Source organism: Caloenas nicobarica, chromosome 8, assembly GCF_036013445.1.
Source record: "Caloenas nicobarica isolate bCalNic1 chromosome 8, bCalNic1.hap1, whole genome shotgun sequence".
NCBI classification, from domain to species: domain Eukaryota; kingdom Metazoa; phylum Chordata; class Aves; order Columbiformes; family Columbidae; genus Caloenas; species Caloenas nicobarica.
Window position 1 is genome coordinate 28970317 of NC_088252.1, and position 119942 is coordinate 29090258.

At 51.5% G+C, this 119942-nt stretch overlaps 1 protein-coding gene and 1 long non-coding RNA gene across 11 annotated transcripts; one reads left to right on the forward strand and one right to left on the reverse strand.

The window, feature by feature from the left end:
- Window positions 1–12973: 12973 nt before the first annotated feature.
- On the reverse strand, window positions 12974–98951 carry MBNL1 (muscleblind like splicing regulator 1). 10 transcript variants are annotated; one of them, XM_065640232.1, is made up of 11 exons: window positions 92619–92799; window positions 73884–74829; window positions 41240–41410; window positions 36845–37045; window positions 30151–30408; window positions 29212–29265; window positions 28223–28376; window positions 21710–21745; window positions 20918–21012; window positions 17560–17634; window positions 12974–16331 (listed from the first exon to the last, which is right to left on the reverse strand). In XM_065640232.1, the coding sequence occupies exons 2-10, from the start codon at window positions 74055–74057 to the stop codon at window positions 17578–17580; spliced, it is 1200 nt and encodes a 399-aa protein (XP_065496304.1). In that variant the 5' UTR covers window positions 74058–74829; window positions 92619–92799; the 3' UTR covers window positions 12974–16331; window positions 17560–17577. The 10 variants fall into 10 exon arrangements, with proteins under 10 accessions (XP_065496304.1, XP_065496303.1, XP_065496305.1 ...); XM_065640231.1 differs by lacking the exon at window positions 92619–92799 and adding an exon at window positions 92354–92519; XM_065640233.1 differs by lacking the exon at window positions 92619–92799 and adding an exon at window positions 74910–75121.
- On the forward strand, window positions 82581–83204 carry LOC135991639 (uncharacterized). Its single transcript, XR_010606533.1, has 2 exons — window positions 82581–82720; window positions 83051–83204. It is a non-coding gene; the product is annotated as an uncharacterized LOC135991639 (long non-coding RNA).
- Window positions 98952–119942: the final 20991 nt, after the last annotated feature.

A 119942-nucleotide genomic window follows, 5' to 3' on the forward strand; every position in this document is an offset into this window, starting at 1 on the left:
CAGCAAAGAAACGCAGCAACATGGTCACCAAGATAAAGCTGCTGGAATTCATCTGCTGCCTGCCCGGTGTCGCTGCTCACTGCAGCAAGGTGCAGTAGGAGCTGGGACCTCGATACCAGCATGCAGAGAACAGGCTGAGCACGACATAAAGGCAGGAAACGGCCAGCCCTCCATGCGAGCATTGCCTAGGCGAGTCACCTATAGATTCTGAGCAGAACACCTACCTGTCCATCCCTCCCAACATCTACAGATTCTGAGCAGAATGCCCGCCTGTCCATCCTCCCAACACCTATAGATTCTGAGCAGAATGCCCACCTGTCCATCCTCCCAACACCTATAGATTCTGAGCAGAACATCCGCCTGTCCATCCTCCCAACGCCTGTAGATTCTGAGCAGAACGCCCGCCTGTCCATCCTCCCAACACCTATAAATTCTGAGCAGAACGCCCGCCTGTCCATCCTCCCAAGACCTATAGATTCTGAGCAGAACGCCTGCCTGTCCATCCTCCCAACGCCTATAGATTCTGAGCAGAATGCCCACCTGTCCATCCTCCCAACACCTGTAGATTCTGAGCAGAACACCCGCCTGTCCATCCTCCCAACACCTATGGATCCCGAGCTGAGGGGTCTCTCAGGAGGAGGGGAGTTCACTACTCCTGGGTTCTGCCCGCTGCAGGAAGCTGGGATGATCAGGGGTTACTTCACCAGGATCCAAGCTTCCTGCAGGCAAGGCTTCTTCCAAAAAATAATCCTTCTGCTCCCGAGTCATGATTTTTTTAGTGTGATTCATTTAAAAGAAGAATTAAATCCAGTGTTGTTGGCCATGCAGAGCTTTTCTGATAGCAAAGTGGATGCAGAAGGCTGCTGAAGGGGAGCCTGGAGTTTTCCTCTGGCTGGGACCTGCTCTGACAGAGAACAAGTCCTATCACTTGCCCCAGCTTCAGTTTCTTGGTAGCAAATGAGAATAATCAGAATTAACCATGCTGATAAAACACTCAGAAATCTAGAAATGCAAAGGGCTGTAAAAAAGCTAAATGTGTTGTAGAGGGATGCTAGAACTTTAACATGCAACAGTTAGTGTTTATTACCCACGAGCTGCAGGCAGACTGGGATTTGGGGGGGTTGCAGCCACGGCCCACGCGGCGTGGGGGGGTGGGTTGTCGGGCCACAGGGCATGGGCACAGGGCAATGCTCACCGCTCCTCAAACCAGAGCCATAAGGGTGAGGCAAAAAGCAGCAGCTGCTGCCTCTCACATCTCTGTTTTGTGTTCAAGCTGGCAGCAAACAAAACACCTTGGGAAAAACTCCCCCAAATTATTATAGTGGAGACCTTCTACATAGGAGCAGAGTAAGTCCTCAGCAGCGCGTTACAGTGGTAAGCAGCACAAACTCCAGCGCGCAGTTGCTGAATTGCGCCTCTGACAGCAGGGTTCACCCCTGGCTAAAGCAGCGCAGAGCCTGAGTTGGGCACACAAGCGCTGCAGCACCCAGCCCGCTGCAAACGAGCTTTCCGCCAGTGGTGATTAGACCCCAACCACCCCACCTCCCTCCAAACGCAGTCACCAAAGCCTGATGCTTTCAGCTCAGTTTGTGCCCAGCAAGAGGAGCGGAGCAGCACAGCCCATGGCCACCCGTGGCCCCGGGCACGTGGGGTCTGCTCCAGCCTGGCTGGAACAACAGCATCACCGGGGGTTAAACCTGGCTAACAAGCTCGTTTGCAGCTACCAGTGCGGTGTTCAAACAGCGGGGCAAACAGCCTGGACTCGCTGCTCAGGCCACCCCAGGGTCCCTCCTGCATTGCCTTCACATCAGCCCAGGGTCCCGACCACTTGTCTGCCAAACATGCCAGTTCTGACGATGCATAATTAATGCTGGAAACTGCATCGCATTAGGCATATGAGCTCAATCTGACCTGTAATTACAGCCAGTGGAGAAACCACCAGTTCTTGCTGCAGAAGAGACAGGTCCCTCCCAGCAGCCTGAAGTCAGAGCCAAGCAAAACCAGAGCCCTTGTGCTTCTCTGCTCTTTGATCTCTGTATTATCCCAGGTGAAGGATTTTAATGGCATCCGGTTTGGGCTGTGGTTTGCTTTTGTTTTTTTTAAGCACATAGTTTTTATTATTTAAACAGTAATTAAAAAAAAAAAAGAAGCTTGCACTCTTCACACAACTGACAACCACACCTGTGACTGCCCATCCTCACAGTGCTGTGAGAAACGTCACTCGAATTGTATAATTTGCAGTTCCCACAGCCTGGCAGCACATTTCTAATTCCCGTCACGCCACAGCCCTTTCGTTTTTCCTCTAGAAGCTGCTGTTGTGCTGTGGGCCGGGGGTCCCTGTGCCAGGCGTGGGCTGAGCAGGGCTGCTGCTGCCCCCAGCGCGTGGCTGCTGCCCCCACTTGTCCCAGCAGAGCCGCGGGGGGACACGGCGTGTCCGCTGGACCGGGACGGAGCAGGGACACGGGCGAGGGTTGGAGCAGGGACACTGAGGCACAGGAAGGTTTCCCACGGCCACAGGCAGCTTTTCCTTTCCCTCATCCCCCACCAGCCTGCGCCTCTGCCAGATAACATGGGGCTTAATTGCTGCATTAGGAGCAAAGAGCTGAAGTGCACAGGCTTTCCCAGGAAAGCTAATTTTGCACAAGCTATTAGGGGTTTAAGTGCTGGCAGATGGTAACGGGAGCAGAGGATGCAGCGAGCAGCTGCTGCTCCCCCTGCCCGGGATGGGGGCACCTGGGGGTGACGGCCGGGCGCTGCTCCTGCCCCGTGGGCTGGGTGGGACAGGACAGGACCAGCTGCCCCACTCGCAGGCAGCTCCTGGCCCCGGCTGTGGGGCGGGGGTTTGGTGGGCTCCAGTGGGCTCCAGGGCTGGGATCGCCCCGGGGCTTCACCAGGGGCTCAAACAGCTCTTGCTGCTGGAAAACACCCGTTGGTTCTCCAAGGCTGGGCAGAGCAGTCTGTAAAGGCTCCGCTGGCAGTTGAACTGCTGGCTATTCCTACCTGAGCCTTTGCTGACATTTTATGACTTTTTTTTATTTATACATTTGCTTCACACAGATGTTCCGCACAAGCAGCTTTGCAAACAGAGTTATCTCTTCGGTTGAGTTATCTCACTGACCCCAGATACATGCTTGCTCAATAATTAATTACTTTCGAAAGATTACTGGAATACTGCACAGATTCCTCTGGTGCATTGGAGGAAACCAGACCTGCGATTGGCATTTTAAGAGGAGGCGATGGAGCAGCGAGGCGGGGGCAGAGCTCCCCGAGTGCTCCCGCCGGCGGGGGTAACACCCCGGCAGCTCACGCCTTTGGAGTTTTTAAGGTCTGCCACTTCCCACAGGTCTGGGGACAGTTTCCGCCATGGAAAACCCATGGGCTGCTTAAATAAGTCACCAATTCTCAGAGACACCAAAAGATGCAGTTTTCCAGCAGCAGCTTCAGTGGAGCCAGCCAGTGCCCGGTACCTCTGACGACAGTCACGCATCTATTGAAAAGCCAAGTACCGAAAGCGAGACACACCTGAAGGTGCTTCCTCACACAGAAAAACAAAGGTGTTTTTCATCTTGGCAAAGGCTTTGACACGTCCATGGGGCACTGCCCTGGGAAACCTTTCACCTGTTCTGCTGCAAAGACCCATCACAGTTCATTAGCAAAATTAGAGCTGGTCCCAAAACCAAATAAATCAGTATTTCTGTTCCCTGGGAAATTTTGACATATTTTGAAATGAGCTGCGAATTTTTAACATTCATAGCTGCTATTCAGTATTTTGAGTCAAAATATTAATTTTTTCACATTGAATAGTGTTAAAACAAAAAAATGCTAGAGCATGGCAGAATTTCAAGCTGTTAACAACATTTTACTCTGAAATTTTCCCATAAATAGGAAAGACTAGATAAATTACACCATGTGACTTTATAAAACTAACATAAACTCGGGAACAAAACTAACAGGAAATGAAACTGCTCCTCACCAGAGCTTAATTGTACGCTGCAATTCTCACATCCAAAAGTTCCCTTGGTTAACCCCATTGTCAAAAGACCTTTGAATATTTTCAAGCTTAATTTCCTTTTTTATAAAAAATATCTGTGCAGTTTTGCAGAATGAGTTACAAGGAGTTTTCCCGTCTCGTTGCGTTTATTCCCCTGCCAGTTGCAATCCCTGGCAAGCGATGGCAAACCTGGGACTAAGCCTGGGCGTGGGAAAAACCAGTCAGTAAGTCCGAGCGCGGGCAGGAGCTGCCGGGCTGCTGTCCCGGTGGAGGGACCCTCCCCGAGTTTGAGTTAAAATCTCCACTAAGCGACAAAGCGCAAACTGACTGCTCTGGCACCGTGGCTGGGGTGGTCCCTTGTCCCTGCTGACAAACGCGTTGCATATTTTTATGTTATCGCTGTAATTTCTGCATCAGTTTTATGCCAAACACGGCAGGACCGCGGCTCGCGGCAGCACGTGGTACCCGTTGCGCAGCTCTGGGAGCATCGCTGCCCGGTACCCGCCGCTCCGGGTGCTGCCCCATCGCCCCTGGGGACAGAGGGACTGTCCTGCTCCGAGGCCCCCTGGGCGCAGGAGGGCACAAGAGCGGTGAGGTTGGTTGGTTTGGTATTTTTCCTGATGTTAACTTCCTCGTTTGTCCACAGCTGCAGTAAACGAAGCTCCCGTGCTGCTGTACCCCTGCACCCACAAAAACCCCAGCCGCGGATGTGTCTGTCACGTCCTGCGGCCACCGCCGCCTCCTCCGGCCAGGGAAGCTGCTCAGCTAAGGAGGAGGGACACTCGGCTCCCACAGCCCCACTAACCCAGCGGGTATCTGACAAGGCCACGCTTAATTAAAACAGATCCCCACATGGTTTGAAAACAGTGGTGTGTTCTGGTTTTTTTAATTACAGTGCATTGCCCGTCAGACTAATATTTGCAATGAACTGTACAATACCATGGGCACCCCCGGCCCCCCAGTGAAACGGCGAATCCATCTCGTTCCCTCTGTCACCCTGCACGTGTGTGAAGGACCAGAACCTGCCCAGGAAAACAAGCAGCACCCACGCACCGCAGCGATGCCCGTGGAGGGCTCGGGTGTCACGGGACCGGCCAGCGCCCGAGGGACCTGGTCTGGCACCGCTCGTCCCTGCTGTGGCCGGGGCACTGAGGACACAGCTCCACCCCAGGGGGGCCGGGCAGGGGGTCTCCCGGCTCCATCCCAGCCCCAGGGCTTCAGCCAAATTCCTGCTGCTGCAACTGCGTATGGACAATAAAACCAGCAGCTTTCCCGTGGCCAGGGAACCCTGTGGGTTCAACGTTTTGCATTTCGGCGCGTGAGCGGTGCCCACAGCAGAGCTGGGGCCGCCGGCAGCCCCGGGGCACAGCCCCAGGCGCTGGGTCAGGTTTGGGAGGAGGACACGCTCCCCTCACCAAACCACCTCGATCCAACCACGGGAGCAAGCCTGGGAAGAAGAGGGGTGCGTGAAGCCAACATGCCTCGACTGCGACAAATCCATAGCACAAAATACAAGCTCCAGCATGGTTTTAATACTCATCTCCTCCTTAGAGAGAAGGTGTGAACACAGCCATATTTTAGCCCTAATTAAGCCAATCCCAGCATATGCAGCAACAATGGTGACCTGGGGGACGGGGCGGTGGGCGCCGGCACACGCTGTTCCACGGGAACAATGACATTCAGGATGGAGTGGGAAGCACCGCGCTCCACGGGGGCTGAAACCGTGCGGCACAGACGCTCCACGCCTGGCGGGGAGACAGCTGGGCCTCCCCCGGCTCCGAAAACCGCAGGGATGACTCAGCCTCCCCCGCACAGAGCGGCATGGGGGGCAAACCCTGCAGCGGGGAGGGAGAGATGTCCCCATCACACACCTCTGCTCCGCGGCCGGCGTGAGGACCGCTGGTCCCGGGGCGCCCAGCAGGGTCCCGGGGCGCCCAGCAGCGTCCCGGGGCGCAGGGATGCTCTTGGCAGGCAGCGCCACGAGGCATCGCCGCTTGGCAAGGGACGCTGCTCCCCGGCAAGAGGAGACACGAAGTTGTTGACACATTTCTTCCTGTTCCCATTCAAAACTACATCGCAAGCGGTGCTGCGAGAAAGTCACGTGCTGGATTTAACAGATTTCTTCCCAGAATGAGTCTTCAGCTCACAAGGGTAAGACATGAGGGATTAAAAAATTAGTACAAAATTCTGTTTGCCTGCAAGGACTGTCACAGCATGCTCGAAATAGGGTGCCAAATTCTTCACTGATTTCTGCCCTGTAGTGGCCTGAACTGATGCCACTTGGAAAGAAAACAGCTTAAGTAGCAGTTTTTGTTCATATAATTATTAATATCCACTCTACTGGGAAAGAATTTACAAATAAAGTACAAGAAAATGTTGCCCATCCATCACAAGTGAGTTGCTTCACACTGCAGCATCACAAACCATTACCTGGGACTAGAGGGTGAAGGAAAAAAAACAAAGGAGGATTAAAAAAAAGGGGGGAATAGGACTGGAGGTGCGTCCCTGCCCCTGCTGTCCGTCCGTCTGTCCGGCGGCAGGCTGGGGGCACGCTGAGCTGCCTGGCAGAGCGGGGCGCGGGGCTGGGAGGCAGCGGGAAGGGGAGCACTGCCAGTTACCGAACCGGGGGAAACGTAAAATGCCAGAAAATAAATCGGGAAGCAGCGAGGCCCACAGTTTAGCGCTGAATATGAAATGACGCAGGAGAGGCATGTGACAGAGCTGGGTTCTGGCAGGTTCCGACGCTGGGGCTGCCCGTGGGATGTCGCCCTGCGCCTGCGTGTTGGGGCATCTCGGGGCACACAGCCAGCCCTGCCCTGTCCTTCCCATCCCGTTCCATCCCATCCCATCCCGCCCTGTCCTTCCCATCCCGTGCCGTCCCGTCCCGCCCTGTCCTTCCCATCCTGTGCCGTCCCATCCCATCCCGCCCTGTCCTTCCCATCCCGTCCCGTCCCATCCCGCCCTGTCCTTCCCATCCCGTGCCGTCCCGTCCCGCCCTGTCCTTCCCATCCCGTGCCGTCCCATCCCATCCCGCCCTGTCCTTCCCATCCCGTTCCATCCCATCCCGTGCCATCCCATCCCGCCCTGTCCTTCCCACCCCCGCAGCAGCCCCAGCTCACGGGGAGCGGTTGCGGGGGGCAGGACCCCAGATACAGCCCAGGTTGCAGGACAGGACCCCAGGGTCCATGGGGGTGGGCAGGGGGACACCAGCCACCAGGCACAGCCCCGCGTCCCTTCTCGTGGGCAATGAGGCTTTTGCCTGCGCCTGCGGAGCCGGGAGAGACGCATGTGGGAACCAGCAGCTGGGCTCGGTTCTGCTGCCCTGAAAGCAAAGCGAAGGCTGAATTCCTGAGAAAACAGATTGGGAAACAGAAGATTGCCCAATTTACCTACTGGTGAGTCAGAGCAGCAAACCTGGCAGGGCTGCTCTTGGCAGCAAGCGCCGCGTGTGACTGGGGAACCTGAAAGCAGCCAGGAATGACCGGGGGGGACACAAAGCCCTCGCTTTGCTGGCAGCGCTGGAAATCGGTGAGACGCTGTCCTCTGACCAGCTTTCACAGCAAGGTGGGTTGTGGCCAAGGCGCTGCCGGCTTCAAAGTACACAGGGGTCTCCTGGTCATTTGTGTTACAGACAACCGTAGAATCACAGAACAGTTTGGGTTGATGGGACCGTCCCAGCCCCCCCAGTGCCCCCCTGCCACGAGCAGGGACATCTGCGCCAGCTCAGGTTGCTCAGAGCCCCGTCCACCCTGGCCTGGGATGTCTCCAGGGATGGTTCAGCCACCACCTCCCTGGCCAACCTGGGCCAGGCTCTCACCACCCTCAGGGCCAACAATTCCTTCCTCATGTCCAGCCCGAATCTCCCTCCTTTAGTTTAAAACCATCACCCCTTGTCCTGTTGCTACATGCCCTTGTAAAAAGGCATATTAAATAAAAATTAAACACAAAAAAGGGCAAAACAGGCCCAAGACTTGTACCACACCTTGTAGGTGCACGTTCTCCAGACAGCATGGAGTTGTTTTAGAGAAAGAACACAGTTAAAGCGACTATGAAACCTGGTATTAGGAGAAATCAATACAGCAAAGCAGCAGCAAGGAGGTCAGGAAGGAATGCTGAGAGGTGCTCAGATACTCCAGAGCAGTTTTATAGGGCAAGTTAGATTCTTGTTAATTCCCCCAAACTCTCTTCCTTAAGTTGCTCCTTTTCACTCTGTATCTGTGTGTCTATTTTAGGATGAAACTTTCAGTTCAGCACAGATGTTCAGAACTGGATTTCAAGTAGTAACAATCTTCGCACATCATTTTCCTTTTTGCACTAGAAATGATGAGCAGCGGATGGAGCCGGAGCCAGGAGCAGCGGTGGGAGGCCGGGTAAATCCACACGCTGGGGCTGTTCCCCCGGGCTGCCCGTGCCACGGGAACACAGCCACAGACCCTTCCCCAGCCGGTGTCGGCGTGTCCTGTGCCCCCCGCCCCGAACCCCGCGGTGGGGCACGGCACGGCAGGCACTGCGAGGGATGCACACGCGTATGTACTAACTACAAAGATGGTGTTTTAAATACAGGTGTAATTTCTCCAGCGGCTCAGCTTTGCTGCAGGACACGGGTACGGTCGCGACAGCCCCGTGAGGAGCCTTGAGCAGCCCTGTGCGTGGCAGCAGGACACAAGGTGACCGGTGACAGAAATAGCCCGTGGAACGAGAATCAGCGTATCTGACAGACCTGGAGCACAGCAGCTCGTGGTGCCTCGTGCTGTTTTTATCCACTGCTAAGGAGCGCACAAGGACCAAGAGAGCTCCGGGCTGCAATTTGTGCTGCTTGGTCAGGATTTGAGCTCTTCAGCTTCCACCACAGCGGGTCCATGCACATGTTCCAGGAGAGCCTGGGCTGTGACACCGCTCAGCACCAAACTCACCAGTGTTAAACGTGCCCCTGCCAAAACAGCCGGTGAGCAGCGGAGCAGATCTGCCCAGGGCAGCAAAGCCAAGGGCACAGACTGCTCGCCAAGAACCGTCTGGGGTCTGTGCCTCTACACTGCAGGAAGGTACAATCATGAGCAGATCCACCTGGAATTGCCAAACGCAAATACCAAGACAGACTCCACGGTCAAATGAGCACCAGGAGAAGCTTTTCTTCTGCATGATGACGGCAAGATGCGGTGCCTGGCCCGCGGTGAGTGCACTATCAGCAGGATACAAACATCTATTTTCAGCCTCACCAAGACAAGCAGCTCGACTGAGACTTACCCACTCAGCAGAGGTCAGTTTGCCACCAAAGGAGTTTCCCCCATGATGCTGCACCCTACTAATGCCAGCAATAAGACACACAGTTCATTTTGTGTCAGGGGTGGTTTAGGGCTCTTAAAACCCAGCAGTTTGTGAGAGGAAGGTAGAAAGCAGCACCTTCCACTACTTGACCTTTCCTGGACAAGAGGCATACACTTAGGAGAGAAAAATGAGACATGGGTGGAAAAGGCAACTAGCAACGCTGCTTTACAGAAGGGTTGGTTTTGCTGTCCTTGCAGAGCATTTCACCATGTGCATCACCTTGTGCCCCCCACGGCAAGTGTGGCCCCAAACACTGTGTGCTGCATGTACAGCCGGGGCCGGACCACCAGCACACCCAGGCAGGTACGGCTTGGGATTAACAACAGCGCCAAAGGAGGAGCAGAGAAAAACCATTTCCTTTATAACCAGATGTTATCTATCTCAGGTGGAGATGCTGTTCTCCCGTGTGACCGTCCCACCTCCCTCCTGGCCAAACCCATCTGGGTATCTCACCAGCACCCCACAGCTCAGGTGCCCGCACTCAGCCCTGCAATGTCATTCCTGTTCCCCCAGCCCGGGCAACTGCTGGGCTCGTTGTCCCGAGCACTCAGATACATCCCCCAACGTTGGGAAGTGCCACAAGTGCCTCCCACCACTGCAGGAACTTGAAGCTGAGGGCACATGAAAACAGCCCGAGTGGTTTGTCCTCTGCAGCCCCGAAGCCGAGGGTGTCACCGTCCCCCCCAGCCCAGGAAGGGACTCCACTCCCGTCACCCCCAGGGACACTGAACACACAGCACTGTGCCATACGCTGTTTGCTCACAGAACAGCATAACTTGTCTTTGCCCATCCCATAATTGTCACTCTTCTCTTGCCATTATTTAATTGAATGTTTCCCTGCTGGTGCCAGGTAATTGCCAATATATGCCACGACAAGCTTGCTGAATTCCTGTGATGGGTAGCAGACTCCAAACTGGCTGTTCTTAGATACCAACAACATCTACGTGACGAGTGCTGTTCGGCTGAACCCGCCATGTGCTTTTGAGGTGTTTAGGATTGATTGCACTTTTATTTCAAGTGCATTCCTGCAATATCACTGCGATTTATTTCCTCCAGTGGTTTATTAGCACAGGGATAATGCACCTTTAATAATAACATTTTCATCAACTCCCATGAAAAACACAGTGTGGCAACTTTTTACGTGCTTTCAGTTTGCTCCCTGAGCCTGTATCAACAAGAGAGACTTTCCCAGCTCCCTGCCAGCCCCAGCCCCGGGGGCACCCCGTGCAGGGCACCCACTGCAGACACCCACACTCGGGGCTGCTCCGGCACAGGTCACAGCTCCTTCACCCGACCGAGCTTTTGCAGAAGCCCCACCAAGCAGCACCAGGCACCGCAGCTCTCCCCAGCCATCCCACCCCCCGGGCTCCCCCGCACCACCAGCCAGCACCAGAAACACCACTAAAGCAGCTGCACGGGAGCTGCTTCGGGGCTTTTGAGCTGCACCTTTCCACCCAGGGCACGGAGCTGGACGGTGTTGTGCGAGGGGTGCAGCCCCCGCGGGCAGCTCAGCTGCAGGAGTTCCAGCCGCCCCGAACTCCTTGGAGCAGCATCAGGGCCCGTTACATCCCGCACTTCAGTCACTCTCAGAGCCACAACCCGGGCACCCGGCGGCACCGCAGCCCCAGCACCGCTCTGCGCCATCAGCCGGAACCTGCGGGCTGGGCTGGACCTCGGCCGGGCCGACCTGCCCAGGGCACTCCGGGCAGCGCCAGCAGCACCGGGCAAAGCCCCCCCGTGCAAACCCCTCCAGGGCTGCAGCCGAGCCACCTCCTGCAGCATCCCCCCTGGAACCCCAGCCCACCCCTGCCCAGCAGCACCCAGCTCCTACCTGCACAGCCAGCGGCTCCGGGTCCTTCCTGCAGCCGCGGGTCCCGCGGGTCCCCCGGCCCTTCGCCCCCGGCCCTTCGCCCCCAGCTGATCCCCATCTCGGCCCCCGCCCCGCTCAGCACCACCGCAGCACCTGCGCGGTTCTCCAAACCCTTTCCGGGAGCTCAGGCGCTGCAGGAGCCGCCGCTGCTGCAGGTTTCGTGTCCGCCGGCCCGGCGGGTGGCCGGGTGGCCGTGTCGCCGTCCCCGGCCCCGCGTGTCGCTGCGTGTCCCGGTGCTGCCCAGGGCAGAGCCGAGCCCGACGCGGCCCCATCCCCAGCACAGGGCACCGAGCTGCCGTGCGGCGCTGCTGCCGGCACCACAGAAAGTGCGTGACCGGCTCGGTTTGGGCAAGTAACAGGCTTTTTTAATTACACCTAATAAATGTGTGCAAAAAGACCCTCAGAATTATTGTTTCCCTCCTGATGCCATTCCCCGCTCTCATCACAATCAAAGGCAATTAAAACTCCCTCTCAGGTTTCTGCTCCTCCTTCCCCAAAGGCTGCGAATCCTCTCCTCATTTCAGAATGCGTCTCAGCTGCAGACAAACGTGGGTCCCTTTGAACAAAGTTCTTTTATTTTGGCTTTAACAGCCGCCACAGTTGTCACCGCTCCGGCGGTTGTCACAGCCCAGCCCCGGCCGGCGAGGTGCCCCCGCCTCCCCGCTTCGGCAGCAGCTCCTCCTCGTGGTTCCCCGCAGCATCGGAGGGTTCGATGTTCGCAGCTCCCGGCGGGAGCCCCGGGGCCGGCAGAGCTGCAGCTCCGCACCCGAGCCCCGCACCGAGGGGCCGGCGGACACGGGGCTCCCGTGGGGACACCGACCTGCCGGGACACCGACCCCCCCGTGGGGACACCGACCTGCGGGGACACGGAGCTCCCGTGGGGACACCGACCTGCGGGGACACGGACCTGCGGGGACACGGAGCTCCCGTGGGGACACCGACCCCCCCGTGGGGACACGGGTCCCCCGTGGGGCTGGGGACCCGCAGTGGCACCAGCAGCCTCTGCCCGGCTCGGGCCGGGAGCAGCTGTCGGAGCTCTGATCAACTGCAGAACCTCCACGCTCTTCTTCATAGGTCAGAGAGGAAAATAAAGTCGTGTTATTTTTGCCAACTTAGAACATTCGTGCTGCTTGACACTTTTTCCTTTCACTTAGCAGCTAAATGTGATGGTAAATTAAAACACTGGTGCCATCGCGAGCACTGATACAAACGCAGCGCAAACGAGCTGGGCGCTGGGCCGGCAGGAGTGGGATGTCCTGACGGGTGAGAAATGAGGGAAATAAAATAAAAGCAGCCTCTGAAACACAGCTCTTGGGTGAGGCCTCTCGGGCTGTGCTAATGAACGCAGGACACCCCGGAATCCTCCTGGCAAACAAGCGTTGTGATGCGTTCCCTTTTCCAAACCAGGCCTGAGATGTGTGGGTCAATAATGGTGATTATGGGAGCGATTTGTGGGAGCGATGCGGCCGTGGGCTCCCACTCCCAGGGATGCGCGGCCCCCCCGCACCCACAGCTGCGAGCTGCTGCCACAGGGAACAGCCGCTCGGTGGTTTATATTTATCCTCTGGATTTAACAATAACATCATGTCTACTTAGCATTCTCAATATATATCCTGTATATTTAACATACCACGCTTTGTTGAAGAAAAAAACCCAATACTAGGGTTTTTTCCACAAATAAATTGTGTCCCTTCAGCCAAACAAACACGCGGATAAAATGAAAAATGTGTTTAAAAAGCGGTGCCATTTTTAACCTGAAACAGAAAAACATAACTAAGAAAGAGAACTTTTATTAGGGTATTTTCACTTTATTTTTTCCATACAGCAAGGTCAACTATAGCAGTAATAATAAAATAAGCATAAAAACAAATTGCAGCCCAGGACAGAGTACATAATTTGGAGCAACTACAAGCAAAAAGTAAGTCTGTGATTACATAAGAGTAAACCCAAGCACATCTGTCCTTTCAGCAGATGAAAGTCGCGGGTTGCAGTAAGTGCAACGTCATTGCTAATTCAGTGTGAGCGCTGGAGATCAGATCACGTCACGGCCTCCGCACGTTTCCTTTCAGCTTTGGCATTGATCATGACAAGGTTTCTCGAACACTTTCCATTGAAATGGTAAAATTACCCAGGTTTTCCTTTTTTTTTTTTTTTTTTTTTTTTCTCTTTCACCTGCTAAAAGAACAGGACCACTACAGCGATAAAAAATAATCACATAACAAGTACAGCTACGGTGTGCTGTTTGGTTTGCCTGTTCATGATTTAACTCTTTTGTGAAAGTATTTGTTTTGAAGAATCTTTTTTGTGAACAATAAACCACTGAAATTGTCAGAAACTGGTTTGAATAGCATATATCTTTAATATATTTTTTTGATACTTTAAACATGCAGTAGTTTTTGAATAATGTACGGAATATTCGATCCATGATTTCACCTTGATGGTCTGAAGTACCTGCTTTTTTTTTTCCTTTTTTTCTCTTTTTTTTCTTTTTTTTTTTTCCTTTTTTTCTGAATGATTTTCAGGCAGATTTGAACCAGTGGAGCTTTTGTCAGTCATGAGATCTTGGAAGGATGGCATATCTTTCCAGCTGAAAAAATCCTGGCAAACTACAAGCTGTCCACATAAAGCAAAGCAACCTTTTGAAGGGGTATGGAGTGCTAACTCTGTGCCACTTTTGCAAGCAATTTTGTTCAGCCTGTCATTTTATTAGCCTTAACAAAACTCCTTGTAATTATAGACATTTTTATTCAAAATAAGATCTTACTATTATACAGGTTTCTCTCTTTTTTGACTATATACAGAAGTGCAAAAAGTCAACCTTCTCTCTATACGTTCCCACATGCTAAACTGCAGCATAATCAACCCTCAAGAGTTTGCACACACACACTAGAATTCTTGTTACGTAAACTTTGAGTATTTGGATTATCAACAAAAAGTCCCTTGATCTATTGATTATGCAGCTTATTTATAACAAGGCCTGATATTCAGGGATTTCAAAAAATATTTAAACAATATTTTAACATTTGAAATGGATACAGTAGAAAATAAATTTTATTCTAATATCTAGGAACTAGATTTTCTCATAATAACTAATTACAAACAAAATAAATCATCAAAATATTACTCAATTGTCTGCCAGGACTGTTGCGATAGCAACAACTTAACTTCTTACTTAGCAATGATTATATAATTATAAGATATCCATATAAAAGATCTTTGTTCTTTTAATGAAAACTAGACAAGAACTAACAATGACTGACATTCTTACATTGTAATATTAAATCAGTAAAATATAAATCATTTAGTTAACAATAATACGAATATTCATATGACACTACATGTAAATTCAAAACTGAGTATGTTATGAAGAAAACTACTTTTTTTTGTTTTCGAAAAAGTCATCAGTAAACTCTAATAAAACAAAATTCTATGAACTGAAATGGTATTCATCTGGTAATAGAAAATGAACACAATCTAATAAATGTAAGAAATGAAAACTACATTTTAAAAAGAAAAAAGTAAGTAATATCCTATACTGGTAAGTAACTACAATAACATGTGAAGTCACCTATACTTTCTTAACACGATTGAAATTACATTGGTATGGGTTTTAACCCGTAATGTAATAATCTAAGGCTTTAATAGATGTACAGTACAATCAGTAAAATCAACACGTCATTCTTACACTATAAAGCATCTCTCTGAAGCATAAAATCGCAGTAAACGTGGGAGTACGGCGGGTCGTACAACCGAGCCCGCGCCTCTCCCGGCCCTCGCCCTGTGCTGACACAGCAAATACCGCTCACCGCTGCAACACCCACCCGCCCACGGGAATTCCTTTGGATGAATCCACTCCCAAAACTTGAATGCACATCTATTGTTTTGTTTTTATTTTGTAAAGGCTTTCTAAGGCTATAAGCAGTTAATCTGAACAACAAAAAAATCACATATAAAACTCACCCAAGTATTTAACCCACCCGATTTCTACGCTAATTAACATCTCCGGTTTTTTGTGTTTTGGTTTGTCATGCATCTGATGTCAGTGCTTCTTTCGTCTTTGTTTAGAGTCACCACGTAAAGCGTGACTGATGAAGTAAAAGCGAAATCCATCTCTGCAAAACATTTATAGTCCTTTTGACTTCGACAGAGGCCATAAATAGAAGCAAAAGAAGTTCCTCGAACGTTTGTTACTGTGTCTCAGAAATGGCTTTTCCCTTTCGTATATCGCGTTATACAGTAAAATATGCATAAATATTACACTACAATGCCTTAAGATAGTTGATCTCTATGTCCAGGCCGGGTAATTTGCGCGGCTGGAGGACCCGTCCTGCGCTGCCCACGGAGCAGCCAGGAGCCGGTGGCCATTTCTGAGACAGCTTTGGTTTGAAACAGAACGGTGCCCTTTGACTGATCGGTACTACTAAAGTAAGTGAAAACGTGGTTCTGAAAATAACACTGCAGAAATAATACTCTAACGGGATGTACAGTCTATGGCACTTCATGAGAATCCTTAACAACATGGTACTTAAAGCCATTGATGTGCTTTAAAATATACACAGTTGTGGTTTTGCTTGGCACATTCATCTCTGTCAGATACCTCTTACCACTTCTTACAATCTATTACATTAAAAATATTACTTTTAAACAAAAATTACTGTGCATGCACGCTCTCATCTATAATGGCAATTTTAAATACAAGGTGCACCTTTGTTATTTGTAAACCTTGAAAGAAATAAACTTACTTTAAAAAATTATATCTTGGTCTACAGACGTACCAATACATAATAGATTTATGGTTACATCATCGTCTGTCTTTTCAACGCGACATACATGATTATGTAGCAAACACACTACATATGCATATTCAAATCCATATGCATACTGCTGTGCTAGAAAAGATAGACAATGGTGTAGGTTTTAGACAATAAGATCACCTCAGCACAAATATCAATTAAATGTACAAAGTATATAGGCAACAGTGTGCAGTGGATTTCCGAGTTCTCGTTTCGTCTCGTTAACATGCAATGTGTGGACGTCTTACTGCTGAGGGAGTTCCGAGTGTTGCGGGGCGATATATACATTATGGCTAATGAGCTTGTCCTCTTCTCCAGCCAAACACACTGTCCTGTTCTCGTTAGTTATGATCTAGAAAGCAAAGAAGAGAAAGCATTTTCAACACAGTCATAACGTCCCGTTAGCACCACAGCAGCCCAAAGTTTGCATTGTGCCAGGGAGGAGGGGGCAGCGGCACCCACACCCGCGGGGTTTCCCTCCGGGACGTCCCTGCAGCACTTACACCCCAAAGCACAACACACCGGCCTCCCGCTGCTCCCCAGCCATGCGCTCAGATGTTGGGGACCCCCCGTGCGGTGTGAGCGCCGCCCTGGGCCCCTCGCTCTGCCCCGAAAACCTGCGAGCCCAACCCAGACCCGAGAGGCACCTTCTCATCCCTGGAAATCTGGGACCCACACTCCCAAGGCCACTTTTCCTACTGAACTGCCCACCTCGTGCAGCTATTTCTCTGGTCCCTATCGCCTCTCACAGCTCTAGAGAGCAATTCCTCCTCCCGCTCGGGTGTCCCCAGCCCGGGACAGCCCTGTCCCCGTGCAGGGAGGCCGGCAGTGTCACCGCAGCCGTGTCACCGCAGCCGTGTCACCGCAGCCGTGTCAAAATGTCTGTTATCACAAACCCACTGTGGCACACCAGCTAACCCTCACCCTAAGCAGTAACCCATTACGGCCCAGGCGCTCCATACAGAACACGGCCCAAATGCGCATGGGAGAGCGCCGTAACACCAGTGACGCTGTCCCAGGGCACTGATGTGCCGCAGGCAGCCTTAGTGACAGCAGGCACAGCGCGGGCAGGACCCCTCCTGGCCCTGTCACCCACGCCAGGAAAATACATCACGCATCGGAACCTGACAGCCTGTGCTCCAGAGAATCAGGCTTCAGCCGGGCAGACGACTGAACCTGTGTTTTCAGAGATGCTGGCTTTGCAAACGTGGAGATTTAAAATTAGTTCTTTCTAAAGACAGCTTAATGTAACCATCCCCCCACTAGACCTGGCTAGGGCCATAATCCTTCATAAACAAAACGTAAAACTCTAATTTTAGCCTCTCTGATTTTGCTATTCAGCAGTTTCTCCATATGTGTAATATGTTCCTTCTGCATGTGCAAACTAACAGGGACACCTGGTCCAACACACCAGCTGAGGCGGGCACTGCTCACTGTGGGATCTCTCGTCAGGGGGTCGGAGTCTCCCCCCAGAGCTCAGTAGTTTTCTTAGAAAATAAAAACATTCAGTCCCTGCAAAAGACAAATTCTGCACACATACAGGTAAGAAAGCCGCAAGCAACGACACATTGGGAACTTACTGTTTGATGACAAAATGTCTACATCTGTGTAACATACTTGTGGCTAGTCAGATGTTCGGCAGATATTATGGGTATCTATAGGTAAAAAATGTAAAGAGTGAATAACACGTGCAATGAGCCGACCCAGAGACACAGCATTTTGCTACAGAACACCAGTTTGGAAAAGTGAGGATCAGCTGTGAGTTGGTGGATTTTATATTGTAACTATAAGTTAAAGTCAACTAAAGTGCTACAATAGCAATTTAAAACTGGAAAACATTGTGTTAAGTACTACCCGACGAATATAAATAAGTATTATTGGTTGTTTAGGAAATAAGAGAAGTTAAAATCTACAAAAGTCATGCAGTGCAGTAATTGAAAATAGCCCTTTTTGTTGGCCTACACAAAATTCTGTGCTTTCAGCGTATCATTTAAAATGCTAAAACTCTACGGTGGCCTTGTTTCAGCCTGCCTTGGTGAAGTGTTCACTGCTCTCACTGCCTTGGTTTTTCAATGCTAAACCTAAGGTGTCCCGAGCTCGGCTCTCAGGGCTGGTGAAACCCGCGGTGGAGGGGAGCTGAGCCGAGCTGAGCCGAGCTGAGCTGAGCCGAGCTGAGCCGAGCTGAGCCGAGCCAAGCAGAGCTGAGCCGAGCTGAGCTGAGCCGAGCTGAGCCGAGCCGAGGCGAGCAGAGCTGAGCCGAGCTGAGCAGAGCCGAGCCAGGCTTAGCTGAGCTGAGCAGAGCCTCCTGCTCTTTCCCCGGCCCCCGCAGGCATTGTGCTCATCACTTCACAGCTCAGATTCCCCAGTGAAACAGTCCTCAAATGTTCATCTGCCCAAACAGAATTTACTCCGGGGCTCTCTCAATGTGCCCCATCAACTAATTTCCCATTAAAAAAAAAAGACAGACTAAAAGCAGAGTAGCTGAGCGGCAGCACAAGCGACAAACGGCTGTCCCTCCCCAGGCGCGGTCCGGCTGCGTGCTGGACGGAGCTGGGGGCTCTGCCCTCAAGGGGCAGCGCTGGGGACAGCAGCTGGGGGGGAACCACGAGGGACCTTGTGCTACAGACAGGACCACAAGTCCAGCTGGAGGGAGCAAAGAGATGCGCCCACGTACACGGACATATGCTGGGGCACCCGACACAAACTCAATTTGTACCATCACAAGTGGGTGTTGCACTTGCAAAGACTGGTGTTCCTGACAGGTACTGAGGCTGAGCTGCCCTGGCAGTGTGCACAGGAGAGGGGACGGGGAGGATTCTTCTGAACTAAGTCCCTTACAGGTCCTGGTGCCGGTTCTTCCACCCCTCGTGCCCTCTCCTCCCCTGGCAGCTCCACACAGCTACACCATCGCCAGCTGGGACAGAAAGGGGCTCCAAGCAGAACGAAGCTTCTCGTACCATGTTGTTCTGCAGGACAGGCTGCTGCACCCGCCGCGGAGAAGCGTCAGGGCTGGTGCTGCCGGGACACACCAGGGACCTTCAACACCAGTCAGTGAAGATGAAGGGCCAGATCTCCAGACTTTTGGCATGCACGCACATTGCATCATGTGGCATTAAATAATTTCAGCATTGCTCACATAGTATATACATATATTTGTAATATATGTATATATTAAGGTTTGGCTGCAGTACTTTACTGTGTTATGAGGCTCCAGGGAGGATATGCATGAAATGATCAGATTCTATAACAGAAAGTTTCCCTGTAAACTAGTTGGGAAAGTGCATGGTTATTTAGACAGAGATGATTTTAAAGAATAATGACATTTTCCTGTGGCTTGTTCTCACAACCCTCTGGACTTACAGAGGATACAGAGACAGTTAAATTAATTGTACGGTGCAATAAATGACAATATTAAGATAGTTTGGGCACAGAGGTGGTTGCTGGCTTAGGTGACACATATGCAGAGGTAGTCCTAGCTTTCCAAAAGACAAAGTAGTTTTCACACTAATTTAAATTTGCAAGTGACATGGTCATTAGGCAAATGCTTCTCAAGAGCAGAAAGCACTACTTGCTAAGTAGACTAACCTGCCTATTTTTTGGAATTGCAAAATATCCAGGTCACTTTTGAGACCCGGGATGCGCACGCCTATATATCACTGCAATAGTGTAATTTTTGGAATAATTCTTTTGAGAGAACGGTGAGCAGACAGGTTAACTAAGAAGGCACAGCTGGCCAGCACAACAGGCAGAGGTGCGTGGGCTGGGAGCTACACCCGCGGGAGCACCAGCACCGCCGGGCACTGGCACCACCACCGGCCTGCCTGCAAACCCGGCAGCTTAGCAGGGCATTTGGAAACTGTCTCAGGAGCTGGCTCTAATGCCTTAGGGAGCTGACTGTGTCAGGCGAGCCTGCCTCGAATACTGACATTCATCCCCAGAAGATAATGTTTAGTTCTCTGTTCTAAAAGGCACACGTGCTTCTCACTGAGCTGCGAATAACACCTGAGTCTTACACCAGAACTGGTAGTTTCATGACTCAGGCAATTTTAACTTCCTAGTAAATCTGAATTTTTTTTTTTTTTTTTTAATAAGAACAAGAGGGTCTTTAGAAAGTTTTTGTTTGTTGCATTTTCAACCAGATACACTACGGAAATCTGCATTTCTGACAACCCAGCTGGATCAAAACACCAGGCTGCGTTCTGAGGCGCAGCTCCAGCTGTGCGCCCGGGGCTGCGGCTCTGCTGGCCCCGGTGCTCGTCTGCACAGCATCGTCTCTGCCTTTTCTGGGAGGACTTTTTAACCACTTACTAGTAAAGCATTATCCTTTTATTCTTGTAATACATCCAAAGATGGCAACAACGAGGGTAGCTATTTAGAAATAGAAACAGGGTCTAATGGACATTTTCTTAAGTCTGTCAACCGCAGCAAGTAATGAGCCCTTTCCTGGCAGAATCACAACCTGAAACAAAGGTTTAAAAGAAGTTTCAGAGCGGCCTGTGCTCAAACATTTTTGTTTTGCTCTTGGAAGAGGAGTCGGAACATGTTCAGACTGTTAAAATTCTGCTCCTGCAGCCCCTCTGCACAAGGTTTTACTGCCTTTCACGGCAGTTCTGCACTAAAAGAACTGTCAGCTTCACAGGAACAGAAATAAATAATGGGCTCTGTGTATTATTCCTTTCTCTGTACATCTCTGAGAGCAGAAATAAGCAGCACAGCCCATAAGTGTTAAGACTGAATCAGAAACGCTATTACCAACTATTTTTAGCATCAGAAATGGAACTGCAGCACCTTTTGAGCATGGATAAAGGCTTATTAAGCTGTGCTGCCGGTCTTCGAGAGAATGTGTAGGCCAACAAGAGGTAAAATCAAAACCCCCATGCTCATTAAAAGCACCAATTTCAAGTTGTCTGTAAGGAACAAAGCTGTAAATTAGCAAACCTGGTTGGCTGTGGCTGTTGCAGCGAAGGGAACACTTGTGGCAGATGTTGTTGCTGCAGACACAGTGGCTGGCGTAGCACCGTGCACCATGGGAACTTTCGGAAGGAAAATCATATAAGCAAACATACAGAAGAGTGTAGCAGTATGGGAACCAGAGCGAGACGTGGGAGGATCATTGAGCATGGTATTGATCGCAGCAAAAAGCCCGAGACGTCATTGCCAGTGCGTGACATGCAACCACAGTGCAAAGCAGGACAACATTCCAGGGAGAAAGACGGGGGGAAATGAAAGAGAAAAAAAGAGGAAAATGCTTGTTACCATCAAATCAAGAAAATCGACACAAACAAGCTTAACCATTTAAATACAAAAACCAACAGAAGAATTTTTAAATGCCCTTACATTTACAAATTTTTGTCTTTAAAAAATTCAACCCAAATATTTACTGCAAACAGAAATTAATGTTGTTGAAGGACACTATACGTCTACGTGGCTATAGCAAGATACAGTCTTTATTTAACACAAGATAGTTTCTAAACACTGGAACTCATAGTCCAATCAAAATCCACCAAAGAGCAATGTGCAATTCAAACAACTGCTATACAAAATTAACGACGTCTATGTGTCCTTGTCAATTAAATCAAACGGCTGCATTTAATTGACAGGTGTTAGTGCAGGAGGCTAAGGGAGATGGATTGCCACGAGAGCTATAAGTTAAAATCTAGCAGTGGATTTTGAGGGTCCGTGAGCTGCACCACAGGTTTAAGATAATCAAGAAACAAAGCTGGCACCTACCAACACTTGTAGCGGGTGTCATGCACAATATTGAGCCTGCCCATCATGCATTGCAACAGGAAGGTGGATTTGGAGAGGGAAAAGAATTAAAACAACCCATCACACGTGTCATTAGAAATTTCATTTGAACAAAGAAGAAAAATAGTTATTATGGGAACAGTGGCATGTAACTGTCAGCACAATCAAACCACACAATAGCACAGTGATCCATCAGAACCAGTGGGAGTGCAGGGGAAGAGCTGAGAACGGTGTGCTGGGCTATGGCGTGTGCTGTGTGCACCGGGCAGTGGCCGCGCGGCCAGTGAAAGCTTCCTTAGCTTTGCTTTAAAACTCCTTACGCTTAGACCTTTTTGCCTTTTGACATAAGCTTTGTCACGGTCCTTACCCTGGTTTCCTCAGATTGAAAGAAATACTTTAAAGCTGCACCTGCCTACAGGTACCTGAGGTCCAGCCCTGCTCGGACACGGGGACACAGGGCACAGCGGAGCGGCCAGCATGGGGACCGGCCACGACAAGGGGCCGGCCGGGCTGTGCCTGTGCCAGCACACGGGGACAGGCCATGACAAGGGGCCAGCCGGGCTGCGCCTGTGCCAGCACACGGGGACAGGCCATGACAAGGGGCCAGCCGGGCTGCGCCTGTGCCAGCACACGGGGACAGGCCACGACAAGGGGCCAGCCGGGCTGCGCCTGTGCCAGCACACGGGGACAGGCCATGACAAGGGGCCAGCCGGGCTGTGCCTGTCCCAGCACACGGGGACAGGCCATGACAAGGGGCCGGCCGGGCTCTCCCTCCGGCCAGAGCTGCCTCCTCATCTGGGGCGTTCCCCGATGGGCTGGAGCAACGGCTCGATCTCGATGGACACCGGTTCATTAGCCGCAATCTGGCTGCTCCAATAGGTAGGTAATACATAGGCAAACCCCTGGTGAAATTTGGCATGCTGTTCTTTTGTCATATCTGCAATCCCTGTGAGCTACCGGTGAAGTGGTGGTAACCTGCCTGTCCCTGGTGAGAGGACGGTGACCTGCCTGTCCCTGGTGAGAGGATGGTGACCTGTCTGTCCCTGGTGAGAGGACGGTGACCTGCCTGTCCCTGGTGAAGTGACGGTGACCTGCCTGTCCTTGGTGAAGTGACGGTGACCTGCCTGTCCTTAGTGAAGTGATGGTGACCTGCCTGTCCCTGGTGAGAGGATGGTGACCTGCCTGCCCCTGGTGAAGTGACGGTGACCTGCCTGTCCCTGGTGAAGTGATGGTGACCTGCCTGTCCCTGGTGAGAGGATGGTGACCTGCCTGTCCCTGGTGAAGTGACGGTGACCTGCCTGTCCTTGGTGAAGTGACGGTGACCTGCCTGTCCTTAGTGAAGTGATGGTGACCTGCCTGTCCCTGGTGAGAGGACGGTGACCTGCCTGTCCCTGGTGAGAGGACAGTGACCTGTCTGTCCCTGGTGAAGTGGTGGTGACCTGCCTGTCCCTGGTGAGAGGACGGTGACCTGCCTGTCCTTAGTGAAGTGATGGTGACCTGCCTGTCCCTGGTGAGAGGACGGTGACCTGCCTGTCCCTGGTGAGAGGATGGTGACCTGCCTGCCCCTGGTGAAGTGACGGTGACCTGCCTGTCCCTGGTGAGAGGACGGTGACCTGCCTGTCCCTGGTGAAGTGACGGTGACCTGCCTGTCCCTGGTGAGAGGACGGTGACCTGCCTGTCCCTGGTGAAAGGACAGTGACCTGTCTGTCCCTGGTGAGAGGATGGTGACCTGCCTGTCCCTGGTGAGAGGATGGTGACCTGCCTGCCCCTGGTGAAGTGACGGTGACCTGCCTGTCCCTGCTGAAGTGATGGTGACCTGCCTGTCCCTGGTGAGAGGATGGTGACCTGCCTGTCCCTGGTGAAGTGGTGGTGACCTGCCTGTCCCTGGTGAAGTGACGGTGACCTGCCTGTCCTCTGGGCTGTTTGCTTAATGCGCATGTCAGGGGAGTGACTGAACAGCTCACGGCAGCACCCAACACCACTTGTTCAGCATGTTTTCTCCATTATGGGATGTATTTTAAGCTGCTGGTGTCTGGGCTCACAACCTGCAACTCTCTTTAGGCTGCACAAGAATAACTGAAGCGACAGCACCTGGTGAATTCTGCCCTGCAGCTGGAGAGCCCACAGCAGCCGGCTGTTTTCAGGAACATTCTAGTATCATTTTCTGAATATCGCTAAGTTGGTAACTCTATTTACTTTACATAGCAAAATGCCTTCCACCAGACTGAACTCAGGATCTTCTGCTTTTGCTTCCCATATGATAAAGGTATACTGATATTTCAGAATATCCACTTTAAATAAACAATTAACTTTTAAATTTAATAAGTAACATTTATTAATGCTGCTAATTATGCCTGACACAGCAGAAACAAAAATGAACTGGAGTGTGGGGACAGAGATTGCAGTGGGAATGGAAAGGTGCTCCAGCAGCGAGGCTGCGGCGATGCCGGTGCCACGACCGCACCGGGGATCAGGAATGGCTCCCGCTGCCGCGCACCGGCGCCTCGCGCCGTCTCCACAGCATTTAATTAAGCAGGGAAAAAGTCAGTCAGTATAATTACTGCTGGGGACAAGGTTATTCTCTGTCATCTCTGTATCTGTAAGGCTACAAAGGAAAGGGCATAATCATGTTTCCTAATTACTCTTCTATTTCTGTGCCATGGAAGAGACTGAAAATATTAACCAAGAAAGGTTAAAGGAAGGGTGGCTTTTCCAACTTCCCCACGCACAAATCGCTGGGACCACTTGCAAGACTAAAAATGGAGCAAGATTTGGCTATAAAGTGCAAACATAAGTAAAATTGCTTTCTCGGTCCCTCTCAGGACATCTCTGTGGTGCTAATGAGGTTACAGAGAAGGACCTTTGAGTTCTACCTCTGTGCAGAGGTGCCCTATTTATAAGGCTACAGATACTTCATTAGGTCTGGAATATTACGTCATTCCATGCATAAATAGGTCTACATGCTAAAGACCAGTTACATTTTCATAATGTCTCCGAAATGTTACTGTAAAGCTTTTCAGCTCAAAATTTGAGTCTGAGTTATCATCATCAACATTATAACCAGCGCACACAGTTTTGAAAGGGAATTGAAGCAAATGAACGTAAGGCAGAAATGAAAACACTAGCTGGGGTGCAATAACTTGCAAATATGAAGATATAATGCTGTATGACCCTCTTACCAGTAATATAAATCATTTTTGCTGTGACCTTAATATGCATCTTGACTTAGAAGCTCTGACTGACTAATGAGAATGCATGAATAATAAATGTGCAGTTCCAAATGTTCCCTGGCTTTTCAGCACGAGGCAGAATTTCAATTCAAGGATGTGCTCGGTTAACTGATCATAACTTCACAACCAGATTATCTCTGCAGTGGAATAAAGCTATTTTTATAAATGTTCTAAGTTTACTGGTGTTCTAAGCATTTTTTTTCTCTTCTCTTCTCTTCTCTTCTCTTCTCTTCTCTTCTCTCCCTTGTATTATTCCCCTCAGACTATTTAATCTGTCCAATCCACTAAATCCTAATTAGAAATATCACGTAGACAGCACAAGCACTCCTGTGGAGGTGAGCGTTGTGCCTGATCTTTCCCTCCCTCCCATTTTGGAGAGCAGTAGTTTACAGAGCCAGCAGCCCCAGGGAGGAAGGTGCTCCCCCAGACGATGCTGTAGGAGAGGACCTGCACTGACCGCGTCCCAGCATGAGCAGGGGAGTTCTCTGGCGTCCCTGCACATCACGGGTGCCTCAGGACAGCAGCTCCTGGCAGTGTCCTGTACACCTGACCCCGTCTTCTGCAGGACTGTGCTTCCCAAAGCGCGCCTGGTCCCCCGGGCGACACACACAGGCCAGGAACAGCTGTTCCAGCACAGCCGAGGGGCTGGCAAGCTGAGGGACAGAATGGGAACGAGCGCCAGGGCAGGAATTTCACCTGGTTGCACGGAGGAGCTCTCCATCTGCCCGGGCAAACCCACCCGGGCAGCTCACAGCCCCTGGGGACAGGAGGGTGAGAGAAGTGCTGCTCTGCCCGCCCGCAGCCCCACGCTTGCCCCCGGGTCTGCCCAGCCAGGACCGGAGCCCCAGAACTCGCTGGAACAGCTGTTAGGACCTGCAGAGCCCCCTCGGTCGGCAGACTGACTCCACCTATTCCAAGCAGCCAACACCACAGGTGTTCCCAGCTCTTTCTTGTGGCACCTCTCGGAGTCCCCTTGGGTCTGGGGACATCAAGGAGCGTGGGAGACCTCACGAGAGGAGCTGTGCAGAGAGGGAGCTCTGTTTGAGAGTGCTGAGATGAGTCTCTAACTGCAATTAATCACTTCAAGTGTGCTGGAGTGCCAGTGTCCATCCCCTGGCATGGACGATCACTTTACTCGTTTTCATGTGCACTGGCATACAGGCAGCCACAATTACGCCTTACAATTTAGAAGCGGTAACTGGGTTTGTCTGGAACAGGAGCGGAAAACTCTCCAGGGTGAAGTTCCCTGCAGAGAGGAGCGTCCTGCCAAGATCCTCCACCTGGACCTGCAGGTTCTGCAAGTGCCCTGCCCTCCAGACCTGCTGCATTGTCACCAATGCAAGTGTCTGAACCTGACAAGTGTCACTTGAATTCAGACCCACTGAATTAACCTGCCTCCGCTCACAGTGGTGGAGCTGAGGGCACCCGGCTCTGTGCTCTCCCATCAGTTCTTCGGGACTGACGGAGAAACTCTATTTACAGATGACTGTGCACACACAGGACTCATGCTGGTTCATTTTAAGTGGGGAACTAAGGAAGGCAAGGTGGCAAATAACATTTTCAAACTTTTGGAAAAGTACTGGATTACTGGAAAGCCAAAACTGCTGCTATCTGAAAAATACAAAAAGATAACTCATAGTAGCTCATGCTAAAAAATCCTTTACTCTTCTTGTTTAAAATACACTAAATCTCACCTCTCAAGAAAGATCAAAGGAAGCATCGACAACCTCCTCACAGACTCCTGTAGGTCTCAGTACAGATGTGCCAGAGAAGGAGCGGAGGGAGGTTGTGTGGAGCTGCCGGTGTGAAGGATCCGCTCAGCGATGCGGTACAATCGGGGTCTGATGCACGTGAACCACAACCCCACTCCTAACTCTGAAGGGTGTGATGCAAAGCAGCTCAAGGACTTCCAGAAACCATCCAGCCCCTTGCTGATTTCATGGATTTAATTGTGTGGTTTACTAACTACATTAGTTATACTTTGCCAAAACAAATCTGTGAAATTGTTTAATATCTACAGGAAGGACTGAGATTGCACAAGCATTTTTATATGAATTTTAACATGTAGACTAAGCTTACTCAGTGTCTTTCTGCTGACTCCAACAAGCTTTTCGACAAGATTTTACTAACATTTTTAGTGGTTGCAGTGCATTTTTTGGAACCTAAATCAGTTATTACAATGTACTACAGCAAGCAACTGATTTTTGTGCCATTTAAATTATGTATATTGGTTGCATGCCAGATTGTACCATCAAGAAAGAATGGTAAAAGGTGTTATACCAAACTCCTGGGAACATACTTGCCAAAACTGTTTAGGATAAAATCCTTATGTTTTTTGGTGAAGACTGAATAATTGTATTTTCTTTTCTCCCTCCCCCCAGCTGGCCAGCACTCCCAAGGGCTGTCCTCACAGACGCCTGCCTGTGTTTCGAGTTCAGATCTACCAGACGCTCCTAGAATGATACTGCTGTTTTAATGTTTGAAGTAAAGTTTGAAGGTAAAAACACTAACTCAGCTGTGTTAATATAGGCGTAAAGTCACATGGCATACTAAATATGTAATTTTTCATGAACTGCTGTTTGCAGAACCAAAACACACATTCCAACTTTAAGTCCCACTTACTTCAGAGGGATTTCTGCTTACGTAAATAGTACAGGCATCAACTCTTCTGCAATTCCACTAGGGTAAGCGTAACTTTGGTCACTCGTGAATAAAAGCAAGTGCACCTCGGTTCTGCTTAGACCAAAATCAGCTCTGAGGCTTTAGCGGTGGAGGCTGGAACGCTGATTTCTTGTTCATGATTAGCCTACCTGTGAAGCTGCCTGCCTGTGCCTTTATGATCACTGCACCATAATTAAAATCAAAACCTTCAGGTGTGTGACTCGGAACAACTGTCACTAAGCACACAAAGGCAAAGGGGTCTTACAGCACAGAGAAACAAATACAACAGCTGAAGAGATGTGTAACGAAGAGAAGTTAATTGAGGGAAAGAGGAATGAGAGAGGATTTCAATTTCTGATTTGGGATGACAGAGCATGATGCTGATTTTTATGTTAGGCTGGAAAACACCCACCCAGCTTCCAGGAGCAGCAGAGAGAAGGCAGCGTTCCCGCAGCAGCACGGCTGTGCCGCGGCCGGGCACCGCGGCGTCCCCGGCACACGCCGCCGGGCACCGGGCGGCAGGAACCAACGGCTGAACCCAGGGCGGCTCTGCCGTGATTCCCCCTGCTCCCTCCCACGAAAAAGGCGAATGAGCAGCACTTACCTGGTGGGAGAAAGGCTGTATGCTGCTGTAACTGCATGTTGGCAAGAGCCTGCTGGTATTGGAAAATACCAGTGTTAAAGACTGCGGTGGCACCATTGGTTTTTTCAAGCGCAGGCCTCTTTGGTAAAGGGGGAAGTACAGCTTGAGGAATTCCCTGAATGGTGGGTGGGTATAAAAATAAAGTCCAGTAAAAAAAAGAAAAAAGAAAAAACAAAACAAAACCAAAAAAAACAAAACAAAAAAAAAAAAAACAAAAAACCAAAAACGGGAGGGGGTGTGGAGGAGGATGGGAGGGAGGGAGAAGAAAAAGAGAGAGAGAAAGGAAAAAAAGAAAAATCAGTAGAAGGCAAAATAACCAGGCAGCACCATGTTTATCCATGAGCAAGCAAGCAGCATAGCAGACTTAACTACCAAATAAAAGGCAAGGTAAAAGCTTTACAGGGGAGCACTACTTTAGCCTACCATTACAGCGCACAGGGCACGCGTGGGAGCCGTACGTTATAGGAACCGGCATCAACATTACGCTACGGTAAAGCTGGAGGGTTTGGATCAGGAGCGAGGCTCTTGGGGCGGGGGAAGCAGCACTGCTGGCTCCACGAGGACCAACACGTAGCAGCGATGTTAATAGTCACCGTCCGGAGCGGATGGCGGGGCCGCTGGCGCCAACCCTCTCCCCGGCCCCAGCGCTGCCCGGCATGCAGAGCGCGCCCATGCCGGCACCCCGGCCGCTCCGCGCCACAAAGCCATGCCAACGCACCCTGCGCCGCGGCCACCCTGCGCCGCGCTCCCGGGGAGGGACAGGGACGGGACGGGATGGGACGGGGCCGGCGGGGCGCGGGGGTCCTGCTCTGAGCCTGGCCCAGCCGCCCGCGCCCCTCGCCGGGGGGATGAGCTGCGGGAACCGGGATATTCCATCGCTCCACATTAACCCCAAACTCGACTCTACCATACAGCTACATGCCAAGCTAAAAGGTGAAAGGTCATAGTACCAGGTCAAAGGTTGCCTCGAGGGGTCGCTTCAGTGATTTGACAGCCGACTGAGTCTTAATTAGCAGGCAGCGAGCACATGATGGCAATGGCCAGTGGGGTCAAGCGCATTAACATAAACAGCAAGCAGAGGTGCATCATGGGGGCAGCAGTGCATTTGGGTAGGTGAGAAAAAACAAATAAAAACAAATCACCGGATGCCGTGTACAACGGTAACAAGACTGTGCATGCACGGGGGGCCGGCGGGCAGGGCAGACGCGGGGTGCGGGAGTGGGAACGAGGCTCCCGCCACCTGCCACGGGCCACCAGCTCCCGGCCCGCGCCGGCCACGTGCCGCCGGCCGCCCCGCTGTCCTGGCCCCGTGGCTCCTCTGCCCACAGCCCCCGGGTCAGGACAACGTGCCACCGCACCCTCTGCGGGGCTGCCCTCCCCTGGCCGGGACCCCGGCCCCGGCCGCGCCAGCTCTGGCCGTGCAGCTGCCAGGTTTGCTCAGCGCCCGGCCAGAGCCGCGCCAGCCCTCGCTGGGGACGGGCAGGTGGCTATGAGTAGTGTCACCACAGCGAGATCGACTTCAAACTGAGTCTCTACAAACATGGACTTACGGGAACTGAAATACGGGTTTATCTATCTGTGCAACTAGATAGATACACATCTACCCACACACAAACGTACAATAAACTATATATACATATGTGCACACACACACACACACACATGTATGCGCACATATACGTACATATAGATACTCTGTACCTCAGCAGGCAAAATCAGTGAAATACCTTAACGGTCTGAAACTACTTAAGTGCAGATCTGGCACCACATGCTGAGAAAGCTCATGTAGTGACCGGGATCCCTGAGCGCACCCTCCCCCAGCAAGAACAGTTAACACATCAATTATTTTCTCAACACACTTGTGTTCCAGAGGTGTTTTCCCAACTCACCATGGCAGCTGCAGTCGCTGCTGCCTGGGCAGCTGCAGCTTGGTTAACCTGGTACTGGGCAGCCTTGATCTTGGCTTGCAGGTGTGCAGGAGGGTGAAAATATTTGCACTTTTCCCGTGAGCATCTCCCTTTGATGTAATCCATGCAGACAGTGACCGTGTTGTCGTTGGTGTCGATCATGGCGCTGTCGGCAGGGTGAGCGAACCGGCAGTCGTTCTCTCCCCTGTTGCAGTTGCCACGCTGGTACTCTCGACATACCTGTGACACCAGGAAAAGAAAATCGCTCAGTTTGGGTGACGGGTGTTGCAGACGCGGCTCAGAACAGAGTCGGGATTTCTGCGGCACCGTGGGGACGGGTGCCGGGCCCCAGGAGGAGCAGGGCGGTGGTGGGATGGTGGGTCCACCCCCTGGCAGCAGGGACCTGGCTCCTCTAAAGCTACTCCTGATGTCAAAGAGCATCAAAACCCAGCAGCATCAGAAGCCAAGAGCACAGCAGGTTTTATTTTGGCTCCCGCTCAGCCACCCACAAGGCTTTGTCTGATTTCTGAAGAAAGGTGCTGTGGCTGGCTCTCCGAGATCACCCCGAGTGCCGCGGGGCTCGGACGCGCTCGCGCTCCACTGTGACCTGGCCTGGCCAAGCCAGCCCCACCGGCTGCGCTGCGGTGAGCGGCAGGACGGCCCGAGCAGCCCCCCTGACCGGCGCGCTGTGCCCGTGCCAGGGAGCGAGCTGCACCCGCGGGCCGTGCGGTGCTGCACCGGCTGCCACGGTCCAGGCTCTGCCACGAGAGGGCAATCCACAACCCACAGCGGCGGCACCTCCTCCCCGGGCTGCCCGGATCCCCCTGCGCGTCTGCGGAAGGTGGGCTGTCTTGGGCAGGGGCGGAACTGCAGCCAGAGCCGGCACCGGTCCCGCTGCCACGCCACCGCCACACGACATCGCCGGTCCCGCTGCCACATCACCGCCACATGACATCACCCGTCCCGCTGCCACGCCACCGCCACACGACATCGCCGGTCCCGCTGCCACATCACCGCCACACGACATCGCCGGTCCCGCTGCCACGCCACCGCCGCACGACATCACCGGTCCCGCTGCCACGCCACCGCCGCACGACATCGCCGGTCCCGCTGCCACATCACCGCCACACGACATCGCCGGTCCCGCTGCCACGCCACCGCCGCACGACATCGCCGGTCCCGCTGCCACGCCACCGCCGCACGACATCGCCGGTCCCGCTGCCACATCACCGCCACACGACATCGCCGGTCCCGCTGCCACGCCACCGCCGCACGACATCGCCGGTCCCGCTGCCACGCCACCGCCACGCAACGGCGGCCGAACAAGGCTGGAGGAATGAGAAACCGCCGGCACGGTCCCCGCAGCGTCCCCACGGCCAGTGCGCGGCTCCAGCCCGGCGCAGCCCACGGACCGGCACTGACGCCAGCAGCAGCACCACGAGCATCGGCTCCCTCCTCACACACCTTGCAAAACCCACATTTAAAAACTGACACGCATTCTTTTCATGGGCAGCTCTTCAGAAACTGCAAACAAAAATGCATTTTGTCGTTTTAGTTTTCCAAAGGCTATAGGAACCAGAAAAGGACAAAAGCAACCAAGTTTGTACAAAAATAAAACCACTTTAGTAGATGGAATTTCCTTTTAAAGGTGGGTGCCCATGAGCTTGGATCATCAGTATTTCCTCAAGGACCTTGGCTCTGATCCCTGCAACAAACCAAATTAGGTTGTTGTTTGGTTTCCACCCATGCTAGTGCTCTGGCTGCTTTTTAACCCCTGTGCTGCTCCAAGTACCAGCTGCTCATCGTCTAAGACCTAAGACGTGTCATCTCCAAAGGATGACAGCAAGGCCGTTTGTCCAGCATGATCCGATTTATAGTCCTTTTCAGGTGTAACAAAGGCTCTGGAGGTACATTTGCAGCAGGGCCAAATGAGCCATTGCTCTGCTCATCGCTGTGCCGCCCTGCTCACGGTGCGGTGCTTGCAGACCCGTTTCTGCAGCACACGTGGAACGGACTGGGCAAATCCCTCAGATGGAAAACACCCACTGGCCTTCCAGGTAATCTCCTCCCCTGGCCTATCCCCGCACAGTGATAGGGCTCCCAAATAGGCAAAAATGGGTCATTTCCTTTGATTATTTGTTTGCAGTCTAGAAGTGAACTGAATTCTTCTCCTCTGAAGATAAAGAAAAGGATGCAACTAATGTCAGCTGTCTGTGCTCTCTGTCTTGTGTTGGTGCTCCACAAAACCGAGCTCTCAAAACCACTCCACATGTAAGCGAGAACTACTCCATTAATAACATAAAGATGAGATGCACAAACCCCTGTATAAGTGTGTATATACATTAAAGTATCTGTATATACAAAGAAAAAGCATCCACAGACAAGCTGATTTTGTCACAGTTAAAAACCAAAAGAGAATGACCAGAAAATGGACATAGCTGGGCAGAGAGAGAGAATCCGTGGTGTGGCCAGAGCAAGTTCTCCGAGCTGTGGCGCAGCAGCTGCGATGAGGCCACAAATGGCTCCCAGTCCTCCCCAGATCTCCAAACGATGGTCACAGTGGGCAGGCACGAACCTTCCAACAGCACGACCAGCAAAGGCTTTCCAACCACTGCGACGGCAGCCAAGAACGCTTCCAATTCTTGTTTATTTAAAAGCAAGCATTGAAAACGGCACTATTTTTTACCACAGGCATGCAGTAATATATCATTCATCTGCCTGAGTAAAGAGAGACACAGAAGCATGATACGTTGTCTGGTCTTTCTGACCTGGAGAGCTTTTATTTAGTTATTTATTACTAGCCCTGTGACTAGTATCATAATTTTCAGCTCAGTATGTAAGAAACATAAACAAAAGAGGCACCTGTATACCCGTCCATTTTTGCCTGGCTGCAAAAATGCTGAGTTAGCGCTGCAATATTACTGATTCGCTGTAATTCACTTAACTTGTCCTAACTGGGTTTATTTTGATTGCCCGACTGCGGTCCCAGCTGCCCACCCTGGCTGGGGACGCGGGCAGCAGAGCCCAAGGTCCCTGCTCACCCCGTGTCCTCCTCTGACTGCAGAGAATTGATCAAAGTGGGCACTTTGGTATCCAGGACATTCTGAACATTTAAACGAACAGCACTGCTAGGTCAGACTTCCTCATTACCCAAGACCTGAAAACCTCCAAAAACTTCTAAGCTGCTTCCTTCTGGCAAAAAAGGGTATATATGAAACAAGCAGGAAACAGCTGCTTGGTTGTGGTCATTCTTGATTCTTGAATACTTCGAATAGAAAATGATGGCATTCAAACGGAAACACACACGTTTTATATAAAACAGTTGGGCAATTCCTTTCTTTCTCACTTCCCTGTCCGTCTCACTTGTAGTTCCCTCGAAGAGCCACACTTTTGTTCAAAATATTTCTGGCAGGAGAGGAGTCTGAAAAAAGCTGCAGGAAAAGCCTCAACCCGTGAAATTCCCACCTCAAGATCCAGATTCCTCATGGGAGCGGCTGAACCAGACACCCAAACACCTGCACACTATGTGTTCAGGTGACACGGTCCAAATGTGTATGGAATCAATCCCACTGCTAGTAACAGTCACCGACCTTATGTTCTGAGTATTCGTCTGAATTCAGGAGCCCAGGCGCACAGCCTGACGGATCTGTGCTCCCTGCCCACTCTCCTGGACATCCCAGGCAGATGTGCTGAGAGCTTTTCGTTGTGGAACCGTCTGACGCAGGAGCCCAGAACACGAGTGCTAACTTAATTAACGCCAGAGTACATCATTCTTGAAAATAAGTATTTAAAATTCTAAGTAGAACAAATCATATCCCAAGATTAGATGCTAACATCATAGCAGTTATTTTTCTCAAGGACAGGTCATTCCAAGGGAGAGCGAGCTCAGCCATATAAAGCTCTCGAATCATGTCCTAACAAATGACAATACCGACAGCAATAAGCTCGCTTAAAGAGCAGGCAGATGTGTGTCAGCTTCTCTGAGAGGTAACAACCAGACCGTGCGAAATCCTTCAAATCAGTTCTGCATTTCCGCAGTCTATAAAGTACATTAAAATGTTTTGCTGTTCATAAAAATGATGTGCTTATTTGGTATTTGCATACTAAATTTGGATACTCCAGCTTAAATGACCAATACACTGGAAAGCACTGGCGAATTATCTTCTCACCTACTTATTTCACCATTTAAACTGCATTTGCTGAAGGGAAAAAAAGAGGAGGAAAAGACACCCCCCCACACCATATACTAATTTTGTAAGACAGCAGAGTGGGCAGGTCAACCTCGATGTGCTCCTGATCCCAGTCAAAATAAAAAGCAAACCTTACACAGCGCAAAGGGCAGCAGCAGCTGGATGTTTTACAGCGGCCGGAGCAGAGCCGGGGAAGGCCCTGGGGAGGCTGGGCCGGGCTCGCCCTCTGTCCTGCAGGGACGAGGACACGGCCCCGTGCGGGGCCGGGGGGCAGCGCGGTGACCGCTGCTGGGGCATCAGCCGCTGGGGACTTGGCTCCTGCTCCGGGAGGATCCCGCACAGAGCCCCCGCCCCAGGAACAGGGACAGAAGGGCCGTTCCTCTGAGCCTCTGCACTCATTTTCAGGAGTTCCCAACTGGGCCATCATCTTCCTTTCCACTCAAGTTCAAAGCAAAACCACTCAGCCTTTTTAAAAAATTTTGCTGATTTCAGATGTTCTTTTCTGGCTTTTCCTGATTGATAAAAACGTTTTCTTTTACTGCAGACTGTGCCCCTGGGTGTTTTGTGAGAGTAACACTCTCGCAACTCCCCTCTTGTGCGGAGGAGTTTGGCTCAGCAGCGTATCACTTCTCTAAATAGCTATATAAAGAGAACGCAAGCGTCCAGAGGACCAAATCCTGCACGTTGCAGTCCCATATTCGATCTGCTCCTGTGCATCTTGCTCCCAGTCCGCTGGCCAGCACCAGCTCTGCTCCGGAGGCCCCGCACGCAGAGGTGCCCCCGCAGCCCCCTCGGGCTCCCCCCGGCCACAGGCAGAGCTGGGGCTCGGGGACTCTGGGAACGTCCTCCTCCTGCCCTGAACAGCAGCTTCTGAGCCCACATGTCCGCACCGCCACCGAGCAGCGCCGGGTGGGAGCACCATCAACACAGCAGCCAACCTTGGCGCTGCGACCCAAAGGGTTCCCCGCCATCCGCACCCTCCTCTCGGTACTCATTTCCGAATCTAGCATGATTTATTTATGAATTTATCTAATTGCATTTTGCTTTTACTCCACATCTGGCAGGTATCCACCATGAAACAGAGTCCTCAAAGGAAAAACACCCCTTGGTGATTCCAAACAGCCACCCATGCGCCAGCTCCCAACTCAGCTGCCTCTCCTGTAACCTGACCGTGCCTGGGGGAACGCTCTCCTCGGAGAAAACATCTCTAAAAAGGGAAACGACGTGATCTTGCAGAAAGGGAACCTGTGGTGACACGAGCTCTGAGAATAGTGACAGCGGCAGTGGGAAACACTCGCTGCCAGATGACCCTCCGCACTCCCCCAGCTCACAGTCTGCTGAGCGGCAGCTCCTCGGGCAGAGATGCAACCAAGAAAAAGGAATTAGTATTCCTTGTCAGGAGAGTTAATCCCTGTTAACGCAGATGCATGGAAAGAAAAGCCCTACAATTACAACTGGCTGCATTTTACGAGAGATCCTTCTTGCTCCTCCCATCGTGCTCCCTGAGTTCGGGGACTGTATCTGCAGCCCCGAGCCCCCCCACGCCGAGGGGACGCTGCAGGACCACGATCCCCGTGACCTGCGGCTGCGCTGAGCCTGCACACACCGGGCTGGGGCTGCAGGGACAGTCATGGCCCAGCTCAGCTGTCCCCACGCCGGTTCCAGCTGCCGCTGGCTGCTGCGCGGTGCCGGGGGGAGCGCTCCAGCCGTGCCGCAGGGAGACTCGGTTGAGCCCTAACGTTGCCACAGACAAACGGGGTGACAGCGGGTCACTCATGCTCTCCCATCGCCGCCTTTTGATCAGCAGGCGTGACCAAGGCTGCCGAGTGCTGGCGTGCAGGCTGCGCTCCCCGGCTGTGCTCCCCGGCCGGCTCAGCGCACGCCTCCAGCGCGGCAGCCGGCGGCACGTCGCTGGCTCACCGCCTGCGCTGCTGCCGCGCCGATAAGGTGCCGAAAACACTGTCAGGCCTTTCAGATAAGAAAGATTCAGGGCAAGACAGAGCAGCAGCTAGAGAGCAGTAACACTTGTCAGGGTTGTAGCGGGGATGATAAGGCGGGCGCGGGAGGCCGGCGGGGGAGTGCCGGCAGCAGCTGGGAGAGGGAAAGGACGAGAGCGGCGGAGCCAGCGACAGCCAGGAGCTGAAGCTGCCCCGACACCTGTCCCTGGTGCCTGGTACCCGCGCCTGTGCCATCCGCATGTCAGCACCTTCTGGGCACACACAGTCCAGCTTTGGGGTGCTCTGGTGCTGCCACGGTCATTCCTAAAGGGCTCAATATTTCCATTACCTTCTGTAACGGAGGGTCAGAAGCAGAACCACAAGCATGAACTCACTGTGTGATCGCTCGGTCACTCCCCATCCTTACCTGTCACCATCACGCAACATGATCAGCTGAAGTGAAATCTGCACTATTTTCTTTCACAAAAAGATTATTTTCTGTCTAGGAGAGATAATAAATGAGAGCGAGTTACACATATCGGCTCCTACCTCCAGCCTGTCTGTCCTCATGAGCTTCTGGGCAGCGGCGGCAGCAGCGGCAGGAACGGGGACGCCGGGGTTCCCCGTCACCAGCATGGGGGCGGTGGGCAGGATCTCCGCCGGGACCAGGCCGGGGGACACGGGCCCCAGGTAGGGGTTGAAGGCGGCCGAGGCGTTGGTGGCTAAGCTCGGTGCGACGGAAAACATCGGCTGCAACCACAGAAAAGAAGAGGAACAACACTTCAAATATTTATACTTGCCACGCCGCCAGCCTAATGACTTTCTGGCTATCATCTGGAGCACGATGTCAGGGAATTTCTGTTGCTAATGGGAAAAGGCATTTGTCATGTTGGTTTTTTGTTTGTTTGCTTGCTTGTTTCAAAGCAAGAGTCAGATGCCCTTGTAGGCTCTCACACGTGGTGAAGATAATTTGATCTGGAAGACCAAATAATGCTGTAAGACCAAATGCGAAGCTGTTACACTGCAGTAAAGATTAAACAACTCTTCTGCCCCCCTGAATGCAAAGGCACTGTGTTACTGATGTACTTGCCAAATAAAATTAGTCTGGAGTGTTTATCTTTAGTATTTAAATAAAGTAGTTACTCAAGGCGTTTGGATTTTTCTTCCAAACTAAATTTTACAGGGAAAAACAACCTGAGAGTTAACGCAACACTTTTTCTCTGTTTCATATCTGTTGAAGCCAGACAGCATATAACACCACATGTTTTTGTATTTCTGAGGAAATGACTGAACTGTCTGGAAGCAAGAAACAATCCATTTGAAACACTAGGCAAAAACACACGCAGAGGTTACTGAAAAAAAAAACCTTAAAGTTGTGTAAATGGGAATAATTTCTTCAACGTCTCTGGTTCTTCATCCATGTGAATGAAAAAACAAACAGGCAAATTTTACAGGAAATAAAATATTACTCGTAAATACACTGTTACTTAACTGCACTTTTTGTTACTGGGTGATCAGCTATGTAATAACAAACACCGAAAATAAAACTATGACCCAGTCTGTTAGTGTAACTTAAGAGATACCGATGTTTGATTTCTACCCAATATACTCACTATACAGTAAATAAAAGACTATCCCATTTATTTTCTACTGAGATCGCTTAATACTAATATAAATATCCTGTGGCCTTTAGACCACTGCAAAATAACAGCATATTTTAGCAGAGCTACTGCATATTATCCTGAAACTCCCAGGTGTTTTGCAATGCGCTGTAGAGCTGTAAGTGCGACGAGAAGCTCTCCTGCAGCGGTCGCAGCCCAGGCTGGGAGCAGGGCTCTGCTGGCCTTGCTCTGCTGCACAGTGTGCAAACCAGCTAAAAAACCAAAAAAAGCAAAAAGCAGCTCGTGCAGATGTGCAGAGAGAGAAGGGAGGTGAAGGGGGACGCAGGCCTGGGCGCAGCTGTGCTGCGGGATCCCCGGTATCCCCCTGGCCCTGAGCAGCTCTGCCCTGCAGACCGTGTGCGGGGCGCTCAGCAGCGGGGCCCAGCTCCGCCGGGCCGCCCGGCTAGAGCACCGCGCGCTGGCCATGGGACACCCGCACCTTTGGGGATGGGCCTCTGCAGCACAGCGGGGCCACGGCTCCTCCCCAGACAGACAGACAGACGGACGGGCTCTCTGCCCGCACGGCAGGAGCTGGACTCGTTTAATGCAGCTTTAACAGCCACACGGCGAGCACCTGCCACGCCAAGGAAAGCACAAGCATGTACCAGTACACCAAGAGAAACACCCGCACCTACAGCTCCTGCAAATGACAGACACCCGGGGAAGGTCTGGGACCCACAGCTCATCGCTCCGGAGCCACAGACGTGACCCACAGCCCAGGCTCCCAGGCACAGCTCCGCTCCGCTGCTCTCACACCGGCACCGCCCTGCTGCTGGGCAGCAGTTTTCACACCAAACACACCCTTCCACACTGGGAAAGGCAAATGCAGAGCCTGACATTGCTGCTGCAAAGCAGCACAGCACCACCCACTGCTGCTCTGGTACCAACCGATGCGCTAGTACCCAAAGATGTGCTGGTACGGATCGATGCTGTGGTACCAATCCATGCCCTGGTACCCAAGCCGTACTGTGGTACCAAAGCCCTGCTCTAGCTGAGCCCAGCTCCCCTAAGCCAGTTCCAAGCAGCAGAGCTCTTCCTGATCGCAGTGCGTGCAGCCAGCAGGACACACAATCCGCGCTCGCCGGCTGAAATCCCCTCCCACAAGCGCCAGATCAACACAGATAAAAGAGTGAACTAAAAAAGAAAGATGGGGAAAATCCACAGACATTACCTGCAACTAAGATAATTAAACCATTTATCAAACAGAAATATGCGTGAAAGGACCCTACTGCTTTGGTTACCAAATTAGAGTTTCTCATTAAGTTAGTTCACTTACTTTTATTAAAGCATACGGTATTGATTTTTGTAAAACAAAACAAACTGTCTGAAGCATCGTTAGATAGGATGATATAAATCACTTCCTAGAACACTCTAACTAATATCTGTTTCAACTGTGCTAAAAAAATAAAGTAATTTAAAGGCCAAATTACTAGGATGACATCCATTTGCAAACCCTATTACTGGGACAGCCATTGGGCCTTGCTATGAATCCTCATATTGAATGAGAGTAAATTCTGAACATACCAAGTCCATAACGTCCGAACTCAGGCGACATACAGAGAAATCACCGGGAAGGGGTAGAAGGCTTGCGCTGCACTTCAAAATCCACTGACTCAGATTTTGCTTGTAAGGGACATTTGAGCGTAGCACAAAGGAGAATTTAAATATGATTTAAATGTTATCCTCGCACTAGCGTCTCTTTATATTAAAAACAAACATTAATCCAAAGGACCACGTTCATATATTTTTATGTTTACCCAAATGTTGATGTGTGCCTACAAACTGCTTTGTATAAATCCCAGAGACATATTTGGTTCCAATTCATGAAACAAGCACACAAACAGGTTAATAGAGAAGAATATTTTAAGCGATGGGTCTTATTGTGCGTGCTGTCCGTGCGCTGATGCTGCCTCAGCTCTTTCCCCAGGTGCCAGAGATGATTTTATTCAAGGAGAAGCCAATCAAAAGAGAGAAAACACAAAGTGGCATCTTCTCACGCTGCGCTAACAGGTACTGAGGTCACTGTGCTGTGACAACCCTACCACGAGGTTTTCTGCTCTGCTCCCCACATACACTTTTTCCTGAAACAGCCGAGGCACAAAGCTCTGCGGGACAATAACAGTTGTATGAACTGAATCTGATGAGCTACAAAGCACTGACTGGTATTCTGGAGACCCATAAAACCTGGGGCCAAATAACCATTTGGCACAAGTCTGAGAGTCCTTTCTGCTGAGATGCTCTTTCCTAAGGATCTAGCTATATTTTGAGGAGTATTAGTTGTCACTATGTTTTTTGAAATGAAAGTTGAAGAACTCATCTAAGAGTGAACACAGGTTTCCTAAGGGCAGGTATCTAGAGGTAAATTAAACTCCCTGAATTCTACCTTTGCCAGCACGAAAGGAATAAAGGAACTGTCAGAGAAGTGCTAATGTGGATATATTTATTTTATATATATTTTCCAATTTATTTTTTCCTTCGCTGGCATTTTACGCATTTTAAGAGAGAGCTTCAGCCAGGGGAGCATTGTTTGCCTTTTACATTGAATATACCAGCCTCGCTCATACATTAATCAGCACCAGTCTCACTCATACATTAATCCATACCCTCTAATGCCTGAGCTAGAAATTTATACCAAGAGGGTTCTGGGCCAAATTTATCCCCAGGTTCTAGCTCAAATGGCCTCTGGATTGCATTAGAGCGGGATCTGGCACATTGTCCCGCGACCAGATGAGACAGTTCTGCCAGGTTCTCCTTCCCCACCCTTGGGTTTTTGCAGAAAGGGTGGTTCTCTGCACTTCTCTGCCTGCCAGGCTGCGCTGGGGACCGCGCGGGTCGGGCTGACGCGCTCCGTCCATCACCCAGCGCAGGCTTTCTGCTCTGCCTGACACCAGAGCCCAGCTCCAGCGAGGAATCCCCTGGGAACGTTCTGCCGAGCAAACGGAAAACACCCAGTGGGAATCAGCTCAAACCCAGGAATTCCCTGGAGCACAGAGAACTGCAAAGGAAACATCTGTTTACAAAAACCCCATGCAGATCACTCTCTTAATTTTAAGAAATAAGTTGCAAAAAAATAATGAAATTAACGATATTAATTAAATTCACAATATTACCTCAGGCAAGGGAGAATATGCAGTACAAAGACATACAGGGTAGCTTTTTGCCCTATTTGATTTCTCCACGGGTTACTGACGTTTGTGGGATTTTCCAGCCTGTAAGCACACCCGGTACTTACTGCAGCTGCACCTCACGGTACTCGGGGATGGGAGGCAATAAACGCACGTACCACAGGCTGCAAGGGGGCTCCGGGCATCATGGCATTGGCGAGCTGCATCTGCTGGGCCAGCATGGCCATGTTCTTCTGCTGGATCAGGTTATTGCGCCCATTGATCTCCAGCTGCGTTTTTAAGTGTGGTGGCGGGTGAAGATATTTGCAGTTTTCCCTTGAGCATCGACCCTGAAGAAGAGAATTGACACGACTGGGTTAGAAGCTATGGGTGTATCTTTGTTCCTTATGGCATCAGCTAAAGCAAACCCAAAACCCGCTGCAGACCAGGAGGAAAGCCCTGGTACTTCTCTGGGCTACCTCGTACTGACCAGAGCAACCCGACAATTCCACTATCACCTGCTTGCTGTGTCTTCCCAAACTACACATCTCTGCACTGCAACTCTAACAAATACTCATTCTTTCCAAAGGTGCTGAAGGCCCCAGGCAGCAGTTTTGCAGGCACAGCATGTTCCCCCTCTCTGGGCACAGGTTTTGGCCCCAAGGAGCACCGAGCACACAGCAAGAGGGGTGGGAAAACCGCCTTATTACCAGGAAAACAGCACCAGCTCTGCGCTTTCACCGGACCTGGAATACAGCTTCTTTGAAGACGACATATGGTGTGCATTTTTGTTGCAGTTGTGTAAACCAAACAAGAAAATCAGAATTGACTTGTTTCTAAATTTTTCATTAAATTCAGACAGGGTAAACAACAAATTTCCTGCACTAATTTTATTTGTATGAAAGGACATTCATCAATTTGACAACCATCCGCATCAAGAAATAATAAAAAGTAATTCTATGTACAATGTGTTTCCAAACCCTCACTCGCAGGGCCTTGGGTGTCCCCACCACAGGGTCCTGGGTGTCCCCATGTGGGGTCTTGGGTGTCCTCACCCCCGAGGTCCTGGGTGTCCCCACGCGGGGTCCTGGGTGTCCCCACGCGGGGTCCCGGGCGTCCCCACCCGCAGGGTCCCGGGTGCCAGCGGCGCTCTGGGCACCACAGGGACTCCTGGAAACCAGCCCCAGGGCCCCCAGCTGCGGCTCCATCATAGAGTAAAACCTCTAAAACAAAAGGCAGAGCCTGAGCAAAGGGCACCAGACTTCAGAAAACACACAGTCATTCATATGGAAGCTTTGCAATCTCCTCGTTCTTTAAAATTTTAACACTGGAGCCCATGTTTTCACTAAATTATTATCACAATCATTAAGAAACAAACCAACCAAAGAAAAAAAAACCCAAACAAACCTAAAAAGGAAAAATGAATCCTTTTCTGGAAAAAAAAGATTCCTTAAATTATGGGTTTTTTTCCCTTTACTCGTTCATCTTTGAAATAAATTCAAACAGGAACAACGACATAGCAAAAGACAACCTTAACTTAAACAAGAAACTCTTTTTATCAGGAAACAAATCAACCCAATATAGTTTGACCTTATACTGCAATTTTTCTCAGAAAGTTAAAATGCGTTCTTGTTAGGAGATCAGCCAGCAATGTAATTTGCCCGCTGGTTTTTGTGTCCCGTGAGGCAGGGCCGGGGGGTTGCTGCCCCCAGCCCATGTCCGCGCTGGCACCGCAGCCCTGGCAGGATGCGCAGGGTCCCCAGGCCCCCCGGCGCCGTCACCGCCACTCGCACCCCCTGTGCCAGGTCCCGTGGGGTTCACCCCGCAGACCCAGGGGTGACACACGGAAGGGACACTGAGGTCACTTGCGAGAAAATCTCCCCAAAAACACAGCTCCAAGTGTTGGAAAGGGACCAAGACGGGCGCCTGACAATGCACAAAAGCTGAAAGCACAACATCGATACTACAGATAAGATGGGTGAAAAAAACATGTGCGGGCTGAGAAAATATTATTACAGGGGAATGGAGTTTCCTACTGCAAATAAGGACTGGGGTACTTCAGTAACAAACATTAACAATTCCTAAGTAGAAAGGACAAATTGACGGTGGCAACAGGAATGGGCATTTGCGGAGTGTGAGTTTTACAGGTGTGTATATACACATATATACATGTCATACGTGCACCTGCCGCTGCTGTTCCACCCGTGGGGGCTCCTGGGACACACACTGACTGACAACACAGCTCAGCACAATAAACCGGCCCCATCGCGGCACCCCCCAAAGCCTTTCCCAGCTGGATGGAACGGCAGGTGAAGGGCAAGAACTGCGCAACAGCTTTGCTCACGGCCATTATTCTCCTGACCCTAAAGCCCATGTTAATAGTTGCTACCGCTAAGTAACACAGGGCAAAATTCCGCTTTTACTAGCTGCCTGGAAGATGATACCTTACACTAGCAGAGTGTAAAAATCAGACTTAATTACTGCTAAATGAGTAACATGAAACTGTAGCATGCTACTGGAATTGGAGATGAGCAGTTAACAAACCTGATTCTGACCTGCGAATTAAGCTCAGTGTCTTTGCTCCGGTGGTGGGGCTGAGCTGCCCCAGGCCCCCCAGCCTGGACGGGTTGTACATCACAACCACCAACGTGCTTCACACACTCAAGTGCTTTAAAGCCCGAGGAAGCCATTCCAGTGACCTAACGCCGTGCCCTCTGGCTCCTGGGAAACAGGGAGCCCCCCGTTGTTACCCTGTCAGTGCCGTCATTTCTCTTCATTTAGCAGCTGATCTTTCAGGGAGACAACTTACTCCAAGCTAAAGACTACAAGAATATACCACTTCCCCCGGTAAACTGTGTTCATGCTCAGCTATCATCTGCTACTACCAAAAAGCTCCCACGGATCTTGTTTGTAGGATGCCTTGGAGCCCAGGGCAGCAGTTCTCCTTCAACCTTGCTGAATTTTCACATCACAGCAAATCTTCCAAAAGAAGTGCAGACTTCCCTGTTTGAGAAACAGCCTTCTTGTCTTACTTATATTCCATGGACCTCCAGAAACGGTCCAGAGAGTGCCCAGGAATCAGAAAACACCGGCTGACAACCACTGTCAAAAATCTCCACCAAGAGCACTGACTACTCTGATCTCCTTTATACTGCGAGCAAGTAGTTTCTTAATTACTTTTTCACTAGATTCTGGTAACTTCAGTCAACAGAGTTTAAGGCGGATTTTTGTCTCTCTGAACCTCTTCTGAACCCTTTGCTGTTTTTTCCAACCATTAAAAAACGAATACTATAAGCAAATAAATGCAGAGAAGCAGAAGCTGAGCACGCTGGCGGTGTCCCGACACGCTGTCCCAGCACACTGCAGGGTTCTAGCAGAAAAATCCTGGACTAAAACTTACTAAACACGCTGCCGAGGCTCCTGAGACGCCGCCAGCCGGGCAGGAGTGGCGGGTGGGCGGCCGGGCTGCTCTCACATGATGTTTTTCTCCAGCTCTCGCATCCCCAGTGGCTGGGAGCCCACGGCACCGGCTGAGGGCCATGCCTGCTGTATTTTAAGCTGTCTGGCCTTGGCAAGGGCAGGTGATGGGGACAGGGCCGGCGCGGAGCGGGTGGCGCTCACCAGGCATGGGTCTGGCATTAGCCACCGGCAGGGCAGGGACAGCCGGTGTCACTGTGCCGGGGACTCCTGCCAGCGCTCCCCACGCTCCTGGGAAATATTTCCCGGCCACCAAACGGGTCCCGGCTGCAGGGACACACTGCAGCGATCCCCAAAAACACCCGCGAGTCCCCATCTGCCACTGCTCCCCACGCACACCGTGCCGGCAGAGCCGCCACGGGATCCACGGCACCGGCACCACTCCGAGGACACCGCGTTTGCATCCCGGCCAGAACAGCCGCCTAAGGGAGAAAAGCCCAAGCAGGAGCAGCTGTGGAGGGGATGCGTGGAGGGGACGCAGGGAGGGGACGCAGGGAGGGGACGCAGGGAGGGGACGCAGGGAGGGGACGCAGGGAGGGGACGCAGGGAGGGGACACGCCGAGCAGCCGGCGCTGCAGCGTTGCACCAGCGCAGGGTGGGTGATCCCACGGCCGGGACACCCAACACCGCTTCTACACCCTTGCACGGCTTCCTGAGAAAGCAAAAATAGAGCCCACAACATGTCTTAAAAAACTGGTTATTGCTAATCTCCATTTTTTGTTGTGACCTACACACCAAACCCTGAAATCCAGATATTTTCCCGAAGATAACTGCGTTTTTGTAAAAACTGCTAGTCAGACTGTTGTGCTGAGGAGTTTTTAGTTAGAAATGGGAATTAATAAAAATGTGTCCATACGAAAATATTTACTCTGTTTATTCATTTGTTGACAGAAATGCCTGTTTTCTTTGAGTTTCCTACTCATTTCCCTAGACAGGTGGAAACGAGCGGTGCTGCCACCGGCACACACCCTGCAGCCCAGTGCACGCAACAGCACTTGCCTTCCTGCTCGGGAAACAAGTCCTATTTGATTTTTCAAATTCTTTTACAGAAAAATCATTACTTATTGGAGCAGACGCATTTTAGATTTGCAAATTCTTGTTTCAATTATCACTAAAACAGGAAGAAGTATAATCTTTTACCCGGCAGCAGCTACTATACAAGGACAGACTGTTAAGTCTGATTTGAAATAGAGGCAAGTACACATTTCCTTCTGCTCTCGTTCCAGAAGTAAGCTTCTCAAACTCACACTAGGTCTCAATTTTTGTCTTAGTTTTTACTCTACAAATTATTTCCTGTTCTGTACATTTCACTTTCATTGCTCAAAACCGCTGATATTATACAATATATAAGGTTATAAGATATATCACATATAAGATGATATAAGCAAGAAATGGGTCCATTTCTGCAAGGTCACTACCATGTTCTTCTCTACAACACCATTTTCCTGTGAAGTGCAGCATGTCCTGTTTGTCTGACTCCACACTAGAGGTTAGAAATACAATGGCAATTCTTGCTCTCCAAAAATAATTTCCTTCCAGAAAATACCCCGGTTGCACGTTTAATAATGAAAAAGTATTCTTGGGATTCAGTTCTGAGAGTGTGAGCCCCTTTATCCACTGCAGTTACGGATCAGGTGATAGGGGTACTAACAATCTTACTTCTTCCTTGAGGGAATATTTAACGGAAATACCAGCAAAGTCAGTAACTAACTATCAAGGATAACTCGAGGTGAGCGTGCTGGCCGCGGTGTCCGCGGCACGCTGCCGTGCGTGTGAGCCCCACCTTGTGCACGCTCAGCCCAAAGCACTCACGTTTGTGCACGGATCTGCGCTGAGATCCGAAAAGCAGGTCCCTGACTTTGAGTAGTTGCTACAAGGCCTTCAGAGTTGTTTTGAGAACGTGCAAACATCCAGGGCTTTCAGCACCCACATTATTCAAAATAATTACTTTCCAATACCTCTCCTTAGAAACACTGTCTAATCCGTCACCAAAGGAGGAACAACTAACTCATGCCTGCGGTGGAGTTGGCTCCAACCTAAAACTTCCTTGGGAAGCACAGCCTGGTGACGCAATAAATAAGGTCTGATTAGCAAACTGCTCTCTGAAGGTCATTAATCCTCCAGGCACAACCCGTCAGGACACCCCAGCAGGAGGGACCAGCAGGACCCCGGAGCGCCCCCATGCAGGGGCGCTGCCAAAGCCGAGACGCCCTGTCCTCAGAAACTCCGTCCCAGTGGGTTCTGGGCTGTGACAGACACACAGCCATGGGGACACTGCTCGGCACTGCGGCTGCAACCAAACCCGCGTGACCGGGGTCAGCAGCAGAGGGCTGACAGTGCCCCCGCATTTGTATTTGCAGCGCTCCTGGCAATCAGTGCTGGGACACGGGCAGTTTTGGAGAGGGGCCATCCTGCGCAGAACAGGCTGATTTGGGAGGATCAGCAAACACCAGACTGGGCACAGCCAAAGCAGAAACACAGAAGAATTTTGCACGGGCAGGGACTAAATAAAGATCCCACTTGGTAAACACCGGCGAGAGCACACTGAGCACAGCCAGCCTGCCGCCGTTGTTTAAGGTTGCCCCTCTGCAACACTCTAAAACCAGGGAAAGCAAGCAGAGCCAGCAGCCGGCGCGTGCCATGGGCTCCGCCGCCCGCCCGGCCCCGCACAGAGCTCTGCTCCAGCTGCAGAACACCCATCACCCTCCATGTACCTCAACTAAATACATCGGTACGGACAAGTTTCATAAATGCAGCTGGACTGGGAAAGTCTTAACACTAAGCTGCACCAGCCTGCTGGGTCTGTTTATTTGTGCTATTTTTATACCACTGCGGTAGCATGGCCCGAGTTACCGAGCACTTGCTACACTGCTCTGCATGTGTTTATACAAGAAATACTGCTCACAAAAGCAAACGGTAAAGCTTCTTGTTTTTCATCAATCCACCAACACTCTGCCACTAAAATATCACCATAGAAGACCAGGGGCAGAGGAGAACTGAGAACACCAATGTGCTACTCGCTGCATGTTCAGATGTCCCTGGAATAAATCCTGGCTCTACCCTGAGGTCTCTGGAATAAACCCTGCACCTCCCCGAGGTCCCAGCGCCAGCGCTGCAGGCAGTGCCGCGACATCCCCCGGTGCGGCGCAAGGAGGAGCGCCGAGCCCTGCGTGGCACGGCACGGCGGGGACACCGCCAGCTGCAGCTGCTGGGCCAGCTTGCTCATCCCCATCGCGGGCCGGCTGCTCGCTTCAGAGCCAAGATGCTCACCTGCATCCCCGCAGCACTGCCCCGCCGGGACCGCAGCCCCTCCCCTCGCCCCCCTTAGCTGACAAAATCATAAGAATAAAAAAAGGGACTGTCGCCTATAAGCACAGCATAAGTACAGGACTGATGCAACAATCTTTCAGTTGAAATTTTTAGCATAAATTGCTGCTCGGGATGTCCTGGAGCCAGATTAATTCTCTCACTAAAAACTGTTGCTTAGCAACAGGGTTTGAGATGCAGGAGAGAAAAGTGGGTGCCCGTGACGGCCATGGGTGGGCGCGAGGGCGCACCCCACCTCGATGGAGGTGTCCCGGGGCAAACAGCCCTCCCGAGTGCAGGGAACGCGGGCTGCGGCCAAACTCCGCTCCTGCTTATTGCAAAACAAAACCCAAGTGAAGGGAACACCAGCCCTGGGGGCCGTTTTGAGCAAACACTGTTTCCTCAGGTGGTTTTTGAAATTACAGTTGAATGTATTACCCTGCCTGCAATGCTGCTGCTGTTGTTGCCACCATTAAATCAGTGAGACAACCTCCCTGCCACGGGATGCACAGAACTTGGCTTTTAAACATAAAAGCATCTGCCAGAAACAGGCTTTAATCTCTGCTGACGACCTTCGGCAGCTGCCACGGCATTTAACCACCTGCAATGTTACGATGGACTCACCAAAGCATTTCTGTGCCATTACAGTTACCAAGTCCTGCTTTTCAAAATCAGATACATAACCCTCTAATACTTAACAGGCTGTCTCCAAAAACAAACCAAAAAGCTTTCGGTGGCCAGCAGACGCTCCTATGACTGCTGCACATCCCATCCACGCTGTGTGAACATCTATCACTCCACCACTATTTAACCACCATTAGCGACTGACACGATTAAACCAACTGCTTTTGCTGTGGATACCTGATCTCCTTGCATCTGGGCAAACCTGAGCTGGCAAACCAGCAGCCACGCCGAACGGCTCAGCTGTGACAGATAAAGTATTTTTGATCCAAAACAAACACACAAACACCTCCCTCTTTCAGGGAGTACAAATTCCTTCCGACAGCAGCAAGCTCAGAGTGTTAAAACCCAAGCAGGAAGATGGCTGTTACGTAAAATCTGAATATTGCCTGTAAATGGTAAAACTATTTATACCAATGCCCACGTGTTTTACAGGAAAACATTTAACGACACATAAGCTATGGTTTGCTTTTTAAAGATAAACTGTTTGCACTTGCTTTGTTGTAGTAGCTGGCCCATCAAGCATATATTCAGATAAACTCCTTAAATATTAAAGGAAGAGCGTTCCTGGAGCTATTTTCCTGTCTGGAAGCGCAGCAGCTGCAGTGCCGGTGAGCCAGCAGCCACGCTCCCGCTGCTGGGCTGAGCGGCCACGGGGCAGGACCGCCACGGGGCAGGACCACCATGGGGCAGGACCACCATGGGGCAGGACGGCCATGGGGCAGGACGGCCATGGGGCAGGACCACCATGGGGCAGGACGGCCATGGGGCAGGACCACCATGGGGCAGCACCGCCACGGGGCAGGACCACCATGGGGCAGGACGGCCATGGGGCAGGACCGCCACGGGGCAGCACCGCCACGGGGCAGGACCGCCACGGGGCAGCACCGCCACGGGGCAGGACAGCCACGGGGCAGGATGGCCACGGGGCAGCACCGCCACGGGGCAGCACCGCCACGGGGCAGGACGGCCACGGGGCAGCACCGCCACGGGGCAGGACCACCATGGGGCAGGACGGCCACGGGGCAGGACCACCATGGGGCAGGACGGCCACGGGGCAGCACCGTGACGGCTGTGGCGCTGCACAGCACCGAGGTACGGCCCGTTCCCACCATCGCCTGCCTCCGACAAACACATGGAGAATCGGGGGAGGCAAATGTTCCCCCCAGAAACACCCGTTTCCCCGCAGCACGGCAGGCGCCCGGCGCGGTGCAGTGCCAGGGCCGGCAGGCGGGCTCCGGCAGCGGGACACGGCAGCTCAGGTCTCTCCCTCGACAGCACCTCCAGCTGCCCTTCCAACCGCATCTGCTTCCCCAGTTACCCCGCCAGGCCCTGATCCACCCCAGCACACGTCTCTGGTCTAGAAACTCATCCCGAAATGTCCCGCTGGGGGACAGCCCAGTTCCACCTCCCCCAGGCCCTCCCGCTTGCGGCGGCCGTGGAGGCGAGCGGGCTGCAGCGGCCCCGGCTTTGCAATACCAGCCTCTAAATAATTACAGAAACTTCTGAGTAAGGCAGAATCCTCCCTAAGAAGCAAAGTGCAGGCTGGGGGGTCAGTAAAGCCCCCCTGCGGTGGCGGGACAGCAGTACGGCCACGGTGGGACAAGCACAAGGGCACCGCGGCACAGCGCCTGCTCGCTGGGGAGAGCCGCAGCCAAGGCGATAAGGGTTGGTTAATCAGCAGCGCAGGAGAATAAATATTGACATCAACTGCTGAATGTCTATAAAACAAAGGATTTCACATAAACTGGCACCGGGCAGCCACAGCCGAACATCCCCGTCCCAGCACACCGAGGGCTCCCTGCACGGCCACGGCAGCGGGTGACACCGGGAGAGGGGCCGTGTCCCCCACACGCCTGCCCGGTGCACTGGGGGCACAGCCAGCGCCCCACACGGTACAGCCAGAACACCGGGGGCTCCGACCACCCCACCTCATCAGCCAAAATCACTGACATCGGTAACCGAGGAATTTTATATTGCTTAAGTTAATCACAGGCGAACCACTGGAAGGTGCCGCTCACACCCCTGCTCTCCTTCCTGATTAACTGCAGCATTTTTGCTTCATTAATATTCCTACAAACTTCAATTTCTTTTTACACCTGCATTATGTATCCAATCAGTTTACACGTCACCATTTAATAATAAACAGGATAATGAGTTCCTTAGCATTTGGATAAATCACCTCTTCAAAACACTGCCACATTACGGACCTCGCTGCTCCTTCCAGCTTCACAGCTCATCACGGCCCTGGCCCAGGGGACCACTCCACTCTGGCTCTGATGAGCCCAACTGTAATGTATGTGATGTGCTGCAGCTAGCGCAAAGCATTATTTTCATTTATTCAGCTAAATTAAGTCATCAGTGCCTAAGCAGAATTATTTGCAAATACCTTGCATTGATTTATGTCTTTATCATGTACTTCTTTCTATGGTTTTATGGCTATTACTGCAGACAGGAGGAAAAAAAAGCCTAGAAGAGGCCTTTTTCAGTGATTCCTGGTCACTTTGGGAGTTCTTTGCCAAAACTTGCACTACCAGAGTAGGTACAAACCAAGTGTTTCCCAGCTCAGCCCCACAGACAGAGACAGGAGCTGCTGGGAGCCGGTGGCCGGGACATGTCCCATGTCCCGCTCAGAGCCGGTGGCCAGGCTGCAGCCGTGCCCCTGGGGCTGGGGACATGTCCCATGTCCCGCTCAGAGCCGGTGGCCGGGCTGCAGCCGTGCCCCTGGGGCTGGGGACATGTCCCATGTCCCGCTCAGGGCCGGTGGCCGGGCTGCAGCCGTGCCCCTGGGGCTGGGGACATGTCCCATGTCCTGCTCAGAGCCGGTGGCCGGGCTGCAGCAGTGCCCCTGGGGCTGGGGACATGTCTCATGTCCCATGTCCTGCTCAGAGCCGGTGGCCGGGCTGCAGCAGTGCCCCTGGGGCTGGGGACATGTCTCATGTCCCATGTCCTGCTCAGAGCCGGTGGCCGGGCTGCAGCTGTGCCCCTGGGGCTGGGGACATGTCCCATGTCCCATGTCCCGCTCAGAGCTGGTGGCCGGGCTGCAGCAGTGCCCCTGGGGCTGGGGACATGTCCCATGTCCCGCTCAGAGCCGGTGGCCGGGCTGCAGCCGTGCCCCTGGGGCTGGGGACATGTCCCATGTCCTGCTCAGCTGCCCCGTGCTGTCCCCTCCCCACTGTCCCTGGCCTCCTGCAGGCACCCGCTCTGCCTTTACAAAAGGAGAAATCACACTCACTTGAACTTGCTAAGATGCTCTGTCTCACTTTTTTGGCATGATGTGATCTTGGTTATAATAATTAAATTGATTTGGCTACAGGTTTTATACTTTTTAATTATCTTTGTGCATCTTTTCATGTCCAGTATAGCCATAAAACAGACTAAGTGACCACTTAATGACGTCTTTGCGTGTCTACCTTGTAGATAAAAGTCTCAAACCCTTTTATTTATCACTTTTGCTTATACTGCTAATGGCACTTGTACAGGAGGAAACACAGAGGAGCCGTTTAACTGCTACAAAATTCAACAGGTTTAGAAAAAACAAAGAAAAAAGAAAACAGAGTAAGCGGACTCCTGGCATGAACACAGGAGGAAAGAACACAGTGCAGGGGTGAATCCTGCCCCGTGGTCTCTGGTCTCAGCGCTCCCGCCAGCCCACACAAGGGACCGGGGCAGGGGACCAGGACCAGGGCTCGCTGAGCCTCTCGCCATCCAGAGCGTGGGACAGATGCACCTTCTGCTCCAGCCTGGCCGAGCCCCTGCCCTGTCCGCACCAGCAATTCAAACTGCACAGCCCCGAGCAGCGAAGGCAGAAGCAAGGGGAAGCGCAGAATGATCCCCAGCTCCAGGAACCGTGGGACAGGGGTGGGGATGCTCACGCCTGCCCCACTTTGCTTTGCACCCTCCTCCTCCTGTGCAGCACCCGAACGGTGTCACCAAAGCCTGTGTCTAGCTCAAGTCAGCCTGTCACCCACTGGAGACTCCACCAAGCCCCGAATCCCTGCTTCCCAACAGCCATCGGCAAATGCATCAGTAACTTAGGGAAATACAAATATGTTTCTCATCCTTTAACACAATTTGCTATTGATATTCACGTTACTACAAATATTTGTACATCCACATGTCTGTATATACACATTACATGTCAATTTATCAGTATTTATATTTCCAGCAGTCGCTCCAGACGCACAAGCTCTGCAGAGTGGGACAGATAACACCAGATTTCTGCCCGGGCCACCCCCCGCTGCCCCCGGCCAGGGCTGCACTGCGGGGACAGCAGGAATTGCATTTTTCCAGCCCTGCGCAGGAAAACCAAACGCCCCCCAAGAGGTGGTTAGTCCCAGGGGCTGCACGTGGATAACAACAGCGTTAGAATCTACAAGACACTTCTAGCAAGGACTTCAGAAACTGCGCTCTCTAAACTCCTAAAGCCATAAAATCCTGTTAGAGCAATCTCCAGTAATCCGCATGATCCTTACTCAAGCACATAATAGCTAACATTTTAAGAGCAAAATGAATTACTTTATGTCAGGATCAAGTGTAACACACGCGAGATTTAATCTATTTATCGTTCCAGCTTCCCGCGGTGCCCAGCAGCAGGCGCGGGAGCAGCGGCGCGGCACAAAGCCCCAGCAGCCACGGGTGCCGGCATCGCTGCCGCCGGCATCGCTGCCACTGCTCCTGCTCACGCCGTCACCTCCTGTCTGAGAACAGCCCCTTTGCCGGCGGCCGCTGCTCCTCGCATCTCAGTACTGCCGAGGGAACGGTTAACACGAGCAGTAAGCTCAAGATCCAGCAGGTTCCACTGCACCTATTAATGGATTTACTGCAGCATAATTAATATTTAACAATATTTTCAGGCTTCCGATTTGTTTTGGGGTGGTACGACAGAAAACAGGCAGGTTGTCAAACGCTGCATCCAAACTGGGGGAACAAATAAAAAGGACACAGCCTCTGTTCAGCAGAGCCGCTGAAACAGGTCAGTGCTATTTACTGCAGGTTTGAAAAGGGAATGCCACAAGAGGGATGGCACCATGTATGTTATATACTCTTCACATAGGTGATGTATTTCAAAATAGTTTAGAAGGCAGCCCTGGCTGTCTGCAGGGGTGTTCCCACCTCCTCAGCCCCGGCTCCATCACCGCCTGCCCCGTTGATTCAAGCATAGTTTTTGTATTAGAAATCAAATGTAACTATAATGTAGCTATATGCACATGTAAAATACAAAAAACCCCACCCAAAACAAAAAACCCACACAACCACAGATGTAACTATATTCATTTGTTTTTGCAGGGCACTGGCATTTTCACTCCCTTCTACCTGGTGGGAAAGGGGAGGTGGTTGGCATGGTGATCTAAATTGGATAATTAGTGTCCTCATCCAAGTGTAAACAGGCAGGAGAATTCTCCATTACAGCTGCTATATTTAAAACTGAATTGCTGGAGTTTAAGAATAAAATCTGGCTTTTGTGATTTCAAGAAAGAGAAATTGCCATCACCTGTTGCTTGTGTCTACAGAGGGAGCGAGGTCAACCACAACGAGCTCGGGCCATGACCTGCAGCTGGAGCTACGCTGCGGGGCTGCGTCCGTACCGCCCCGTCCTAAACCCCGCTGCGGGGCTGCGTCCGTCCAGCCCCATCCTAAACCCCGCTGCGGGGCTGTGTCCGTACCGCCCCGTCCTAAACCCCGCTGCGGGGCTGCGTCCGTCCAGCCCCATCCTAAACCCCGCTGCGGGGCTGTGTCCGTACCGCCCCGTCCTAAACCCCGCTGCAGGGCTGCGTCTGTCCAGCCCCATCCTAAACCCCGCTGCGGGGCTGCGTCCGTGCCGCCCCATCCTAAACCCCGCTGCGGGGCTGCGTCCGTGCCGCCCCGTCCTAAACCCCACTGCAGGGCTGCATCCGTACCGCCCTGTCCTAAACCCCGCTGCGGGGCTGCGTCTGTCCAGCCCTGTCTTAAACTCCGCTGCGGGGCTGCGTCCGTACCGCCCCGTCCTAAACCCCGCTGCGGGGCTGTGTCCGTACCGCCCTGTCCTAAACCCCGCTGCGGGGCTGCGTCCGTACCGCCCTGTCCTAAACCCCACTGCGGGGCTGCGTCCGTACCGCCCCGTCCTAAACCCTGCTGCGGGGCTGCGTCCGTCCAGCCCCATCCTAAACCCCGCTGCGGGGCTGTGTCCGTACCGCCCCGTCCTAAACCCCGCTGCGGGGCTGCGTCTGTCCAGCCCCATCCTAAACCCCGCTGCGGGGCTGCGTCCGTGCCGCCCCGTCCTAAACCCCGCTGCGGGGCTGTGTCCGTGCCGCCCCGTCCTAAACCCCACTGCGGGGCTGCATCCGTACCGCCCTGTCCTAAACCCCGCTGCAGGGCTGCGTCTGTTCAGCCCCATCCTAAACCCCGCTGCGGGGCTGCGTCTGTCCAGCCCCATCCTAAACCCCGCTGCGGGGCTGTGTCCGTACCGCCCTGTCCTAAACCCCGCTGCGGGGCTGCGTCCGTACCGCCCTGTCCTAAACCCCGCTGCGGGGCTGCGTCTGTACCGCCCTGTCCTAAACCCCGCTGCAGGGCTGCGTCTGTGCCGCCCTGTCCTAAACCCCGCTGCGGGGCTGCGTCTGTGCCGCCCCGTCCTAAACCCCGCTGCAGGGCTGTGTCTGTACAGCTCTGCTCCGACCTGCACAGAGCAACACGGAGCACGACTGCGGCACCTTCGTCACAAACCAGCCCGGGACACACAAAGCCACAAGCGGCACGAGAGGGGCTGAGGACATCGCTGAGCAGAGCCTGGGACGAGCCCAGCGGGGCACCCACGGCCAGAGGGACCCCAGCTCAGCGCCCTCTTCTACTAAATCACTTTCTTTGGAAAGGGGAAATGTACTTTTCTCTCCTTCAAGCTCTGCCTGGGCTCTATGGCAACGCCACACCATTGCATTGCAGTTACGGTGTCAGAGACGTGAGCGATGGTAACAGATTACAGCTGCAAAATGCTGTGCTGCTTTCTAAACAGGAGTGATTTGATAACCAATTCACAATATACCCACTGCGAAACCAAAAATATCCTTTAAAAAAGATATAAAATATTTTCAGACAATTTAACGTTAATTATACATCTGATTAATTTCCCTCTTGAAGCTCTGCATCTCATTTCCAGCACGTTGCTCCACAAGCTTCGCACCGCGCTGGAGCTGCACCCGCAGCTGCGCCTGCCGGCTCTTCCACCGCTTCTGCACAGCGCCTGCTTGGGTTTTCTGAAATAATCACTGGCATTCCAAGGCACCCCTCACACCTGCGGGAAGCGGCAGATGCCGGTGAACCCCAGCAGCACAGCAGAGCCGGGAGCTGCCCACATCCCACGCCAGCACCGCTCCCAGACGGACCCCTGGCTGTCAAGGCACAAAACCAGCAGAGCACTGTACAACTGTGGGACTAATCCAAAAGCAAAGATAGAACTGAGAGCTGGTAACAGGCAGCTACAACACCCAAACAGACAGTGTGGAGATGCACGGGGAAAAGGACCATGAAGACGCTGCCAAGGGGAGCTGGACTGAGACAGTCAGTGATGAAAAGGACGTTCCCCAGCCTCACTCTCCTGAGTTGAAGTAATCTCACCGGTTTTGTTTGCACGTCTGAAATCTTCATTGCTATAAACCTCTTCTGTAACATCCTACAGACATCAGGCTTATTCTGAAAGCTCATTCTGTATTTACTCTACCAAGAGCAGTGATTCCTACAAACTTGCAAGCAGTATTACCCGCTACAATGCACACTACTTTTGCTAGGGTATTTTTGCAGTGCTGGTGTTTAGTCTACTTGGGCTGCATCCCTTGTTTAAAGCAAATTGGCACAGCGTATTCTGCAGGCAGGGAAACCTGGGAGGTGTCTGCTCTGCCTCCCTCCCAGGAACACCTGGGCTGGTCAGGACGAGCCCAGGTGAACCGAGGACGCGGATGTGATGCTCTGTGCCGCCAGCCCACGGCAGCCGCGGCTTGCAGTTAGAGGTAAGGTCACTGCTGAATAACAAAAAAATTAACATCAGATCAATAAATTGTTCTCCGCTTTCCAGCAGTGCACCAACGGCCCTCCTTCAGCAATCTGAAGGTCAATTGCTGTCGTTATTTTTTGTCTGGATTTTTATCGAAGAGAGGATGATTTAAAAGCACGGGTGAAAACTGCAGCCCCACACGACCGACACTGGAAATCACTGCCGGGATCCTAACCTGAAAATGCCGACACATGGACATATGTAAACCATGTCAATAAAAACCCCAAATAACCGTTATATATTTCTCTATTTTCTTGTCTTGCAGATGGAGTTTTAGGCCTTGCTATCCCTTTCATAGTGTTTTTCCTTGTTCTTAGCAAATACAGTATCTCAAGACAAGGAACAGGCTCTCTGATTTGCAGAACTCATGCTGTGTTTGACAGCAACAGATAGACTTGCACAACCAGGATCAGCACTAAGCACTTTTTTTCCCAAGGTTACAAAGGATAATAATTTTGAATTACCAGCATGAGAAATGATCTAGAATCTCTTTCAGTGAAGCCACACTGAAATCTCAGCCGAGCACCAAGCTCTGCTTCTCTGTGCAGCTCTGTATGAGCTGGCCGGCATCTTTAGTCAGACCAGACAAATTAAATCCAGCACATTTTGCCTGCTAGGAAACTCCACTAAGTGCACGGCCGGCCCTCGGAAGGGCTGCACACAGGCACGGAGCTGTGACCTGATTCTCAGGAATGCAAACAGCTCTCCAGTCCCTAACCCCCCACGCCCGAGACACTTTACAATACAGCGAACTTTCTTAGATGGAAATGTATTGCTTCAGTAACATCCAAACCTTTCTACTTAATTATTGCACATACCCAGTTCTGCCCAAATAAACTGAAGGCAGCGGCCATGGAGAGGAGTGGGGGGGAGATGTCAATGCAACAGGTTTTCCTGGGCTTTTCAGCACATAACAGCACTTTTATGGCTGCGGGAACACCTGCGCAGGGGCCGCTCGGGCAGAGGGGAGGGACAGCACAGAGAGGGGGGTGATGGCACAGAGAGTGCAGGACAAAACGCAATAGCACAAGGGAGACTTAACTTACAGGGTTGTTCAAAAGGAGACACGAAAGAGAAAAGAAACACTTCACAATACACAGAAAAGGAAGGAAAAATGCTTAGAGCTTCCAGTAATGAGACACATCAGGCCAGTGCACATCCCTCTCCCCGCCCGCAGCTGCTGCGACCGAGAGGACAAAACCACAAACGTACTTGAGTAAAGAACGAATACTTTCACTGTTCGACAACAACCTCGGGAACTACCAAAAGCTGAAGAATTTCTGTTCTGGCACCCCCGTGTACCCACCAGCGCGGCGGGCGCGGGCTGCCAGAGCCCCAGGAGCCACGCCTGCGGTGGCAGGTACACCTCCCCGGGAGAAAACACGTGTTTAATTTAACTGCATTCCTAAGACGGGAGCAAGAAAAATCCAGAGTGAACAGTTGGTCTGCATACCCAACCAAGCCAAGAAGTGTCAGCATCTGATTATTATTTATTGCACTGATGGAGCCAGAGCTGTCAGAAGCTGCTGTAAGCACAAGTACACCAAACCAAGCGGTAATTAACGGGCAATCAGGCAGCAGTGCAGTACAAGGCCAGCTGTCCGAGGGTCAGTGTGAAACACAGCTCCTCATCACATCTCACCGCACTGCCCGGGCTGCAATTACACAACGACAAAGTCTCCCAGAGCTCGACACTGTTACACTTATCAAGTTATCAATGGCAATGAAATTTTGCAGGACTTAATCAGTGGTTGAACAGGAATTAAGGACCATGGCAGCACACACCTGTGAGCAAGGACACGGCGTGGACCTCGAGCCTCAAAGCTCAGCAGCTCTTGGTGAGGAGCAGTCACTGCAATGCAGGGGAACAGGGGACGGGGCGCAGCCAGGTCCCCCGCTTTGCAAACAGTGTCTTTTCCTTTGTTCAACTGCACCACCAGCACTTCAAATATTACTAGTTAAACAACTTAGGCATAAATTTCAGATTTTTTATAAACTGGCTGATTTTCAGACAGGCTGAGTGCTTTGCGTCCCTTGCAGTTTGTTGAAACACCAGTGTAATTAACAGTACCCGGGCAGTGTAATTAATGGTACCTGGGGCACAAATGCCCCCAGAAGCAGCGGCAGCTCCGGTGGGACAAGCCCGTCCTGCTGCAGCTCCTCCAGACTGGGGTGCCTCCCGGGGCACCAACACCCCTGTGCCCCACAGGCCCCCGGCCCCTTCCCAAAGCCAGGGGAAATGCCTCAAGTTGTTTCTAAGCGCTCAGGACATCTGAGTAAGCCCTCGGTGGCACAGCAAGGCGAGGCCCTGGGTCACTTATGCATGGCCACCCCTACTACACAAAAATAACTTGTTTGTTCCTCCTGCTGTGTTATTTTTACACCCGCAGCCCCGGGTAGCCGTGCCGGTTTGCTGCCACTGGTCCCAGCAAAGGCAGGTGGCGGGGGCCAGGTGCGGGGCTCACAAGGGACACGGGATCGGGAACGTCCCTGTCCGTCCCCGCCGTCCCACCCCAGCGCACAGGACTGCCCCGCAGGGCTGGGAGAGGTACCTGTACCTGGGGGTACGAGAAACACCTTCATCCACTGCCCACCCTGCGAGCCGTGCCATCCTCCTCCTCCTTCCCAGCACCTCTGACGAGGCACAAACAATTCCTCATACACTCGAGCAGCACTCACAGCTCAGGACAGCGGAGGAGAACCCAGCGGTGCCCCCCCTGTCCGCACGCACACATCGCTTAAAGGGAGAACCAAAGCACATCTCTCCCTTCCGCAGACTGAACGCTGCTTTTTCCTAGACACTGCCTCGCACTTCACAGCGCCTTCCTGGAGCAACTAGATAAAGCTCTCTTGGGGTTGACTTCTCTTTTTAAATACCGTTTTTGGTGGATGCAAGTCCAGCTGAGTGAACACAAAAATTTGTCAGGCTGCTAATAAGGAAGCGTGGCTGTGACAGGTACGTGGGAGGACAACGGCGCCGGAGCAGGACAGAGGCAGAGGAAGCTGCTGGCAAATAAATATTGCTCAACGTGACACCAGTATTGGGGAAAAACTGACAGCATGGAATAACAGGAAGCTTAGTCACTTCTGGACAAAAAAAGCAAAGCGTCCAAGAGCGGGTGGGAGGGAGCAAGGACGGGCTCTGCCATGGGGCCAGACCCACCAGACAGCAGGTCCGTGGGGACCCGTGGGGGACACGCAGGGTGCCGGGCAGCCCCCCCCAGCACACCCTTCCCCAACACAGCACAATCTGCTGCACAGGCTCCTCTCACCCGCCCACGCCCCCGGCTAATGACTTGTGCTCCTGACTGAGGTTACAGGCTGACCTAACCAAGCCCCATCCCCAGCTGCTCCTCCGCCTGCCTGAGCACACAGAGTACCGCAGCTGATCAGAGCACGCTAGGGAGGGCTGAAATACAGCCGTTAGAGTTGAAGGCTGTATTTAATTCTGAACAATCGTTACTATCACTCAAATCTACAGCAGAACAACTTGAGGAGGTGAGTCCGGTGTGATGGGAGCAGCCCTTGCACAGACAGGGATCTCCTGCTCCCGTCGGTGGCTGCAGCGAGCGTGCGAACCGCCCGAGGAGAGGCCCGGGCGGCGGAACACGGACATCGCACCCGCGTTTTAAAAAACCCAACCAAACACAGCCCCGAAAAGGTACAACCAGGGAAAACGCGAGGCCCTGCGGAGGTGCAGGTGAGCACGAAGGGCCGGCCCGCAGGGATGCAGCGGGACGGCCGAGCGCTGCACCTGCCAGCCCAGCCTGCCTCTGCCCAGCTCCCGAGGGGCAGCCCGGGCCACAAGGCGAGTTCTGTTTCATTTCTCATTTGTGGTGGCCAGCTGTGGCTTGCCTTCACCACAAAGTAATGAAACAACCCCCGGGGCATGGGCTCAGCCAGTCACTGCGGACAGGTCAGCGTCCGGCTCCCCCGACACACTGAGACACCATCCAGCCATCGTTAACACTGCGACACGGAAACGCCGACAAAAATAGAAAGCTTCAAGCCACATCGATGAAGAATTTCTAGCTCAGAGCTCTGTACCATGCTGCCTGAAGTAGAGGGAACGGCAGGACAGCGCCGACCCAGCAGCAAAGCTGGGCCCAGCAGCAAAGCTGGGCTCACGGCAGCAAAGCTGGGCTCATGCAGCAAAGCTGGGCCCAGCAGCAAAGCTGGGCTCACGGCAGCAAAGCTGGGCCCAGCAGCAAAGCTGGGCTCACGGCAGCAAAGCTGGGCCCGGCAGCAAAGCTGGGCTCACGGCAGCAAAGCTGGGCCCAGCAGCAAAGCTGGGCTCACGGCAGCAAAGCTGGGCCCAGCAGGCCCTGGATCAGTCACAGAGCTTTTTTTCATACAGCTTGGGAACAATTTCCTGCACTAAGTGCTTTTGAGGCCTCATAACACTGATATTGTAGATCAATATTTTACAAAGACAAAGCTGCATGACGGATGTATGCGCTAATTAAGCCGTATCTAACACACAGTGCTGCTGTAATCACGCTCTGTAACCCTTTTAGCTTTTACACCGGAGGGCTGGCCTTGCTCACTTTCTCCATAAACTAAAATGACAATAAAACAACAGAACAAAAGATCCACTGTAAGTCACCATGTGCAAATAAAGATAGTATCTACGTTGTTCGGATCAGTGCAGTGCAAACATAATTAAGGCTACGAGAAAACATCACTTGCACACAGGAGCTCTCTGCCGTCTCTCCCTTAAAACCCCTGTATAGGCTTTACTTTACAAAATGTAACTCTTCGTTAGAGCAAATGCATACATCGTTTTAACTCCATTCCACAGACCTGTGCACGTGCTCAGACGTGGCTGCAGGATGAACACTCAGTATCAAAGCCCTGGAAATATGAACTCTCTTCAAGTCATGTACTGGGGACAAAAAAGGCAATGATAGCTCAGAAAAGCTTATGAAATACGTGACAAGGACATTAGAGGAGCAGAAAGCACAAACAAAGAGCAGAAACTGTTTTTCAGCATATGTAAGGTCTTAAAGAGCACCTGGGCTCTGAAGGAATAAGGAGGTGAAGGTTACTCTGCCCTGGCTATTTCACTCTAGTTGTGGAACAGAGAGGGTCAATGGACATGAATGAGTGGGAAACACAGACGGCAGGGTTTATTTTTGTAAAGCTAAATAATCACGGAATATGCCAAAACACCGCTTTGTGGTCAGGATTCCCTTTCATTGTTTATTTTACCCCGGGCACTGACAATTGGAATGCCCTGTCACACACCCAAGCTGTGCGGCCGGAGCAGCAGCTCAGTTCCCAGCGCCGGCTGCCGCCTGTCCCCGCGTCCCCAGCGCCGGAGGGACGGACAGAAACCCCCACGCAACGGGGAGGGACGGACAGAAACCCCCACGCAACGGGGAAAGGGCAGTGATCGTGTGTTTCACAGAAGCAACCATCCTGTAGGAAGTGGCATTTGCACTAATGGCAGTTTAAGTTTGTTATAAGACGTTTCAACAGTTCCACTCCCTTTCCCACATACACCAGAAAAAGCAATCTCAACCTGTGCTGATATTATCTGCTAGTGCACCCGAGCTCAGAAAAATGCCTGGGGCCTGAACACTTGACAGCTCTTGCTTCAAGTGTTCAGCCACAGAGCTGGTGGGAAATTAAAATTTTTCATGTGTGTGAGAGCCAACTGAAGTGACGAGACAAAACGTAACACCCAGAAGGGAGAGCAGCATATCGCCATCTCATCTGAGAAGCACTTTTCCCCAAGTTCAGCATGTGTGAGGCAGAACCAACGTCACAGACACGAGAGCATCAGCTGGGCTGGACAGCTGTGCTACACGTGTTCTACCTTAAAGAACCCAAATTCTCCTTTAATATATTTCACACAGATCTATGAGGGAGGAAACAACTTTCTGAGGATTAAAAGGAAACAAAAACACCATCAAATTCCCTTTTTTTCAAAAAGTGAGACCAGATTTGCTCCAAAAGTAGTAAACCAAGAGAGAAGTGAAATAGCAAATGAGAACTTTCTACACTACAACCTCCCTGTGATAAAACAAGCCTTGTCACAGACACAGGAGGAGGATGGGGAGGAAGAGGGAGAAGGAGAGGGGGGACCAGACGCCCAGATGGGGAGAAAGGAGGAAGGTGTCAGGAGGGAGAGCTGGCACTGCTGCCCGCGGTCGCTCCATCCTCCTCCTCCTCGGGCTCTGCAACAACGAGCGAGAGCAGAGAGCACGGAGCAGCTCTGACACGCTGCTGAAACAAAGTTAAGGAGCAGAAGCTGAGCTGAGTAATTTCTCAGGTGATCAAAACAGAGCTCAAGTAGTCAATAACTACTGGGCATTTAAACAGAACAGAGAGAAAAGGATAAAGCAACTATGGATGGTGCCGGACAAGTGACCTTTTGCTGCACCCCAGACAACAACAAAATCCAGCAGTGCTTTCCAAATTTTAAAAATTAAATATGGGTGTATTTTTAGCAACTGCTATTTTAAATTTGTTTAGACACAAAGCAATTCCTTAAGGCCTTTCCAGCTGCTCGAGGCTCCTTTTTACATACAAAACCGAAGTCAATGCACAAAACACAACAGTGTGAAAGGAACATGGAGGAGCCACCTGGCACCAGTCGCTGCCGTTGCTGGAATAATCCAGAGCAAGGCCAAGGACTCAAGAGAAACGGGATGAAGCTGCTGGTGTCCAAGGATGCTGCCCAGGGATCCATGGCCACTTTATCTCCCCGCGACAGGCAGGGTCACAGGGTGTATCGCAATGATAACAACTCTCTGTCGTCCCAAACTACTGACCTCCAGCCCGAGGGGAGTCCCCACGAACGTCCCCAGGAGAGCACCAGCCTGTCCCTGCCTGCCCAAGGCCACGCGGAGCAGCGACGCGTCCTCCCGTGGAGCAGGGATGCGTCCCCCCGTGGAGCAGGGATGCGTCCCCCCGTGGAGCAGCAACGCATCCTCCCGTGGAGCAGGGATGCGTCCCCCCGGGGAGCAGGGATGCGTCCCCCCGGGGAGCAGGGATGCGTCCCCCCGTGGAGCAGCGACGCATCCTCCCGTGGAGCAGGGATGCGTCCCCCCGTGGAGCAGGGATGCGTCCCCCCGTGGAGCAGGGATGCGTCCCCCCGGGGAGCAGCGACGCCGTCCCCCCGGGGAGCAGCGGTTCGGAGGCCAGGGGCTGTGCTCCCCGCTGTACCTGGGCAGTGAAAGTATTAAAAAAAACCCCATCCATGCACTTCAAAAATACATGCAGCAGTTATACCTGTCTGTACATCAAAACAAAAGCAGATTCAGTGGGTGTGTAATCCTACTGAGGGCACTTGGTGTGTCCCTCAGGCCCGGGCAGCCCTCCCCGCCTCTCCCCTCTGCTTTGGGTTCCTGCGCACTAGTCAACTGACACCAAAGAGAAAGCGAGTACAAAAGAACGTTTAAAAAGAGCCTGTCTTAAAAACTTAGACATAATATAGATATAAAGCCAGAAGAAAGCAATGCATGAGCATACGTATATACACAAATAGTATACGGTGTGTATATATACATATATGGATAGCACAGTAAAACACTTAGTTGAAAGCTTTGTCACAAGTAACTTCAAACTTCCACTGCAGCCACTTTTTTAGTGTCTAACTACTGTGGTATTTACACATCTAAAATCACCAGAAACATTGAAACAATAAACGTGTGACAAACACCATGTAAAAATATTCTACATTGTTACAGACATGAAAAATCTCTTCAGCTCAGGGTGTGAAGCATTAAGAGGTGGCCCCTGCTTCCCCTCCTATTTTCAGCGCCTTACTTGATTAAGCCAAATGTTTCCAAGAAGGCAAAATTAGGTGCACTTTCTTCCATGTTAAAAAAAATCCACCAACATGTACTAGTTTTCTCTTCAAATATATTTAAAATCACACCAGACATCACACTTGGAACTGGGTACAAAAAACTGTCTTGCAAAGAGGTGGCAGAAACGGAGAACAAATGCATTTTCTCAAGGCATTTAGGAGCCTTTCTGTATGCTGCATCCAGCTCATGCATTGCCCTAAGAGCCGAGTTCTCCACATCTCGTGTTTCCCTCTTTCTTCCTTTTCCCCTTTCTTCCTTTTCCCCTTCCACCTGCTCACACTTTTAAAACCAGTCCTTTCTCCTTTGGAATCTTACATCCCATCCATCACCTGCATGTCTTGTGCAAGGGGAACATCTTACTCAGCTCCATAAAACACCAGGTGCAGCCTCAGTGTTCAAGGAACAACATAATAAACACAAAACACTGACTCCTCTGTTTCCTCCAAGGAGTATCTAGTTTGGGTGTGAAATCTTTAATCATTCAGTTCGCCCAGCCCAGGCTTTCCCGAACTTTCCTGCATTTCTATTCGGTTGCAATCACTGCACAAACCCGAGCCATCCCTTAATGCAGCTCATTGCAGGGAAGATTCTACCAGGGCACTGGACAAGCGAGGATATGTTAATGCCAGTGACCTTTTGAACATGCCCTATGAGCAAAAAGCTGAATTCCAGACACAACGTACATCGAAAGCTGGCTCCAGACCCCGGCTGCGCTGCAGAAGATGAGGTGACGGAGCGGTGGCGCAGCTCGCCCTGTCCCCAGCGCTACGTTCCGTGTTCTGCCCCGAGAGCAGGACCAAGAGTACACAGCCGTTTTGTCCAACTATTTGCTTCACTGATGTCAGTTTATAGCGAGTTCCAAGGTTCCAGAAAACATTTCATTCTGTTTTTTTCAAAAGACTTCAGTTAAACGTGCATACTCTTTTTCCCACATTAACAAAGAAAAAACGTGCTAGCTACTACCCGCAGCTAAAAACCTGCCAGGCTGGGTGAAGGGGAAATCTCCCCATGGACCAGGCAAGGCTGGGAAGAGCTCTCTCCCAAAAAAACATGCAACCTCCTCCTGGCCCAGTGTAAAAGACCAGCACCAAAATCGCACAGGATTTTAGACTGAATCCCATCAGGATAAAGAAATTCACATCTGCAATGGGTTGGCAGTCTGTGCTCGTGGAGTGTAACCACTGCTGTCAGTTCATCAGGGAACTCACCTTGCTCACCTGCACACTTTTGCACATGGTTGTTCCTCAGATGTCCCTCCAGCCCGTATAAAGCACAGACTAGTCAAATTCGTTAAAACTCACTCTTGTGTCTCCTTGCAATCTTAACCTAGTAATGTTTATGATCAGCTTGTATTCATGCTTTCAAGGCTTTTTAAAAGGACGCACATCTAGAGAAAGGACAGAGAAAAGGAAAACAACACTGGAAAAGCTGGAAATGGAAGCAGCATTAATACTGCTGGGGGATAAAATGCCACAGGGCTTTATGTTCCTGAAGTTCTGCTGGCGGATACTGCCCAGGGACAGCACGATCCATCCCCAGGACCCAGGAGAGACCGAAGAAGAGCAGAAAGCCACGAGCTTTCCCGCTGCGAAGCGGCGGTTACCCACACACCTGCAGCGGCCCCGGGGCTGCTCCCGGACCGGAGTCTTCCAGTGTGTGCCCCGACAAATGATCCCGTTCCCCAGGACACTGCAGAGCCCCTCGTGCCCACGGTCTGCCCCAGCCGTGAGCTGCCACCTTCCACCTCGGGAGAGCATTTCACAGGGTACTCGCTCCGACGGGTCCCACAGGCATCGCCCAACAGGGGTGGCCCCGGCACCACCCACCTCCCGTGTCCCCACAGCCCCTCTGCACCGGCCGTGTCCTGGTCCCTTGGGCACGCGGGGACACGTGGGGACATCGCCTTCCCCGGCAGCCAGCACGGCCGGCCAGACAGCACGCATGTGCACAAAGGACGATTTCCATACTTTGCCGTTGCTCTTTTCCAAATTCAAATCTCAATCTCATAACTAATTATGTTTTTATTTAACCCTGGAAATTATTCCATTCAAATTCAGTGAAATCATGCCAACAAAAAGTAAACGGCTTTGTTTCCTAAAAAAAAAAAGCTCCTTTCTTCAAATAGTGCTCTCTTCCTCCTTTTTTGCTAACTCTCTGTCCTACTTTGCCAAGTCAGGAATGGTCCAGAGGAATCTGGAGCCGAACACAGTCTTTCCAGGAACTTCATGGGACTTGAAGTGCTCTGGAGATGCAAGCTGGATCCAAACCCACCGCCCCAGCCGGCCCCTCCTGCTGAAATCCCACCCGTTCAGCAGCCCTCCAGCACACTGTGAAAGGCAGCGATTGCAGCCCTCCAGCACACTGAAAGGGGCAGCGATTCCAGCCCTCCGGCACACTGTGAAAGGCAGCGATTCCAGCCCTCCGGCACACTGTGAAAGGCAGCGACTGCAGCCCTCCAGCACACTGTGAAAGGCAGCGATTCCCGTCGCAGAGGCACTGGTGCTCCCAGCATCCCGTCTCTGAAAAGCAAGAGAACTTCTCAGGATCCACAGGCTGAGCACTGGCAGCCAAAGCGTACCAGGGTACAAAACGCTGCTGAGTTCGGCACTTTTATCAACCGGGAAGTTTATGCAGTGGCTGGGAGATAAAAAAATGCAATGTGAGGTAACGGATCCTGTCTGTCACACCAGTACCTCTGCTAGACCCAGGGATGCCTCTCCCCACCCTGAAGCAGGGACAGCACCTCTCAAGGCAGTGCCACGAGCGCAGCTCCGCTCCTCTGTAACAGAGCTGTTAATGTGGTCCTCTATTCGATCAAAACATTGGGGCTGCTTCCAACTACCTCAGTGGGTACTCTGTATGAGTTAAATAATTAGATGTTCTCTAATGAAGGGGATAAGCCATAAGTACTGAAATAAATTCAAACACGAACCCAAAAAAGGTTTTCTTATTTGCATAATCCTGTGTTTCAGTACCTGACAATTCAGTGCTTATTTAAATCCTGTTTCAATAGCAGTAATCCTTCCAGTGGCACCCTACAAATGAAGGAAAAAGACAGAACTCTAGATCAGAACAAAAGCACCTCTTTTGCTGTTTTGTATGGGAATGACTTTAAGTGGTACTGTGCAGCCCTGGATGAAGGAATCAAAAGCCTGGGTCCCCTGGCATGGCATGGGGCGAGCAGGGACCAGCTGCACCGCGCTGCTCGCCCGCAGCTTCACCAGTGCAAGCCCGGTCCCTCGCAATTAAGGCTGCCAGCAAGCACTCCAATTAGCACAGCCAGTGAGACAGAGGCTCGGTGAGTTGGCTTCACATCCTTTCAAGACTAGAAAGATCACCCTCTTATTTCCCCCAGGCATTGTAACACACGGCCAGTGGGAGGAAATGCACAGCAAGGCAATTGGTGGACAAAAATCAAGCAATGAGTGTCACTGACACCGCATCTCCTCTGCGCTGGTCCTGGGGAGGGAGAGCGGCAAAGGCGCTCCAGCCGCACCGGGCTGCGCGTCCTCCCTCGGCTCCCTTTGGAAGGAGCAGAAACACGGGATGCACAGCAGCACTTGCACCTGCCCTTCGCCAAAGCCTGCCCGACCCCCAAGCTGTGCTGGAGCGCGGGGCACTGCTGCCCCAGCCCCCCAAGCGAGGATCCGCTGCTCCCACGGACACCCCGACCCCACCAAGAAACACCAGTGCTGCTCCTATGGCAAAAACCAGATGCGATCATTCTGTCCTGAACATAGTTCCTTGCTTCCAACAAATTCTAGAGTGAAACTTGGCAACAAGGCATCTGTATTGAGAAAAACAGAGCAACGGAGCCCTGGGGTCACCCGGGAGGGACAGAGCCGCACGGGCTGCTCCAAAGAGTCAGGACAAATCACTGAGGATTCTTGACATGACGTTTTCGTATTTTACGCCTCTTTAAATTTTCCCCACGGATTTGTTCAGGATTTTACTGATTTTGACAGTACACAGCAGAGCTCCTGACCCATGTTGGTTTCTATTATGCGCAGCCTCTGAAAAAATGAGACTGCAAACACTGCAATGCAATGTTTTAATTTTTTTTTGAATTTCTTCCTGCAGCTGTAGAGCTGAAACTGTAATATGAACTCTGAACGCTGTAGCGAGTCATAACTCTTTTGTCTGAATATGTGATAAGATTTAAAAATGTCATTTGTGTTCCCAGAGAGGAACACACATGGCTTTGATTGACTGGGGTTTTTTTAATGGACTATTTGCCACTCAGCCGAACAATTGCAGCACTCTCCCAATGTATTTGCCACTCTCCCTTTGCTTCCTCCTCTGGAGCTCAGCCCACTGGCAGGCGCACAGGCCGAACAGCAGAAAAACGGCAAATCGGATCTCAGGAATTTGAACACTGTTTATGTTTTCCTTTTTTTCCAAGGGTTACTGCTTTACGAGTTTCCTTGGAATCAGAGGGGTGTCCGTGTGCCTCCCAGCCCTGGAGCTGGACCTCAGCTCTGCACATCGATGCCGTTACTGCCTCGCACCCCAGTTACGCTGAACACCCCAAACTACAATGACTAAAGAGTCACCTGCTAAAGTGTTTGATAACTATGTTTCTGCATTATTTTCTTCTGCCTTAACTAAAGCCAATGGTCTGTCATTCTCATGTTATTAGTGAAATACACTTACCGTGATTTTCTTTTCTTGGCATTAAAATAAATAAGGTCCTTATTAAACACCCTTAAGTAAGTATAACACGATGGGGAATGACAAGTCAAAAAAATTTTTTTTTGAAGCAGCAGCAAAGGACAGAGATTTGAACACTTAACAATTCCATTTCTGAAGTGGCAGAAGTAAGGGGCTCACCAAGATCATTAATAGATAAATGCATTATTACTATTATTACTATTTTAAGGCCTCTCACTAAAAGGTGACATGTTGCTATTACAGAGTTCAAGAGTTTCATTTTCAAAAAGTAAGTACTTGTACAACAGAAAATCAAACACTAACACCCTGTGTATTGGTGGATACCAGACATAAGGCACCAGAGCTTCCAACTCGCCCACCGGCAGTGCAGACTGGAACTTCTAGTCTCTGGCTTTTTCCTACGATTTCAAAAAAGCAGAGAAAAGTGAACATTCAAGACTTTTCAGCTGCTGGAGGAAGAGTAGGAAAAAGCTCTTACACTTCACCAGGACACCCAACTGGAGCTGAAGCAGCTGCCTTAGCAGGAGCAGCAGCGAGAAGAGCAAACGTGTTTTGCAAGTTGCAGTGCCCGGAGTGAGCACCAGCTCCAAAGGGATAAACGGTGATTTCAACCTAAATCCTGCCCTGTTCACCGAGTCCACCAGGACCACAGGAGGATCGAGACCAGGTGGAACGGGCACATTGGGGACCACAACCTCTCACACCCAGAGAAAACCACCGACGGCAGTGCTGCAGAACGACGGCCTGAGCCCACACGGCCCTTTCCCCGCTGGTTTTTCTGCTTTCCAAAGTACGGGGCAGCCCAGGCCACGGGGCACACGGGCTGGGGGTGTCCCCAGAGCCTCCCCCAGACCCGACCCGACACCAGCTCCCCGCCGGTGAAACAGCTTATCTCCGCTTCCAGGAAGCAGCCCATGACTCATCGATCGGAACATCTGACGAACTTAACGTAACTTCAAAAACGAATCCTACTGAGGCATTTTTTTCCAAGGGAAAAAAAAAAAGAGGAAAAATGTTTCGAAATTATGCTAAAAATCTAATTTCTGTTGCAAACTGGTTTCCTGATTTAGGAACTCAAGAGCTTATTTTTGCTGTAGACAGTTTAACAGGCTTTTAGGCACCCAAATTTAGGAAAAAAAAATCCTATGGCATTTAAATAACACAGAGCCAGTGCTGGAGCTGATTCAGCCACTCGAGCACACAATTTGAATATACTACATAATCATTCTTGTTTTAAAATGATCCTCCTGATATCTAAGGGCTAGATTATGGCACACGCATTCACCTCGATTAACGCACTGCCCTCAGGACAGCCCTGCGATGGCACTAGGGCTGGTGACCAGCCGGGCGTTCAGAGGGGTGACAGAACTGCTGCCCCCTCTCCCGCTGCTCCCTCACACCCAGCGTGTTTTCCAAGACACGCTCACACCAACTTGTGGGAGCACTAGGAGTGAAAGATGCATTCACAGTCTGTAAAGAAAAATTCAGTGACTAAATACCCGTCTTGTCAGCTGTTTAGGTAATACTAACTTTACACACATTTATAAGAAATCAACTATTTTAATACGAAGGTAAATTTTTAGGGGTACTGCTGTTTTACTAAAGAGCAAGGACACTGCATCCACAGAGTTATGGCAGTACTAAAAATAATATTTTAATGTCCTGATCAAAAAATCTTTTTTTTCCTTTAGTAAATTATTAACTTACAGGGTCAAGGCAAAAATGGTGTAACATCCCTAAATTGTTTTTGCATAACATCTGAAGTTTATTATATTGCAGAAAAAGTAACAAAGGAACTAGTGCTTGTTTAGCTTAGTACACCCGAAATTTACAAACAGCTGAAACAAAACCAAAACTGAGCAACTGCTTTTCTGCTGGGCGGCTCGGACAGGGAATTCAGGGAAGGGACGCGTTCCATTTTCTGCTTATCAAAGGTATTTTCATGCATTATAGAAGCTATTTAACCAGAAAAAAAAAAATAAGAAGTGCTCAGGAGCGAGCAGCTTTCCTTGCTCTGCTCCCCAGCCCTAGGAGGGGAGATCCCCTGGATCCTGGGCAGCCCCCAGCACTGGGGAGGGACCTCAGCCCCCGGGACAACCCAGCACCTCACCTGAGCACCTCACCTGAGCACCTCATCCCCAGGGACACCCCAGCACCTCACCTGAGCACCTCATCCCCAGGGACACCCCAGCACCTCACCTGAACACCTCACCTGAGCACCTCATCCCCAGGGACACCCCAGCACCTCACCTGAGCACCTCATCCCCAGGGACACCCCAGCACCTCACCTGAACACCTCACCTGAGCACCTCAGCCCCAGGGACACCCCAGCACCTCACCTGAGCACCTCAGCCCCCGGGACACCCCAGCACCTCACCTGAGCACCTCAGCCCCCGGGACACCCCAGCACCTCACCCCAGCACCTGAGCCCCTAGGGACACTTGAGCACCGGCACCAGGAATCCCATCTGGGGAGCAGCGAGTTTCCAGCAGCAGATCCCTGCCCAGCGCAGCACTGGGCTCCTGCGCTGGCTCCACATGGGCACCAGCAGACTCTGCACAGAGCATTTGGAGCAATGTCAGAATGCTGTAACGTTACCTACAGTTATTGTCCAAGGACCTCGCAGCTCTTTACAAAGGTGATAATTATCTCCTTCATCCAAAAAAGCAAACGGCAGAGCCAGCCGCATGCCGGGGACAGCGACACCTGCCCAGTGCCCGGTTTGTCCCTCAGCAGACACAGCCCTCGCTGCTGCCCCAGCGCCCCTGCCCTCCCCCAGCACCCACGTTTTACAGCCCTCCCAATGACCACGGACAACAGAGGATGCTGATCCCCAGCAAACTCAGGTGGTGCGTCCTGTAGCGCAGGAGATTCACACCCAGTTCCCTCTGGCCTCTTGTTCCAACCTTCTGGTTGATCCTCGCTCAGAAGCGCAAGGCCAGTGGGTACAACCGCTGCACCGCAGTGCGCCCGAGCACCAGATCAGGGCCAATCAGCCGGGGATCCTGCGGGTGCTGGTTTACCAGTCAGTACGTCTTCGCTCTCACACCTTCTCACACAGAGGCAGGTTTCAGTCTCCAAGGCCAGGCCCATGTTTCCATCAGGCATGACGACGACACGCTGGCGGGATGGCCGCGGTGGGGCCCGCGGTGCAGCGTCCTCGCAGTGGTGGCTGGCCCGTGCCGTGCAGCATCGCGCCGTGTGGCATCGCACCATGCCATGCCGCAGGGCATTGCACCATGCGGTATCGCACCGTGCCGTGCCGCAGGGCATCGCGCCGTGTGGCATAGCACCGTGCCGTGCCGCAGGGCATCGCACCATGCGGCATCGCACCGTGCCGTGCCGCAGGGCATCGCGCCGTGTGGCATCGCACCGTGCTGTGCCGCAGGGCATCGCACCATGCGGCATCGCACTGTGCGGCATCGCACCATGCTGTGCCGCGCGGCATTGCGCCGTGCCGTGCCACACCATGTCGCACCGTGCCGGGGAAGCGCCAGGCGGGCTCGCCACTGCCCAGGGCAGTGGCCATGGTAGCCACTTGGGTCTGGGACTCCCCATCGGTGCTGGTGGCTCTGGCACTGCTCCCACCTCCAATGCTTTTTTAATGCATACAAACATTTTATTTCCACATTCTAAAATGAACTCCCCATCCATGCATTATAATTCCTGTAAGTTCAAAATAAACACAGCGACAAAAATATTTCAATGTCCATAAGTTGAAGCACGGCTGGGGGTGATGAGGTTGGCTATTTCAGGCCTGAAAACATTTTAAAGGTTCAGCCTCTACTCTGATCTAAGAGAAGACACATTTCTAAACTCAGGAACATTGCCGGATTTATGTGAAACCACTGTAACCCCACGTCCTGCCCGGCTGCACAGGCGTCCTGCAGCAGCTCCTGCTCCCTCCCCGGAGCTCGTCTGTGCCACGAGCCAACTCCACGGCTCTGCTCCGCTTCCCAGGACTTGGTCCCAAGGAGAGAACATTATACTGTAGAAAATCTGACAGATAGATTTCCATTTCCCAGCTTTTGATTTTTTTTTTTTAACTCTACTGAATTAATTCTGTACTATTTGTGGGATGAGTATTTTAAATGTTGAGATTATTTAATTCATAAAAAATGAAGGGAAGGTGCTGAGACCTACACGTTTAACACCTATTACTGAAAGTACTGCTACAGTACAAGAGCAGCCATGCGCTTACAGTGCCTTACTTGGATATACCTCCTAAAACCCCCGGTCAGGCCGTGCCCTCTGTGCGAGAGCCCTGCCTCATGGCCACAGGCACCGTGCCCCTGCTCAGTGTTGTCCATTTGTCAAAACGACAGGATAACCCCGGCAATCCCAAACACAGAAACCCAAGCAGGGTGCTCACAGACACCCAAATAACCCAGGGAGGAAAACACTCTTCTAGGATTCACCATCAGCTGTCCAGAGACACCAACAGCCCGCTGCTCGTTATGAGATGGAAACAAATCATCATATTGCTTACGTGGTCGGTGCTATTAAAAACAAAGAATCCTTACAGTGACTTTGCTGTTTCTATGTGAAGTGCCCTTTATTCCAGCTACAGGCAGAGAATAATTTAGAGGCAAAGAACCAGTCCCTGTAGCCATATCGGAGGATTTGAGCCCTGCCAGGCCTATTTTCCCTTCATTTCCCCTATCCTTCCCCTTCCCCTGAGGAAAACAGCAAAACAAATCAACAAGCATCAATAAAATAAAAGCAGCAAAACATCCCACTGCAGGCAGCCAGCAATCGCTCCCTTTCGGATCCTAGGGTTTCTCTGGCTACAGCTGCTTCTTTCATTAACTGTATATCCTTGAAAATAATATAATATTTACTCACTTTCAATGAATCAAAGCAGGCGATTACGCGTCCATTTTCAACTTGGCAGCTTTTCGATGGGTGTGCAAATTTACATTCCGTGTCTGGTCGTGAGCAAGTCCCCCTTTGGAATTCCCTACACACTTCCAGCGTTAGCCATTTTGTGTCCCGAATTGGTGTGACACTAACAGCCATCTTTAGATTTCACAGGTAGTTAAAATTTCCAATAAAACGGACAAATAAGTAGCTGAACTGATAAACTGGAAATGATGAAAGTGCCACCTCCAGAATACTTCTTTTCCCCCGCTCCCTATTTTAAAAGTACGTGTAAAACTGGGTGGCTGCAATCTCAAGGAAAAGATGTGCCACCCGGAGTTCAGAGTGTGACACTGTTAATCGACAGAGGTTTCGTACTTAGAGCAAGGCCAGGGTTACCAGCAAGGTGAACGTTACCGGTGTGGCCCGGACTAGCCTTGTGGGCTCAGTAACCCATCCCGAGCGCCTGCCGGAGCCCACAACGCAACCATGAAAACGTGGCAGACCCTCTGACACGGGATTTCCGAGCTGCTTTCTGTAAAGTTGTCTGAAAGGTAATCTCCAGGCAGCTGAATTTGCAACGGGGTTTTGTGGTGCAATCGGTATCGATTAGTTTGGCATAGACAGATGCAGCAGTTTAGAGCAACAATCGAGACTGGATTTTTTTTTTTTTTTTCCTCCTCTCCTTGATTTTCGGGCAGCAGATATCTGACCTTCTCAGCACACTTTTATTTTTACAGTAAAGCAGGCTACGCGAGGCCGGCAGCGCCCTTCTCCCGGTGTGGGTGCAGCGGGGGTGTCTGGCTAGAGGTGGCGGCGGATGCGCTGTCGTCGCAGTCTAGCTGGCAGCAAGCAAGGCAAAAAGCAGCGGCTGCTCTAGAAGCGGTCCCAAGCAGCAGAGACGTCAGGAAAGGCACTTCTGAGTACCAACCTGCAGAGAGAAGAGACACGTTACAATGGAGCGGGCGGCCCGGGGAGCCCCGCGGAGCCGCCGCCGCGCCGGGCACTCACGCCAGCCGCCGCCGGGCTGCGGGGAGAGGGGCCGCGGCCCCGAGCCGAGCCAGCATGATCGGGAGCGAGCCAATCGCAGGGAGCCTTGCAGCGATACTCCGGGCAGGAAGCCAATGGCGGGGGCCGTCTTATGAAAGGTCGCGCCTGTCAGCCGCCGCCTGCGCTGCCCCGAGCGCCCGGCGGGGCTGGCACGGCCGCCGCAGGACCGGCGTGTGCGCCCGGCCGCTGCCCGGCATGCGGCGGGGGGGACGGGCCATGGCGGCGCCGGGGCGCCCACGCGGGGAATGGTACCGTCCGCTGACCCGCCCGCTCGCCTGCGCGCCGCCGCCGCCCCGCCCCGCCCACCCCCGCTACGGGCTGCCCGCACGGAGGCGGAACGCGGCCCCGCCGGGAGCCCGTTCCAGCGCTGCGGCGGATCCCGGCCGGGGCACGCAGCGGCACGGCGGGCACGGCCCCGCTCCCCGGTACCTGCCCACGGACCGACCACAACTGCGGCTACCCGCCGGACCCGCTCGGTCACTCACACACACACACTCAGCCGGTCAATCACTCACTCGCACACACACACACTCAGCCGGTCAATCACTCACTCGCACACACACACACTCAGCCGGTCAATCACTCACTCGCACACACACACACTCAGCCGGTCACTCGCACACACACACACACACACACACACACACACACAGCCGGTCACTCGCGCGCACACACACACACACACACACACACACAGCCGGTCACTCGCACACACACACACACCCGGTCACTCGCACACACAGCCGGTCACTCGCACACACACACACACACACACACAGCCGGTCACTCGCACACACACACACACACTCAGCCGGTCACTCGCACACACACACACACACTCAGCCGGTCACTCGCACACACACACACACACTCAGCCGGTCACTCGCACACACAGACACACACACACCCGGTCACTCGCACACACAGCCGGTCACTCGCACGCACACACACACACACACTCAGCCGGTCACTCGCACACACACACACACACTCAGCCGGTCACTCGCACACACACACACTCAGCCGGTCACTCGCACACACACACACACAGCCGGTCACTCGCGCGCACACACACACTCAGCCGGTCACTCGCACACACACACACTCAGCCGGTCACTCGCACACACACACACACACACACACACACACAGCCGGTCACTCGCACACAGCCATCGCGGGCACTGTGAGCCTGCCCAGCTCTGCACCCACGCAGGACCGTGGGACATCATATCCCTGCACATGGGTGACGGCCCTGCCAGGCGACCACGATCCCTCAGAACTGTGTGTTCCCTCCCAGTGACACATTGCAGGTGAGCCACAAGCTCCGTGATAAACACCATTCACTTAAAAAACCCCACACTGGCGTTCAGTATCTAGAACCGAGCAGGTAAACCTTGCCCCTCAGACGCCAAGGTGAACGGGTGCTTCTTGGAGACGAGTTCCAGATGCCCGGCTTTGCACATGGTAAATATAACTGTAATAAACAGTAATTCGTGTCCCAGGCTGGAGATGTGGGAAGAGCGGCACGCACCGCCATGCCACATGCTGCAGGGCAACACCAGAGCCTGGGCTAACACCAGCCGTGGGAACTGCCGCAACCCCCCGCACCTTCCCGTACACCTGCCTTTAGGGAGAAGGTTGCTCCCACCCCATCTTTCTAAAGACACTGCTCCATAATCTTCGTATTTCCCACCACCACCCCCCAGAGCAGCATCACTGCTGCTGTCAGCAGAAACACATCTTGCAAAGTGATGCTGGTCAGCACGGATGCAAACCAACAGACAAGGAAAATCTACAAGGCGTTTTTTTCCAGGGACTAAGTGATTAGAACAGCAAACTACAGAAGTAAAGCACACCTAATACAGCTAATAAGATTGTAACAGGTACTGGGGGTTGTTTGCCAGGACACTTCTAATCCCCGCTAGCAGGAGACAAACAACTGGGCATAATTACTTGCAAGCACAAGGTCACACCTAGGTAGGTGTCTTCTGGGAAAACACAGGTATTCCCAGGCTTCAACCACCGCAAACTCAGAAGTCAGGGTCGTCCCACGCCAGCAGTCACTACTGGTCAGCACCTGGGCATACAGCAGATACTTGCATCTTGAAAACCTGTTCCCCAGCCATGCGAGTGAGCACCCAGAGATGTGAAAGCGCAGAAGAGGACACCAGGAGCCCAAGGTGCCACCTGCCCCTGCCATGTGCCATCCCTTCACCTCAGAGAGCTTGGGGCAGCCTAAGCCATCACCCGGCCTCCAGCCAAGGTGTGCCGTGACTCACCCTGCCCTCCAGACACCCACTGCGGTACTGCTGCCTCCCGCCATCGCTCTTGCACAAAACAACAACTTCTGAGTGTTATTTTGTTGTGAACGTCCATTCCCTGTGTGCCCCTCGGGACAGGGTGATGCTGATGCAGGCAGTGAGAGCTCTCGACAACAAAGCTGTGGAACAGGGATTTTCTCCTGCTCATCAGCTGGGTATACAATCTATACCAAGCATTGATTTTTCCAAACACCAAGAAGAGTTAGAGCAGCAATTGATATATTTTACATGCTGAAGCCAAAGCAAGTTAAAGGCCACATTTTCAAAACAAGATATTTAATTTCACTTTCATTACAAGAGTAGTCATCCCTAACGAGGAAAGAAAGATAGCATGAAGGCAACATGCAAGCTGAAAACAGATGACAACTGTCTTTTGTGCTCACATGTAGTGAAAGGAGTCATCTTGCTGGTAGAACTCACAAAACTATGTTTTATTCCGAGTGTTGTAATAAGTTTTCTATTTAGAGTCAGACCAGCCACCTCCCTGCAGCGAAATCCGGCTCATGCTGAGGGCAGTGCCGTGTCTGCCGCTGCATTAACCCCAGCTGCGTTCCACCCGCCGTTCCTCGGGCTGCTAGCTACAAAAGTATTAGTGAGGAGCTATGATGTCTGAGAGGTGCATCCTCTGAATGTGAAGACATGCTAGATGTAGAGATGTACATTTTGTCTGCACAGTTACTTGAAGAAAAATTGTTTTGTCAGAATGTGTTATCTACCTGAAAACAGAGCCAAAAATGTCAGCTTTAAAAATAGCCTTCTAGCAAAAATAAAGCCTGACTCGAGAGCAGAGGTGTATCTTCAATATCTCCACTAAATAAAGGAAGATGTTGCCATAGAATGACATTTTAGCTGCATAAACCATTTTCCTCTCACTTTAAAATTCTCTTGTGATACCCTAAGTCACCAAGGAGTCTCCAATAAGCCTCAAATACTGAAGGATATCCCTGGCTGCAAAAAGCCCCAGCAGATACAGTGATGTCTCTGATAAGCCAGGAAAGACTGCGACAAATCCAGACGGAGCAACTATAGTGAGAGGACAGAAAGGGACTGAGGTGATTTTTTCTTTCCTTTTCAGTTCAATTACAATTTATTGGGGGCTGACAGTTTCCAGACTCTACCTACCCAGTAGGCCGTTCAGTACTAAGGGCTGCTCTTAATCCACAGCTGGGTTTTGAAGTCCACCTTTTGAAATGTGGAAGTATTTGCTGCTTGTTTTGGGAATGTTGCAACACAGGTTTCGCCAATTCATAACCTTGACCTCACTGATTATTGGGAATACAAGCGAAATGAAGCTAAAATATTTAAAGCAAATTAAAAAATGATTCTCAGAAAAGACAAAAGAGAGAAATAACACTGAGAAGTCATTCCTTAAGAGGGTAAGAGATGACTCAGTTGTCTGCTGAGCTGGGTCAATGAAAGCGATGAAGAAACTTCTCAAATCACAGAATCACAGAATCACAGAATGTTAGGGATTGGAAGGGACCTCGAAAGATCATCTAGTCCAATCCCCCTGCCAGAGCAGGAAAACTGAGGTGAGGTTACACAGGAAGGCGTCCAGGCGGGTTTTGAATGTCTCCAGAGAAGAATCCACAACCCCCCTGGGCAGCCTGTTCCAGTGTTCTGTCACCCTCACTGAGAAGAAGTTTCTTCTCACATTTAAGTGGAACCTCTTGTGTTCCAGCTTGAACCCATTACCCCTTGTCTTACTGTTGGTTGTCACCGAGAAGAGCCTGGCTCCATCCTCGTGACACCCACCCTTTATATATTTATAAACATTGATGAGGTCACCCCTCAGTCTCCTCTTCTCCAAGCTAAAGAGACCCAGCTCCCTCAGCCTTTCCTCATAAGGGAGATGCTCCACTCCCTTAATCATCAGTGGAAAGGTTGCAGCCTCTGAAGAAGCCTACGGGCTGTGGGCAGGAGCGTGTTCGTGTTCCTGCCCTGGACGGTTCCCACAGCCACTGCTCACACTCTGCCTGGACCCGGCTGTGCTGGACACTCCTGTTCTCTCCATCTCCATTCACATACGCCTCCTCGAAAGAAAGAAGTACAAAGCCGGACAGGCAAAAAGCACAACGCTAAAGAACGTGGCAGTGAAGAATGCTATTTTTATGCTCAGAGAAAGTAGAAGCTGAAAAAAATAGTCTCAGTGACATGAGAACTGTCAGCAAGAACAGATAATTACACAGCACGAATTCATCCTCATGACAATGACTCTAATGAGACAGGAAATGGAATAAAATCAATATTCTATTTACATTGACAGTACAATCTCAAAGTTCGAAATTGCCAAATGCCTGTCTTTTAAATAAAGAAATACAAAAATTACTGACTGCCTTACAGTATTTTCAAACACCTCTGCCAAATTCAAAGTTTACCAATAACATATCTCAACACAAAATTTGGAAAAGACACAGCAATTACTTCATGGCACAATTGAGGGATATAATTAGAGCGCTGTCACAAAATTAAGCGGAAACAATGAGCTAATTAACATCTTGGCCACATAACAGTGAAGGATTGATTAAAGAAAACCATTCTTTAGTAAACTACTGCTGAACAGACCAAACTGGTCTTGTACTCTAGCTCTGTGGGAACTGTACCCACTGCACCAGTATGACAGCACAGCAAACAGACCCCCCTCCCAATCTGCACTTTCACATCTGTTGGGGGAAAGCAGTGCAAAGGCAGCAGCATGGAGCAGCCCGCTCCAAACGGGAACACCGGACCCCGCGCCATGGAGAGGGCGTCACAGCCCCGGCCGGGTATCAGGGACACCCGCACGGCAACACCGGACCCCGCGCCATGGAGAGGGCGTCACAGCCCCGGCCGGGTATCAGGGACACCCGCACGGCAACACCGGACCCCGCGCCATGGAGAGGGCGTCACAGCCCCGGCCGGGTATCAGGGACACCCACACGGCAACACCGGACCCCGCGCCATGGAGAGGGTGTCACAGCCCCAGCCCCGCAGCCGGGACACCCGCACGGCACGGCGGCACTGCCAGCACCGAACCGAGCACGTCCCACACGTTTGTAAAAAAACTGCCAACGCTACTTCTATGACCCAAATATTTTGCATAATACACATAGTTTTAGTAGCAGTAGTACTGGTAGCAGTGCTTTAAAGGTTACTTCTGTCCTGTTTTAGCTCTGGCGCTCCCACTGATGGCAGTGGGCTTCCCAGGCAGATCCGCATCAGACGGCGGTTTATCTTCAGTGTATTTCATAGTTTCTGAAACCGCTTTAGCAGAAACACCTAACTGTGACACTACAGCTGAATTTAACACAGCCAAGTGTACTCGGTTCACAAAAACTGGAGAAATAATGAAAAAAGAGTCAACAAGTCATAAAGTAAGTGCCTCCAACTGCGCACACATTCCTACACTGTGCAGAAATGAGATTTCCTTGGAATCAGTTCTGCAAGACATACGTCCCTGAGCAAACCGAGCCCCAGTCTTACCAGCAGTGAAATGGCACTGACGTACAAATCCCACGGCCTGATCCTGTCCTGCTTTATGTTAGAATAATGCTGTTTGCAAGTCAGAAAGTTATACTGCAAATTCCACAAACCCTCTCTCCTTTAAAGAGCAGACAGTTACGAAGTAACCACTATTACTGTAATTTTAAAAAACCCTTGAAAAATCAAGAAATATGTCTGTTGACATTTTTATTTTTTATAACCTATGGTATATATCAGTCTCCTTTACAAAATCTGGGACTGCACAGCCGTGCAGGATCCACATGATCTGACAGCATCAGCTGGCTGTGTATTTATAACCAAGGCAGGGAAAGGTCAGTGTGTGTCTGACGAGGAAACGTGTGCCCTGGCCACTATCTGCTCCTGCAACCAGCAAGCCAGAGACACGGCACGGCAGAGGGACTGCTCTGCATTTCACCCGCTTTGCCCTTGATTTACACATTACAAAGCGTTCGCACATCCATCCTCAACACTGAAGTTGCAAGTATTGTTTCTGGTAGCAAAAACATATCCATACCATAATCCCTTTACCATAACATTTACATAATATATTTTAGAACTAGAAGTTCTGTATTATCCTGGCATAGGGGAATTGCAACCGTAAAAGAAGTGACATTTCCCATGCATCTAAAAAGAAGTTGTTTATCTTTAAAAATAACAGTAATCTAGTGATCTAACTTAAAACTCCAAGTGGGTTTTTTTTTAAAAAAAAAAAACCAAACTGAATCAAAACAACTAAAAGCTCTTTAGCTATAATCAGTCTTATATGCTTGTTATAATTAATATTAATTTTAAACATTGGATTTCTATACAATGACATGTAAGAGGCCATAACAAAATAACTACGCGCTCTTCCAAAAAGTAAAAAGCTATTTATTATTCAGACTCTTGCACATTAAGGACACGTCGTGTAATGAACTGCAAACGCACGCAGCCCAAGCAATGCAGGAGCGGCACGGGGGCACCCCGGCGGTGGCACCGCACCAGGGCCCCACGCCGTCCCTGCCACCAAAAAGGCACATTTCACATGGAAGATGTTTCCTACTGTCTCCTGCATCATGCACGCCTGTGACTTTATGTGACATGTTACTGCTTGTGTCAGTGGGAGCAGGCTGGGGTGCCTGCTCGGGATGCAGCAGTTTCTGGGTGGTTTCCTCAAGGACACGGCCACACACCAAACCTCAGGACAAGTCCCACAGCTGACACTCCAAACCGGGAGGTACTTGTACCAGTGGCAAAAAGAAGAGTACACATCACTGAAAAACACTCCTGTGTTGGCAGGGGATTTCTAACTGTACGTGTACGTGTGTATATACATAACACGTTATATATATATATATATATATCAATATATACGACGTGACAACAACAAGAATAGCAACTACTACAGAAAGAAGCGCTGTCCGTGACTCAGCAGGGAAGCACTAGCTCCCCTCTGACATGGAGCCCAGCTGACGCGACGGGCTCGGGGAGGAGCGGTGACCGGGAGGAGCGGTGACCGGGAGCCCTGGGCTCGGGGAGGAGCGGTGACCGGGAGGAGCGGGGACCGGGGAGGAGCGGGGACCGGGAGCCCTGGGCTCAGGGAGGAGCGGGGACCGGGGAGGAGCGGGGACCAGGAGCCCTGGGCTCAGGGAGGAGCGGGGACCGGGAGCAGCAGGGACTGGGGAGGAGCGGGGACCGGGAGCTCCCTCGCACTCCCTGCAGCAGCCGCAGCCTCGCTCCTGCAGCTCGGCTGCCTCAGCATCTGCTGCACAGCCAGGGAAAACACACCCGCACCTCAGTACTTCTAAGGTTCTAAACCAAATCTGCATGTTACCTCTAGAAAGGTTCCCGCTTTTTACAATCAGCTCTATCATCTTTCACTTCCCCTCCTGGGCACTGGCCCCGTGGCCCTGGTTGCACAGGGTGGCTTTTTCCTTCCCCTGACTGGGTCCCAGCCACGGGTAACGCGAGTCTTGCAAGAGCACTCTGGTGAGCATCCGATGGATTACGGCACATACATGGTCAGTACTAACATTATTCATTTATTACTAATAGCACTTGCTCCTGCTAACAAGCTCCTCCACTCAGCTTTGCTGACCTGCCCCAGGCTGGGCTGCCCCATCACCAAACTGTACCTTTCCAAGTTCTTGCCCGCTCGCACGATGGTCACTTTGTTATGTGAATAATGATGAATTAGGAGCCTGCATGTCCTTGCACACGTAAAATTAAACAGCGAGATTAAACCTGAACGTAACTACCAGAAACACAACAGGCTGCTGATGTCACCTGCTCCAGACCGGCGCACTGTCCCACCTGCAGAGCACCGGCCACCAGCAGGGACCAGCCGGCTGCAGCAACGTTCAGCGTGGGACGCCCCACCACCAGCCGCCTGCGCGCACAGGCCTGCTCACCTCGCGCCTGACTCGAGGGCAAACAAAAAGGGACGTGAATACAGATAATGAGGAACACGTTACACAGAGTTCTGCTTTCGACGGCAAGTCAGAACTCGGGTTTCAATGGCCTGGTCACTTCAGCTCAGTCATGGTGAGCTGTGGCAATGCCGTGACAATCACATGCTTCTCTCCAAGGATGAGAAAATTACATGGGAATGGGTGAAAAGAGGGTTGCCGATGTGGTAGGAACTGAAGGAGGGCAGCACGCCCCGGACAGGCCCACGGCAGCGCCGAGATGGCACTCGGCACCGCGGAGCAATGCCCGGGACAGCACCTCCACAATCCCCACGTCTCCGTCAGCCACAGCAGCGCCGCGCTGGGGACACCCCGAGCAGAGCAGCCAGGCATCGCTGGCACTGTAGAGCAGCGCCCGGGACAGCACCCCCACAGTCCCCCTGGTCCCATCAGCCACAGCAGCGCCGCGCTGGGGACACTCCGAGCAGAGCAGCCAGGCATCACCGGTATCGCCGACCCCACTCCTGCTGGCGTGAATGGCAAGGCAGCCACAGGGCTGCGAAACTGCTGCGAGGAAGGAGACAAAGTCACCTGCACTTCAAAGCTTTCTGTTTCTCAAAGAATCTGAAACGCAAAGTAGAGTATTTTCTGTGTTTTAATACATTCTGGCCTTACATTTAATTCATACTTATCACTCATATCCTTCCAGGACAGTAAAAACTTTTATGACTCTTCAAAAAATACAATGAATCTAAAGTAATTTATTTTCATTATTTATGTAAGAATCTAAATCCTAAAGAATGGGGTTTTTCACTCTTTATGCTCTGTCACCATCCAAGGTATCAGAGGTAACTGTTACACACTAATGTAAGAGAAAAATAATTCTTCTGATTACAGCAAAACCAATCAAGTCTAGGAGAGCATCGCCGGCTGCCTCCGCCAGCTTTACCTGCTTTCCCAAAGGATCTCTCACAGGGAAGGGTCCTCTCTGTCCTCCAGTTCTCCTCCACACATCCCATTTTTCACTAACGTCCCTGTGCAACCTACCCAAATTGAACAAGGCAGTGAAGGAATTTGGGAAAAAGCTCGAAAACTACAGTTTTACTTGTATTCTCACTCTTACCTCTAAAAGCCATTTAAAAGTACCTAACAGGAAAGTTTAAAATTCTAGTCTTATGCAAAAAAACATGGACTATTTGGAAAATAATTTCTGAAAAGATCTAAGAAAAAGCAACTTTTATAAAAATGGTGAGTAAAGACAGAATGCTTAGAAGTTGTAGAAAACAAAACAAACAAACCCAAAGCAATAATTTTGTCGGTCATGCAGAAAAATGAGTGAAAGAAGTCCAAATTCTTGTATTTTAGTTCCCACCATTAGCTGTATTTAATTAGAAGAATTGAACAGAGCTGCATCTACTTTTCACCAAAAAAATCACATCATTAAAGATTTATTTATGGAATATATTTCCACATAAATACAGGAGTTCCATAAAACGCTGATAAGCAGCAAGATATTTTCCCAGGGACTTTCTTCTAAGCAGCTTTCAAAGCTAAGTCATAGCAGTAAGTGCCTGCACTCCCAGAACGCTTTTCACTGTTACACATCAAAAAGCTGAAAAGCACATAATTACATTAGCAGTTTCACGGACTCGCTACCTTTGATTTTTCACTGCTTCTGAAACAAGTATCAAAGTCGGTTTAAGTTTTGCCTACGTATTGAGCACCGAAGGTTTCCCGTATAACATTACACATGGAAAGGATTTCACTGAAAACCAAAAGTGATCACATGAAGTCAGAAATGCCGCCCAGGCTCTAACAAAGTCTTCCCAACACTGGAAGAAACATTTTTTGTTCGGCGCTTTTTTTTCTCCTCCAGCCTCAGAGTGTCAGAAAAAAAAAAATACCAGGGTTTATTTCTCACAAGTAAATCATGCTGTGTTTATCGGTACGTGCAGCCGGCAGGACCTTTCTGCCATGGAAGCCAAACGGCACAAGCAACACCGAAATAACCGGTGTCAGTTGGGACAGTGAGCACCGACCTCAGGGACGGGCGAGGAGGAGGAGGAATGGCAAGGAGGAACAGCGAGGAGGAGGAAGAGGAGGAGGAGGAGGAGGAAGGGCAGGCGGTTCCGCACAGCCCCGTCCCAGCCGCCGTCCCGCCTGCGCCTCCGCGAGCAGAACGGGGCAGATGTTGGAGCAGCGGCTCCCGGGCGCCTGCGCACACGGACACACGTGCCGTCCACGGCGAATCCAGGCCCAGCTACCGCTGCCTCCAGCCTGGCAACCTGCTCGGAAAACCTGACACATCTGCCTGGCTGAGTGAGCTCCCCGAGCTGCACGCTCTGCCCCGGGGAGCACGGCGCTTAAAGCCTCGAGACTTCGGGTTTAGCTAGACCAAATAAACACAGCGAACTTCATCTTCTCCTACAGCAATTTACTTACATGTAAAAGAAAAGCTTATCTCCGAGAACACCGGGTAGGTGTCACCGCAATGGCAGAGGCACAGTTAAAGGACTCCCGAGAGGAGCACCGAGGGCCTGGCAGAAGCCAACTGATCAGCTCTGCCCGCTCTCCCTTTTTTAGAAGGAAAAATTCCCATTAGGTTCTCTGGAAGCAGGATTGGGCCCAGAGCCCAAGCATGCTCCGGGTTCCCAAGCCCTTACTCACCGCTCGCGGTCGGATCCAGCAGCGCAGCAGGAATGTGCGGAGCTGCTCCCCGTTCCTGCCCCGCTGCCAGCAGCACCCCAGCCACCCTAAACCCCACGCATCAACCCCACGAATCCTGCCTCCACCAGCTGGCACGTATAAAGGGTGAACGCAGACGCTGTCAACCAAGCCTCCCATGCAGGCTTCTTCAAGCGAACTTGAACTTACAGCCACCCAAGTCAGGACACGTTATTTATAATGCTTTTGACATTTTACTTTTCTCTCCAAATAATAGCTGCTCCAAGTTCAAGCCCAAGGCATATTTTGCCTTGCCAGATGATCTGCGACTGTCTCATGACTTATTACATTGTTATCATCACTAAGCTTAGCAAACAGGGCTGCTAAGTCTATTAATCTTCTGAAACACAAAGTCTGAAACCGTAGAAACAAAACAACTCACTACAAGATATATAAAATGTGCTATAGGGAGATAAGGGGAAAATTCAGTGCATGCTCTGTTAATTTTCTACTGTGCCACTGCAAGCAAGACTGACACACTTTTGTAAGAACCAGCTCTGAATGTAACATTAATGACAAGAATGTTAAGTGAAAAAAACTCCTTTTCCAAGAGCAGCTTCCCCAGGGGCAGCCAGTAAGGTTTGCTTCCAGTAGCAGAGCCTGGACTATACGCAGAAGTTTAAACTGCCACCTGTAAATTCAAACAAAGAACTGATAAAATGAGTCAAATACAGCTGGGCGAGCGCTGGAGAGCTACGGGGAAGCTCACTTCTCCAAATGTCAAATAACTAGAGATATTTTAACCCATCTAGCACTTCCTTCTTTTCATTGTGCTGAAGTTCATTCCAACTGAGCCACCGACATACAGCTTGCATATTTATGTCCCAAAATAATTTTCTATGAAAACAAATATTTGGCATATTTGCCAGAAGCACAAGGTGCGAAGAGCAACACAGGCAGTTGCACAGCTCCGATAGTTGCACAGCTCAAATAGGGCTGGAAGTTGTTTCTGTCCCAGAATTCTCACCAGCAGCGAGCGGCAGCTCCGCAGAAGGACAGACGGGCCGGGCCCGGGGCTGCAGAAGGACAGACGGGCCCGGGGCTGCAGAAGGACAGACGGGCCCGGGGCTGAGCAGCAGCGGGGCCAGCACTGCCCATGCCCCTGCACTGCGCTAACGCTGGTTATGCACTTGGCTTATGGAAATGATCGCCTGGCTACACAAAAGTCACAGCCAGTCGTGGTTCACTCAGTCCTGGCTTCCTGCGTTTTCCTTTGCAAGCTGTAGATTCAAATGAAAACGAACTCCAGGCGCAATATTTAACATCCTCGTGACAGTTTACCTTATAAGCTGCTGCTGCTATTTCTAATTACTACCAAATAGCAATTATGCCATTAAAAATTCAAGCTGCACTTAGTGAGAATTTAAGTGAGACTTTAGGGAGGGCTAATAGATTATATCTACTGCGAACTTGGACTTTTTTGTTATAGTACATTCAAAAAGAGTCCTCTCAGCTACCTCAAATAACGATATTTTGCATAAAAATATTCTTTTATAACATTGCAGCATATGTACATAATTTGAAACATGGACTATTTTACCTGGCAGTAAGCAGACATTTTAAAAAAATGACTGATCCCAGAAAAAAGCTCTTCTCTAACACACAGCTGGATGCCATCCCACGCCCAGCACAACCAGCCCTCACCCCATCGTCACCCAGTCCGTGGGCACCGACCGTCACCAGCTCAGCACCGCGGCCACCGCGCTCCTGCTGCACCCACGGGCGCCGGGAGAAACTCCAGATCAGCCTCAGAGCAGGAGAACGAACTGGTTCTGAATGCGCAGAGCAGCGGAAGACAACATGTGTCACCGGCTGTATTCTCCAAATGGACATTCACCCTGCACAAACTGCTGAGGGTACAACGGGAAGGGTGACACGGGCTGCTCGCTGGGACAGCCCCACCAGGAGCCGCGCTCCGTTATACAGTGCCATACGCAAAACCTTCACCTCCCAGCTTTTCATATTAATGTGTGCTTTTTTATCTTGTGATGTATTCAAGTTTCATCACAAGCGTGATACGGTTTTAATGATCCCTTCTCTTTCCTGGTTAATTGCTGCAAACTCTCATTGACACTAATGGGAATTACAATTGCACGTACTCATGGCAGAACAGACTCCAAATGTCACCGAGGACAGCAATAAAAAACCACTCATGTTTATCCTTTCGGTAAATAATTAGGGGGTAGTAGGAAGGAAATGTTGTTTACTTTGCTGCATTACTTGGGAAACTAAGTTTACAATCTGTAATTGTTAATAAAATTAAAAAAAAAAAAAAAAGATAGGCAACCCCCCTGGCTCTGCACAGCACCCACCCCTGTCCCCGCACACCCCAGCTCTGCCCATGCTCCAAAAGATCCCCGAGCCCCCTGGCAGCACCTGCACCTTTGTGTGCAGGATTATTCTGCCTCCACTTACAAACAAACAACAGTACAAAACCAGATTATTTCAGGCAACACCTGATTGCTGACATTAGTGTCCTCCTTTGCTCATAATGCAAAATCGTCATAAAAATATACAAAATAAAACCACACTAAAATTCCTTCTGGACAGAAGCAGTTGCAGGAATTTTTTTATAAGTATTCAGAGTTACAGAAGTCATCCTCAGCATGGACAAAAATCATAAAACTACTACAACAAAAGGGAATAGAACTTTTTTCACAGTTTTATCTTAATGAGCTGGTCTTTGTTAACAGCAAAATCACCTCTTCACAGCATTTGCATTTTAAATGTGCATAATGCAAAGGAAAACACATATTAAGCCTTTAAGGGTAATGAATAGTTACTGCAAGGCACTTTTTGTAATCCAATGCGTGTTAGACAAATGATGTCCCCAGTCTGTTCTGGACATGAAGAGGTGCTAAGGCTCGTCCTCCTAATCACAGCCATTCCTGGGCCGCTACCACCTCTGCATTAAATCTGAAGCAGCAGAATAAAACAAACACTTAAAGGAAACAAAAACAGAGAGGAAAGTGCCTGTTTTGAGCTGAGCTGGCCAGAAGACTTTCACCTACACTACATGTTTAAGAACCTTTACTGCAGCCACACGCCCCATCCGCACAGTACAGGAAAGCCAAGCGGCTTTAATGGTCTGTGGCCTCCGGGACACCAAAATAATGGCCCCGTGGCCAACACCCTTTTGACAGTTCACTGGTTTTTTTAGCTCTTTGGTGTGCTGCGACACCATCTCCCGCACTTCACATCCATTCTCCAGGTTTCCCACACACAGGCTGTAAGTTCAGAAGCCAGGTTTGCAGGTGACGCCGGGGTGCAGCGTGACGAGCTCGGACACTGTGCCACAGCCACAGCACACCTACCAGTCCCCCAAAAACCCCTGCGAGCACAGACACTACAGACGTTTTTCAATAGTATCTTCCCTACTTATGACATTGTGGAAAGTAGCGTTTTCAGTGCTCCTGAGACATGCAAACTGGACGAGCACCAGAAACCTCCACGCAAACAGGTTTTAGAAGAAAGCAGCAGCACCTGCTACTTTCAAATGCTTGTCAGTGTGTGGTATTTGTCACGGAGCTGTCTAAAAACGTCAGTTTATTCAATCCTCGGCATTGCTATGGGAAGTGGAATATCTATAAACTTTTGTAATTATTACCTATTAATACTAGAAAATTATGAACAGCATCTGAGTCTTAGTGAAGCAACAAAGTAGTAGAATTCAAGAGGTGGAGTAATGCAAAAGAAAATTAACCTTTCTCCAAAACTGAAAATGAATGCCTACATTTAAGGCTTGAAGCAGCTTGTTTCACACTTACTTATTCCTGATTATATTTTTGAACTTCCCAAAGCAGAATGAACTGACAGCATTTCCAGTCTAAAGTAAAATCAGCAAAATTCCCTGACACTTTTATGTGTCCCCCACACCATACCCATCACCGACCGCAGCCAGCGTGGAGCTGAACCCGCAGCCCAGCCTTCCCGAGGGCTCACACTGCGCTGCTGTATGTGGCGCGAGGTTCTCCAGGACCCTTTCCGCACCCCACTAAAGCCCCACGCCCCGGTCTTGCCCAGGATTACGCTTTCACCGTCCCCCCAGTCCCACCAGGATGAGCTGGGCTGGAAACTCTCACACCACCCAACACCAACTGCAGCGAGTCAGCGAGAGAGCAACTGCTTGGCCGTGGCTGCCTACAGACAAACCTGCGAGCAAAGACTATGAATTATGATAACTTCCACAATTACATAATAACATACCAGAGAAATTTTAAATGAAAATTATCTGCTTCCAGTAATTAAACTGTTTTGTTGATACTCCTCAATATAGAAACTATCTATTACCTTGTTAATCTACCAGACCTAAAACGCTAACATCTTCTGCCTGGAGGGCGAAGGACACAGGTCAGACATCTGCCCAGGAGGGTCCGAGCTGCAGGGAGCCGTCGGACACGTGGAACTGGTGACCTCCCGAGTTTGCAATACAGCTTTGAGCCCAGAGACACGCGAAGCTCGTGTGGATCTGGCACGTGGCACAGCTGTGCCTCGCAACACTTCTGACACAGCCAGCACAAAGGAGGATTTTGTGGGTAAATGAAAAGAAATCACAAAGCCAGGCTGTTCCCAGCACAGGGAACGCGGGCGCTGTGCCGTGGATGTATGGAAACCATACACTCCGCTGCAGCCAAGGGGAGTTCCCACACAACAGCTCTGACGCTGCTTCCTAACTCAAGTGAATTACAAATTGCTCACACAATGCCCCAGTTTTGCCCACTGATTTAACAGCTTCATACATAATGAAGCATCCCTGGACTCGGATCCTTGCCTGCCATTAAAAATAAACTGAATCCCGTGATGGCTTTAAGGAAAGGAGACAATAAATACGCTGTCACTTTCTCTCTCAGAGACCAGATTAAGAAATCTGTTGCCGCCCATCTTTCCGCAGTAGCCCCAGCAAATAACAGCTGCACAACCCTGTACCTTCAGGTGTCACTCCACAATTACTGTTAATTCATATATACAACACATAGGGTAATAAGTTTTCAAATTTTTCCCAAGTCTGGAGACTAAGTGGTCATAAAACCCAGAATGTCTAGTCATCACCATCGCTCTTCTATTTCAACATCACATTTCAACTAAGCCTGAAGAACTTGTGCAGCTCAGAAGCCTGGCCTTTAAATCCAGGGAAGTCCAACTCAATTTTACAATGTTCTAGTCCTCCCCTGATCCAACACCAGCTGAGGAAAACAGAGTGACATGGGCCTCACAAAATGTACATGGCAAAAGCAGGTGCTGGAAGCACAGAGCCCAGCTCAGCGTCACCCAGCGCCCCGTCCGGTCCCTCACCACCGGCCACCTTCCTTTCTCTGCTCTCTCGTTAAATCATCGCAGTGTTGGTGTGTGTCAGCACGGGGCAGGGTCAGCCCGGCACGAGCCTGCGCTCCACCGCAGCTCCCAAGTGCCAACAGCCAGCGCTCACCCTCAAACCTCCCCTGCAGTAATAAGTATCACCAGTTAATTATATATTATGCAAATTACCTCCTTGTGTCACTTTGGAATGCGTTGTCATTTCATTAGAACCTTTTTTCCGTGGTGCTAAACAAGATATGGTCCACCTATGTATTCAACGTTGTTACTCGTTATTTACCTCTCTCCCTCCTGTCCTCACATCTCTCTGTGGAACCTGCTCTCATGCAGTTTCACTGTCTCTACTTTGTCACTCGTGTCCTTCTGCTACTGCCATGTTTTGCAGTGTATATTCCATTCCTCAAAAAAAAAATCATCAAAAGAAAGAATTCTAAAAGAAATGATATATTTTTCTAAACCAACCATTTTATACTGACGACATCCCTGCATTCTTCTCTCCCATTACGTTAACGTCTTAACTTGTTTACAGTAACGAGATGCAAAACAAAGTTCTGAATTCGATAACTTTCACCAAAAAAAGCAAAAAACCAAACCAGCACCAAACCCAAACCCAAACGCAAGCACTATCCGCACCCAGGTCGCGCAGAAGCTCCCGAAGGACCAGGCGGGCAGGCAGTACGTCCGGACACGGGATTTCGCTCCCGCCGCGCTGAGCACGCACCACACTGGTGACGTCCCTTCCAAGCTACCGTCTGCTTTAAAAATCTGCCCGCAATAACCGGGCTGTTGGAGCAGCCGCAGTGCCCGGACTCAGCCCCAGCACAGGCCCGACCCCCGCGTCCCCCGGCCCGGCCCTCCCGCCCGCGGGGCTTCCCCTGCCCGCCGGCCCGGGCCGCGCCGCTCGCCCCCGCACCTGCCCCGCACGGCTCCCGCCGGGCGAGCTCCCGCCGCCGGGCTGGGCCCCCCCGGCCTCGCCGCCTGCACCGGGGCATGGGCAGGCGGGCTCGCCCCGCCGCGCACGGCGGCTCCCCCGGCCCGCTTCCCCGCCGAGCGGAGGCCCCCCCCCCCGCTTCCCCGCCGGGCCGCCGCCCCTGGGCCGCGCCGCGCCGGGGAGGCCGCTGGGCCGGGCGGGCGGTCGCGGCGCCCCGGGCACCTGCGGCGCCCCGCCGGCACTCACCTCGGGCATGCTCGCGGGGCGGGCGCGGCCCTGCCCGGGCACGGCGGTGCGGGCGCGGCGGCCCGGCGCAGTCAGGGGCACATGCTGACAGCGCCGCCGGCGCGGCGGGCGGGAGGCGGCGGCAGCGGCCCGGGCTCCCCGCGCCGGCCCCGGCCCCCGCTTCCGCCGCCGCCCCCGCCCCACCCGGAAGCGCCCCGGCCTCGGCCCCGCGGCAGCCCCGGGCCCGCCACGGCCCCGCGGGGAGCCCCGGCCCGGCCCCGCTCACCTAAGCCCGGCGCGGGCTCCGGGATCCGGGCGACGCGAGCCCGAGGACAAGGTGTCGAGCGGAGGCGTCGCGGGCTGCCCTCCCCCGGGGACTCGCCGCCTTCATCCTCCCCGCGGCGGCGCGGCCCGGCGCCTCATGAGTCACGGTGCCCGGGCCCCAGCACACGTGCCCGGCCCCGCCGCCGCCTCCGGTTTCGGAGGAAAGGAAAAAAAAAAAAAAAAAAAAAGGCGGGGGGAGGGAAGCGGGTGGAAAACGTCTCCAGCACAACCGCCCGGCCAGGCCGCGCTGGGCCTGCGGGCCTCAAGCTGCGTTCTCCAGCAGAACGCTCTTCGTTCGACACCCCCCAAAATGCTTGTCCTCTAATGAGGCCACAGTACCGATCTTCTTTCTAGAGCAGGCAAAACCCCCGTGCTTTTATGCCGTTTCCCGCTCTTCCTTCATCTTGGGCAGATCGAGCCCATTGCAGACTGGTGATTTTTGCCCATGTGGCCCCAGCCAGACGAGCCTGGAGGTGACGCTGATGTGGGGTCTCGCGGGGCTGCACTGGCCGGCGGGGTGATCCCCATGGGCTCCCCGGGCACGCTGGCCGGAGCAGATGGCCGGTGCCCACCGCGACAGCCGAGCCCTGCTCCGAGCTCCCGCGCTCCGGAGAGACCGCGTCCCTCCGAGACCAGCACCCCCGGCACCGAGGCGCCAGTTCTGCTCTGCCCAGCGTCACCGGGGCTGGGGTCAGTCCTGCCACGCCAGCGACGCTGACGGGACCAGCGCAGAAAACGGAGCTACGATAATACAGATTAGTCAGACACAATGTAAATGCGTCCCTTGCCAGATCGCCCACGTCTAGGGCCACGCGTGAAGGAATCTCAACAAAACAACGTGGCACTAACCTAAGGGACAGAAAAAGAGAAGGATGCACAGCTGAACAGGCAGAGAGGCAGGCAGGCTGCTGGGGGCGTGTGCCAGGGCACCGGGGACACGCAGGGGCTGTTCCCACCCATGTCAGCCCGCTGGGATGCGGGACAGGAGCTCCGGAGATGGTGTTGGGGACAAAACGATGGAAAGAAGTGGAAACAGCCTGACAGTGGCAAGACTGGGGGAAGCACAGCAATGATCTTCCAAGATTTAAGGACACAATAAAGAGCAGGGAACAATCTTGTCTCTGTATTTATGGTGGTGAGGACAAGAAGATGGGCTGAAACTGCAGGGAGAGAGATTCAGGCTGGACTTAGAGGGAAAAAAAGGCCTGACAAGGGTACAGAATCAAGGTTAGACACTCGTCTGGAGGAGTGATTTAGGTCCACTCCACCCTGCCTGGGGCGAGGGAACGGATTAAGTGACCTTTCATGGCCCCTCTTCCAGCTCCTTCTTCCTCTGCCCCTGCCGGAGTTTACTCCTTTTGATCTACACTTCTTTTTTCTAGTGTGCAGTCCGTTCCATCCCCGGGGCTCACAATATACCTCTTATGTTGTTAATTCTTTTTTTTTTCTGTTTGCCATAAAAGAGTCTCATGCCTTTGAGAACTATGTTTTTCAGTTTTCTATATTTCAGCATTTCAATAAAATCAGCGGCTTTTACTTTGACTTTGATATCAAGGCAGCAGTCATGTGTCTGAGCCAAACTCACACCCAAACCCTACAAATATTTGCACTGATTCCAGGAGACGTCTTGCTTAGTATTTTTTTCCAATTATTATATCATATGAAGCAACTATTTATTGCTAAGGCTGAGCTTATTTCAATGCATATACACAAAGGTTTTTTTAAAAAGCTCAATTATTCCCTTTTCCGTTAAACTTTTAATTTCAATTTCTATTTCCTCCCATAGGGAACGTTTCAGAGAACCGTTACCCCATGGCGAGCGCTCCAGCAGTTTCTGTTCCTCCGGGTGCCTGTTGCTCAATGTAACGGTAGCCAATTAGTCAAGACGAGGAAATCCCCTGTCCCCCGGGCGCGGGCTCTGCCCCGGCAGCTCCGGGTGCCGCAGCCCAGGCTGTGCCCGGCCCCAGCCCCAGCCCGCGGGCACCTCTGCGCGGGTCACGGTGACCGGCGCGGCCACCCACGGTACCGGTACCGTGCTCCTGCCTCTCGGCATGGATGAGACTTACTGCAGGGAGCTTCCACAGAGGCTTTAACCACCCTTAGGTTTGGAAAGCATTATAAAATGAACATGTCAAACTACTGCAGCTCCACCTCCACAGAGCTTTCTCTTCGCTTTGGTTGTGAAAATTAAGAGCCATTGAATAAATGCGTGTTCACGGAGACAAAGAGTGTGAATCCTATAAACAAGTTCTGCTGCCAGCATAATCTACACTGTGCCAAAAAGACATTGTAATGTCTACAAGGAGGCAATTTTTTTCTGAAGTCTTAAGAGTTGTGATGCATCAGTCCTTCACCGGCAGGGACCGCAGCACAGGGACGTGCATGGTGACAGAAGGGCACGGCCAGGCCGCTGCAAGGAGCTGGGTGCCACACACTTCAGAAGTTAAAACGCCAAAAACTATAGGAGGCTTTTCCATGGTTGGGTTTTCACATTTGGTCTGACCTCCTGCCCGTCTCCCTGACAACTCAGGCCAGTGCCCCAGCCCAGCACAGGCACCTCAGCAAGGGGCTGGTTTGATGCTCCCGTGCACGTGCTGCTCGGGCTGTCCTGCACCCCACAGCTCTCCTGCTCACCCCCGTGGTGTGCAAACAGCAGATACTCCAAACACCTCCGTCCTTTACACCTGACACTCCTTGCTGACTCTATTTTGAATCCCAACACCTCTGCTCTTCACTGTGTTCGGCGTTGCTCCCGCAGCGGTGCTCTCGCCTGGCAGCACTTGGGCGGACGCTGTGACAGTGTCTGGTGCCCTGCGGCTCGAAAACAAACAAGGGACACAGGACCCCCACACACAGGGTCCCCTTGTTGGATGTGCTTTAATTTCAGCCGCTCTGTGTTTCCACAGCCTGGGACTCCCATGCCATGTATTTTTTCAGACCGCAAGGCTGGTATTCATCCCATCGGCATGAATAACAGGCTACCAGAAAACTACCAGGCACATAGACATCAGAGAAGACAAGGAAAAAAACAAAGCCTTTATCTCCAGTATCAGAAGCGTAACTTGCTTGCGTTAAACATCTCTATCAACACAGACACCTTGTTCCAACTTCATTTTTCCACCAAACACACTGGGGTTGTATTTCTGCTAGAACTTTGTCTTGCCATCTTCTCCCTCTCATGCTTGTCTTTTACCCTTAAAACCTGTAATTTGTGTTTGTAATTCTCAGCATCACTTGTTACCTGTGCCCAGTTGTTCCAGAATGCATTTATTTTTACCTTACAAACGAAAAAAATCAGTACTAAAGTGGTATCCCCACTGCACCTGAATGCTACTTTTATTCATTTATAGATACTGAGCTTCTGTTGACTTCTGAAATTTCAAATGATTGCTCAGAATTACATCCGCCACATCCTTCAATCCATAACAGAATAAGCCAAAACACTTTGCTGTTTGCTTTGAAATGTATTAGGCTTGGAGAATAGAAGAAATTTGCCTTTAAATTTTCATTTTTTCTTGATCTGTACTCAGGGCTGAACTAAACAAAGAGATATGTTTTGTGAAATTAGGTGATAATGTGCTTTTCAGATTTAATAATTTTCTCTTCATTTTTTTTGGCTTTATTATAGAAACTGGAGACGGAAAAGGTATGAAGAAACATTCATTTTTCTTTCAGGAAAATATGCCATGAATTTTCATTTTTGTTTCAAAGAAGTTTAATCCAGATCAGTAAAAAGTTCATGACAATTGGTATCCCATGGTATTTTTATATTTGCCTGACTTGCAGGACTTTGCCTGTGGTTATATAAAGCAGCAGCGGCACAGATGCACTGCTCAGATAACGGCAGCGTTGGGTGCACACGCCTTGGGAGTCCCTGGGAACGAATATTGTAATGGATCATTTGTTGCTCTTCCTGTTTCTGTTCTATCACAAAGAAAGACGCGAGGCCGTTTCCTTTCTGCACGCTGACATCAGTACGCCGGGCATTTCCAAAGCGGTTGTGCCGCTCACAAAGTTTTCCCTACAAACTCCTCACCGCCCAGATTGCTCTTCAACCGCTTCAGTAGGCCAGTGTCTGCACAAGCGATCTTTTCTACACGCAGAGCTAGCTTTACAACGTAACTGCTGTCTAAACCGGGCCTCCTCCTGCCCCGGGACGCAGGCACCGAGACGCGCGCAGCTGCACAGCTGGAACGTTCATGCCCTGTTCATCGGGGATGCCCTTTCTCGCCATAGCCTATACAGTGAACACATTCCATTTCGCATGTTTCTGTCGGTTTCAGGGCTTTAAGCACAGATGCCAAGTGCAAGCTCTGCAGTGACAAGGTGTCCAGGCAGGGCACGGTAAAGAGGAAATCATGAGGAAGCTGCAGATCCAGTGATGTCCCAGATTGTCATCTGACAATGATCAACTGGGATCCCAAACAAAACAATGGACTAATCATCTTCCAGCAGAGAAAGATAAAGAAATATGTCATTGTACACTTAGCCTCGTATGTCATTTAAACGTAAAAGACATCAATTAGGAGACAAGGGAAAAGAGAAACACATATACAGAGAAAGTATTTTGAGAGACATTTCATGGTTTAGAGTCGCTATGCATCCTTACAGCCGGAGCAAAAAAGAGGAACCCTCGTGGCGGAGCTAACGCAGCCCCGGCGCGAGTGAAGCAAGAGTCCGACCCCAGAAAATGGAGCAAGGTTTCCTGCCCTGCCTCCAGCCCCGCAAGCCTGGGCAAATCCAGCAAGCTCGAAATAGGTCTTGTGGCCTCATTGTATCATTCCAAACAGCTGGAATACAATAGGCGCAAACCAAACCTTGTACCCTAACTTTTCCTTTTTTTTGTTTCCCTGGCCTTTATTAAACGGCAAGTACAGAAGCTACTGCAAAGAGACTAAACGCAATTAGGATCCTGAAGAAGCCGTTTGCTTCTTTAGGCTGTTATTTGTTCGACACTCATGAAACTAAAGTTCCCCGAAAAGGCCCGACATTAGATTTCAGTCTCGCCAATAAAGAAAGCAATCATTACATCTCTCCTCACGCAGCGCAGCTTCTGCAGTAACGAACTTCCGCTCGCAGCGACACGCAGCCATCGCTGTCACGCTGCCCTGCTAAAAGTCCTTTTTTCTGTTTTAGCGACATTATCTACGTGTGCACTTTAGTGAAGATAATGTACAAATTTCAGACTCGGCCCTTCCGCTGTATTGTCCTTTCATTTTAAAGTCTCCTGCAACTATTAAGTGACAATATTTTTGTTAAAAGTAATAAAGAATTTTAAATCTCTACTGGTCTACAAGCAAATAAATGAGGAAAATCCACACTGATAGTTTGACAGTGAATAATTACGACATATGCTACATCCTTGCGTTCTCTGTAACGATGATTTCTGTCTGGCTCTTCAGTTGGGGCTGGAGCCCGGCTGGCAGTGCCGGCTCCACTTTAACCTCCGTGGGAGCATCACGGGTGCCTGGGACGGGTGGACCCTGCCTGTGATCCGCCATCGCACAGAATCACAGAAAACTGGTGGGACCTTCACCAGCAGCAACGTGTGTCATGGCAGGAAGCCAAGGGTTCACTTGGAGGGGATTCATGTAATTTTCATTTCTCGTGGGCTTTACCGATGAGCACAGCTATGGTGGTGGGGCCTCAGCACGAGCGCCCTGCCCTGTCCCCCCTCGCCGGCAGCACGGAACAAACCGCTGAACCACCTTGTGGGGTTCTGAAAGCGCGCGAAAAAAAAAAAAATCTTTCTCCCAACTTTTCCTGCAGAGCAAGCACCCCAGGAGATCAACAGACAACACCAGAAGAAAAGAGCAGGGCGTACCCGCGGCGGCGGCTCCCGGCTCCCAGCCGGGTTTGTGCCTGCGTCCCTGGGAGCGGGTCGGTGCTCGCTCAGGGTCCCCAGGGGCTCCACACCGCTGGGGTCCCCCCGCACCCCCAGCAGCGTCCGCTTTGGGATCTGACTGCTGCCCTTAATACTCTTCAGAACTGCAGGGGTTTGTTACTTAAACTTTGCATGACAAAATTGTGTGTTTAGTGCTCATTTCTTTAACATATAACTTAAATCTTCCCTAACTTCTCTCAAGACAGCCAGAACTAGATGCCAAAGTAGGTGCAATGAAATGCAGACATAATAAAACAATCTAGCTTTCTGAACAACTTACCGTAACCCACTAAACAACCGTACGCTACTCTGCTGCGAATTTGCACAGATGGCAAGAGCCACGAATTGGAGTAAAAAGCAGAATTCTTACCTGGGGACCGTCCTGCACGGTGCATGGAGCGTGCTGCAGCTCTGCCAGCGCGGCCACCGCCTCCTCCGGCGGCGCGCGGATAATTATACCGTGCGTTTTTTGCAACTGCAGGATGGTGGCCTAGGGAGGGGGGAAACAGTGAAAGGCCACAAGAACCACACTTTCCAAACTCTACAGGTCTAAGGATGTGAAATCAGCTATTTGCAGTGGCACACAGCAGTAACCATGGTGATGCACTGGGGTTTGCATATATATTTTCTTAAAGAAGCAAAAATTACGTTCAGCTAATTAAAAAAAAAAAAAAAAAAGAGAGATGCAAGGGGAAGTGCTTTTGCATCGCAGCCGCACCTCGAGCTGCGGCGTGGCTGGCCGCTGGGGAAGCTCACGTCTTGGGCGCAAACGCGCGGTTTGAAATGCACCAGTTGGAGACGTTGCCATTGTGACCCGTTGATCTGCCCACCGGCACCTGGCGGGGCCGGGCCAGGCGGCCCGAGCAGGCCCTCGCCCGCGGTGCCCGGCAGCGGGGCGGCGGGGTGGCGTCCCTGGGGCTCCCTGCCTGCTGCGAGCCGCAGATAACGGTTGCGGGGCCGGCCTCACCGGCCAGAGATCCCTAGACCCGTTTTTGTTATTTCTGCTGCGACCGCCGCCATCTCGGGCTTCCTGCGCCAGCAGCAGCCCTTCCGCCCCGAGCCCTGCGGCGCAAGAGCTTGCTGCGTGGGGCAGAGCTTGCTAGAAACGTCCCTTGCTCAACCTGGGGAGGGAAACACTGTCCCCTGGCTCTACCAGGCACTGGCAGCCCTTGCTGAACCGCGGCTGAGCGGCCCTGGCCGGGCAGCACCGGGACAGGAGCGCTGCCGGGCGGGCGCTGCCGGGGCAGGGTGCGTGGGCGGCAGCCGGGAGCAGCAGCGCGGGCACCGCGGCAGAGGAGACGCCGTCGGCTTCCTCTGCCTGTCGAAGCTGCTTTCCGCACGGTGCACGGGAGCTGAGCGTGCACAGCAGCCGTGCCCGGGGCTGCAGCCCCAGCTGCGCTGCCAGCAGGTGCTGGCGCGCGACTGCGCGGCAAACCAGCGCGGGGAGACGCTGCAGGCGACGCCAGCGGGAGTTACGGACAGGATTTCTCGTTGTTGATTTCCCTCCTGTACCAGTGCCTCCCTCTGCTACTGTGGTGCTGTCAGAAAGCTGGTGCAAAGCACAGAGGTTCAGTTCACCATCTCATCGCACCGGGTGTTGCACGAGTTACCAGAACAGCCTCACCGGAATCGCTCAGCCCACCTCATGGCACGGCCTGGTTGACCCCGAGCTGGTGCCGGCAGAGCCCCGGCCAGCCCACGGCTCGGCTGCAGCACCCCCAGCAAAGGCGGCTGCACGGCGCCGGGGAAAGAGCGTCCGTCCGCACAGTGCCCTCTGCACGGCTGCTGCAGAGCTGCCCGTTGGTGACACGGAGCCTCTGCAGACCTGGCTGTGTATCGGCACCACCGAAGCGCAAGGTGGGGTGGGAAGGCTAGCGCCGGCGGTGCTGGTGCTGGGGCACGGCCTGTCCTGCACACGGGGCAAGGAGAGGCCACGCCAGCGCCCGGGCTCCCTTCCTACGGGCCCCGCTCCGTGGGCAGCTGAAGGCCGTGTCCGTGGGAAGGGCTCTCCCGTGGAGCCGCGCGGACCCTCCCGGCAGCAGCCGCGGGCCTGAGGGGTGTGCAGCTCTGACGGCTGGCTTGACCGTCCCGACGGGCAGGCGTCGCAGACAGCATCTCCCGTGGATCTGCTGCCAGGAAATAACAGAAACAGGTACAGCGCTTAGCACAATATAAATACTCTACTCTGCCTACATTTAGTTTGCAGGCAGGAGGACTTAACTACTAATTCCTACAGGATGAAGCACCAAACGCTGCTTTTTAGGGAGCAGGATACTCCAGGTTTGATACTTTGGCACCTTATATAACATCAAGTTTCACCTTTATACCTGGAAGTTAGGACCTGATTTACAAACCAGGCTTCTTCCATGTTAAAAGCCCAAACTGTTAATGAAATACGCCTTCACAAGGACAACCCTAGGAAAAGGTTTTTAACGACTTACAGAGAGGTGCTTTGCGGAGCAGCTGTGGTTCAGTGCTGTGTCCAGGAGCGACGTCCTCCCACACTCATCATCCTCCTCCCGGGCAGGACACAAACATCCGCCCGTGAAGACAAGCTCTCCTGCTCTTAAAAAGCGATATAACTAAGTTGGCAATCCTCCTGTGCGCACGCTGTTACACTGTGTTAGGATTGTTTAAACAGAGGCAGACAACTGAACGAGATCAAATACTGCTGTCGTCATGTGTGAGTCCTTAATCCACGGCAGCGGGGATGGGGAACACATTTAATCTTTGTCAGTTGTTCTTTTATATATAGCACATTAAAATGCTTTACCCGTGTAGCATAAGAGTATATTCTGTGTTACTGTGTGTCTTGCAATTAACGCAGTAGACAGAGCAGGAAAAATGTATTTACCTCCTCCAGCAAAAAGTACTTCTCTCCTTTTGGTAACCAGCAACCTTTCCCAAACAGAGCCTTCAAACGTAAAGCAAGATCCAGGACACCGCAAAGACTCCAAACCTTCAGTCTTCATTTCAGTTCCTGACAGATAACAAAATACACATAAGTTGCAGGATGTAAATGATGAGCTGATTTGCTTTTACTAAGATTTTGGAGCAGTCTTCTAAGAATATCTATTCCTAGTGTAGAACTTGGTGCATTTTTGCAAGGGAGCTCCACTTTTCCCACTCAGAAGCCTTTTTTCAGGCAAAACACAGGCATCTGGTCATTTGTGAGGGCTTTTCCGAGGTTCAGCAGCCTGGCCAGAGTAAAACCTCTGGTGGCAGTGGAAGGTACTCCGAAATTCCAGCCGCAGAGGTTCAGCACAGCCAATTTCTGTGTGTACCAGCCCCGTGCGCAGGAGCCCACCGTGCCCCCGGTCTCGTCAGGAGGGGGCAGCCCCGGAGATGGGTCCTGTTCTCATCGGAACGTCACGGCTAAAGTGACACAGAGATGTTTCTCGTTTGTCGTGCAATTCTTGCACTGCTGGGCACAGCCTGTCAGCAAACATCAGCCATTCTTGGCTCTTTGAGTAATTCACTTTAATGTGATATTCATACATGAGCTGATAAAATGTTTAGAAGAGGGCGGCTGTGCTATTCCTGCAGTGCCAGATATGCAGCTGGAGAAGTCTTCACACTGATGAATGAGAAAAACTGTTCATTAATTACTGATTAAAGATGAACTTGTTGGCACATTTTTGCTCAGACCGTCGTTTGCTTTGCTGTGTTTCTTTTGTGTGGAGCTGAAGTGTCATCAACACCAGACTGCTGGGGAGATTAATGGTGGCAGGTCAGATGACAACGCTCCGTCTAGCTTTTTTCCTCTTCTGTTATTATTCCTTCTACAAAGTTGTCCAAAGCCTGAGATCTTTCACAGGCCTTATTCCTTCAGAAGGGCTTTCTTCTCTCTTGAGCCAGGTTTACCTCCCACGGGAGCTCGGTGGCAGAGCAGCCGGGGTCCCAGCCCGGTGTCACTGTCTGCCCCGTGCTGGAGCAGCGTCGCGGCAGCTCCTCGGCGCGTCCCGCGTGCTCCCCAGCTGAACTCACAGCCCCGCATGTGACTGGTTGCTGTGGAGATGCGGCATCGCAAACACGGGAACACGATGCCAGAGAGCAAACCACGATGCACCAGCAGAAGAGCTGAGCAAAACACTTTTTTCCCCTGCAAATGTCATTAGCAGCGGCAAAGCCTGTGGAGGAGGGATCTCCAGAGCAGACCGTGCGTGAGTCTGTCCCCGGCTTCACCCTGCGGGATGAGCACAGCCGTGAACCGATGCTGTCGTTACAGGGCGGAGCACGCGTTACCATCATTGCGGGGTCCTGGTGTTGTTCGTTCAGATAGATCATCAGTGTATTTTTAATTATTCTATTTGGGATGCCACCTCATGAAGAGAATGTGGGTGTAGGAAAGCTGGGCAAACATGACCTGGAGATTCACATTTGGAACAGGGAGAGGCTGGGGGAGCAGCAGGTCTGGGGTCAAAGCCTGGAGGAAAAGCCCCGTTGGGGCAGCACAACTCGGTGAACCTCCCGGTGCTGGGCACCAGCCTCCCCGCGAGCCGGTCCCCGCCTTACCGTACCAATGAGATTTCTAGTTTGATTCTCATGCAGCACAGAGACCAGTGGGGCTCATGCAGAGCAGTCAGGGGACATCACAGCCTGCCAGGGCCATCAGGCATGTGAGAGAAGAGTCTGTCCTTAAATACGGGAAAAAAAATCACGAGCCCCCATTGAGGATAAAATAGAGACACCCGTGAGTTACCTGTGCAGGTCAGAGCAAGCGCAGCTGGCTGGGAAGCGCGTGCACCGGCATGGCACAGCAAGGGAGAGAGGGAGCATCTCTGGCACGGCGCTGGTACCAACACCGGCACAGCAAGGGAGAGAGGGAGCATCTCTGGCACGGCGCTGGTACCAGCACCGGCACAGCAAGGGAGAGAGGGAGCATCTCTGGCACGGCGCTGGTACCAGCACCGGCACAGCAAGGGAGAGAGGGAGCATCTCTGGCACGGCGCTGGTACCAACACCGGCACAGCAAGGGAGAGAGGGAGCATCTCTGGCACAGCGCTGGTACCAACACCGGCACAGCAAGGGAGACAGGGAGCATCTCCGGCACGGCGCTGGTACCAACACCGGCACAGCAAGGGAGAGAGGGAGCATCTCTGGCACGGCGCTGGTACCAACACCGGCACAGCAAGGGAGAGAGGGAGCATCTCTGGCACGGCGCTGGTACCAACACCGGCACAGCAAGGGAGACAGGGAGCATCTCCGGCACGGCGCTGGTACCAACACCGGCACAGCAAGGGAGACAGGGAGCATCTCTGGCACGGCGCTGGTACCAACACCGGCACAGCAAGGGAGACAGGGAGCATCTCCGGCACGGCGCTGATACTGACGCCACACAGCTACAGCTGGGGTTTGTCTGGGAACAGGAATGACAAGGGATGATAACAGGAAAATAAAAAAATTAAAATTTTTTTTTAAAAAAGGAAGCTACTATATTAAGCTGAAGCTACATGCTCAAATGCTGATCTAGTAAAATATAAAACTGAGAAGAAAAAAAACCAACATACATTTGGAACTTCCTGAATCCTACTGTTTTCCCAGTGAAAAAGGAGAAATCCGGGCCATTTCCACCAGAACAGAACTGCTGTTTTCTTTTTCTGTGTCGAAAGGGTTTCTGTTCTGCATGTATCAATAGCTTTAACACTTATTAAAGCTGATATTTGTCCAACTAGACATCTGACTATGTATTTTTCATTATTTTTCTGAATTTTGGTCAGGTCTTTGGCTCTATTTTGAAAAGTAATGATCTTAAAAGTTTTCAGGGACAGGAGCCTGTTTTTGTTGTTGTTTGAAAAGAATAAAGCATTTTGATAAATTTGTAAAGTGTTATCTGAATCCGAGAGAACTTGGGAAACATGGACAAGCTCTCCTCTCCCTAGCTGGGAGAATAAAGTATCCTCTCTCCTCATTTTCATCTCAGTGTTTGGAGATATCAGCTTTGCCTTCCTGCTGGATTTCATGCTGAACAGATCCAGATGGAAATAAAGGGATCTTCTTCCCTGATATGGGAACTGGTAGCAGGATCCCCATATTTTTATATTAAAACCAGTGTCATTTGTAATAATAAAGTGGGGCTGTGAAAGACCCTCTTGTAACCCAAACAACATTGATAGCTATTAAAGGCCTTTCTGCTGCCTTTTTTTTTTTTTTTCACTAAATGTAATCAGGCATAAAATAACAGTTTTAAAGCAAGTGCTTTGGCGAGCAGGCTGACAAGCCCTCCAAACAGCTCCTTCCAATCTGTTCCTGCTCAAACCACTTTGCAGCTTGGGCAGACGCCAGCGCGGCGTTTCAAACGGGAGCCAGCCGTGCTCCACGCGTTTCCTTCCAAACCGTGCCAGAGAAACGCTTCATTTTGCCTTCGAACTTGTGAATCTGGAACAAGAAGAATTCTCATTTCATATCAGGAGCAATATACAGTGCTCCATTAATGCTGAGGTACTGGGCTGGTAATGATACCGGTTCGTCCCCTACCCAACCTTCTGTTTGCTGAAATACCTTTTCTTTTCTCCAGTATCACATTCTGGCATAAGAGCTCTGACACAGTTAATTGTCACTGACAGCTTTTGCTGTTTGACGTTACTTTCAAAATCTCACTCCATGCCACGGGAATAATGAAGATCTTCAGTCTGAGCATGTTACAGCCCTTCCAAACGCCCTGGCATTCACAACTCATTCCATTTCTCCTAAATCCCGAGGACTTCAAGGCGTGGATCACCAGACTGAAGTGTTTATTATTTCCCGAGGAATACGGGTTTGTTACTGCAACAATTCTGCCAAAGCCGACCTCTCAAAGGACAGACTTCTTGACAATAAAGTGATTTAAGCCTCATTCACATGAGGCAAATGCAAATGCCTGATACAGCAGAGGCATAGCTTTTTAGGAATTAAGAAGGCTTATCTCCATTTGCTAAAAGGAAGCGCGTGCTGTCCTTTTGGTGTTTTCTGGAGCCCTGAGCAGCCTCGCGCCAGCAGGTCCCAGCCCATGGTGTCCCTCCCTCCCCTTGCTCAGGCCGCCCTCCCGCTGTGCGGCACACACCATGGATCCTCTCGGCACATTTTTCAGGCCAAGTGCTTTATTTAATTTTCTTTTTCAGTTCTACCTGTTCTCGCCCCTGTGCCTGGCAAACAGCCAGCATAAATCCTTCCCTGCTTTTCACATTCCTACCCGTACCAACTCAGCCAAACCAAATATTAACTCCTGGAAACGTTCCTCGTTTCTCTCACTTATCTCGTGGGCGAGGCTCCCTGAGCTCTGGGGTTTGCTGGTACCGTGGTGCTGGTGATGCTGATGGCACATCCCCAGCACCACGCAGTATCCTGCCAGAGGAAGGCTCCCCTCCCAGCGCAGGGGTGCAGACAGGGACACCAGAGCATCCTCGGCTGTGTCACACATCGATATCCAACCCTGGAGCATCCTCGGCTGTGTCATGCATCGATATCCAACCCCGGAGCATCCTCGGCTGTGTCACACATCGATATCCAACCCCAGAGCATCCTCGGCTGTGTCACGCATCGATACCCAACCCTGGAGCATCCTCGGCTGTGTCACACATCGATATCCAACCCCGGAGCATCCTCGGCTGTGTCACGCATCGATATCCAACCCCGGAGCATCCTCGGCTGTGTCACGCATCGATATCCAACCCCGGAGCATCCTCGGCTGTGTCACGCATCGATATCCAACCCCGGAGCATCCTCGGCTGTGTCACACATCGATATCCAACCCCGGAGCATCCTCGGCTGTGTCACACATCGATACCCAACCCTGGAGCATCCTCGGCTGTGTCACACATCGATATCCAACCCCGGAGCATCCTTGGCTGTGTCACGCATCGATACCCAACCCCGGAGCATCCTCGGCTGTGTCACGCATCGATACCCAACCCTGGAGCATCCTCGGCTGTGTCACACATCGATATCCAACCCTGGAGCATCCTTGGCTGTGTCACACATCGATACCCAACCCCGGAGCATCCTCGGCTGTGTCACACATCGATATCCAACCCCGGAGCATCCTCGGCTGTGTCACACATCGATACCCAACCCCGGAGCATCCTTGGCTGTGTCACACATCGATACCCAACCCCGGAGCATCCTCGGCTGTGTCACACATCGATACCCAACCCCGGAGCATCCTCGGCTGTGTCACGCATCGATATCCAACCCCGGAGCATCCTCGGCTGTGTCACGCATCGATATCCAACCCCGGAGCATCCTCGGCTGTGTCACACATCGATATCCAACCCCGGAGCATCCTCGGCTGTGTCACACATCGATACCCAACCCTGGAGCATCCTCGGCTGTGTCACACATCGATATCCAACCCCGGAGCATCCTTGGCTGTGTCACGCATCGATACCCAACCCCGGAGCATCCTCGGCTGTGTCACACATCGATACCCAACCCCGGAGCATCCTCGGCTGTGTCACACATCGATATCCAACCCCTCACCACATGTGCCGGGTTTCTCTTTCCCAGGGACAGGTTCTGTCACAGCCACTCGCCAGCAGGCATAGCTGGGGTTTCCAAAGCAGTTTTTGGGTTGCTGCCCCGTCTGTCCATGTCGCTTCTCCCCTGCTGAGCTCACAAGCTGGCATTTGGCTTATGGGATCCCCACCACCCTGTGTCATCTGAGGGTAGAATTATCTTCCCTTCCACATCCTGAATGATATTAAAGGTGATTTGACTTAACCTCACCCCTTTGACATCACAGTGAAGCAGTATATGTTACTGACCTCTTCAATAGCCCTTCCTCCTTTCTATAAATCATGCAGAACTAACTCTTCAATACCATTTTATAAGGCACATTATCAAAAGTTCTGTCAGTGTGTAAAGGTAACTTCACCATAAATCCTCACTGGTTACGACTTCCATCAAGAGGCTCATTCTCTCTTGCTTCTCTTGTTTCTTCCCTTACCTTAGCAGGGAGACTAGAGCTGAATTTACTACAGAAGGACATGAATTTTCTCCTCCAAGGCAGTAAATACAACCCTGCAGTAAGGCTTCGGGAAGCAACCAAAACCACTGCTAAAGTTTTCGAAAGTCACTCGTCCTTAAACTGAGATCCATGTCATTCAGCCAGAGGTTTCACACAGATGCTCTACTGCGCTCCTTCAGCATCAGGAGCTTGTTTGGCAAGGTGTTATGTGCACACCAGCCTGGTTTTCCAATTAAACCCGAGAGTAAAGCAGAGGGTCATTAGTGTGCTGTATGTATGAGAGCTTGTTTTATTCTCCTAGTCCTGTACAGCTGTACTGATGCACACCAGGTCCCTGCCAGCGCCAAGCTAAAGGGTTTCCGCCACCTCCTGCAGCCTTTGGCAAACTTCAAACATCTTCATTTACCCTCCTCGAGAACACTTTAATACTATCAAATTTTAAATCTTAATTCTTAACAAAACTGCCTATGACAGTCCCTAAAAAGTACATTAGAGCAGCGTAAATAACACTGGTTTTAAACTGCTATCAAATCCATAACAGTTTTACGTGTTTACAGGCATTAGAAATACTTGGTGTTAGAAGACAACCAGAAGAAACTCGGATACCTCTGTCTAAGAAAGAAATATCTTCAAAAAGAAAGAAAACAACTAATTGTTGATTTTCAAAAAACATAGATGTCCATTAATCTAACTCTTTACATTTTATGATCCTGTATCGTCAGACGAAACGTAGATTCCCAAGGCTTAGTATAAAAAATGCTTTTGACAGCCACTGAGCAACTTTGTATGTCTCATTAAAAAGGGAGAAGCCCAGCAAATATCAGAAACATTTCTTTACTTACCTATGACCAGCTGTCATTTCTTTGTGCTGAGCTCATCCCTCCAGTGCTCTAAATTGGCATTCACAGGCCAAACCCTAGCACTCTTCTTTTTTGACTAAATACGAAGTATTACACTTGTGTGCCATTTCACAGTTGAAGGCCCACAGGATCTGCAGAAGTGGCCTTTCACCCAGCAGTAAAAACCTGGTATTTTATCACAGGAACATTCCCTTCACCCTTGTTTCCCTCCCCACAAAGAGCCCAAGTGCCCGGTTCGTGTATTAGGAGCACACAACAGTATTTGTTGTAACAGCAGGAAATGTCCCGTACCTTATTTAACAAAAAATAAAATAGGATTTTGGAACTAGTACCTGTAACAAATCCGCTCTGTGTCAGCATTGGGAAGCTGCCCCGCTCCCCCGCAGCGTTCGGCACCATCGCCCTGAGCCCCGCACGTCCCGGGGTGAATTTCGGGATGGCCCCGCACATCCTGGGGTGAATTGGGGGCTGGCCCCGCACATCCCGGGGTGAATTTCGGGATGGCCCCCGCACGTCCCGGGGTGAATTTTGGGATGGCCCCCGCACGTCCCGGGGTGAATTTCGGGATGGCCCCGCACATCCTGGGGTGAATTTTGGGATGGCCCCGCACATCCCGGGGTGAATTTGGGGATGGCCCCGTTGCCCTGGCTGCCCCATGCTGGGCACAGCCACTCCTCTGGCCTCTGCCAGAGATCTTTCACCATTTTTTTTGCCCAGGAAAAACACTATTTATGCCAAAATATTATAACAATGCATCAGCTTCAGTTTCTCATTTGCCTGAAGTATTAAATGACCCCAGCTTGCTTGTTTGAAATAAAGACAACCAAGCTCAGCAGAGACCTTGCAGGGATTTGGAAAAGCAGCAACCCCCAAGCCCTCCCCGAGCACCCAGGAAGGGTTTGCTCTGCATTTCACACCTGCCCCAAGTGAGGCAGTTCAGCAAAGCAGCAACCAGCTGGAGCAAATACACAGGGGCACCTGTGGGATGGGTCTAGTGACCTTTATTATTATTTTGTGAAACAAGCAGGATGCTGCTGTATGCCTCAGCGATTAAATGACATTTTGAACTGCAGTTCAAGTAGAGGCCTCAAATAGCTTACCAGCCACACTGAGAAACTAAGAAATTCTTCGTGGAAGGACACCGTTGCCAACCACTTATTAGTTGCTTTTAACATTTAACTAGAAGTGTGTACGCTGCTGTGCTGACAGAAGCAGTAAACTCTGATCTATTTGAGAGCTCTGGCATTTTGGCTTTTTATCAAAGTATTTCCTTTGCTTTGCAAGAGACTCTTCTGTATTTGTGATCCAAAGCAGTTTCATTTTCAAAGTATTTTGTTGCAAAATTGTCAAGTTGCACAAGTGGAATTACACAGCAACTCTTCCTTTACACAAAACGCAGCAATTTCAGGAACAGAGAGGTTTTTAAAGGATCGCGGCAAGCAATCGGGAGGACAACTGTAATTTTTTCCCGACATTTGTTACAGCAACATCAGCTGATTAATTTGGCTGGTCAGAGCGTTCCTGGCTGGATTTACCACGGAACTGCTGAGATCTGGTGATATTGCTGTCTCGCTTCACCAGCGCGGGGACCAGAGCGGCTCCCAGCTAACACCCAGCCTGGCCCGCGTGGCCCCGGGCACGGTGCTCGCACGCTCCTGCGTGGCGGGGACAGCGAGCACAGACCCTCCGGCCAGCGAGGGACACCCAAGTGACATTGCAAAGTCAGGTTTCATTTGGATGTGAACATGGAGAGGTATTGAAGGTTAGCCTGCACAGACACCTAAATAACTACATTAGAATGAGCATAGCATACGTGGCTTTCTGTGCCCCGCATATTTGTAGCCAAATAAAGAGAATGCTATTTTTTTCATATTTTTTTAGGAAGGGAGCTCACAGCTTTGGTGACAGCAGTGCCCCAGCTCCAGCTCTGTACCTCGTGAGGGTGACTTAGACATTTTTGTACACTGTGGTTTACTCTCACACCTCTTCTGCCAGCCCTGGCCAGGCAAAGGGCTGTTTCATTCCCAGTTTCGGGTGCCAGCACCGCATGCCAAGAAGGGATGCTGCTCCGGGCCTTTTAAGGCTGCAGTATGCTGGTGTGCGAAGCTGAGCCCTGCCTGCAGCCCTGCCTGCAACCCCACAGCCCTTCTGCAACCCCACAGCCCTGCCTGCAACCCCACAGCCCTGCCTGCAGCCCTGCCTGCAACCCCACAGCCCTTCTGCAACCCCACAGCCCTGCCTGCAACCCCACAGCCCTTCTGCAACCCCACAGCCCTGCCTGCAACCCCACAGCCCTTCTGCAACCCCACAGCCCCCCTGCAACCCCACAGCCCCCCTGCAACCCCACAGCCCTTCTGCAACCCCACAGCCCTGCCTGCAACCCCACAGCCCTTCTGCAACCCCACAGCCCCCCTGCAACCCCACAGCCCCCCTGCAACCCCACAGCCCTTCTGCAACCCCACAGCCCTGCCTGCAACCCCACAGCCCTTCTGCAACCCCACAGCCCTTCTGCAACCCCACAGCCCTGCCTGCAACCCCACAGCCCTTCTGCAACCCCACAGCCCTGCCTGCAACCCCACAGCCCTTCTGCAACCCCACAGCCCCCCTGCAACCCCACAGCCCCCCTGCAACCCCACAGCCCTTCTGCAACCCCACAGCCCTGCCTGCAACCCCACAGCCCTTCTGCAACCCCACAGCCCCCCTGCAACCCCACAGCCCCCCTGCAACCCCACAGCCCTTCTGCAACCCCACAGCCCTGCCTGCAACCCCACAGCCCTTCTGCAACCCCACAGCCCCCCTGCAACCCCACAGCCCCCCTGCAACCCCACAGCCCTTCTGCAACCCCACAGCCCTGCCTGCAACCCCACAGCCCTGCCTGCAACCCCACAGCCCTTCTGCAACCCCACAGCCCTTCTGCAACCCCACAGCCCTGCCTGAACTTATTTCTGGCTTCCTCTCACCTGGGATCTGAGTCGGGCCACGTAAAAACAAAGACCAAAAAGACCAAAGACCCCAGCCCAGCCGGCACTCACTGTGGAGCACGTGCTGGAGGTGCTGACTTGATGTTGGTAGTGGAAGATGCAGCAAAAAGATGTCAAATTCAACAGCTGCTTTTAAAGATGACTTTAACTGAAAAGTCTTGCTTGGAAAATGCCACGTCTGGGATCAACTGAATTGCAGTAATGCTGGGGAACAAGCTGCTGAGGGCAGGGGTATGGAGAGCCCGGGGGGGTGGATGGAGAGCCCGGCTCCAGCCCGTGTCCCCCCGGGCACCGCAGCCCTGGTCCCTCTGGGTGACACTGCTGTCACACTGTGCTCACGCTCAGCTTCGGCTGTGCACAGAGCTTGTTGTACCTGATCCCTGAGCTGTGGATTGCTTCTCCCTACCACAGTGGCCACGGTGGATTTGAAGTGGATTTACCAATCTGTTTCCAAGGTTGCAAATGACACAAAGGTAGAAATTCTGACTTAAAGAGGGAAAACAAACAAACAAGAAATCCTTACAGACTTCCTCTTCCTCACAGCCACCTCACGTTTTTAAGTATCAAAAGCAGAGATATTTCTTCCAGTTGTGAATTCCCATTTCAAAAGTGTTGCTAAGCTGACGTGAGAGCCGTTACCAGATCAGCAGTTGGTATCTGTGTGCCATCCAGCTCCATTTTCCCAGGGAATTATTCCTGTGAATAATAATTATTCCCTGCTCACTTCACATTCCCGTTCAAAAGTCCCGCGGAGATACCTCTAAGCTTTCTTCATGCAAATTTCAGTAAAGTCACCCCAAATATCTTTGGGACTAACATGCCAATCATACCCAGCAGAGAACGTGGTTGCTGCACGAACAAGGTGTCCCTGAGAACAGATCCCTGGTTTGACCTGGCAGCACAACCCGTGAGCACAAGCAGCATCCCAGACGGGGTACCCGCACGTCTGTGATGCTCCTCCAGCTCTTCACCGCACGTCTGTGATGCTCCTCCAGCTCTTCACCGCACGAAGCTGCGCGCCCGGTGCTGCAGCTCTTCCCCCAGTGCAAGGGCAGCTGCGCCGCCAGGTTCTGCCTGGGCAAAAGCCAAGGTGGAGCTCACAGGGTTCTGAAATGCATGACAGAAACCAGAATTTTTCCACAAGTCATAAAGAAACAAAAAAACCAGGATGATAAAGTACTTCCTCTCCACTCAAAAATATATTATTAGATATAAAATCATGGTAATTAAACATCATACATAAGCTTTTTTAAATTCAGGTCCTTGTAGAAATGTCCTATGACAGGACAATGTTTGTTTTTACTGGCTGCTACTCACCCTGGAGAAATCAGCAGCCATTGTGCTCCTTCAGGAGGAGGATTTCCTCTAGTAAGCCTGCCAGTGAAAAAACAATCAGGCATCCTGATAACTCTGTTTGGTTAGAAGAATGGTAAACTCGTAAAGTGCCATAAGCTATTCAATAGAAAACGATTAGATGTCAGCAGCCCGAGGTTCAGCATTTAAAGAAATGTCAATGTGAAACTTTCCATTAGCTGATTAGAGGAAATCAGATGCAGGGGGTTGGTTGATTGTTAGCTCAAAGGAAAAAAGAGAAAGTCCACTTTTTTTTTTTTTTTTTTTTTTAAAGCCAGCTTGCATCAGCTATCATTACAAGGATGGAAAAGCACATTAAACGATTCACAAATTTTGAGCCATTTTCCCATCCAGCAGGGCCGGAGGTGCAGCCCGAGGACCTGGGCTGGACTCTTCCTACTTTCATTTACACCAGGTACTCCTGAGTACTTTTCCTTGGAAACCAGATCTATGGAACAGTATTTTTGCATATTACCTCCCATTTGCTCCAGCTGCAGAAACGTGTGTTCTGAGGAATGCGAGACCTTACCGAAGTTACTGATCAGCACAAACCTCTGCGGCCACACCAGGGACTGGCTGCTGGAGAAGCAGAAGAAAGGCATGTACCATATCCAACTACTCTTATTTCCAATTTCACACTAAATTTAATACTAGCATGCTTATTAAAGCAGTATTTTCTGCTGCAAGACATACAATGCATAATTTTGTACCAAAAAATTCTAAGCTTCTCTAAAAAGTCTCTAATAGCTTCCTGGACTGTGGAGCGATGCTCTGACTGTCCTGTAATGCTCCGAAACAAAGCTCTGAGCCCGCAGCTGCATTTCCAGTACACGACGTGCATATTTTCCTTATCCCATGCCATTCCCTTGCCATCTGCTCAGGGATCTTCTCTGTCGCTGTCATGTTTTCTAAGTCACAAGGGGGTCTTGACAAAAGGTGAAAAGAGCATACAGCGACCATCAGAGCCTAGGGACAGCCTCGGAAATGTTTGATTTGCTCAGTCTCAGCTGCTCACACCAACAGGAAAATTGCTCACACTCATATGGTCACAAGAGCACGTTCAGTCAGGGGGTTCTAGCCGGAGAAGATGACGCAGTAAGATTCACCTTATTCTGCACATGTTGTGTAGCTGCACAGGTTCTCAGGAAGACCCTGGCCACGGGAGATGTGCCGCAGTCAGCAAAAGCCAATGTTTTAAAATAACAGATGACACATCACTAAAAAGAAAAGAACGTCAATAGCCAAGGATGTTCTTAATCAACGTCAGATAATAAATCATGGAAGAGCCAATACACTAATAGATCAATGCTTAATTTACTGATTTTGGCATTTAAGTTCCATTTTAAGCATTTGCAGCCAAAATGCATTTGAGCGCAGTTTTACACCAGAGACTTGCATCCTGTGCACAAACCCCTTGCCTGTGCCAGCACCACCTGGGCACTGTTTTGCCAAGGACTCCTCTGACAGAGGCCGCTGTGACGCTGGCACGTCCTGCTCCGTGTCGGCTGCTGTGGGACACGGCGCCCGGACAGACAGACAGACAGCTGCCAGAGGAGCGGTGTTAGCTTTCCTATGCCATTTGCCTCTTGGAAGGAATAAAACTCGAAAGCCTTGGTTTATATGAAATGCTACAGTAAAATGCTAGAGAAAGAAACCTCAGATTTCAGCATCTTATTTTGTATGAGGGAAAAAAGCCCCAACTCTTCAACAAGTACTTAACTCTAACATTCTTTTCTTCCTAAATTGAGAGTGGAGAAATCCATACCGAACAAAAACTTACAATTTTAAGTCATCCTTGCCCCTATTATAAAGGTTTATTATTTTCAAAGAAAAATTGTACTTTAGGTCCCCTTTCAGCATAACTCAATACTGCGTCTTTTACACCCCCAAAAGCTGCCCTGTGCAGCCACTTCAGCTTCTCTGCACCCCAGAAGCAGCCAAGGAATCGGCACATAATCAATCTCTTTGCTGAACCTCAGTAGTTTTTTATTGGCAGCCCCTAGAACTCCAGTCTGGTTCCCAAGAACTGTGTCACAGAGTCTCAGCAGAGACCAGGTCCCCCTCACATTGGTGCAAGAACACCGAATATATTATATACTTCCATTGCTAGACACACCAAACCGGGTGACTTCACTTCTCTCCAGTAAGCCCTGTTTCCCTCTGCCGGTTCACACCACAACCCAGCACCACACAGAATGCTCCTGGGAGCTCCGGCCCTCCAGCAGATTGCCCAACAAGCCTGTGCCAAGAAACGCCACATCCAGCAGCAACGTTTTGCGCTGCGGTTTATCATTTAGTTGGAAAATGACATTTGAGAAGTGTGATCTCCTTCTTACCTTTTCAGCTGTTTTGTCCTGCATGTGCCCTTGTGCACGCCAGGTGCTGCCACCCACAGCTGGTGGGCAGCGTGGGGCCAGGGTCCCCGTGCCACCCATTTAACCCCCAGCCACCGCCCGGGCGGCTGGGAGCCGCAGGTGCCAGGGCAGGTGGGATCTGTCCCCTTGTCACTCCCACTGGTGGGTGTCCCCGGTCCCCAGGGCCCCCTCGTCCCCTGGGGAAGAGCTGTTTGGGGAGCTGGGCTGTGCGGGTACCATCCTCGCCCCCCCGTCGCAGAGCAGGAGTCCAGCAGCCGTCAGTGGGACGTGCTGGCGGCTGCTCCGCAGCGCCCACCAAAACCACGCAGGTCTCTGGGAAGGAAAAGGAATTCGTCAGACCAAGCCTCACAGTAGCTGAGGGTGCAGAGTTTATTTCAAAAGTCAGCTGCAAGCTGATTAATTGCTTTTGTTTATCCAGTGACTTAATTATTTCAACTGGAAGGTTATTCACGAGAGTTTCCACCCTGCGGTGGCTACGTCAGGAAGTGAAGTAAGAATGCAGGAATGGACAACATGGATCAAAAGGAGCAGTTAAATGTTTGGCTTCACTTCTGTGGATCTGGATCAAGATAAGATGTGGAAAAAATAAAGATAATGAAGACAAGTCCAACAGCCACCTTACCTGTGACATCGAACACCTGAGATGTCCTGCCCTCAGGGTGTTTCTGTGTCCAGGGCAGAGCCCTGTCTTGTTGATCACTCGCTATAAAGCTGCTTTGAACAAATATGTAAAAATGTAGGCATTTCAGTGTGTTTTACTGCACCCTTCAGATGCTGTCCAGAGACACTGGGGGTACTGCTGAGGTGATAAAATTTAAACAAACAAAAGGCTGTGTTTGGCTGGCTTACAGACTCCTACAGAATTAAGGTCCTCCTGGGTTTTGGGAAGATTATTTAACTTAAATAATTTTAGAAAGTGAAAACCAAACTGCAAACAAGCAAAAGTCAGTTGAATTAATGTCTCTATCACTATCGCTGTCAGTATTTAAACAGCTGAAGCTGCCCAGCTGTACCTGTACACTGTTGGGAGCACGCTGGTGGGACTGTCCCCGCAGGAGGTGCCAGCGTGCCGCGGTGGGACCGCAGCCGGGACCGGCACAGCTCATCGCAGGGTGCAGGCAGCAGCCTCCCACGGCACAGCACTAATCCACAGCCCGTGCTCTTCCTCTGGAAAGATATTCTTACAGATCGTTACTGAAATGCTGCAGAGCAGAAGCTGCTGTGGAGGGGGCAGTGCTGGGGAGCACAGCGGGTCCTGTCCCGGTGCGGGTCCTGTCCCGGTGCGGGTCCTGTCCCGGTGTGGGTCCTGTCCCATTGCAGGCCCTGTCCCGGTGCGGGTCCTGTCCCATTGCAGGTCCTGTCCCGGTGCGGGTCCTGTCCCGGTGCGGGTCCTGTCCCGGTGCAGGTCCTGTCCCGGTGTGGGTCCTGTCCCATTGCAGGTCCTGTCCCATTGCAGGCCCTGTCCCGGTGCGGGTCCTTCCCGGTGCAGGCTGCCGGGAGTAGCACTGCTGGGCACCGACGGGGCCAGAGGCAATGGGCACAAAGCGAAAAGCTGGAAATTCCTGTGGGATGTAAGAAAAAAAAAACCATTCTAGGACATTTGACATTTTCCAAGCTGCAGAGCAGCTGAGGTTTGCTTGGCTTTTGAACGAAAAAGAAAGACACCGATGCATTTTTCAGCCTGCTGCTCTGATGGGTGAACTTGGAGCCGAGCTCTGATTTCCCTGGAAAGGCGGCTCCTGCTCCTGCAGCTCCTGCTGCTACAACCAGGTGGCTCCTGGAAAGCAGCTCGCCCTCTGACAGACACATCGGGCACCTACGGACAGGGCCTGAAGCAGCCCGGTACCCGAACGCGCCGGTACCCGCCGGTACCCGAAAGCGCCGGTACCCGAACGCGCCGGTAGCCGCCGGTACCCGACCGCGCCGGTAGCCGCTGCCGCGCCGGGCCCCGGCAGCGCCGCGCCGCAGCCCCCGCCGCGCGCCAGCCGCGGTGCCGGCGCTGGGACGCGCCCCTCGCCGTACCCAGCAGCGCTCAGCACAACGAGCAGTTATTTTTAGGTCACTTACCGCCACTAAAAGAATACTTGGCCTGTTTTCGGGCTGACTCACAACTGAATTCCTGTTCTTCTGGAGCCCGAGTTTGCTGTCCCCACCCAAAGCGAGGGAAGACAAAACAAAATGAAACTAAAAATCCCCAGCTGGACCCCAACTGCAGCCCAGGCGATGTTCCCAGCTGGTGCTGGTGCCCGCAGCCCAAGGGGGTGTGGGGGGCACAGGGGGCGGCACAGGGGGTGGCACAGGGTAGGGTGGCACAGACGGGGTGGCACAGGGGGGTGGCACAGGGGGCGGCACAGGGGATGGCACGGCGGGGTGGCACAGGGGGCGGCACGGCGGGGTGGCACAGGGGGGGTGGCACAGGGCGGGTGGCACAGGGGCACCCAGGCGGCACCAGCGCTGGTCCATGGCACAGCAGTGCCGGGACATCCCCGCAGAGCCCGTGTCGCTGCCCCAGCCCCGCCACCCTGCGCCAGGGACACACAGCTCTCGGGAGAGCTCGTGCTCAGGGCTTTGCTGTCTGAATTTGTCTGTACGTTCCCAGGAGCAGAGGAATTCAGCAGAGAGGCGCGTGCACGCATAACTTCAACGAGTTTTTTATTGTAATGCCACCTGGGACATACAAAATGAAGCCTGAAGCCTGTGAGGGGGGCAGAGCTGGAACAGCCCGTGCCCGAGCTGCAGCCCTCGCACCTTCAGGTGTTTTTTTACAGAATTCTGCATTTCACCTGTGAAGTGAGACGTGTTTGGTCCATGCAAAGGCCCTGGGACCTGCCCTTGGGAGTACAAAACTGCATCTGCAGAGAGTGACTTTGGAGACAAGAAAACAGCCCTCTTGAAAATCAGCCTTTTGGGAAAGAAACTTTGTTTTTTAGCCGGATGCTACAATTTCTTACTTTCAAGATCATTTCTGTAAGGATCCCTTTTTTGTTGCATTTTTTGCTATTTTTAATTGCAAGACTAGAAGCACGATAATAAAACGTGTAACAATCAGAATTTTCACTAGTCAGTTTGAGGAAATGGAAGCAGATGGGGATTTTAGAGACTGCCACTTAATCAAAGGTACAACCAGGGTTATTTCAGAAAGGGACCAGAGCCCAACAGGTTGTAAACTCACCTAAGGTGCCTTGGTTCTGTCTAGGAGCTCCTCAGCTAAACAAAAATGGCTTTTCCGAGGACTGAGGGGAGAAAAGGGAGGTCTGGGGCAGCACGCTGGGGATGGGAGCGGTGAGGTGAAGGGAGCCGGGGTGAGAACCCCGCGGCTGCGAGGGGCGCCTGGGCTGGGCGATGCAGGGGCTGCAAACATGTGCCATCTCAAAGTACCAAAAGGGCTAACATTAATTTGTTAAGTTAATCAACACCGTACAGGCAGGACAAAACCAGGCTCAGCGTTCTACGGGATGATTAAACTCTGTTTTTCTCCCTGCCCTTCCCAGCCGCAGCTGCGCTGCAGTAATATAGGCACAGCGCTGCAGCGCTGCCTCCAGCCGCAGGAGAGCACACAGAGCTCGGCCTCGCTGAGACAGACCGAGCCTAAACTGGGGCTCAGGCGCCTCCTTAGACCCGACTCAGGCAAGAGCACGTGCAAAGCTCTGAGCTTTAGCGCCTGCGCAAAAGTTTTCTTACTATGTGGCTTTACTTCATACCCGCAGTTGAAAATGACCATCGCCATCTCTTCCCCACTCCTGTTTCTAACACCAGCAATGTATAGAGTACGAATGTCCTCTGCTAAGTTTTCCTTCCAGAAGGATCTACTCTGTACTGCTTCATATTTAGAATTCATTGTTTTCTTCCCTTCTGAACAGATTGGCTCTGAAACTTAATTACATAAGGAATATGGATTTTTATTTTGGGTGTATATCTTTATATCTGTTTTCTATCTAATTCTCCACAGAGAGTGAAATCCAACTTGCCATTCGTTTCCTGTGGATATTCTGGTCTGACCTCGCAGCTGCCTGCTTTGAGCAGGAGGCTGGCTTAGATATCTCCTGTGGTCCCTTCCACCCTGACTTATCCTATGATCCTACATATTTTTATATTATTAAATAGAAAATCTTTCCTGGGATTAAACAACAGGTGGCCTTAGAAAAAATGGTCGATAAAATCTAAGTTCCTCTTCCTGCATCTTACATGGCCCAGAAGTCCAACCGCTGGAGTACAGCACCTGCAGTGAAGACATTAAAAAGAAAGAAACATTGAAAATGAAAATACAAGACATATATCATGTGCCATGATATGATCAGCGCATGTACTAGAGAAATAATAGCAACACTACCATAAAAAATAGTTGCAATAATATATGGGAGTTCTATTAAGCAGTGCTGGGCTCTCTGATGCACAGGCACCAGTTTCTAACTTTGCGCCTTTTTAATGACGGATGTATGGTATGTATTACCAGAAAGAGCACGTATCAGGAGATGATGATCACTCACCAGGCACCAAGCTGACAGGGAACAGCCGTGTGGGTAACTGTGGCACCCGTGTGTACACAGGGCGGTTTCCTTGGTGACTCCGTGCACTTAAGGAGCAGATGCCCCTGCTCACCTCAATGGACACAGCAAAACAAATAAATTAACATTTTCATCCATAAGAACTGTCACTACGTGTTGTTTACGAAGAAAAATCACCTCCTAGCCATCGATCGCCCGGACATGGGATGCCACGTGCTGCGCAGATGTGTCTCGGGTGGGAGATGGCAGTGACATCTGGCGTGTCCACGGCTCCAGCCCTGTCACGGGTCTCTTGGACTGGCCTCGTCCCAGCCTGGGCAGGATGGGGAGCTGGACCCTGGCCAGGCCAGGGCAGTGACACCTGGATGGTGTTGGGCTGGCAGT

Coding starts and splice junctions, on each gene's coding strand:
- MBNL1 (XM_065640232.1), bottom strand. CDS start 74,057: ATGGCTGTTAGTGTCACACCAATTCGGGACACAAAATGGCTAACGCTG. Junction 37,046..41,239: donor GAGCCCCCTTGCAGCCTGTG/GTACGTGCGTTT, acceptor CTGTGGTTGCAG/CCGATGTTTTCCGTCGCACC. Junction 21,746..28,222: donor TACAGCCTTTCTCCCACCAG/GTAAGTGCTGCT, acceptor CATGATGGGCAG/GCTCAATATTGTGCATGACA.